The following is a 144,179-nucleotide window of genomic DNA, read 5'->3' on the forward strand; positions in this document are numbered from 1 at the left end:
TTACCCATCCTCAAGAAGCTTAAACACTAGAGAAATACAAACATGCAAGGCCCATCAAATGGTTAACTTTTCACTGATTTCTTAAATCCTTACAGAAAAAAATGGTTAAGAATCACTGTATTAATCCTTCCTTGCACTCCTGGGACTTAAATTTGGAATTGACATTCTTACTGACAAGGTTAGTTAGGAAAGGTAATTAATATAAAGCACTGATTTTCACATAGAAACATCAAATACCTATCTTTATGCAAAACACCTTCAAAAGTCATCTTTTGAAAGAGGAAATTCTGAAATTTATTTTACATTATGATACTATTCGTATACTTTCCTCATGCCCAGCACTTTTCTGAATCCAGTGTCTTGATTCCTTTCCCCATCCACACTAGTCCCCTCTCAGTTCTTTTTCTTGTACATGATATAACATACCCTAGAAGCAGTCAGAATACCCCTTTCAGAACACCCCTTTCAGAACATCCCTTGTAATATGTCATGGAAAGCATGATTCTAAATCAACCTAATTGTGCTCAGCTACAGGCATTGCTCCTCACTGTGTCTGCTGAACAGTGGACCACAAAAGAGGAAGATTGCATTCATTTTGAGTAAATTGATCAACTTTACATTACTTTATCAGCGTCATCTGTTGTACCACACCAACAAACAAGAAGTGATCAGTGTAAAAGAGAGGAAGCAGTTTTTGCAAGAGTCAAGAGAAAGGATAGATAATTTTCTGAAGAAGTCAGGTAGGTAGAAAAACAAATTCAGGAAGAAAGTAAGTGCAAAGTGCATGTTTTCAGATTTAAGTTGGAAAAAAAAAAAACATTCATCCAGAAGATGAAAATTGGAATGTAGGATTCAGGACAGAGTTTTCTACTAGAGGTAGCAATATGGGATTTATCCAATTACACCGAAATCTCTCTGCTGTAACAAAGAAAATAGCTTAATTCTCAGCATCCTGGTTTTTTGGTCTTAAAATGGGGAAAAGAATATATAATGATAAGAATTTTCATGAGATTATGAAATTATATAGAACATTTTCTGTGTCCAATTCTTATCAACTATTGGGTCATTGTTATTAGTATCCTGTTTGCCTTTATAATGTACTTGGCTCTGTGTCTGATCCTTTGGTGGGAGTCAACGAGTTGTCAGGAAAGACAGTCTAATAGAAAGGGACACCATGATAATTGCTGCATCAAGTGACTATATGTCACCTTGTCCTGATCTTCTCTCTCTTTATATCCTAAGACTTTCATTCAGTAATCCATTCCTTCATTACTTTTATATCTTAAAAATGTTTCTATTGGCCAGTACTGCTGAAATATTTACCTTTATGTAATTTAATTTTATTACTACATAAAATTACTCTGCACAGTTTACATTTACTAAGTGTTAACCAATCTGTTCATTCTCCCTATGAGGAGAAAATTGAGCCAGAGTCATAGTCAACATCTGACCCATGGTGACATAGCATGTGTGACACACAGAAGTTGAACAAAGACAATCTGAACTAGGATCTCCTAGTGTTTCCCACCATCCCAAGCTTCCTCTTTTTATAAAAGAAGGGAAATTGTGCCATTTGCTTTTTTTTTTCAAAATATTTTTCTGCTCATGTTATGATACCTGTATCTAGTGCCAAATTTTTAGGAAAGCATTTCCTGAACACAGTGGCCATTGCTTGTCTTCTCTAAACCCTGGTGTACATATATAACATTTTGCCCAGGAATATGATTCAGAAAATGGAAACTTTTATCAGAATCACATTGACTATTGAAAATAGTAGAATACTCAGAGTTTGAAAAATGGAGGGAAGAAGATCTTGTTAACCAAAGGGATGGCATGATCCTGAGCACCCTTCAGGAGTGAGTGTGGAGTGCTGGAGGAAAGGAGACAAAGCTTTAGGGTTGAAAAGAATCAACATAAAGATGAATGAGTGGAATTCAGAGACCTGAATGATAGACTGGGGGTTCTGAACTTTATTTTGAATGAAATTGCTAAACAGAAAATAATAGAAAGAAGACTAGTCACAATTTAGTTTTTCAAAAGACTTAATTCATATTTAGCACCTACAATGGATTAAAAAAAAAGAAAAATATTGCCATAAAAACTAGTAGACAATTTTAAGTATGGAGTCATGAGTTCTTGGAATGTGGTGGGGGGTGGGGAGAAAGAAGAAGAAAGTGTATTGATTCACAAAGCACTTGGAAGAAGAAACTAAGGAGCCTGATGAGTCATAGGTTAAAGTCAAGATGGTTGGGAAATACAGTGACTCACACTCACTTATGTTGGTCAAATCTCTATGCTTTTCTGAAGTAAAATTCATTTACTGGAAGCCAACACCTGAGGATATTTGTATAAATTTTACATTTATGTCCCTGTTAACATTACTTCTTATGCACTGATTTGGATTTTCCCTAATAAAAGTTTTGTAACTTTCATCTATTTTTCTAATCTCACCATCCTTGTTGCCCAAGTTTATAGGCACAATATTAGAGGATCACAGGATTACTTCGTTTCTTACCTTTATGTAGCCCTACTGGTGGATGTTCAGTGGGAAAAGAAATAGGGGAAAGAGAATCATGAGTTATTATGGCTTAGATATGAGGTGTCCGCCAAAAGTTCATGTGTGAAACAATGCAAGAAATTTTAAAGGCGAAATGATTGAGTTTTGAGAGCCTTAACCCAATCAGTGGGTTAATCCACTTGGAAGAATTAACTGGGTGGTAACTATAGACAGATAGGGTGTGGATGAAGGAGGTGGGTCACACAGGGAATGCCTCTGGGGTATATGCTTTGTCCCTGAAAGAAGATCTCTCTCTGCCTCCTGGTGTCATGTCCTAAGCTGCTTTCCTTTACCACAACCTTCTGCCATGATATTCGCCTTCTCCTTGGGCACAGAGCTATGGAGTTGGCCATCTGTGGACTGAGACATTTGAAACTGTGAGCCCCAAATGAACATTCCCTCCTCTATGTTTTTCTTGTCAGGTGTTTGGTCACAGTGATGAAAAAAGCTGACTAAAACATGGGATTTCGTGGATTAAATGAGTTTATTTATTTGTAGATGTTTAGCCCTGTAATGTAAAGGCTTTGTGTTCAGACAACCTCTCTAACTTTGGAAGGCGTGTAGTACACTTTGATTTGGATCACCTTCCACTCATTCCCAGCAAAAGCAATTGGTTCTCCTTTATTATTTAATCTTGCTATTTCCTTATTATAACTTCTACCACATTTTGTCTTACTGCACAATTACACTCAGTACAATTAAGTTTTGTGTCCTCAGGAAGAGTATCTACACCTGGAAACCAGATATTTATGGCACTATTCAAAGTCATTTTTAAAGGCGGAGGTAGAGAAAAGGAAGGAGGAGAAAGCGTAAAAGGATTTTTATGAAATAATTTATATATAAATACATATTATATATAATACTACACTACACATACACACACATATATACACATGATCTTCAAAGAGAAGAGGAACATTTTTATTATTGGTTCTCTTCAATAATAAATGACAGTACAACCCATTTTGAGATAATTATACAAGCATGAAATATACCTTATTTTTATTAGGACCCAGTCTGTGGATATACATGATGGTCGGATTCACTGTGGTGTATTCATATATGTACATAGGAAAATTATATCAGATTCATTTCACTGTCTTGTCTTTTCTTATCTCTCCTCCATTTCTTTCCCTTCATTCCTCTTTGCTTAATCTACTGATCTTCTATCTTCCCCCTCATTGTTTTGGGTTTGCTTTCACATATCATTGAAAACATTCGACCTTAGATGTTTTGGGAATTTGCTTATTTCACTTAGCATGCTAGTCTCCAGATCCATCCATTTACTGTCATAAAGCAATTGAGAAGAGGCACCCTGAATAATAATCATAAAAATCACACATAGTAGCAGATATAGGGGCACATGTCTGTCATCCCAGCTACTTCCCATGCTGAAACAGGAGGATTTTAAGTTTGAGGCCAGCTTTGGTAACTTAGTGAAACTTTGGCTCAAAATAAACAAATAAACAGAGAATATAGCTTGATGGTCAAGCACCCTGGGTTCAATTCCCAGTACCACAAAAAATAAATACACAGTCAATAATGTAGAAAACACACACACACACACACACACACACACACACACACACACACACATAGAGTTTCCTGGTGGTTCAAAGCCTGAGAAAGGATCTATTATTATTTTTTATGATACTATATACTTTTTTAGTTTGTTCTAATTAGTTACACATGATAGTAGAATGCATTTTGAAATATCATACATAAATGCGACATAACTTCTCATTCTTCTGGTTGCACATAACGTAGAATCACAGTGGTCGTGTAATCATATATGTTCATAGGGTCATAATCCTTCCTATTCCCATACACTCTCCCCTCCCTTCATTCCTCTCTGCCTTTTAAAAAGTTAATTTTCAAGGTCAAGAGAAACTCCTGCCTTCATTTATTAAGTTAACAAATAATTACTGAAAATTTACTCTGGGCTGTGGAATTGAAGTCACTAGAGGTTCAAAAATGAACAAGACTAAGAACTTGCCCTCATGGGATGTGCATGTGGAATGGAATGAAAAACTGTTCTGAAGATCCCAGGAAAGGTTAGCACAATGACAGGCGAATGACCACCTGTTGTGGGCTTGTATAGACTGTTCTGGGCCCAGGATAAGGTCAAGCAGAACTCAGAAGTACACAATTATAGCACAGTGACAACTCAAAAACAAAACAAAACAAGCCAATGACTGAATCACCCACAGACTGCCACCCTCCCAACTATATAAAATGTAGAAGTCTCTGGCCCTGGACTTTTATCCCTCACTCTCCAAAGGCTTCATTGACCACTGAAATGCAGGTACTGTGAGATAAAGGACAACAAGGAAATATATACAGCCACCCTCATGGTTTCCTGATCTCATGGAGGATCCATCCTGTTGGTTAGCTGAGTCAATGTTATAAATCAAGGAGAAAGACCACTTCTTGTCAATCCCTACATCCTCCCCAACATTTATTGATGCCTGAATTCCTAGTAATTACCATTCTGTCTGGAGTGAGATGAAATCTTAGAGTAGTTTTGATTTGCATTTCTCTAATGGCTTGAGATGTTGAACATTTTTTCACATATTTGGCGACTGATTGTATTTCCTCTTTTGTGTAGTATCTGGTCATTTCTTTTGCCCATTTATTAAATGGATTGATTATTGGTTTTTTGTGTTTAGTTTTTCAAGTACTTTACATATCTCAGAAATTAATGCTCTATTTGAGGTGCAGGTGGTAAATATTTTCTCCCAATTTGTAGGCTCTCTCTTCACATTATTGTTTCTTTTGCTAAGAAGAAGCTTTTTAGTTTAAATCCATCCCATTTGTTTATTCTTCATTTTACTTCTTGTGCTTTAGGAGTCTTGTTAAGGAAGTCAGATCCTAGGCTGACATGATGAAGATTTGGGCCTACTTTTTCTTCTAGTAGGCTCAGGGTCTCTGTTCTAGTGCCTAAGTCTTTGATTCACTTTTAGTTGAGTTTTGTGCAGGGTGATAGATAGGGGTTTAATTTCATTTTGTTACATGTGGTTTTCCATTTTCCCCAGCATTTGTTGAATAGACTGTCTTTTTTCTAGTGAATATTTTTGGCACCTTTGTCAAGTATGAGATAACTGTATTTGTGTACCATTGATCTATGTGTCTGTTTGGGTGCAAATACCATGCTGCTTTTATTATGATGGCTCTATTGCATAGTTTAAAGTGTGGTATTGTGATGCTTCCTGCTTCAATTTTCTTGCTAAGAATTGTTCTGGCAATTCTGGGTCTCTTATTTTTTTAAATAAATTTCATCATTGCTTTTTCTATTTCAAGGAAGAATGTCATTGGGGTTTTAATAGGAATTGAATTAAATCTGTATAACACTTTTGATAGTGTGGCCATTTTGACAATATTAATTCTGCCTATCCAGGAGCATGGGAGATCTTTCCATCTTCTAAAGTCTTCTTCAATTTCTTTTCTTTTCTTTTTGAGAAGATAATCCTAAGTGAATTTAACCAATCCCCCAAAAAAACAAATGCCAATTTTTTGCTCTGATATAAGGAGGCTGATTTATAGTGGGGTAGGGAGGGGAAGAATGGGAGGATTAGACCAACTCTAGATAGGGCAGAGGGGTTGGAGGGGAAAGGAGGGGGAAGGGGGTTAGAAATGATGGTGGAATGTGATGAACATTATTATCCAAAATACATGTATGAAGACACGAATTGGTGTTAATATACTTTGTATACAACCAGAGATATGAAAAATTGTGCTTTATATGTGTAATAAGAATTGTAATGCATTCCACTGTCATATATAAATAAAAAATATTAATTAAAAAAAGAAAAATGAGAAATTATACCCCATCTATATATGATATATCAAAGTACATAAATGCATTCTACTATTATGTATAACTAATTAAAACAAACAAATAAATAGGGTTGGGAAGGCTACATTGCTTTATATTTTACTCACTCAATACCGTGGCTCTACCTATTGTCATTGTCTCTCAGGTCAATCATTAGTTTCAAAGGAAAAGATCTGTTCCTTCCTCATCAGCTTCATTCCACATAAAACAACATCATTTTGCTGAAAGAAGAATCTTCTTTTACTTGCAACTGAAACAAATCAAGAAAAAGAGGGCTTCTACTTAAACTTTGTTGATATCATAGATACCCTGAAACACTTTTAAAATACAATATTCTATAAAATGATCTATAATGAATGTTGTATTTTGAAACTGTTTCAAGGTTTCTATGATATTGACAAAATTTAAGTGGAAATCCATCTTTTTGCTGATTGCTTCAATTGTAAAATTTTACCTAAAGTATCTACATTCAATATATTCCTATCAAAAGTTTACCTGTTCCCTGCTTTTAAAATTTTCATTGTTTTTAATCATTGTGGCATTAACTGAGTACATTTGCTCCACACTGAGAAAAGTTCTACTAATTTTTTTAAAGGAGTGAAATAAATACAAAAACATGGTATCTACTCTGAAGAACTAACTTTTATGTCTTATAATGTCAACTGGTTTCAATTTTTATTCATTTCATGGGTTTGTACTTTCAAAGACCATTTGTCTGTATCTAGTTCTTCAGAATTTTCTCATTCCTTATGAATAGTGGAAACCTGATAATTTTTGTAGGAATTGAAATATTTGCCTCCATCTGTCATTTCTTCTTTCATCCTTTACTTCATCTTTCCCTTTCTATTTAAAAGAAAGATGAAATTAAATGATCTTTAAATACTAAGATGACAAGTGTAATGATAAAAATTTAGAAGCAGCAGTGGAGTATGTGACCAGTACCTAGTTGAAATATGAATGTCAGATCATTTGTTTTATAGATCTACACCACCAGTAGGCTTCAAAATTGTATAACAGCTTGAAAAATAATTTATCATCCATTAACAATTAAGAAATATTCCATGACCTTTGAGGATGTACTTCTATATAAGTTTTACTGCTGTAAAGAACTTAAGAGTAAATGGATTCTGGCCAGGTAGTTTTATAGACGATGTAATGCTGGCACAAGGCTCAATGATGACAAACTTGGAAGATAGAAGAATTCTGTACAGAACTCAAAATCATGTCTCTCATATAGTCTGGGGATCTTGTCTTACATTATATTTCTGAAAAATACCATGTAATACATTTTACTATTTTATTTTATATGTCACCTATAGCTTTGTTTTCACTGCAGTTCCAACACAATTAGATACACACAGGTTCATCTACTTGACACTACATGAGGTAACAAAAAAGAGCTACATTTTAGGACATTCATTTATTTCATTCATTTGTAAATGTTCAGAATGCCTACTCTAGACCAGGCACTTGCAAGATACAGAAGGTACTCTCAGGTCTAAGATAGACATGGCCTCTGACACTTGAAAGATAAGTAGCTTTGTACTGTTTTTTCAACTGCTTCTTTAAACCTCCCATCACTATGTAAGGACAAAACCAAAACCAGAAGAAGTTTCCATAAACCAATAAGAAGTGTTAAAATAATGCATTCATTGATACTTATCTGTTTTTCACCTAGTCTTTGGAGTGGCTTCCTTTGACAAATAAGTTCCAAATGTATTCTGGTCAAAATTTAATAAATTATAGAAAATAGAATAGGCTTTATTTGGGATAAATATGTAACTTGGATAAAATTTACCACTGTACATTTATAATAATATACATCATTTTCTCTAAAACATAAATGTATTATAAATACATTTCTTATTTCTCCTGTTTCTATTTCCAGTACTCATTCCAACAGGTATTTTTGATAATTTTAATTTTTTGATACTAACTTGATAATCATATTGAACAAAAAGTAACTTTCCTATAAATGTAAAAATTTTGTACTTAGAAGAATGCTTGGGATGGTGTGACAGTTTTATTTGCAGTTGATGCAGTCTTATATTTATTTGTGAAATTAGATACTTGCTGCTTGGCATTTTGTGTTAATCACTTGAGTGGGACAAATGACTACAGACTGAAGCAATATTATTTAGATTATGAAGTGACTTTAGAACTCAGTGAGTGATACAGCATGTGCCTAGTACATGTGAGACCCTGGATTGAATCCCTAGCACCGATGGAGAAGATGGCATGCAGTTGGCATTTCCTGACTAGATGTCTTGGATTGCACAATGATATTTATAAAGTTTCCTCACTGCAGAGGTCTATCTCTTTCATTTTGTGTTATTGTAAATTTTTATTTAATTGTGCTAATGAGACATAAATACTCTGCTTTTCCAAATAGCTCTTGAATTTCTTAGTTCCTTAAAGTCATTCAACTTCAGCAGTTGCCCTGTAGCACTACCCATGGTATTTAAGATCACACAAAAACTTGCAGCACTTGTTGCTCTAATTTTCTCAGAAACTATCTAACATTCAAAGGTTTCTAAGGAAACTAAAGGATATGTTGGGTTCATACTGTGAGTTTAGGTTATTTGTGGATTCTCAAAGTTGATAAACAACTGGTTAGCCATAATACCATATAATTTGTTAAATAGCTAAAAATTCTGTTCCATTTATATCTTGTAAAACTTGAGGAGTTTTTCTGAACTTCTGCATCTATTAAAAGACCTTTAAAAATAAGATCTCTGCAGTGAACTCAAAATGAAAATATATTCATTACAACCAAATTTGCTTATTCTTTTACCTATATACATTATGTTCTTTTGTTGAGAACATCAGCACGAGGGAACTGTTGAAAATAAAAAACTTTTTTTATTTGATAATGTAGCCCTCTGAAAATCTGAGTTTTACAAAATATATAAATAACATTTAATGAATAGTAGAATAGTAAGTAATATGTTTAAGTAAATAGATTTTGAATATTGTAACTATATTTCATAAAGATTTTACTATGCATTTAATATGAAATCATAATATGTAAATATATTCTGCTGTTAATATGCATTCACAATGTATGTGGATAACAGTCCCAAAGGAATTGTTACAAGATACACTCTGAATATGTATGAAGAATAATAGATACATGTTATGGGTTCAACATATAGTAAGAGTACAGAAAGCAGAATACATGATTTTGTTAATACTCATTCACTGAAAATAATGAAGCAACAATAACAACAAAAAGACATAATTAATATATCTGAATTCATATTAAATATATGCTACAGACTTAGCAATCCTTTATACATTCTTTGATAAATGCATAGTCATGCAATGTATAGTATTTTCTTATAGAATTTAGTCCATAAGCATAGAAATTATTTAGTTTGGATATAATAACTCACGTTTTAACAAAGTGAAATACATTAGAAGATATTTGCACCAGTGTTCTATTGATCAAAGTATAGTGTTGGTGAGGCTGCTTTAGTTATGGAAGAATAAGTTCCTAGGAGATTGAACTTTTCACAGAGTACAGCCGTAAATTTTAGACAAAAACAAAAAACAAACACCTAAAGATCTGAATAAAGACTATGAGGAAAGGCTGAGAGATTTTCGGAGGGAATTAAATCTTGAAATGAAAGAACTGGGAGGATATGAATGCCTAGGTTTTGGATGTTTGGAACCAAAGGCAGAAAACCATGGTCTTTCTGAGCTAAGAAATAGTAACACAAAGCTCAAAGTGGACTCTGTCATAAGAAAATAAAGGGTAACCTTGAAAGAACCAAAGGAAGGGGGAAAAAAAACTGGGTTCTGAGTATGACTAATTCTGTTCAAACTTCTATACCATTCATAAGGGAAACCATAGGCAATGTTTGGAGTTTGAGAAACAAATCAAGTAAATTGCCTGCTAAAACAAAGTTTCTAACACTCTTCAAAAAAATAGGATATAATCCAGTATCTCTACAACATATCATTGTCAATGCACATGATGTGATCTAAAATAACATACCAAGAACCAGGAAGTTGACACATTCTAAAAAAAAAAAAAATCAATAAATGTTGCATTCGTTTTCAGTCCTACATAACAAATTACCACATATGTAGCAGCTAAAACAGCATGCATTTATTATTTCACAGAACCCCTGGGTCAGGAATTTGCTCACAACTTAGGTAAATCCTGTGCTCAGAGTTACAAGGGTATAGTTAAGGTCTCAGGTGACCTAAGCTCTCTTCTGGAAGATCTACTGGGAATAATCTGTTTCCAAATTCATTCATGTTGTTGGTCACATTCATTTCTTTATGATTGAAGTCTCCAGCTTTTCAATGGTTGTCAACAGGAGGCTTTTAGGTCTTTGAGATTTCTGATAGGTCCTAGAGGCCACCTGCAGTCCCTTTCCCTTTACACATGGACTTATCCAATGTGGCTTCTTACTTCTTCAGGAATTAATAAAATTAAAAAGGAAAAATAAATAATTCTTAACCACGTAAGACCTTGATTTGATTTTTATCTACTTATAAGATGCTAAATTAACCACTTATTATTTAATAAATGTTGGGTGAAAAAACAAGAACCTTGGATCAGATAACAAGGAACTTTTCATAGCAAGCATCATAAGAATTAGCATTCTTGCATTAATTCTTTGCCCCTAAGTCCCATAGAAAAAACAAGATGGAACCACATGGGTGGGCAATAGATTGAAGCAAATTAAATCAAATGTACATTTAAAAAAAGAATACAAATTAATGAAACAGTCAAGTAATAAGAATATTTTCAAATGAAAAGTTGACTTTTTGAAAAGATCAACAAAGTTGATATGCTCTTAGCTAGACAGATTGAGTATAGATAGATAAAGATTTTCCTATATCTAGTTTCCTTCCTTTCCAACAATTTTGTTTTGATCAGAGAACATATTCTGAATGATTACATTTCTCTTAAATATATTGAGACTTGCTTAATTGTTCTGCATATTCCCCCATGAAGAAAGAGTAATGAATTATCACAGACTATCTTATAGGTAGCAAAACAATAACAAAATAATGTTAAGAAAAACTTTGGGCCAAAAGTTTGACTATTTAAAATACAATTCATTAAAAGATTAAACAGAAAATCTGTGATCTCAGCTTGGGCAACAATTTCTTAGAAAAACAACACAGAAAACACACAATTACATTTCAATAAAATTGTTTAATAGAATAAAGATTTGGGCAACAGATTCTTAGTATTATATTTGTTTTTTAACAATAGGGCTTAAAAGACTTTCAAATACATACATTAGGATACAGTAGACAATATCACAGAAATGTTATGCAACTTAAACACACTGTGGTAGGAAGCCTCTGACCTGACTCTGAATGATCTCCATTTCTTAGTAGTAACCCACTTTCTTCAATGTGGGCTAGATCAGAAACCTACTTCTAATCTAAAGAAAGTGGCATGGGAAGTGCGATGCCATTTTGTGATTAGTTTTAAAACACTGTCTTCTGTTTTGATTGCACTCTTTCTGATATGTGTCTGAAAAAGAACTAGAGGTAGTTTACAGAGAGGCCACATGGCCAGGAATTAAGGCCTCTAGCCAATAGCTCAGGAGAAAGGGGCACCTCAGCCTACGCACCCACAAGGATCTCAATTCTGACATCAATATTATGAGTGAGCTAAGAAGTGGATCCTTCCCGTTCAGCTTGAGGTGACAAGCATTTTGAGAGACCCAGAGCCAAGACGACACAATTGGGCCATGCTCAGTTCCCTGACACAGAAACTATTTCTTATAAATGTTAATGTTTTAAAACCACTAAATTTTGGAGAAATTTTTTATGAAGCAATGGAGAACCAATGCACATTCCAACACACATTAAAAGTTGTAATAGTTAGAGGATTAAAAAAAAGAATATAGATTTCCAAATCTGAATACTCAGGAGAATTTACAGAATAAGGAGCTGATAGACGAAGGTTTTAAAAATCACTCCCTGAAAGCACTTTCTTTTTCTTTTCACAAACCACTTTCTTTCATTCTGCACTGCAAAGTGTGACTTGCTCAAAGACATAACAGCCTATGTTTTGATTTGGATTTGTCTACTTAGGTATTCTAAATGGTGATTTTTCTAGTGGTCCCCCCTATATATGTGTGTATTTTTCCTATCTATTTCTTACTAGCAAAGATTCCTAACTGATTATAGCAATGTTGAGGAAAAGAATGCATGTGAAGGTCAAGGTTAATGTCAAGTGAAAACAAGACACAAGCAAATGCAACTTACTATATTAGTTGAAAAATCAATGTTATCCATCCCAGGTCAAGCAAGTAGACAAACAACAAGCACAAAAATACTTCAATTTTTTTTTTTTTTTTTTTTTTTTTTTTTTGGTGGTTGAACCCAGGTCTGGGGATTGAACCCAGGGCTTTGTGCATGCGAAGCAAATACAGAGCTATATCTCCAGACCTCATACTTAGATTCTAACAGACAATTTGAAGAGAAATGAGAAACTAGCTCATGAATTCAATTTATATAGGTAGTCAGTCTGGATCATGTCCATGAGCTGGTGCTGATAAATTGTATAGTTCCTGGCATAAAGTAAAATCTCATTATAACTGTTAAAGATCATTACTACTTTGGAAATAAATTACTTTGAGTTTTTAATTTTTATTTATCTCAATATAACAGAAAACTATAAATTTATGGATGTATAGGTGATATAATATCATACATCTTGGAAATACACATACACACATACAAGGCATCTTTTTCTTTTTCTCTCTTTCTCCTCCTTTCCCTCAGTAACATACCTCCTTGTATGTCCTCCTTCTTGTCTGAAGTAACTCAAAATACTAACCTAGTGCTCATGCTTCTATACTTTTATATACATATGGTCACATTTAAATCTATCTTTATGTCTGTATCTTATATTTACATCTGCATTTACATCCATATCCACAATCATATTATATAAATTTGGCCTCTCTCTCTCTCTCTCTCTCTCTCTCTCTCTATATATATATATATATATATATATATATATATATATATATATATATATATCTGTTTTGGTAAACAAACACACAAGATTATATGGCCAACATATCACACAGCTTCACATATGTGAATGATACCCTTGAAGTTATACAGCAGAATAATAGGTTAGGTAATATATATGTACATTAATGCATATTCATGTCTAAACCTAAGGATTTTTTGTTTGTTTGTTTTGGTCTATGTTTAAAAAAAAAATAGTTTATTTAGAGGTTAGGACTGTGGCTCAGTGGTAGAGTGTTCGTCTGGCATGAGTTTGATCCTCACCACCACATAAAAACAAAATAAAGGTATTGACGTCCATCTACAAATAATATATATACATATATATGAATATATTAAAAATAGTATATTAAATACATTTGTTTATATTTTGCTTTTGCATATCCACAAGTAAATTTTTTCAGCTGAACTTTAATCCTTTCTCTTTAGTAACTACAAAGTATTCTGTGATGTGGACTGTGACATAATACATTTAACTACTCTTAATGATGAGTATTCACATGATTTCCAGTTCTTTTCTCCAAGCATAGAGTTGCCACAAACAACATTGTACGTTATGTTCCTCTGGAATCAATTCCCAGAAGTTTTCATGAGTAGAAGGATATAAATGTGAATCTTCTAGATTTTCTAACCCAGTGAGAAGTTTCCCCTCACCTAGAGATTATATGTGTAATTGCTTAGATTCATATTTGCTGCAGTCCGGCTGCAGCAAAATAACCGGGGGTGACGAACAACTTGTGTAGATTGATACAGCAGGAGTGGAAGCCGTTTATTGTAGGACCGGAGTGATATTTATACATTCCACACAGCTTATCTAATTAACATAAACTAGATACAGCAGTCAACCAATAAGGAATCTCCACACTTAGTGGCTCGATTTTGTTACTTCACAAACCACTCCCTCTGGCAAAATGCCAGGCACCATCCTGACTTGTTTACAGACTCTAACACATATTGCCGTGGTTTTTACATTTAAAATATTTGTTTACTTCAAACACATTATTATATTGCTTTATTTTTTTACTTTAATTAATTAATTAATTTGTACGGGGGGTGGGGGGTGGGAGTGGGCACCTCAATTCAGGGGTACTCAACCACCGAACCACATTCCAGCCCTATTTTGTATTTTACCTAGAGACAGGATCTCACTGAGTTGCTAAATTCCTCCATAAATTGCTGAGTCTGGCTTTGAACTCAAGCTCCTTCTGCCTCAGCCTCCCGAACTGCTGGGATTACAAGCATATACCACCATGCATGGCTACATTTATTTATTTTTACATTAAAGTCTTTCTAAATTTTAAGTTCCTTTGAAATTGTTGATGCCAATGATTAAAATAAGTGTAAACTTATTATATTCTAGATAATTTGTTATATCAGAATTATTTTATTAAATAAATTATTTTCTTGTTAAATTAAAATACATATGCCATATGTGTCTATCCAGCTATATTAATACTATGAATAATATTAAATACTAAATAACAACATTTTTAAATATTTTTATTAAATAATGAACTTGGTCCATTTTTCAGCTTTTCTTTGCTGTGACCAAAATACCTGACAAGAATAATTTTAAGGAAGAAAAAATTATTTAGGGCTCGTAGTTTCTGAGGTTCAATCATGGTTAACTAACTCCATTTCTCTGGGCCTGAGATGAGGCAGAACATCATGGTGGAAGGATATGGAAGAGGAAAACTGCTCAGCTGGGAAGAGGGAGACAGGGACAGATATAGTCTAAGACAACACTCCCAGTGACCTCCTTCCTCTAGTCATGCTCCACCTGCCTACAGTTATTACCCGATAGTCTATTCAACTATCCATGGATTGATCCATTGATGTGGTCAGAGCATTAGCAATTGCCTAAAAGTCCTACCTCTGAACTTTGTTGTACTGGGAACCATGTTTCCAACAATGAGTTTTCTGGGGGGACATTTCAGATCCTAACCAAAACAGCTGTCTTTAGTATTAGCTAGAGTAATATTTGCTCTTGATTTTTATTTAAAAGCCTATTGCATTACAGTTCAGTTTTATAGGTAATGACTGCCATTTTTTATCAAATGTTTTCTTGGCATTATTTGAGATAACAAAGTAACATTTCTTTTTAAATTATTTGACATATTTCATTAAGTTGATAGATTTCTAACTAGGAATCAACTTTGCTATGTTATAATAAATCCTGTTTTATTATGGATTATTATTCTTTGCAACATGATAGATTCTATTTGGTAGTACTTTATTTTAAACTTTAATGAAGAATCATAAGTAAGATTTATCGGTAATGTTGTATGTTTATGATGCTTATCAAGTTTAGGAGTTAATGCTCTTTTAGCTCTTATAAAATGAACAGGAGCCTGTTTCATTCTTTACTTTAACCTATAATAGTATATTTGGTATTTAACTGTTCTTTGAAGGTTTGGTGGAGTCAGTGATGAACCCACAGTCCTGGTGCCTTTTTTGGTGCTAGATCTTTATTCACCTTTGCAGGTTCTTCGAAGGTAACAGATATGATCAGTTTTCCATTCTAGAGCTAATTTTGGTAGTTTATATTTTGCTGTAAAATTTATCCATTTCCTCCAAATTTCAAAGCTAGAGAAAATTTATGCATTGAATTGTTTATCCTAGTGTCTTATAACTCTTTTAATAGCTCCTATAAAGCTCATTTTAACCTCTTTCTAACTCTTAATCTCATATATATATATATATATATATATATATACACACACACACACACACACATATATATAAATATAGTTTATTTATTTTTACAAAAAAATGGAATACTAATTTTAAAATATTAATATATTAATAACTGGAAAAATATAACATCATTGTTGATTGAAAGACTTGATATTGTTGAGATGGCAATTTTCTTATTGACATAAGATTGAATACAATCCATTTCAAAATTCCTGTGAGTCATCTTTAAGAATTAGACAAGGTTAATCTAAAATTTATATTAAAGAAGCAGAAGATTTAAAATAGCCAAATCAATGTTTAAGAAAAAACACAGTGGAGGACTTGTACTATATGATTTTAAGACTTAAAACTAGAGTTACAATGTGGTATCCGTGTAATGTCAGGAAAAGAAATTGATGGAACAAGATAGAGAGTCCAGAAATAGAGTCACAGATTTATGGTTATTTGAATTTTGACAAAACTGACAAATTAATTGAATGTGGAAAGGAAAGTTTTTTCCATAAGTTATGTTGGAACAAGTAGATGTCCATTTGACAAAAGTGAGTTGAGACTCCTTCCTATCTCTCTGCATTCACAGAAGTAACCATCTGAGACAGATCAGAAACCTAAAATTTGGAAAGATAAAACTTCTCAAAGAAAACACAGGCTATCTTTATAACCCCAAGTTAAGCAAAGATTTCTTGGAGAAGGTACAAAAAGCACAAACCATAACATTTACAAAAAAATAAACTGGACATTATCAAAACTGAATGAATGTTTCAGCTCTTTGGAAAGACTTCATTAAAAATATGAATAGACACACCATTGTTTGGGAAAAAAATAGTTGCTACACAAATATCTATTAAGGGTTTGAGTGATTGTGTGTGTGTGTGTGTGTTTGTTTGTGTGTGTGTATAATATTTTACACATAATGTAATCATCCATACTAATGACAATAAAAATTCAAGCAAATCAATATAAAAATCAGCAAAGTACACAGAATGGTCAAAAAACACTTGAAAAAATGCACAACCTCATCACTTACCAAAGAAATTCAAATTAATAGCATAATAATTTATGGCTTTTACCTACTCCAATTGCTAAGACAAAAATTGTTGACAAAATGATATGCTACCAAGGAGGACAAGCAACTGCAATGCTCCCACATTTCTAATGGGATTGTAAAATGCTATCACTTTGAAAAACTCTGTAGCAGTTTTTCATTTAGTTATCCATACCCATACTCCCCAATCCAGGTCCTAGATATTTACCCAGGCAAATAGAACATGTAATACATAGATGTGTACTCAAATGTATACCATAGATTTATTCATCACAGATTAAAAACTTCAAATAACCTAATGACCATCAGCAGGTAAATGGATAAACAAAAGGTGGTATATCCCCTTAAATGCAATAATAATTAGTAACAAAAAAGAAACTACTAATACATGCAACGTCATGAAATGATATAACATTTGTAATGTTAAACTAAACAGAAAAATATGTAGAGTTTTTAAGTGCATTCATAGACATTCTAGATTAAGGCAAACTAATGTGTTTTGATTAGTTGAAATTAGATGGGGGGGAGGCAAATAGGAGCAATATAGAAAAAGGCAGGAAGAAACTTCATGAGATGAAGGAAATTTTTGATAGCATAATTTGGGTGATAGTTGTAAAGATACATACAATGGTATGCTTTTTTCATTTTGTTACTTTTTTCATCATATCAATTTAAAATATCAGGATATTTGATGCTTTATGGAGAAAAAGGAGTTAACTTATTTACTCATAAATATGTTGACAAAATTCAGACTAAGAGACAAGGCACACATTTACCCTTAGGTTGAAAGACAACTTCTGTGTTTATTTGGGTTAAGAAGTAAAATAATTAAGATCTTCTGCTTTTGAAACATCATCGTAATTGCTGGGCTTAAAGCAAGGACCAAGGATTGATTCTCAGTGCTTCGGAATGGCATTCTGTTGTCCTCTGTTCATTTACAAAGAGAAAAATATGTGGCTAAGTGATTGCATTAATCATTGGTTATTGCACTAAAATTACTCCAAAACTGAATGGATTAAAACAACACTCACTCATTATCCCGAAATTTCTGTAAATCTAGAATCTAGGCAAAATGTTCCTATATTTTGTCTCTCTCACAGGCTGAAATTAAGGTGTCAAGTGGGCTGTTAGTCCCTTTCAAAAGCTCAGCTAAAAAAGGATCTGCTTCCAGGCTCCTGTGTGTAGGCTTTGGCAGGAGAGGAGAAGACAGGGGAGTGAATGAGAGAAGAGAGAGAACAAGATGAAAGTGTTGGGCTTTTGTAACCTAGCCAAAGAAGAGATTTTCCTTTACTTTTTGTTTTTATTCATTAGAAGCAAGTTACTAGGTTCAAGAGAAAGGACTGACTAGACAGGAGGTGAGGATCACTGTTGTGGTTTGGATATGAGGTGTCCCTCCAAAGCTCCTGTGTTAAGGCAGGAATGTTCAGAGGTAGAGATTGCATAGTGAAAGAGGAAACCTAATCACTCCATCCTAGTATCAATGACTGGGTGGTAACTGTAGAAAGGTGGGGAGTGCCTGGAGGAGGTGGGTCACTGGGTGCCTACCCTGGAACAGTACATTTTTCCTGTGACTCTCTCTCTCTCTCCTTCCTGACCCTGCCTTGAGGGGAGCAGCTTCCCTCTGCCATGCCCATGCCCTTCTGCCATGATAGACTGCTTTCACCTTGGGCCCAGAGCAATGAAGTTGGCCTATCTATGGATTGAGACCTTTGAATTGGTGAGCCCACAATAAATTTTTCCTCTTCTAAGTTATTCCTTTTGGGTATTTACCCCAAATATGTTTTTTGGGTTTTTTTTGTCACCGCACAAAAAAAAAAAAAAAAAAAAAAAAAAAGCTGACTAAAATGATCACTGAAGCTCATCTTAGAATTCTACCTGCCAAGATACAAACACTTCCAGGTTAGAAGATACTAAGTGAGAGTCACTATTTTAAGATAAATTATATTTTCCTGGCTTCAACATGTATAAAATGTTTTTACCTTCAAATAAAGTTGAAAAGTTTACATTGTGCTATAGAGGAATGTAACAAAGAAAAACAACCTCAGAATTTATAGTTGTAATATATAATATAAACTTTGATAGTAGAATGAAATGATCTTCCTTAGTTATAAATTTTTAAATTTGCATTGCAACTTATAAAGCTGGGTATTGAGTATATCATCTACGTAAAGTTTTTTTTTTAATTTTTTTTCTTAGTTTTCTGAATTACTTTTGGAAATGTAAATCTGTGCATTATGTATTTTAATAGTTTATAAAAACAGCCATAAATAAGTTGATATGTCAATGAAAGAAATCATCATGAATCACTAAACATAACCACTTAACTTTAGAGTTTATTTTTTATATAAGTTCAAAAAACTTATCCTATATACTACTATTATTAAGCAGTTTTTAAAATCTTGGGGGGAAAGTTTTTAAAGTATTTCTAATATGAAAATAAACTATATTTGCTTTGTTCAATATTTTTAAAATTACTATTGGGTTTATAGAGAACACACTAAACTGTGTGCATATAGATTAATAATATTTATTAGTCAAACTCTGTATCATTCATAATTCTGGAAGCTAGATTTTCATAAGCAGAGGATATCACTTTTTGAGAAATCTTTGTGCACCACAAGAATGATATTAAACTCATGAAAGATAAAAATAAATGAATTTCCTCTATTTTATCCCATTGGAAATATAAAATGCTTATTTGTCTGTTACCCTGAATCCATCAGGAAGATCTATGGGAGAATCCACTCCATGCCTCTCCTGGTTTCCAATGGTTGCCAGAATCCTTAGCTTAAGGCCATTTAATTTCAGTCTCTGCATCTATCTTTACAGCAACATCTCTGACTTCTCTGTGGGTCTGTTATGGCACTTGCCTCTGGAATAAGGGCCACCTGGATCATACAGGTCGGCCTCTACAACTCAGAATATTCAACATAATTACCCCTGGAAAGCCTTTAACCAAATAAAGTACATTGACAGGTTCTGGGGATTAGGCAATGCACATACTCTTTAAGAGGACACCATTAGCTTAGACTGTATAAGCTTGGGTAAGGAAAATTTTTTGCCTTGGTAGGGATTGGCTATTTTATTGAAAGTGTTCTGGTGTTGCTGATCTTAAAGAAAGACAAAGTTGGTAGCCACCTCTGTGTGATTTTAGGAATCTGTGTAAGATACCCACCCCCTCCCCCATATAACCTCACAATATCTTCAATTCTTCTATAATTTTGCTGCATTGACTGGTAAGTTATCAATACAAATTCAAGAAAGTTATGGTTATTTAATGTGGCAATAAGTAGGCCTTTTCATGTCTTCTTGTGGGCTTGGATATATTTGGGGGGCAACAGGTATATAAGGACAGAATTATCGCTTCTAGAGTTAGGAAGACTATGAGTTATTCATATCTTTGTTTTAAAATGTGAAGTCAAATTTGTTTCTTTTAAAATGTGGCACAAATTTTCACAAAGTCTAAAATTAGAAGCTGGGGTCGAAAATGAAGAGGATGTGAGATTCCAAATGCTTAGGGGACACAGAGTAGGAGAGAGGAGAACAACAGGAGGTTAGAGAAAATTTAAGACACCTCTGCCTTTTCCCCAGAGTTGATTAAAAATCTCCTGACTGGGTGAACAATATGGTTTAGCTACAATCCTACATTTTTCACCTAGTATCTGTTTCTTAATACAAAATTTGGAGAAATACAGGTAGTGGTTAAAATATCAGTTAAAATCTTCTAATTTACCTGAGAATCTAAATGAATTTAGGGGTCATAAAAACAAAAGAATCCTCATCCTCTCTGTCATTTAAAGATTTTTATTATGATCACCATGCTAAGATTATTTCCAGTTGCGGTTTCAGCAGATCAGACATCACTTTCAAAGGCTTCTTGTAGTTACTACTTTCCCACAATCCTTATTCTTCTGACATACTTAGGATTGCTTTCTATATCTGAAGGAAAAAGTCTGCTTATTGTCTGCCATATCTGTTATGTCCATTTTCATTTCTGTCTTTAGCCAGGCTGTCCTTATCTGACATATGTCACTGAACCCTCTCACATCTCCTTTAAAACACAAGCAGGAAAATGCAGTGACAGCAGGGAGCCACCCTGAAGGCCAATGCTCCAGGCCAGAGAAGTCAGCCTGCTGAAAGGGACACTAACCTAACTCAGAGCGGGAGGACCAGTGAAGCTAATTCAGCAACAGGAAATTTGGTGCATGATCTTTTTTTAGTCACACACACACACAATAGAAAATCTTTGAACCCCTTAAATATAATATCAGGTGTGTCCTTGCTCCACCATTACTTAGAAATGATGGATTCATTTACATGTATGCTAGAGATAACTGGAGCAAGGAGCCCACATATCAAGAATCTTAGGCTCTTAGTACCAGCTCTGTAATTAATTCACTAAGGAAACTTGGCCCAGTCATTTAACTTTTTGGGGCTTCGTCATTTCTGTATCTTTGTAGGTGTTCTCTTTTCTATCTGGAATTCCCTGACGTCTTCGACAGGCCAACTTTTACTCATCACTCACACTCAACTTGGTTATCATTTTTCTGGAACATCCCCTGACTCCCCCACCCACGGCTGAGCAATTAGGTGTCACTTCCTTTGTGCTCCCATAGGACCATCACAATAGAGTGTTCTTAGACTCTGCTGCCTTCCCCTGCCCCCTGCCTTGTAGACTAGGAGCTCCAGAAAACAAAAACAGTGTTTCCTCTATTTTTGAAACTTTAGCAGCTGCCTTGTGGTTTGCTATACAGGACACACTTATTCAGTATGCTTGTTGAACCTAACAAATGCACTTTGTTTCTCTGTATTTCTTTATATGTCTAAAGAAATAGGTGGGTAAGATTGAAAGTATTCAAACTTTTCTAACTTAAAAAGTAGAAGAACCAGAACCAGGTTTTTTTGGTTTGTTGACATTGTTTTGGTTGAAAACCTAAGATAAAAAGAAGATAGTGCTGTATTTAAAGATGGGATTTCAGAAACCTGTACATTTGACATCCCCTCCTAGAATATAGTTCTAGAACAACCAATTAAAAAGTGGAACAACCAATTAAAAACTGGTCCTAAATCAGGATTCCTGATTTCCCTCATAGCTACACAATTCTTATTCTATGAAATTTATTTTTTAAAATAGCAGCATTTTTTCTTTTTTTTTTTTTTTTAATTCGAAAACTGTTGATGGAATTTTTTCTAAAATGTAAAAATATTGACCTGGTTCCCTGAAAAACAGAATATAACACATAACCAGCTCTTTCCTTAATAACTCAGGCCCTCATTAGGAACGCTGACTATTTCGCTGAGCTGAATCCACAAAGGCGTTGTTATAACATGTTTATTTTCCTGTATCTTCCTTGTCTGTCAGCTGTCATTTCTCTGGTTGTCATTTTTACTGACCTAATAGCTCCCTCAGCTAATTTCTTCTCCCCAAAGCTTCTGCACCCTAAATTTTCTTCTTCTAATATACTGTAATCTAAAACAATGAAAACAAAATTTGTTTAGTGGTGTGTATTCACAAAAGGACAAATAGGATTAGAGAAAGTCTCTGTGGCTTTTGTGTTGGAACTTTGTGAAGATCATGAAAGTTACTGGAGATATTTAGACAACTGTGATTATTTTCTGGTTTCTAGGTCATTGATTTGGGAATTGCTACAGTCATGCTTCTATATAAATGAGGATGTATATTCTCTAGAAAAGCTACTCTTGCTATAATCTGAGGATTACTGTATGAATATACCTTAAATAGTTTAAAACATTTAAATCATTTTATTTTTAACAAATCAATTGATAAAATATTGGTGTATAAGCCCCAAATCCATGTTTCTATATACTCAAGTACTCTTATACTAATATGTCATACATCCTAGAATACATACTCAGAAATGAACTTCAAAATGACAGAATAAAAACAAATATAAATGCTCATTCTGAAATTTTCTGCCTCTGGGCATAGTGACACATGCTTGTAATCCCAGCTACTCAGGAGGCTGAAACAGGAGGATCATAAATTTGAGGCCAACTGGGACAATTTAGAAAGACCCTTTCTGTAAATGAAATTAACAAAAGGGCTAGGGATGGAGTTCAGCAGTAGAATACTTTCTCAGCATGTATGAAGCCCTGGGTTTAATCCCCAGCATCATAATAAACAACAACCAAACAAACAAATAAAGAAAAATAAAGAAAAAATTAAATTTGATCCACATTTCCCCTCCCCCCACCCAGGACTATATAATTGCATACCCTACTTGTGGACTTCTGGTTTAGATATCTGTGTAAATATGTTAACTTTGACTGTATCTATGCAGATAAGTCTCTGTTCAAGTAAAAACCAATTTAGCCACTTTTCAAGACATCAAATCAAATTTCTGTATCTCCAGAACCTAATATGTAACCTGGCATGTAGTAAGTGCACAATAAGTGTCCAATGGGTATTAATGCATGAATGATAAAAGACTAAGTGGTCCATAAGGATGCTTTACAAATAGTTTAATTAGTTCTTTACTTTATTGCCTTGCTCATGTCAGACCTCTTTCACTGTGTGTCCATCTATTGTTATCATTAATGTGTACATCACTAGTCAGGACTGATTGTAAGGGATTTCAAAGGCAGGGGTTTTGTTTGATCCAAAACTGGGGCATTTAGCTCCATGGGAAGACTTGTCCCCATGGAAGGTTTATACCCACCCAGGGTAATATAGTATGAGACATGGCAAATCTGGCTTACTGAACACCATTTGGGGCATCTGGGATAATAGGCAGGCATGAGCAGTAATCATACCTAAGTAATGGTGTTTCTCCAGGGCAGGTATATAACAGTATCATGATACTGGGAAGGGTATGGAGAAAGGTAGGAGCCAGTAAGGTCATTATTGTAATTTAGGGGCAGAGCTGTGCCTTAGGTCCTTTGCTTTTTACTCTGCACACTCGCCTTGGGCACTCATAGCATTCAAGCTAGTAAATTACCACTGATACACCTGTATTCCAGACACATATCCTGCTGCAGACTGGACAGTTCCAACGAGCTGTCTTACAGTACTGCATCATTTGCAGGACTCCCCCCAGATCTACTTCTCTCGAATGGTTCCATCTCTGTAGGTGATGCCACCACTGTCCACCTAAATGTGGAAGCCTGGAAGAGCCCTGATTCCTCTACCTCTTCATCTCTCACCCTTGACTATTTGGTTCAGTTCCCACTGCCAGACTCACTCTTAGTATCCTTATTGAATGTCTTAGTTCAAATCTCAGAGCATCCAAATAATTTAAAACATTTGAACAGCTTTTATGACATTATCCACTATTACATGTATAATACATTCCCTTGTATTGGTTGAATGTTTGTGTTCTCTGTGTTCCCTATCATATGTTGAATTCTAATCATCAAAATGACAGAATTAGAAAATGGGGGTTTGAAGAAGTGATTAGGTCCTCCTATAACTGAGAACACAGAGAGGAAAAGCAAGTTCTCTTGTATTTCTTATATGGACACTAATCTTATGACCTAATTACCTCTAGAAGTCCCCACTAATACATCATGCTGGGATTAAAGTCTCAACATACAAATTTTAGGTAAACATAAATGTTCACTAAGTGACATCCAGTGAACAAATGAGATGTGGGTACTATAGTTCTCATTAGGAACCAAGTTAAGTGATCAGTTAGAATGAGCAAATGAAGCAAGGGATGGGGACAGAGACAGTCTGGGGAACTCTCAGGTGTCCAAGAGTAACACTTGGTATAACAGATACAAGGTTCACGAATACCTAGGTTTTCCCCAGAAAGACCTGAGTTTACCTAGAGAAGCAAGATAGCCTTGAAGTTAGACAAACTTGAACTTTTCTTATAGCACTGCAATTCTAGCAATTTGCTTATAGGGTTGATGGAAGAATTCATTAATACAGTTGTGTAAAGTACATGGCAAGTATTATGGTTTGGATATGAGGCATTCTCGGAAAGCTCATATGTGAGAAAATTCAAGAAAGTTTGGAGGAGAAATGATTGAGTTATAGCCTTAGCCTAATTAGTGAGTTGATTCTTGATGGGATTAACTAAAGTGACAGAGTGTGGTTGGAGGAGGTGGGAATTGGGACCTGGCTTTGGATATATATTTGTATCTGGAGAGTGGAGTTTCTCTCTCTGCTTCTTGATCACCATAATGTGAACTGCTTCCCTCTGCCACACACTCTACCATGATATTCAGCCTCATTTCAAGCCCTAAGGAATGGAGCTCGCCAGATGAAACTGTGAGCCCTCAAATAAACTCCTCTTCTATTACTGTTGTTCTGGTCAGATCTTATAGACACAGCAGTAAAAAAAGCTGACTAAAACAGCCAAATTACCTGGTATTTTGATATGGACCTTGTGATAGAGTCATTATGTCATACTTATCCTTACCCATCAAAATGCTCCTGCTGTGTTTTTGTGATAATAGGTAATATTTTGAATACTATTTTTATTTTTAATTAATATATTATTGTACATATTGTATACAGCATAATATTTCAGTTTGTGTATACAATGTATATAATCAGATTGCATATCCATCACTTCAATTATTTATCATTACATTGTGTTGGAAACATTAAAAATCCTCTACACTAGCTCTTTTAAATATATAATTCTTGTTGTCAACCGTAGTTACTCACTGTGATAGAATATTAGAAGTTATTTCTCCTCTCCAGCTATACCTCTGTATCCCTCAACCATTCTCTCTTCATCCCTTCTTCCATCTACCCTTTCCAGCATCTGGTAAGCACTGTTGTACTCTCTTCTTTAAAAACAGTAGTTGAGATGTGTGGCTCCTAGTTGGCCTGCCTCAAATTAAAAACCACAAATACCATTCTGTGGCTAATAGTTTTCTTATTGATCCTCATGATGTCCACCTATACCAACCCACTTTTTTATACTGTGGCCAGACCAAATAAATTCGTGTGTGTGTGTGTGTGTGTGTGTGTGTGTGTGTGTGTGTGTGTTTATTTATTTATTTGCTCTTGTGGTACTGAGGATAAAATTCAGGATCTTGCACATGCTAGGCAAGTGCTTTGCCCTGGAGCTATATCCTCAGCCCAACAATTAATATTTTTTAAAAGTATTTCCCACATAATCTGGCATTCTTCCAAATCCTATGAAATTACCATATTTGAGCAAGTTAGTAAATCTCTCTATGAGAGTTTCTCTTATTATTTTATGAGGCAACCAAAACATAGAGAGATTTACTAACTTGCTCAAAGTCACACAAGAGCAAGATACAGCATTTGACCATCTTGGTGATTCTACAACACAGCTTCTCATTTGTTCCTAAATTTTTTTATTTTTACTTTGTTTCTTCCCCATTAAAGAGTAAGATGATTAAATTTAGTTGAAGGAGTATTTGCTGAACTACCCAGCACATGGGAAGCATTAAGCATAATATGAAATTAAATCAACAAATATTCACCACTGACTATGACTTTCTAGAACCCACTTCTGATATCCCTCAACTGTAGCATGTTTGTGAGACAATTAAGAAAGTTGGGCAAGGAGATATAAAGGAATAAAACAGAATTTTCTGGAGCAGCTGCTTTGTAGCCAATTCCTTTGAGTACAGAGTGTGTTGCAGTAGACAGAGAGTCTTCCCATACATTTCTCAATACTAACACAGTCTTCGTCCAAATTGATCTGCTTCCAACAGATTCCAAATAGTCCAGGCCTTTACAACTTTTTAGGAGAGTAAAGGCACTTTATGACACCATATCTGAATCCTCCAAATTAAAAAAATAAAAGAGGGAGGAGGATTGTAAATTATAGATCATTTACCAAAATGTCTTTTGGAGAACATAGTCTTAAAGAATCTTCAAAGGCCAGTGTTTTCAGGACAATTGAAAACAAATTTAAATGCACTGACTCTTTAAAGGTAAGGGATGGCTCTTTTCAATCAATTGGAATAAAATCTAATTTTTGAAGAAATAAAATTCCTGGGATACTTCTATTCATGATACTTATAGAAAGAAGGTGAATCCAATGTACATTTTTCTTCAATTTTGATAACATTACTGATTCCTCTCTAGTCTTAGGGTCAAAAAAGAATTGAGTTCTTTTGGTCGAGGTTTTGTCAACTAAATTTTGCATTTCTCTCACGACAACATAAAGAGCAAAAGTTATCTGAATATATTATTCAAATACTGTATTTCTACAAATTACCTTACACCTGTTATTATTGGCTCATCAGGTTGAGTTACATTCGGAAAGTTGATCAGGTTTTTACTCCCAACCACAAGTTTTATCTCCCCACAGAGGGTCAGTGGTCCAGAGAGGAATGTATTCTGCAACAGGTCAGACTGGGGATCTGTGCCAGCTTGTCCTCAAGGGTGTCTACCTTGCTTGCCTAGATGTCTGCACTGGACTCATGCAACTGCAACCGGTTTTACCTGATCATGGATCCTGTTTGACCGAAATGAATAAATGAAAAATAAGGCTGAGAGTAAACTTTCAGCTGGAGCCCAGCTTTCAAATTCACGTGTTCCCAGTCCCACCGGGAAAGTTAGACATGTGGGTTCCCCTCACCCTGCCGTTTTCCCTAGTCCATCTTAAAGGTTTCAACTTCCCTTGGGGGCACTCCTTTAGATTGTGGTCTGGGGTCAGGATTGGAACAAAGAGTTGGGTGACATTCCTGGTAGGGTAGAGGGGACGAATGGTCTGCCAGAAAACTGCTCATTCCCTCCTTTTTTTCCCAGCCCGGGTGGGCGCAGCGCTGGAGTGAGGAGCACGCGCCAGCCCTGTCCGGCTTTGGCCTCCTGACCCAGACAGCTCCCAGCGCGAGGGAGCGCGCGGCAGAGCCCAGGGCCCGCTGCCAAGAGTTCGAGTCCTCCCCGATCCGGATGTGATGAAAAGGAGTAACAGAGGGAGAAGTGTTTGAGGACTGTAGGAGTGGTGGAAGGCGGGAAAGAGAGACAGAGGGGGGCAAAAGTCCTCGTCCGAGAGGAGCTGGCCAGAGTGAGCTGGCTGGAAAGAGGGGGCGGAGTGCGCGGAGTCAGAGCCGCCGCCGCTGCCGCAGTTGCCGCCACTGCGACGTCTGGGCTGAGCCCTAGGGAGGCGGGAGGGACGCGCAGGGGCGGCCGCCGCCGTCGTCAGGCCACCAGGGCGAGATGCGGCCGCTGCCAGAACCTCGCTAACTTTCCGGGGCGGAAGAGGAGGCGGAGGAAGGGGCTTTGAGCGACTGGGGGGATGCAGAGGTAGGTGGCCGAGGTAGGTGGTGGTCCCCGACCGGGACCAGGAGGGGTCTGACCTCCTCCTCCAGCTTCTCCTCAGCCCGATCTCTCTTCCTACAGCCCCCTCCCCACACCCCCGGGCTCGGCCGCTGTCAACTGTACTCTGAGCAGTTTTCCTCGCAGGTTTCATATCAAAACTTCCCCGGGGAGGAGTTTGAGGGAGGGAAGCGGAGGGGGAGGGAATGTCCCGCAGGCGGAGTGTGCTCTTCTCTAAAAACATTTTTTTTTTTTTCTTTTTCCGCCAGAAGCAGTCGGTTCCCGGCACTCGACACCTAGCAGGCCTTCCTCCGTGCGCCCCGCGGGGCGGCGAGCTAGGTGGCGGCGCGGCGGGCTTGGTGCAGCGGCCCATGTCCAGCGCGGGCGAAGCCCTGGCTCCCGGGCCCGCGGGGCCGCAGCGCGCGGCCGAGGCGGGCGGCGGCCGGCGGGGCTCCCCCGCCCAGGGTGAGTGCGCGCTCGCAACTTGTGAGCTTCTTTTTCATTGTTGCGTTTTAAAGTTGGGTCCCCGGTGGACTGATGGGGAGGGTGGTTTGGTGCTCTGAGGACCCATTCCCATCTCGTAGTTGTGAACTTTTGCACAGTTCGCGTTACTCAAGCGAGTTCGCCCAGGATTCTTGCCCTAGATCAACAACCGGATAGGAGGGCGGGATGGGCTGGTCCCTCCACTCCCCCTTCCTTTGGTTGCGGAGAAACAGGATGACAGGATTGCTTCTTCCTTAAGCATGTGCATTTCTGGGCCTAAGACTCAGAGGTGTGGGCTGGGAAGCACTTCTCTAGGTGTCCTCACTCCTGGTCTCCTCAGATTCAGGATGGCCTCCAGCTCCGGAACCTGTGTGCGCTCTCCTTTTCATCTGTTCCTTGTGGGTACTCTGGGATCCGGTTGATAATCCAGGTTTCTGTGACCAATTACTTTGGAATGACTCCTGCGTATGTTTTCAATAATTGTTTTGCTTTGAAATAAACAAGTATTTTAAAAGAAACGTTTTCCAAGAATGAATTAGATCCTTTGTGTTCTTCCAAAGAGAAAATACTACTGTTTCTTGGGAACTTCCATAACGAGCTTTTAACAAAGTTAGACAACATCTTTCTTCTCTTGGAGGTAATATCCTTAATGTTTTCATTGGGTCTTACATTTTTCATACATTTTTCTCTAAGGACCATTTTAATGTAAAGGGTTCTGAGACTGATAAACACTAAATAATTTTCCAGGGCTCTAAAATATACCAAACAGTTTGACTTTAAGCATATCTGATAGCTACCCCCTACCCCCATAATAATGTAATGAGTTTCTTGTTTTTTTTTTTTTTTGTTGTTGTTGTTTTTTCTTTTTTAAAGTACCAAAAAATGGAAAAGAAGAAGTTAATGTTCAAGCCACAGTAGATAAAAGCAGGAAACATCCATGGTTAAATTAAAATGTTCTGGGATCCAGGGCTGTTAAATTGAATTACATTTATCATTTGCTTTGAAAGAGTGACTCATTTTTTTCTAAACAGAAAAAATAAAAATGATTAGCTGCAGAAAAGCAGAGAACTCGAATGATAAACATATGTTTTCCCAGAAGCAACCCATGTTCTACACATTGTATTGTCAACACAATCATTTTCCTGTCATTAGGCATGCCCTCAGTAGTCATATCTACTCATTGATGGGCTGTTTATGCTCCCACTTGAGCTGTTAATCACTATTGTTAAACAATGCTTATGTCAAAAATCAACATCAAACACCCAAGGAAAACAATTTGATTTGGAAATAGTTAATATGTGTGATATTCAACTTTATTAGTATGCATTTTTAAAATCAGCTGGAAGAATCTGCAATAGTACTTAATGCACCTGTGTTATGCAAAGCTGCCTGGTGTCATGTGATCTGACTTTAAGAAGCAGGGCATCTAAAAGGGCCTGAAGTAGAACCTTTGCTGTATGTAACACACAGGCTCTCAGACTGGAAACTAGTAATGTATGTATCAGATAATTACCTTAGCTTCAAGAGGAACATTGTCATACACTGCTTTTTTTTTTCTTTTAATTCATTTAATTCTGAAAACTTTAAAGAACAGAGATCTATTTAAAATAGATGTAAGGTTGATTTTTTTTTTTTTTAAAGAAAATCTTCAGTATCTACTAAACTATTGTATTTTGAACAGGTAGGTTTTTGTAAAATGTATTTTAAAAACTTTATTTTGGAGTGAGTAGGTCAGTGAGAAAAATGTTTTAAGAAAGTTAACAGAAAATGACATTTAATGAAGAAGGAAGTGAACTAAGTCTTCCCATGAAAAATTAAGCAAATTTGCAAGTATGAACTTAAACATAGATGGTTTTTACATATCTAGTATTTTTGCAAAGAGATATCCACACTGTATCCCAAGGCATAAGACCTTAAAATTGGAAGTAATTTAGAGATCCACAAGTCTGTACTTCCCAACAAATAAAGCATTTCATTTTATATCCTTTCAGGTGGTGCTGAGAATCCTACAGTATAGTTCCTTCTACTTTTTAGATTTAGGAATTACAAAAGGTGTCCTTATTGAGAGCACAGTTCCGCTTCTTAAAATGTTCTGCATTTTTGTTGTGATTCTGAGCGATTTGCTATTGCTTTGAAAGCATTAGAGAGCATGGAAATCTCTCCTGTGTATTTCAAAGATTGTTATAGAGCAAGGACATGAGCTCACATGCTCCAGGCTGTAAGAAGGAACCAGGACAGGTGTCAGACAATAGGAAGCAATGGGATTTCAGAGAACTGGAGAGCTCATGGGCCACGTGGCCACATTCTTTAGCGTTAACCAATCATTGCCATGTGAGTTAATAACTTCTGATATTTCAGGAGATACTGGAAGTTGGATTTTTATGTGTTATTTCTCCATTTCTAAAACTTGCAAGTTTTAGAAATTACTAAGTCTAATTTTTGTGCAGTTCAAACAAAACAACTACACCTGCAGGGCATGTGACCTGTCAGGAGTGATTTATTACCTATATTACTGAAATTAGAAAGTAAACAGGTAAACAGGACATTTAAAATGATTTCCCTATTTGTGACTAAGTTTTCTTTTGGTTTGTTTGTTTTATTTTGTTTTGTACCAGGGGTCGAACCCAGATGTGCGTAACCACTGAACCACATACCCAGCCCTTTTATATTTTGAGACAAGTTCTCACTGAGTTGCTTAGGGCTTCTCTAAGAATCTGAGGCTGGTTTTGAACTTGTGATCCTCATGCCTCAGCCTGCAGAGCTGCTGGGATTATAGGTGTTTGCCTTATGACTAACTTTTAAAATATTGGGCTATCTTCTTATGTGAAGATTCAGTACAAATTCCTTGAGAGGTGAAGAACAATTTGGACCACATTGGATTCTGAGACAGAATGAGCCTTACATATGGTTCCTCCAATTGTCATTTTTGTTTTCTTTTTGGAGAAGCACTTTAAAAGTCATTGTGTTATCAAACAACATTGAAAATCTAAGTGTTTGAGCTTTGGCGCAGTAGTTACTAGAATTTGTATAATTGAAAGAGACTTGTAATTAATTGCTTATTCATGCATTTGTGACTTGTAAACTAGAGGGATCTTGAGAAATAATTTAGTAGAAGGTGTTCATTTTTTAGGTGAGGGAAAGGGCATCCAAAGTATTTAAGTGACTTGACCAAGGTCCCATACACAGAAGTAAGAGATCAGGTAGAAGCACACACTGTAAAATATATGTCATTGTGATGAATGTGGTTGAAGTAGAGAATCAATACAACTTTTTCATCTGGGGTAGATGCACCACAGTTAATAGGCTTTGGATATTGTGAATCACTTGAGCCTGTTTCTGTCCCCACCCCCACCATATTGCATTTGCCAAGATGTAGACTGTTGGACTCTTGAGTGCTGGAATATACTTTAATGTGATAATGTGTGATTTAATGCACTCTTCTCTCTTGGGAGAGTCCTCTGAGACTATTAGGCGGACTTTTCATAGCAGGATGCAAAATGCCAGTGAAGTTAATTAAAAATAATCTAAAATAGAAGCTAGGGAGAGAATCTTCAAGTTGAAATTACATAAGAAGAGCTTTGACTTAGAAGCTTAGCTGAGTTGTCAGGAGTTTATAGTGGCTAATCAGATTTCCTTTTTGGGAAGCCTGTTTATTTCAATTTATATAAAGTATGCTTATGCACATCAGTATTCTTCTACTTTTGTCATATTGTTTTATCCTTTTAAGGATGACATTACCCCAAACGTGTTATCTTTGGACAGTTTCTATCCCTGGTCCTCAGCTGGGGATGATTTTGCCCTCCAGGAGACATTTGCCTCTCTCTGGAGACACTTCTGGTGGTCCTGATGCAGTGGAGTGTGTGTTCCTAGTAAGAAGGGACCAGTAATGCTGCTCAGCATTCTTGAGTGCACAGGTTAGGACAACCCCACACCCAAGAATGATCTGGCTCCAAATGCCTTCAATGAACAGTGTTCAGCTGGAGAAATCCTAACCCTAACCCTCTCTCCCTCTCTTTCTCTGTTTACTGACATCTTTTACTTTACACTGGCCTTACAAAATCAGATTCTCAGGGTGTGGGACCAAAGAATCTGCATTCAAACAAGCTCCAGGAGTTCTCTAATTCTAGCTGAGAATTGTTAATTTGGAGGCACTTGTAAAAAGACATGTTGTATTGATGGATTTTATGAACAAGATAATCCTTTTATGTTAATTTTTGGAGGGGAAAGTCTTCAAAAAGCTCTAAAATAATTTCCTTTCAGCTTCTAAAATTTAAATCATATCACTCCTAGTAAACTCTCTGCTGATTCTCTTCAAATTTTTGTCACATATACCAGTTCATACACAAAGTACTTCAGAGAATTCATCCTGTAAAAGCTGATTTGTTTTCAAAACAATACGTACTAAAATAAAATATATTTTGAACATGGTAAGAGAAGTACAAAGTAAAAGTTAAAAAGTATGAGATAGTAAGTAAATGAGATTTTAATACTTTCTTTCACGACTTCAGTAGATATTCTTGCCCCGCTATCCTACACTTTGGAGATCCCAGCATGTGATGGTCCTGAATATCCAAAGGAGTTGTGTTCATTTGCAATTTAGACTTTTGGTACCTGGATTATGCTTTCTCATAGAAACAGTGATAAATTATATTTAGCTCCATAATAAATCTCAAAAGATTGTTGGAATTATATTTTATTAAATTTTTATGTCTCTAATGGTAAATCCCAGAGAAATTAGTATTGCAACTCTGACAGCCACGTATAAATAACCAAGAACAAAATTAAAGTGAATAGAAGCTGGTTTAAAACACTTTTTGAATATGAATGATTATGAAAGGACGGGCTTAATTAGAAAAATAGAAGGTGACTTGTCTGGATTTGGAAGAGGATTCAGGAGCATTTTCAAGCACCTTACAACTTTTTTGTTTGTAAAGGAACTAATGTTCATTTTATAACTTTAGTTCTAGAAGTGCAAGGCTTATCAGAATGGCAAATTCATTTTCTATTCCTGAAGAAAAAGAATCACATGAAGAAGAGAAGAATGTAACTTGGGAAAAACTAATAAGAGTAAAGAGGGAGGTGGGAAGGGAGATAGGAAGGAAGGAATTAAATTTAAGAGAACATTTGAAGAGGTTGAGCTGTTTGAGGTGAAGACTGTGCAGAAATGTTCTAAGGGATAACATGGTGAGACCTGAGCTTGTGGCTGGCGTGTGTAGAAACGGGTACTATAATAGAGGCACAAAGAAAGTGTGAGGATAGAACTTTGGAGAGAGAAAGCACCATTAGAGGGGGATTTGGAAAAGCCTCAAGAAGTTTTAATTCAAACTAGGCTGGTTATAGGACTCAGTGTTGTGGAGATGGATGGTAGAAAGCAAGACATGGAATGTTGGGTACTGCCCCAAGAACATTTTATGGTCCATATGGAGGAACAGAGAATGAGTGCAAAGATAGGGGAAAGTCACTTTCAGGAAACTTGGTTCTCCTGCTGAGGAAATGGTGTTTTTTATGTATAAAGGAACATTTTTCTTGTTGGCAGTGGTGAACCATTGAAGTTTCTTGAGAAGGGGGAAGTATCAGACCTGATACGTGTTTTTAGGAAAATAAATCTGGTGACACTTGGAGAAAGGGGCAAGGGTAGAAATGGCAGTCTTCGAGGAGGAGTACATTTCAGTGGGCTGCCAAAAAAGTAGTGGACCTAGAGCAGCCTCAGTCAAAGAGGAACAGAGGAAATAGATTTAGGAACAACAACAGAAGCAGAATAGAGCTCTAGCTAGTGTCAAGAGCCTTCTTGGGCATCAATTTTTACTTGATCATCTTTGAATCTCCTGAGATTCACACTGCTCACATTTTGATGAACTGAATTCATATGATTGGGTAAAATATTTAATATGGGAGATGGGGGAAAGCTAGAAACTTAAGGTAATACATAGTTTTGCTTTGTAGCCCTGAGTAGAAACATCAGGAGCTGTTGAGTCCTTTTTTTTTTTTTTTAATTTTTATTTTTTATTTTTTATTTTTTGGTATTAGGGATTGAATCCAGAGGTGCTCAACCACTGAACCACATCTCCAACCCTTTTTTTGTATTTTATTTAGAGACAGGATCTTGCTGAGTTGCTTAGGGCCTCACTAAGTTGCTGAGGCTGGCTTTGAACTTTCAGTCCTTTTCCCTCAGCCTCCCAAGCTTCTGGGATTATAGGTATGCACCACTGCACCGCACTTGAATCTTTTGACTAGGCTGATTCCAGGGAACTTATCCTTAATCATGAGGGCCAATTGGCAGCTGGAAATAAGAATTTGTAACTAGGACAGTGGTGAGGGTTAGACTCCGAGGCCAAGAATTTACCAACAGGTTGCTGATGAGTGGGCACAAGAGTGAGGGAAAGGACTGAAGACTGAAGTTTAGGAATGGCTGTGCTCTAGGGAGGAATAGTGAAAATAACAACAACAACAACAACCAAACTACAAAAAGAATTCCTAATGATTCCTCACAGAAGTGTTGGACATTTGGTGGTTGTGGAATATAATAAAAGTTGTTGTCCTTAAAGGGAAACAGATGTAAGGAAGGCCTCTGTTGAGTGGATGGAGTGAACACTCTCCCTCCACATGAATGGAAAGAAAGCCAGGGGATCTAGAAGTAGACCAAAGGTGACAGGGAGAGGGATGGAAGGATGGTACTGTGGGTTTTTGTAACTGAAAGAGTAAAATTCTTGAAGGAATTCTTCACCAGTTTTTGGAAAGAGAGCAATGTATCCTTTTGAGATGGTGCTGGGAGAGAGTGATCGGTGATAATCTAGAAGAAATCTGATCTAAAGAAGAGAAGGAGACTATTGAAGGCCTCTATCTTCTCAGTGAAGTAGATGGTAACAATTGCTGAAAGCAAGGGAGGTTAGAATGAGTGGAGAGATTGTGTTGCTGTCTGGCTGGGGACAAAATCACGAGCCACTCAAGCAGGAACAAACTTTATTTCCAAAACTCCCGCGAATGCCAGGCACAGGGCCTTCACTGGGACACACTACATCAACAGGAAATCCCTCCTCCGGGATTACCACACTTCCCCAACCAATGGGAGTCCCGAGAGAGCTCCAAAGTAGCAGGTAGAGGCGGACAGCAGGGGTCTAATCTCCAATTGAATGCGCATCTTAACATAATCATTATCATCTCAATGGCTTGCTGGAGTCACCTTTCAACCAAAAATGCCATGCATCATTCCTGCTTGGCTATGGCTCTCAGCAAGATTGGAGATAGGTGGAGAAGATTTGGAAGAGTGAAGAATTTAAGAGGGAATCAACTGGGGGCAAACAAGGCTGCTTGGTAACACTCAGGGCTTACCTAAGAATGAATGGCATGAATTCCAGTGGATATGGGTTATCATAGTTGATTGCCTTTCTCAGAAACAGCAGATGGGAGCTTGGGAACAGAAGCAGAGAGAATGGATTTTGAAATTAGCACAGGGTTGGATGTTGGCAGGGTGGAAACAATGTGAGGACAAGGGACAGATATCATGCATGTGTGGGAAGACTCTGTTTGTACTAACTGACCTTGTTTTCCAGGCAGGGTAGAGGAGCCAGAGAGCCTAGGGATGCAAATGGCAAGCTAAGATTTATGGTCAGGGAAGATTATGCTTGTTTGCTTAGTTTGGTCAGTCTATGGACAAAAATTTAATATATATGATCCAGTGACCTTTATAGGGCTGCTAGGGAAGGCATGGAATTTTTGGGTGTGTAAGGGCTTTTCCTGTTTCTTTGAACCCTATTTCCTGGTTCTTGTTGAGGTAATTTCATGGAAAGAAAGCCGAATAACAGAATGCAGTTATTTTACTAGTATTATATTTTTATAGTCATAAAAGATTGGGGGAAAATAAGGAAACATAAATTGACCCAATCTAATGTTATGCCATTTGCAAATGGAAGATTACTTAGAACAATAACAAACAACAGAGGAAAATTCAATCAAATTGTTTTTCTGAGATAATGTAAGTATTCCCCTGTGATAAAGGCAGAAGATAAATCAACTGATTTCTGTTTCTACTTCTAAAAGACTTTATTCAGTTTTTATTAAGAGCACACTGATTCTGGACTGTCTAGATTCTAGATTTTGGATAGTGTAATGTTGGTGATTCATTGGAGCAAATCGAAGATGGTGTAGCCTTTTTCTCTCAGTGCTGTATATGAGTCAGTGTTTCAGATGTCTCTCTCTCTTCTCCCTCTCTCTTGCCAGTAACACTTTCCTGAAGTTAAACTCTTAATAACTTCTTTTCTCATTAGCATGCATGTCCTGAATGAGGAAAGCTTTTGAACCTTAAGTCTTTGAAACTGAGTTATGCATTCCATTGTGTAGGCTTATTCTGATCACTTTGGGTTCCCTGAGTAGGAACTATGAAAAGAGTGTAACATGAATTCAGTTTTGTTTGTGGTTTCTACTCCCAGTCTACTTCTGTTTTCAGATTCACACCCACATGATCTGAAGTAAGATGATTCATATACATGTGCCTTTCTGCCTGTTTTTTTTAAAGGAGTCCAAGGAATAAAGTCTGAAATTGATGTTTATGGTAACACAAATGTTTTCCAGTTAAGACATTTGAAAGGGAAAACCCTGTCTACAAATATATTTTATGTTTACTATGTACATCTACTATGTCCAGGGTCCTGTGAAGATTAAGAATGTATAATAAATACATTGTTGTGCACTGAAGGAATTTGTAAACTAGTTGAGAGAGGATGAAATATGAATGTCTAGCAAATTAAATTGCAATCCCTTATTTAAATATCATTTCAAGATTACAACAAGAACATATGACAAATTAGTTGATGACCAGTTGCCAACAAACTGCTGATATCATTCTGGAGCTAATACACTTAGAGGTTGGGAGAGAATCTCAGGATGTGAAGGAGTCAGTTTTTGCTGGGCTTGAGCATCTAGTGAACTCAGCTGAAAAATACTCAGACTGTAGTTTTTTTTTTTTTTTTAATTGTGCAGAGTTGAGCACTAAAAATAACGCAACATGTGGTTGAGTACGTGACAGGCACTCAAGGCTAAGTGGCAGAGTATGAAGGAACCAGCCCCCTCTCTTTCTTATCTTTTCTCAAATGATCTTTTTTCTGATGGATACCTTTCTGATCTCTGGGGTCTCTATGAACATAGACCTACTTTGTTCTTATTTCTTTCATCACCCAAGCAACATGCAGGATTTTGGAAGGGCTTTACTGTTTGTCTTTGAAATAGAAGGTGAAATTATCAAGCACAGGAGTTTACAATATAAAATATGTACTATGTGAAAATAACCATCAATGTGCAAATGAGTGTAATTCTTGCTCTAAGGAGCAATATATTCAGTCTTTCTGATGTGAAAGTAATTCTGATTGGAGAGGAAAGAAATTGAGACATTGGCAGGGACATGGGGATAAAAGTACAGATTTGGGAGAAATTTGAAAGGTGTATGTAGCAGGATCTAGTACTTGATTAATGTTGCAACAGGAATTAAGGGAGAAATACAGTTAATGCTGATTCTGTAACTATCATGGACTGAGATGCAAGCCATAGTCGGAGGAACAGACGGAGAAAAGCATAGTGACAAATTGTGGGGAGTGTTGAATTTCAGTGGCTAAAGATGGTACCTCCACATAGGATATATCTATCCAGGATAGTGAATCTACACTTTCTCATGCTGGAGGAACTGAAATGTGGAGTTTATGAGATTGCAAAGACCATATCACAAAAAGATAGCTTTCTAGTGGGCTTAAAGGAGAATCCAGAGAATGCTAGCAGAGTCAAAGCCAGGGAGGACAAGGTCGAGAAGATGTAAGGCTGGGCTTCTGAATTAAATGAGAAGCTTCTGGATTGGGCATATATGAGAATTAAGAAGGGACTTAAAACCAAATCCATATCTATCATTCTCAAGTCTAAGAAATCAATTTTAATACAATACTAGTTTACTCATTATTATCTTATTTATGCCTTTATCTCTTGGAAACCATCCTCTCCGACCTCTCTTATTTATTTACTTCAAGTTTAATCTCCATAGCTTTGAAATTCTTTTACGGATTATAGCAGCCCCTTTGATTTGCTTTTGATTTTCACTGTCCATCATTCTTGTAATAAAACCAAATAAGGATGGTTTCTGCGCTTAACCAGAAAGCCAGAGAGAGAAAGTGTTCCTGATCAGATAACTCTTTGAGAGTTAACAGAAATGCTCTTTAAACAGCAGCACTTATAAGAATGACTCCATGAAAGACTAAAGATGGGTGTTTCCTCATGTTTAAAAGGGGAAGACGGTAGAATGAGGCGCCTAGACTTGTTGTCTGGAATTCAGCCACCAGTTATACAAACTCTATTGTGATAGCTTTCTAGATAAGATCAGGAAGACTCTCCTGCCTTTAAGAGTGAATAAAATGTAAAACATCTGAAAAACCATCCAACTGAGGTTGTTTAACACAAGGTAGGTAGAAGAACACAGCGCTGTCCCATGAAGTGAGGGTGAGCCCTCGCTTTTTTGATTTGTTTACTTTGTTTGTTTTTTCCAAAGGCAAAATATGATGAATCAGTGAAAATGACAGGGAAGTGGATTTTAGCCAAATGTGAGGAAGGTCTCTGAATAATTAAAGTAGAGTAAGCTATTTCTTCTGAGGCTATTTCCCTACCCCTAAAGTGAGTCTGCTGTTCTTTGGGCTGCTGGGTGCTAAATTCATGTCATCAGGTTATTCCAGGGACCACGGAGAGCATAACTCCAGATTCCAGAAGCCTATGAATGTTTGGCTCTAGCCTGAGCATACTTATTGGCTGAGTAAACATAATTGAACCTGGATTTAAGGAGGTAGGAGTTTCTGTGTCTGTGGGTCAGTCATCCTGAAAATATATTCTTAGCATAAGGAACTTAGTTTCAACTTAAAAAGTACTGGCGATTAAGATGACCGAGATAATTTGTTCTGGTCCCCTGAATCATGTTATCTAACTTCCCTTCCTTTTTCTTTCTTTCTTTCTTTCTTTTTTTTTTAAGTGGAAGTTGCAGAATTTCTACTCCTCCCTTCACTTATATAGAGCCCTGGTTTATTCTGATATATTTTCGACAATTGTAACATTTTGTACCTATTCTTGTACATTTATATCCTATTGTATATTCTGATTATTTTGTAATTGTTTTATACTTTCCTTATGTATATGCCTTCCTCTTCCTCAAATCCATAAACTGATAAAGTCAATGTCCCCTCCTCTCCACATTCTTTTGAATCACACCCTAAGCTTCTAAATTGATAAGAAGCCCTTTGAAGGAATACATTTTAAGTCTTGCTCAGAACTCTAACCACTTTTCAAAATACTGGTAGCAATGAATTCATTAAATTAAGTTGATTGAAGCATTTAACCATTCAACAAACATTTATAATATATCTATAATTGCATAATAACTTTTTTTGTGTTTACAAAATTATGGAATGTTTTGGCCAAGCTCAATCATTTGTTAAAAATGCTTTAGGCATTGAGATTTTAATCCATTTTAGAACATTAGACAAAATAGGTTAGTTTTGCTTTGTTCCTTAAAGGTCATGGGACTCAAGGGTTTTTTTTTTTTTTTTTGGATCAGTAAAGAAGTGAAATTCCAAAGCCTATGGGTCTTCCTGAAAACTGCCTTATCTTTGGTTTTTTAAAGGTTACATTTGGGGAGCATTTTAGAATTTCCACATTTTTGAGCCTCTGGGAAAATCCAAACTCAGTTTTTTACTTTTCTGAGAGATTGTAGTCTCAGATTACTTGAGATTCCATAAACTAGAATGCACATAGATTGTAATAATGCTGGTGTTTGGATGAAAGAGTAAAAATAAAATTGTTCAAAGCAAATTTGTTTATAGAGAAAGGAAGTATAGAGTTTTGAACAGTAGCAATATATGTATTTTGCAGATTATAAATGATCTGTCATAGATTATTATCAAATATTTAATTGAAGAGTATGAGACCTAACAAGCAGAAATCCCCAAATTTATGCAGAAAGAGAGTTACTTATATTCCTTTCTGTAAAATAGATTTATACTGATTAAGTTTTATGAGGCTTTGTAATGATTTCTGCCAACTACCCTCATTTATATACTCTTTTACTAAGTAAGCAAATAAAATATGGATAACAAGTAGAAAATGTATTTGATGATTGGTTTGTGAGCTTATACACACCTTTGCCTAGTTCAGTAGAATATTTGAGGTGGCTTATGAGAGTACATTTAAAGAAAAGATTAAAACAGAATAATGGAAAATGTGGGTATCCTAGGAGATCTAAGCTTAGGAAAAAAATCAGAAGGTAGAGATATAGATTCAATTTTGTTTATAAATTTGAGTTAAAAAGAAAGCAGTATTTTTATATCTAGACTTACATTGTCTACCAGGAAAATAAAATAGCACACATTCTCAGAGAAAACAGAACATTTTTTTTGTGTAGTCTGCAAAGAGATCATTTGCAATGGTTTTTCATATAGGGATTACTAAATGGATACTTCCCTCAACAGCCTCCCTGTGATTTGTTTTTAGCAGGTTTTTAAAATATGCTGTATGTCATAATACTTAATGTAATAATAGTAGCCAGTATGAATGAGCCCTTGCTCATTCTGCTTTCTAGGGTTAGGGTCATTTCTATGTCAACCTTACGAGGTAAATACTGTTGTAATTCCTATTTTAAAGTGAAAGATTAACTTGCCCAGAATTCATATCCTTAGTGGTGGCCCAAGCACCTTGATTTCAGACCCTGTGCAGAGAAGGACTTAGGGGTAGCATTTCTGCCTCAGAGACTCTAATGAGAATTTATTTTATTCATCTGGAAGAATTCACATATTTGAGCTTTTAAATTGTAATATTGTCCCTATTTCTTGGAAAACTATGGCATGTTCAGAACTTACCTGTTTTAAAGTTCAATCAAACACTTACATGTAATAACTTTGACAAGTGCATTTTATCCTGAAGCAACATTCCTAGGTTCTTCCATTACTTTTATTTGTTAAAAGTGTTCAGCTATTGAGATAACGTATTTGCTTTACTATAAATTGATAGAAAAAATATCCATCTTCAATAGTTGAGCAGTTGTCGTATAGAAAAGGTTAAATTTACCATTTGTACCTACAAAAGACAGAACTAGTACCAGTTATAGATTAGCCAAAGGCCGATTTATGTGCAAAATAAAGAATAACTTACTCATGCACTGAACTAACCAAGAATAGAATGTGTTCCTTTGTGAGGTGCTATTCCTTAAATGGAGAAGGGCTGAGTGTTGTATTCACGTTTTCTCTGCTGGGTGGGATACGAAATTAACTGAGCTACAGATCCTTTCCATCTCTGTATTTTATCATCTTATTTCCAACCAGATATCTGACTGGGACTTACTCTGTTTTCTCATCAATAAAATTGAGCTAATGCTTTTATCCTCATTATATCATTAATGGTTTTGAAGATCAAATAAATCTATATATTCAAGTCCTTGGAAAACCTCTAAGACAGTACTGTAATTGTAAAAATTATTTCTTTTCTTTCAATGAAAGAATTTATGTGACAACTACATACCAACTGTGTGGCTCTTCTGTGGTATACACACACACACACACACACATTTGTATGTTATATTACATAAATTATTTTGTATTATACATATTACAAACTACATATATTTATATTACATAAATTATTATCCAGTTTATTTAAGGTTCTTAAAGATTTTTCTTTCTTGTTAATCACCATTCAATTACTTGATTCCCCAATTGTTTAATTGATACTACCAAAGTTTTAAATTTGGATAATGCCAGCTAGGTAAATTAAGTGAAAATTCTGTTTACTTGCATCTTTTCATTCTTCCTCAGCAAGAGTAATCAAGATTGGAGAGGAGTGATACTTACCATTCTTATTCTTCTTTAGAAAAATAGCAAAAAGTAGCTATTGATTTTGTAAGATAGAGAGTCATTTCTGACTAGGATATATTGTATTTAAATTGATCATTTAGAATCTTTATATTTTTCTTTTGACTTTTTTTTTTTTTTTTTTTGCCTAATTCATGCTTGTCACTTTTTTTTGAGAATTAACTCAAATCCGATGCCTTACAAAGGCTTTGCTATGATTTGCTCTCCTCCATTCTAAACACACTTCAGTGTGTATAGGAGATTTGGGCTCTATTGTTCAGCCTTGTGCAGAGTCTGACTTATAGAATTTGAGGGTCAGAAAGGCCTCTGCAACCATGCTGCTCAACCTTCATTTCCCAATGAAGAGGATGAAGGCAGCGAGGCCCAGTCAGTGTCTGCACAGCTGGTCAGCCTTTGAGCCAGAATTATGACCCTGGGAAGTTTCCATTAGCTTTTGTTTTGTAGCTGCTTGATTGTTTCATGTGTGAGTGTTTGGTCTCCCAAGCTGGAAGATGAGTTGTCAGGACCCAGCTTTTTCCCTCATCCAAACATCTTTCCCCATTTCTGTTTCCAGACTAGGCACACTGGAATGTTCACTTGTGAGGCTTTTGGAGGCAGGTTCCAGTGCTGCATGACAACCTTTGCTCAGTACCATTTTTAAAGTGTCTTCAATTTTTATCTTAATATGTAAAACATATTTCTTTTCATCCCATCTATTAGCAGAACTGATTAGTATTATAAATAATTCAGGTTTTGTATTCTCATGGTTGTCCTGACATGGAGACAGAACTAAATAGCTCTATATTAATTAGATGATTAGATAAAATTTCATTTTCTGATTACTTGGAATTCTGTGACAAGGTGATGAGTAGCAAGATATGTATCTGAGTATTTAGTATGCTCTTCTAAGTTTTTTTTTTTTTTTCCTAAATAGTTGTATAGTGTAAGAGAAGAGCTTGCTTAGAACAGTGTCCTTCAAACCTGGCCTGACAGCATTACCCTTCCAGCAGCCTACCACCTGACCTGGGACCTGGGAGATAGGGGGAGATTGGGGCCTATGTATCTGCGTGTGCTTAAAGAGTGCTACAGGTGGTTCTGGCTTAGAGCCAAAGTAAAGAACCCTTGGTTAGAAGAAGAGCATTGTTTAGAAGATGAAGGTTGCTTTTAAAGAGAAAATTGCTATATTGGGTTGGAGTACCTGTCAGATGCATACAGAAAAAGCTACAAATGGTACAAAAGGTACATGGCTGAAATCGACAAACTGCCCACAGAGTAGTTGAATTGCAACTACAGATCTCCAGAATGGAATTGTTTCGACTAAGACTGTGCCCTCTGTTTCTCCATTCAGAAACGACACAGCAAACCTATGTTGTTACAAGAAATCTATTGTTAGAAACTGACATTTTATCATCATAATGAATAATGGCTTACCCACCCAGTTAAAAATTATACTAAAGTTGGTTTTGTGTTTGAATATCATGGTTCATCTTATACCTGTTCACCAATTAAATCCTGTTCTCTAGTGCATTTCTTCAATGACTTATGTAAATACCCACCACATAGGGGCTGCCATATGGGTATTACATGAAAATGAATAAAATATTTAAAAATATTGATAAATGACATGCATACATGAGAAACTCATGGAACAGTCAAGTGCTCACAATGGTTCAGTTTATACAAATAGAGAATTGGCAAAGGTTAATTTAAGCATTTTACTGGGAACCTTTTCTGAGTTTTGCTTTGGGCTGGGTGCTGTGGATCACAGCAAAAAACAGAGACTAATTTTTGTGCCAAGACATTTAGTTTTCAAAGGAGGCAATGTTGGATAGACAGATTATTCTGATGTAATAGTAGTTGCATATAATTTATTATTCTTGAATATCATGAGAAAGAGAATGATAGCTTTTCTTTTCCTTTTTGAAGCATGTCCTTTCCTCGAAAGGACACTGGGGACCATCTAATTCTAGAATTACTCAGATAAGGAAACTTTAAAAAAAAATGTGATAAACTATCCTTAATAAATATTTACAATGGGAAGAACTTTGTTTCTCTTGTAGTAGGAGGTTTCATAATTGTAAATTCATGTGTATATGGACCACATGGCATTTTCATTTATTCAGCAGCAAGTCGAGAGGGTCTGTGTTCAGCACTCGAATATTGGACACGATTCAAATATGAGTCAAGTGTGTCTAGAGGCTCTATTCATACCTATTTTCTTTTAGTCAGCAATGCTTCATAATGCCTTGGTTTCATGAATTAATTTTAATGAAATTAAACTTGAACAGCTCAAAATTATATAATTAATTTCATTCAGCTTCAATTAAAGTTACTAATTGAATCAAGCCTACTAGCATGACACCTGGCGGCAGTCGGCTACATGACAGTAGCAGGGAGCATATGAGACTCTGCTGACGAGCTAGTTCATGTGTGCTACTGAGTTTTGTATAAAAATCTCTTTTATTGATAATCTCAGAAAGGCCTTGAGTTGACTGTAGCAGTGGAAGATTTCTGGTGTTGTTTAAAAGAGTAAAGATTTTAATTGAAACTAACACATCTCATGAAGATTACATTTTCCCTCTGATAATGCTAAGTAAATGTTACGTAAATCTAGAACATATTGGTTTAGCATGCTTTTAATTTATATTTTACTGCTGTTTGAATATGGTTTCACTTTCTATAAATACTTAGTATTGAAGACCCTATTTTTTTTTTTTTTTACAGAGATCTCAGACTCTGGATTTAGTCCTAAGTTCATGTCCATCTATTTTCATGTGTTGAAATATGTTTCATGGCAGAACTTTTCAATTGTTGTGAAATCCCCATGGTACATGAGAAATTTTTGCATGTGCAGAAATTTTTCCCTTCCACTGGAAATGTTAACACGGTTGACTAACAACTTCTGTTTGAATCTCTTTCCTTTCTTTGCTTCCATGTCTTGACATCATCCTGTTTCTCTAACTTCTTCCTAACTGCACAGACTGTTCTTGGTATTCTTCTAATAGAGTCACACTCTTTTGGTGAGGTTAATTTGAAAAGGTTCATTTGAAAGGCTTCAGCAATCTAGTTTAGGAAGATGATTGTTTTTAAACTATGCCTTTTGTTTTTCTGGCTTGCAAATTCAAATACCCAGTGATGAACTCATCTGCTAGATTGTAACCTCCATGTAGGTCGGGGCTAGGTCTCAAAATTCATTGTATTCCCTTCACCTAACACAATGTCTAAATATCTGCTATGTATTGCATATATGTGCACGTGCACACACACACACACACTTATAAATGAATAAATTATTTTTTCTAATCTCCTGGTTTCTACAATCAAATCTATACTAAGAATTTGGTTATATCAAACTCCATCTTTGGATCCATGCAAACTTCCAGTTACTTTCTCATATTTATCCTTCTTTCCATCTTGTCATTCCATTAATTACGTGCTCACTAACTTCTATATGAACTTTGCTAAGTTTCCCTTACTCTTCTCCCTCTTAGATGTAGCCATTCTCCAGGGATTCTTAAGGACACAGTGCACTGGAATCATCTGAGTGAAGTCTATTCTCCTTTAATTGAAAAAGAATGGTCGTGGGGCCCACAGATTTGCTTGAAAAAATAAAAGCTTTCTAAGTTAATTAAAGTGCAGCTGGTATTAAAAACCACTGGTGTGCACAGATTTGTTCATCTTCCTAATATGTGGCTTTGCTTAGAAGTTTAACTGGTTACTTAGGCTTTATTTATCTTGTTTTTGACTTAAATACAGATATCTCATCTTGGCCTTTAAATATCTATGTTTCTAATCGAAACTTTGTAGTCTTACCTCCTAACACCTCCCTGAAAGCACCTCATAGTCCACAGAGTCAAAATCTTTCTCCAAGTGTCTGCTTTTAGAGTTTGCCTATTCTGTTCTTCTACCTTTATCCCATCTGGACTTTATGAAACCCTTCTAATTTTTTAAAGACCATCCAACATGCACCCTTTTCTATAACATCTTTATTGATCTCTGAATTCAGATAAGTTTTTTTCCTTCTTTTGAAATTCTTTGAGTTCTATGAACCTTTTCACATTTTACCTTGTGTTATAGGTTGCAGTTTCTTTGACATGTGTTCCTCAAAAGACTTTACATATTGGCTTTTCCTTGAGAGTTTCTGAACCTGCATATGAACCTCCCATCCCCAATACCCTTCTTCTCTGAGGATGCCTTACACATGACTTTTCCCCCTGAGTTTTCTACAGGAGGAACTGTGTGCCTCTGTACTCCTCAGTCACTTCTCATTCAACTGTAGGCTAACTTTCATCGCCACCATTTATTGGAGTCTCTTCTCCTTTGATGCTTTCCCCACTGCACTTTACCTGTGTGTACTCACTTTCATCTTTGATCTAACTTCCACACTTCTCTATCATGGCAGATCACTTGCTATGTTAAAATTATTTGTTTTTTTTTTTTATAAAGTTAATAGATTATTTTTTACTATGAACATCTCTATTATCTGTGAGCAGATAGTACGTGCTCAATAAATGTTAGTGAGTCAGTAACATGCAGTAGTCAATAGAGGTCTATATCTTTTACTTTTTTAAAATTATGACAGACTTGGAGAATTAAGAAAAATCTGTAATAAATTAGAGAAAAACATGTAATGTTCAATGATAACAAATGTATATTCTTTTTTTATTCAGAACAATGTAATAAAGACAATATTGAAAAAGATGTAACTCAAGCTACCAATGGCCACTTCACACATGGAGAGATGCGAGACCAGACTATTTGGGGGACTCCTTCAGGTGGTGAACTTATCAGAAGTAAGTATCCCGTGGAGAAAATTTGAGTTTGGGATATGTCTATGATAATATGGTCTCCATTAAATGTCCCATATAATTTTGCTATGAATCTATACATCAGCAAGCAGAGTTTATCAGAAAGTGTTTCCGTTAGTATTTTAAATTGCAGAGCTAAAATGGGCATATAAATAATGCTGTCATTTTCCATTTTTTCTTTAGAAAGGAAGAATTGACTTGTAAATACTGGACTCAGAGGTTTAGTGAAAACTTTATTCCTTCTGGAGTAGTTCCTCATTTCCACACATTGAAAACCAGACAACCCTAAGTAAATGTGGGCTGTGAGACTAAAGAAAGAAAGATGGCATTGAAGGACAAGTCATATCTTGATAATGCTGTGACAGTCCCTGTTTCTGGCCAAATGATTCCAATTTTTTTTTTTTTTTTTTTGGTACTGGGGATTGAACCTAAGAGTACTTGACCACTGAGCCCCATCCCCAGCCCTATTTTGTATTTTATTTAGAGACAGGGTCTCACTGAGATGCTTAGTGCCTCCCTTTTGCTGAGACTGGCTTGGAACTCATGATCCTCCTGCCTCAGCCTCCCCAGTCGCTAGGATTACAAGCATGAGCCATAAGCCTGAATTCCAAACATTTTTTACAATTAATATTCTATCATTATTTGTGTGTTTTGTTTTGATACTCTTGCTCTAAAATCACTCTGTATAATATATACAGAGGCATTGGTATATTTTTGTTGTACTCTGGGAATGCCCTGAAATGCCACCGTTTTTTGGGTGCTGTTTAGAATGCTGATTCTGTAAGAAGATCTGTATCCCATCCTTTGGAGCTTATGTTCTGATCACTGAGTTCTCCCAGGTGGGATGCAGATGAAGTTGCCATGAAATGAGTGATTCTATGTAGCTGACACGTAGGTGTAAAGATCAACACTGTGCCACACTTGGAAGCACATAGGAGTAAATCTTTTGAAATTCTTATTCATTTCTCTGTCTCAGTTTTTCAAGGTGTACAGGAGAATTCATTTCAGGGACTCAAGTACTCTTTTATTTTATGTAAATTATCTGTTTATCAACTTCATAATATAGAGATTCTTATGCTGCCCTTTGCCTTTACTCTGAAACTTGGGACATTTCTCTCTTCTCTAGAATGGTTAATGCCTGGCCATAACTGGCAAACAGAATAAAGCAGAAACAACAAATAAGCAAACAAACAAAAAACCCAGAGAGACCAACTTTGCAGAAAACAAACAGTAACACTAAAAATGTCAAAGAAGGGAATTTCCACTTTTCGAACAAAAGCTCTAAAAATGAGTGTATTGGAGTTTAATTTTAGAACCATTTTGGTTTTTATACACTTTTGTTTGGAGGAGAGAGTAGGAAGGAAGGAAATGAGACTAAGAAATCAGTGAAGAACATGATTTATATAGTTTTTGCAAAGAATCAAATAAACATTATTTCAAATAAACATTTATTCCCAAACATATATTGTTCCCCTTTTATCTAAATATTAATTGTACTGTTGTGAAACCTTACTTTTTGTGAGGTATTGCCATATATTATTTGTGATTTTCTAGAAACCAGAGTTGGAACTAGAAGAGATATGAGAGACAATTTTAACTCCACTTGTTGGGAAACGTGAATTTTTTTTTTTTTTTTATCTCTCTTTCTCTCTTTTTTTGATAGTAACAGATGACAGAATTTTAAGTTTGTGTTTCATTTAATTGATTTGTTTCCCTTAATCTCCTTTCTTAGGAAAGGCCCACAATAGGAAAATGTGAATAAGATCTCTTAGGACAAAAAACAAAATACAAATAGTGTTGCATAAGGATGTGGAGAATTGTGTTAATGTGTTAAATTTGTTTGTGCTTTTTGGTGAAGCTCGTTTTAGTCACAGAATTCAAACCATTAAAGAGAATGGATTTGGGGTTAGGATGAAACTTGGTGGTAGAATGCTTGCCTGGCATGCAGGAGGCCCTGGGTTGGATCCCCAGCACTGCAAAAACAAACAAATGAGAAGAGAATGGATTTGAAATGCATTGCTCTTTTGTCTATACTGATTTAAGTGGACACTGATCAAAACTACTGCAGGAAATAGTTTATTGAGATAATGATGCAATCAGTGCCTTGGGATACTGGAGCATTTGGGAACAAATATTTAGTTTCCCACTAATATGCACTGAAAGAATGTAGAGATAGGGAGATTTATCACCCCCCCTGAGAGGGCGGCTGGGAAAACTGACAGATGAATGGATACACAAAAGATAATGACCAAAGACAGTAATGCCACTTCAGCTGGAAACATGAGCTGGCAAGCATTTCCAAATATTTGTGGGTGACATCTGACTCTGAATTTGGATCACAGATTTCAAAAACTCTCATTTCTGTTATTTCCGCAGTTACACTTTTCTAGAAAAAGGCTATTTTGCTGCATCTACAGGGAAAAAAAAGATATCTGGATTTGCAGAGTGGAATATTTTATATCATCTTTAAACCTTACTCTATTCTGGACAGCATTTCAAAGTTTAGTATTATGATAGTGCTTGCTATTCCAACTCCATGACACAGAAGTCTAAGTAGCTGCCTGACTTTCCCTCTTTGCCCTTCCCCACAGAGTCCCTGGCCATCTCTGTCTAATTTAATGTCTGCCTTCATTTACCTTGAGGTTAGGGAAGATGTGTGTTTTCTTCTTGCTTCAGCTTCTAGCACATTTTTGAGGCCCAGTAAATCTTTTGTAATAACAATAGGCCCTGGAAAAGGAGACTCTGGCTCAGAGCTCCATGGGGGAGGAGGAGAACATCTGTGGTGAGTCAGGACGGGCTGGCTCCTGTTCCAGGAGTCCTGTGTGGCTCCCTGAGCACCATGGAGGAGGCGGACAGCTGGCTCTCACGGAATTGATGTTAATGTTCCCACTGTAGTGAGAGGTTGGTTGGATGGAGGGATCATCAGAAAAATGAGGCCGGCTGGGGTGTGGGAACATTTTCAAATGCACAACCTACTCTTTTTGCCAAGCTTCCATGGGACAGCTCAGCTGCTACGCCAGAAGCAAAGGAGAGTCACTGTTGAATATGACTGCTTTTTCTTTATCTCTTCTGAAGAGTGGTTACCAAGGCTTGGCAACTTACATCTCTGTTGGCCTGGATGCCTGCTGCCTTCTTGGTTGGACATTTAAGGCGTAATTTATAGGGGACTGTTCACTGTCAGTGTGATGAGGCTGTTTTTACTTTGCTGAGAATAACTGAGCTCTGGAAAGTCAAGGGAGTGGCTACTTTGGAAATTGCATTCTAATTAAAGGGTGTATTCTCAGGCTTCATAAACGAGATCCAAGCTGAGAATAATTTCCAAATTATTCTGTGAACTTTAACCTTGACCTCTGTAGACCACCTACTAGCAGCTCATGGTTGGCTCACATTCCACACAAAAGTTGGCACTTTGTCTTCCCTGGTCCTTCTAGAAAATATTGCAGGTGGCAGACCTGGGGTACAGTGGTCTTTTAGGGTTTGGAATTCAAGTTGGTTGCCCCTGAGTTGCTAACTTATTAGAGACAATCCTTTCTGGAAGTAATAAATAAAAGAGAAGAAATCCATATGGAATCAAACGTTTTGAATAAATAGGCCACACACAATATGGTGAGGGAATGTGCCTTGTGATTCTCTTTCTGATGAAATTCAAATTAAAACAGGACAATTCCAGCCACTTAAGTTTGTTAAATTAAAAAAAAAAAATCAAATTAGTTGAGAATTAAAAACACAATGAAGGTTTTGGGAGGAAATTGTATAATTGAAAAATTTCTTTTATAATTTTTCATTCTTTTACAGTTTGAAAGGCTTTCATATTGTGAGAAAATATTTTGGTATGTAATTTAATTTTTGGAATGGAGCTTAAATTTTGAAGTTTAAAAAAACTTCTTTGTATGAGAGAACTAGCTAAGGTTTTGACATTTCCTTTCAGATTAGTATATTAGTATATATGATACTTTACATCATTTGAAGCTATATCTTGTTTTAACAAAACTCTTCCTCTGACTTGGTAAAGTAAAAGTTTCAATGAAGTGACACCTCTAATTAATATTAATTTTTCTCTTTAACCCAGAATATGCATAAACTGATAACAGGCAATAGACAACTTTTTATGTCTAATTAGACTAGAAAAGGAACTGAAGTAACATTTTGATCTCAGTCTTTAGGGGTAGAAAGGACTATGTGTGTGCACACATGTGTGTACCCGCACACACCTGTGTACCCTCATACACCTGTGCACCCGCACACACCTGTGCACATACTCCAGCATATGTAATATTTTGCTTTAATTTAGGTCAAATTCTACATCCTAATTATTTCCTAGAAAGAGCTTACACTTTTCTTTGTTCCTCTTTATAAAATGCCTCAGGTCTCTATCTCAGATTTTTTCTAGGTCTTTCTGAAAATTCTTATTACTTAACTTTATCCTTGGACATTGCTTTTACATAAATGTCTCCTAATTCTAAATGTCATTACTTAACTCCAGAAATTTTCCTTAGCTTCTCTTCTGAAATAAATTTCCCATTAAACTTATTTTGTTCAGTTAATTCTCTCCTTTGTGATTTTACAGAATTCCCATGATCTGAAGTAAAGTTAGAATGCTCTACTTAAATGGTAATCCCCATTCTGTTTAACCCATTTATTCATTTTGAAGAGTTTTTAGCTCTCATAATAGTAAGCACTTAATTGGCAGTGGAATGCCAGCTGTTCCCTGGTTCACACGTGCCCACTCTCATGGAGCTGCTGTATCCTGTCTTTTCACTCATCCTGCCACTTGAAACCTTCCTCTTGGCATCCTCTGAATTTCCTCTCCACATCAACAGGCTCTGCTATTAGGAACTCCATTATCTCTTTTCCCAGCCTTTGCCAACTCACCGATGATCACCCTTTACTGAATACTTGGGGGAAGGTGCCCTTTATGTAAAACTCGGAGAAGAAAGCAGATACTCAGGTCTACGATTATATACTTAGAGCATTTCTTGCTTAGATGTTGCAGAAAAAACAGTGAGAGAGGTTCGGATTTAAATTTCTCCCGGGGCTTTCTTGTTTGAATGCACATTTCAACAGGCATTTTCTTTAAAATTTACTTTATATAAAAAGGACCATAAGCGGAGTGCATGGGCGCATGCTTGTAATCCCAGCACCTTGGGAGGCTGAGGCAGGAGGATTGTGAGTTCAAAGCCAGCTGCTGCAATTTAGCAAGGCCTTGTTCAAAATAAAAAGTGAAAAGGGCTGAGGATGTGGCTCAGTGGTTAAGCATCCTTGGGCTCAATTTCTCCCCCCACCTCAAAAAAAAAAAAAAAAAAAAAAAGCCATAAACAAGCTCACGGGTAGGTACTACCCAGCAAAGACGGGTAGATGTGAGTTTCTCAGGTAATCTGGGATATTTTTCTTCTAAGTTTTCATGCTCATTGCTTTTGGGGACAATTGCAGGAATAAAGCATTCTGACTTTTGCCTTGCTAGTGTGTTTTCCTCCTCTATTTGGCTTTCAGAAAAATTCTTTGTTTTCAAGATGCTGACCATATGCTATAGTTCATATACTTTGATTATTGCTCTAAAAGAGGAATATTTAACTGTCAATTATTCCAAAATCAAAATAATGGCTTGATTTCAGTTTAGTGGGTAATCAGTGGTCATTGTTAATGGTCTACTGTATTTGTCTCTTGGTCAGTGGCACACATTAGGCTGTGTTCAGGAGCAGATATGAAGTTTCCTGATGGGATTCTTCCTCAGGATGCATCAATCCATGCTCACCTGAGTTCTGTTCAAGAACCTGGGGGAACCACCCTCCATCTTTTATTTTGAGCATCCTAAGGTCAGGGGTTGGGTGGCCAATGGAAACCAGTTTCCAGGTTTAGATCACTATTGTGGTTGGGTAATTTACCCAACTTCTATGAGCTCTAATTTCTCATTTTTATTGATTTTTAAATTTTATCATTTATCATTTATGTACCAAGGATTGAACCCAGTGACGCTTAATCACATCCCACCATCCTTTTTTTTATACATATATATATATATATATATATATATATATATATATATATATATATATATTTATTGTGAGATAGTGTCTTGCTAATTTGCTTAGGACCTCATTAAGTTGGTCAGGCTGGCTTTGAACTCAGGATCCTCCTGCTCATCCTCCCAAGGTAATGGGATTATTAGATATGTGCCACAATGCCTGGCTTAGTTTTTCATTTTTAAAATAGAGATGTTAGCACTAATTACCCTATGGTGTCATTTTGAGGATTTTATAAGAAAATGTGTATGGCATGCTTAAGTCACACAGAGCTAAATCAGTAAATACTCAATGAGTTTGTTGGTTTGCATTAATATTATCCTTCAGCTCAGGAATCAATGTTAAGACTTCATTTTTCTTAGTCATCATGGTTCCATTAGACTGCATGCCCAGAAGGGCAGGCGTATGTAGATGAAAGTTTTGCTGAGATCTTTAGTATTTATGTCCACATAAAGTGAGCCCACATGTGTTGAGCTCAAGTTGGTTATGAGTTTCAATGGGTTTGAAGTGACAAGAAGTACATAAACCAATTTTTTTCAGAAAGTGAAAAGAGAGATTGCTTAGCACTTATAGAAATTGATGTTTCTACATATACTCTTTCTCTCTCCTATAAACAAAAGAGTTTTATTTCTTATTTTTTTCTAGATCGTTATAACACCTGGATAAGTGACTAGAATTGTTTTTCATGAAGATTGAGAGTACATTTAAAGTGCTTTGTATATCATAAAATGCAATATATTTGTTATTATTGTTGTTATTATTATTACTATTAATATTATTCTATTATTTGACTCTTCACTCTTATCACATACCATTACATTTGATCTTTAATCTGTATCCTGTTTTTTTTTCCTTACATTATTTTCAATTTCTTCCTGATATTACTAAACTCCCTTAATCTTCACTGGGAGAGAATAGATGTTGCTGACGCCCAGGTGATAGATGGGGAGGATTCATTGAGGGCCCCTAACTTTTTTCTCATTTGCCAGTTCTTCAAGTTTCAGAGAGGAGCAGAATCCTGGGAACTAGCTTAGAAATTATTTTAAAAATGCTAACCACTGAAGAAATAAATAATATTCAGTGATCAAGACCACAGATGCTGTGGTCTAGATAATTTTAGTTCTCAGACCTCAGACTTCCTGGATCTGAACACTCTGTGAGCTTATACATAAATTATTTTTGTATGTTTTTATGTTGAATTTCTGAGATGAGAATCAAAACATAATTTTGAAAAACTGTCTTACAATGTCAATTTCATTGAGATTGAATGCTTACAGTTTACTGATACTGTTGGTGAAACAGTGTTAAATAATACAGCTTAGTTCTCTGCATTCAAAGTTTGCATTCTTGTTGGAGAGACAGGAATTTATCTTGAAATTAGAACGTGTGTCATGAGGGCTCCAGGGGAAGGGGAGGTTGTGTGTTCCCAGGGGAGAAGCACAAATTCTCACATAGAGAGGGGGTAAGAGAGAACTTTCTAGAGGAAGTGATATCTATGATGACCTGAAGGAGGTCAGCAACTGAAGCAGGTTGTGGGAGAAGATGAGGTCAGAGTGTTCCAAAACCTTGCAGATCTAAGGTAGGGGAGGACATGGCCAGGCTAAGGAAAGCTGAAGTTTTGCTTAAGTTGGTTTATAAAATGTGAGATGAGGTGTGGAGAGAGATGAGAGGGCAAGAATTTGTTAAATGGTTAAATGAAGATGGAGGATATTGAAGGAGTAAGGACCTACTTGGGTTTGTGTTTTAATTTGGGTATATTTTAGGAGGATTACTTTTGCGGTTTGGAAAGTACTGTGGCAGACTGTTTTGTTGTGTTAATCTAGCTGAGAAGGCAAGGTGGTTTGGACTGGGGTGATGGCAGGTAAGACTGAAAGAAGGTGGATTTATCTTTTATGGAGTGGAATCATAAGACATGTAGGTGGGAGAATGACAGGGGCTGGGAATGCAGCCAGGGATTTTAGTTTGGACAAATGACAGACTTGATGAAAGGTTAATGGGGCAAAAGATTTAGGGACTTTGTTCAAAGAGGGCTTGAAATGATAGGCTATAGATAGAGGGAAAGAAGTAAAGACAAATAAGAAAATACAAAGGGGTGAATAGTCCATGAAGGTTTTTAGTGTTTAAGGAAAAAAAAAAAAACAACAACAAAAAAAAAACAACTGGAATAGATGTTGGAACTGAATAGGAAATGTGGAAAGAGAAAATGAAATATGATAATGGAAAATATGAATTTTAGATTTCTGAGGTGGAATAATCTCGGGTGGGGTCAAGGCCTGAGGTGTGGTCATGAGTTTGGGTGACTGAATTAGTTACTCCCAAACCAACAGTACTGGGTTTGGAAGAGGCTTTGGAGACTTTGTGCAAGTTGTCCTATTAAACAGGTGGGGAAGCAGAGATCCAGGTGTTTGTTCTAATCAACATCCTAGTAAGTGGCAAAACAGGGGTTTTATCTACTTTGGACATTTCTCCTGAGTCCCTCTTTGAAACCTAAATGTTCTAGGTTGTTGCAGCCAGTTGGTTTCTCAGGTTCTTTACAGCTTTTTCCTAAAGTCTGTTTTTAATTTGATATTTTCATACCTGAAATGAGTGAAAAATAATATAAATTATTAGGAGCTGATGGTCTTCAATATTGTAGAACTCTAAGTGATCTTTTTCATCCAGTAAATCTATAAACACAGGATTGGAAAAGATACACCAGTGTGTGTGTGTGTGTGTGTGTGTGTGTGTGTGTGTGTGTCTCAAACTACATGTGTGTGTTTAGTTTTTGCTTACTGCTAGATTTACATCCATCTCTTTCCAGTGGTTTCCTTCAGGGAGTTATGTGAAATTGAATGTGGACATGTGGGTTAAGAGGATTTCCACTTAATAGTCTATGTATTCTCTTCTTCATTGCTGATTTCATTCTCAGTGAATTATTTTATTATATCAACAGCAATAACATTTTAAAAAGAAAATTCTCCCCTATAGCTAAATATCAGGGTGAAGGTCCCACCTTCCAAAGCTACTTTAGAGCCCTGTCACCTGTAGGACATGCATCCATTTACAGGTAGGCCAGGAGATTTGGCTTCCTTCAGGTTCTTCAAAAGGAAGGACCAGCTATAATATTTGGAGGTGGAAAGCAGTGAAAAAGGAGAACATAGGATCTCTTATTCAATAATTATTGTGAATTGAAACAATAATTATTGAATACTTATTAATTATTAATAATTAATTATTAATAATAATATAATTATTCAATAATTATTGTGAATTGAACAGTGTCATGGTATTAAACCCAATGTTGGGCCCTCCTAAGTCCTGGACTTTTCTGAGACTATACAGGTCACAGTCAATGAAGATGGGTCTGGCTGGAGGCCTTAAAGAAGTGACAAACATGAAATTATACCGTATACTAATTTTGTATTTTTTCACAGCAAGTTCCTGAAATTCAGGATGAAGGAATTTTTTCTGGGCTTGCATAAATCAGTTGATGTGTTAGTCAAAAGCATGAGAAATTGTATGGCTGTAAGGAGCAACTGCCTTGAGCAAGCTGTGTAAGGCAGTGGTCTCAGCCTTTCAGCCACAGCTGGGAGAAGGGCTGCTTCCAGCTTTATCCATGACTCAGTATAGAGGGTGAGGGGTGTATCAGAATAATGGGGATTGGTGGAAGTCCCTCTCTACCCCTCTCAGGAGCTCTGTTTCCTCTGTGCATAGCTAGGAGTCCATACTGCAATTTGTCCCATGTTTCTTTTAGCTAGTTCTGTATCAAAAGCTGGATTCTTCCCAGGTTTCTTGGGTTCTACAACAAGATACACAAAAGCCAAGGGAAAGCTCTTTTAAAACACTCAGATGATGGTGTCAGAGGGTGAAATTACATTAAGTGAAACATGGAGAGAGTGGGTGGGGAAATTTGTTCTGCTTTGGAACATTATGTAATTAAATACATTTTCCATGGTTCTTAAAAACTTGTGAGAACTTGGATTGAAAACATTTAAGAAAAGAAAAAAGATTCCCACCATCTCAAATTGTCATGAATAATTGATTCATGCCAGGGTGATCATAAGACCATACATCTTATATCTGTGGCTGCCCATCATAACTTGTCTTCATGAAAAAGATATGAATGTATCATTTATGTGGAGGCCTGTCTTTGTAGATTATTTTCACAGCATTCCTTCAGAATTACAAAGGTGCTGTCATGAGCACAAAGGTGAGTGACAGCAAACACACCCAACTAATTGTGTGATTAGGAGCAATTATCTTTTTTCTACCATTCCTTGTGAGGTAGGCTCTTGTATTTGCTCTTATATCCTCCCATAACCAGCTAATTTTTTAAAGTCTTATCAGACAAATAATTCTGTAAACAAATATTTACTATCAGAATTATCAAATTAAACTCATATTCTTACATATTTAGGTTTTTGATATTTCAGCAAAATTAAGGTGGCTGATTTTTGGTTTGGCTCTGCATTTTTTTAAAGAAACAGAACAAAGTCTCTCTCTTTTACTTAAATGTATAGAATTTACCTTTTAATTCTTAAATAATAAAATCAATTTCTTTTTTAATTACCATTTTAAAAATTTATTCTAATTAGTTATTCATGATAGTAGAATGCACTTTGACACATCATACATAAATGAAGTATAACTTCTCATTTTTCTGATTGTACATGATGTAGAATCACAGCCATCATGCAGTTATATATGCACATAGAGTATTAATGTCCAATTCATTCTACTACCCTACAAAATCCATTTTAAATCTCCAAATTTCAAGGATGATGCCCTACTGAAATAAAAATGTATCATCATAAACATCTCCTTTTAAAAAGGGTTTGAATAATACTGACTTTTGCTGTGAAGTCCAAATTGGGCTAACTCAAGCAGATTGAACAATTTAAGGCTATAAAACCTTTATATTTCTATGTATTTAATTTGAGACTTGTTGCCTAACTGGTCCTTGAACAGTTCATGTAAAGGATTTCCATGTTATGCACTGAAATTCAAGTGGCAGAAGCTTAGGAAATCATTAAATGCCATATGACTCTGGCTATCCATATCTTCTGCTCTGTGTCTGGCTCAGCCTGTGTGATCCTCAACTATTATCTTATTTGACCTTCTAGGCCATGATTTTCTAGTATTTGAAAGATCTAGAGCTGCTTTTAATTTCTTTGAAATAATGTCAGTTTTTGATTTCTTTAACTTGATAAACCTTATCTATTTCTCTTTAGCATACTTACAAATATGAACACACCATGGACTTCATTATCACCAAAATCTGTTTCCATCTAACATTTGAAATCAGAAATTCATTATTTTCCCATTTCTCCCTACTCTTTACCTTAAAATTAATTATGCTTACCTGCTATTTCTTTTCTTCTGTAGTATCTCATCTCCTCTTTTACTTTACCTGATTGTTTCTTGGGCAGCTGGAACTTGCAAATGATCTCTTATTATCCCCTTAAATTCCATGACCCTGTGGCATGTCTGCTAGCCTTATGCTGACACAATCAGTATTCTTACATCAGGTTTTAAGGACTGTGGATCATAGAGGATGTGTGTAATGTCATGGAATGTCTCATATTGAGTGCATGTACCATAATTTCAATTGATGTGTATTTGCTTGTTAATTTCTAGTTAATTTCCACTTTTGATCTGTTCTTGCTGTTTGATTTTCTATATTTTCTGTTCTGTCATGACTCAGATAATATCCTAGTTCAGCACTGGCACACTTTAGGTTTTAGCTAAACGCCAGCTCTTATATTCAAACTAGCTCTTATATTTCTGGTCTACTGAGTGATGCCTTAACCCAATCTTGGTTTGTGTCCTGAAAGGGTTAAATAATTCCTACTAACAAGTTCTTTTGGTATTGATTCATCACTTTTCTCAATTCATCTAGTAGCCTCTTCTCAGTCCATATTCTTACCATAGAATTCCATGGGACATGTTTCCTGCCTGAGATTCTCCCAGGCTTCCCCCCACTTTCTCTCTGTTTGTCATACTGGCTTCCTTTTCTTCACTCTGATGCCTTTTGGTTCCTTTCTGCCTTGGGGCTTTTGCACACCAGGTCTTCCTTCTGGCATAATTGTCAGTTCTGAAGCCTTTGGAGTCCTCCCCATCTAAAATGGGCTTTCCTATTCAACCCAGCACCCTTTCCTTTTTAGCCACTGCCACATTTGTAATTTATTTGTGCAATTACATGTCTAATGTCTGCTGGCTCTAAGTTGCATCCCCAGCAATTAGTATAATTCCAGGAACACAATAAACTTTCAGTGAATGACTGGATGATAGAGTCTAGGAAAAAAACAAATTTTGCTTTTTATCCCACTACTTCCTTTCATGACCTTTTGCCATAGCCAAAATATGTCACCAGCTTTTCTCTCTACATGCCTAGTGTTTTCCTTCTCCCTGCATTACCTCCCCATATCTCCACCAGCAAGCAATTCTACTACGATTGCCCTCTCATCAGGACAGTTTATCTGCATCTCCCTTAAAGGACTCCTTGATTTCAAAATTGCAGTCCATTTGTGCATGACCCTCTTTTCCATTTTTGGACTGAAGACTCATTAAGGGCAGAGTTGGCCTCTCAGTCAGTTTTGTAGCCATCGCAGTGTTTAGCCCAGGGCCCTGCACAGAGTTTGTTTCCAGTACTTTTGTGTTAATTGTCAAATAAATGAAAGTCTTTACCTTTGGAGGACATTTAGCTTCTCTGTAGGAGACTGACAGCTTTGAATTAGTTAAACTGTAGTAATTTGTCTTAAAATGTAGATTGACTCTCTTAAAGAGTGAATTTTCTCAGTCTAAAGTTCTTGCATATTAAAGGATGTTTTTTATTTGTAATATTAATGTTATTACCACAGCTTTGCACAGTTAATGACTTTCGTTCATTTTGGTGATCTAATTTGGCCTATCAGCAACTTTTGCAGGGAGGGAGGGTAAATATTATTATCTAGAGATAAGATGGATCTCAGAAAAGTCAAGCAGTTTGCCCAGAGCTCTGCGGCTAACATTTTGATTTCTGTTATACAATTTAAACTTTAAAGTCATTCTTAATGGGATGTGGATCAGAGGGAAGTCTGGGGTGTTGTCATCTTTAGGGTCCACTAGAGATTGCATTAAAATTACTGGGGAAGAGATACAGCTCTTCCTGATTATAAACTTATCCCATGCCTCAAATTCTAGTCTACTTCCCTCATTGAAAATTATTGCTCTGTTTTACCACTGATGTGACTAAATCCTGCCTTTGCAATGGGTCAGGAAAAGATGTTGAAAAAAACTGAAATATACTCCTTCAGAATTTCATCTCTGATAAAATGGTGATAAATTCAAGTCAATCCTGGGTTTCATGTAAACTTGACATCTTAGAAAAAGGGCTTCCTTGGTTTCCAGAACTATCTATTTATTGCCTCTAGAACTTGATCACATTTCATGAGATAGAGAATTTAATACATGCCATTCTTTTTGTGGCATGAAGATAGGTGTTTTTCATCTACAGCAAGAAGAAATTGTGATGACCAGAACTGAAGATACAGGGTGGGACAGGAATATGAATTTATAATTATATCCCTTTGCAGAAAACCATTGGTTCCCCACTCTTCACATTAGCTCAAAAATCCTACTGATATCCGGGACCCACCCCAGACCAATTAATTCAGGGTCACTTGGGAATAGAGCTTAGGCATCCATAAGCTCCCAAGTTAATTCCAGTGTAGGTATAGCACAAGCACAGACTGGGAACCCTTAAGGTTTTCTGTTGAATACACTACCCTAGAACAGACAATTTGTAGAATAATCTGAATATTGGTCACCTCATTTAAACATTCGAAAGCCCTTTTTTTTTTTTTTTTGAAAGTAGTTTCGTGTAGATATGCTGGACACCCCATAGGAACTGCTAGGTGTGGCTGCCTGTCTGGGAGAGCCCACACAGTGGCCTCTTGTTTTAGTCTTTAGCCCTTTGACGAAGCTGTTTTCTCAAGAGATGTTAACATTGTTCAGATGTGTTTCTTACTTTTAGTTTCACTATGCAGCACTTTAATCTAATTTTTATGATATTGGAAAGGAACAATTTAATTTGCACGTGTTTCCTGGTTAAATGGCACAATGAAAGGATTCAGAATCTTTTAGATGTAGTCATAAGGAATTATTTGATTATCTTAGGATTCTTGATGTATTAAACTAAAATCAAAGTTTATCTTATATATGAGTACAGTTTTTAAGGATGAAAACTATTCTATCTATTTTTCTGAAGAATTACACATACCTGCTTCTTTCATCTTCCTTTGATACTCTGTCTTGAATTGCAGTGAGCTTTCTCTTTCAGTTAAAAATTTCTGGAATAAGCGTCCTTTTAATCAAGTGTGTGTAGGTATACTGGAAAGAATATCTCTCTAACTATTATAGCTGGAGTTTATTCTTGGAGTAAAGCAAAGTCTCTTATAATAGAGATACAGTTTACCTAAGAGTCATATTAATAAGTAAAAAAAAGATCAGCTTTTTGAATAATATATGAATTCATATGGTATCAGTGGTATCTAGGCATTTGGGACAATACATAATTAGTTTCAATTCCCTTTGAGAGGGAGATGTGGATGTTAAAATAAATTGCTGATGAAGCATATACTTTGGAGAACAGTGTGTTTCAAAACTTTGTGCAATATCAGCTATTTCTTTTAATGGTATGGAAATATAGCATAAGACTGAGAAGATTTATTAGGGGTAGTTTTAAACCATTCTTATTATATGAAAGTTCATAGTTTGCTTATTTAGGATAGTTACTAAAATAATGATAATGGCAAATATTTATAGTCCTGCTGGGAAAACATTACTTCTGTACAACTTCTGGCACCATTGTTTGTAGCCAATAAACTAACAATAATCATTTCCTTGTATGTGAATTAGCTGTATCACAATATTTAAGCATTAAGTAGGGCTTGGTCATTTAATTATTAAGAATTGCTCTTTTATAAAAGTGAACAATGGACCTACTGCAGAAAAATTGGCACTTGCAGTGTAAGAAAACTTAAATGGTGAAATAAATATATTTAGGGAGAGAAGAGGAATAGAACTTATAAAAAGTTGATTTTATTAAGAAAGGGTGAAGAAATGGCCTCTATGGAAGGAACTGTTTTGCTGCCAGGAATAAATATTCTAAACTAAATTGTTTTTTTCAGTGTAGATTCTCTGGTCATTTTTATCTGGAGGAAGTTCCTTCAAAGGTTTTGATTTGACCTTGACCTTAGAAATAAGTTAGTCTATGATATACACATTATAAAGAGAAAAGACCATATGGAAGTGCAGTTTACTGTGTCTTTTTTATTTTTATTTTTTTTGAGACACACCAACTAAATTTGTACCTTCTCATTTACTGTACAACTCTACAAAGTCTGAAGTATGAAATTGGTATGGGCTATCATCATTGTCTTAAATATGCTCAAAGCTCTTTTTTTCTTGAGAAATGGAGCCCATCACTTAGATGAGGATCAGCATCATTTCAGGTTTGCTTATTTTGACAAACCTTCGGTTTATGATCAGTGCCTTAAGCTCATCCAGCCTAAAGAAAATGAGGGGTTTGTTGTGACACTGCCTGGGAAGAAGTCTTCAATTTCGTTTGTTTTTCTGATGACATCTATGATGTTGAAGTAGAGATATTTAAACACTACAGTTTGTAGAGTAAGTACCTAATGTGCAAAAAGCATCTCTGTGTGGGAGCATGTTCATTTTCTGCAGTTAATTTTTTTTTTTTTTTAACTAAAACAAATAAACAAGTCCAACCACTACTTCTTGTGCCTAAAAAACAAATTGAATAACTAAGCTCTCAGAGTCAGAATCTTCAGCTTTGGCCTGACTGAGGACTGCAATTACAGCCTGGTCAGTAATAATGACAAATTTTAGTGTCTGCTTTAGTGTGCGAAACACTAAATTATAGTAAATTAAAAAATGGGCAGTTTATTGTCCTAGAAAAGCATTTCTCAGGGGACAAAGATGATTTAAAATCATTTGGAGATGGTTTTATTCTCCCCACTCTTGATTGAAGGTACAGTAAAATTTCATCTCTTTGCATAATAATACAAAAATGACAATATTTGTAAGTAGTCTCTTTGGAAGAGAGGCTCATTACCATGTGCTTCTCCATCCTAAACATATCCTTATCATAATTTTTTAGTACACAACATTAAACTCAATCTTTTGGAAAATGTCACAAAGGAGTTTCTCTATCCAGAGGACTTAATCTTATAAGTCTTTTCAAGCACTGCTTAAGAGTTTCCAGCTACCCTGTCCTGGGGCATCCATTCCAATGTGTCTTGAGAACTAACTTATAGAATCTCACATACTGCCAATGAGTATGTATGAAGACTTTAGAAGAACTGGAGGTATCACTAATGACAGATACAAACACAGCATGGGATTATTTTTTTTAAAAGAGGGAAGGTATGCATTCTGTAATCCAATGAGCTTGACTCCCATATTCTAAACAGACAAAATGGTACTAATCACAGAACATCATATGGAGGAAAAGTGAAAATAAAATAATGGTTGAGAACTTGACTTGTCAGCCAGCTCTATTTTTTATAGGAGCGTCATTTGGTAAAGGGGTGGCAGCACATAGCATTAGTATATAGAGAGAAACTGTGTGTACTTGAAAAGATGAGGTATGGGGCCCTTGAAGATGGATTCTAATCCTGGATAAAACTCGTTTGTTATGGGATATTGGGGAAACCATTTTGACTTTCAGCTTCAGTTTCTGCATCTTTGAAATATACTCAGAAATAATCCCTACCCTCACTGCCTCTTGCAGTTGGAGAAGGGACAAGCATGAAAAGCTAAATGGAAATATTTTGTTAAGCTTGTAAGTCTAGATGGACATTAATTATACATAATGACAAGAACAGCCTGTATCTGGGTTAAAGGAAGATGTTTAGGGGCATTTCAAGCTATGCCGTAGCAAGAATAGAACCTCCTTCGTACTGTGTTTTCAGGCCCATCCAGAGATGCTAAGCAGAGAACCAGGGGAGAAAAGTGGATCATGATCTCTGGATTCTCTCACTGATTATCCAGGAGTTGGGGGAAGAGACCAGAAGGCATATATGGCCTCTTTATATGATCTTTAAAAATACTACAAAACATATATTGACCAGGTTATCACAAGTGTGAGGAACTGAGTCTCTGCATTCAATGGAGGCTTCTTTACCCTAAGACTAATTTTTAGTTTTAAATATCATGAAATTTCTCAATCAGGTAGAAAAATAAACAAAAGGATATTGCAAACACCAATGTACCAGCCACTCAGATTTAATAAGGATTAATTGAAGGCTTAACCTTTCACCAAAAGGTTTTTTGTTTGTTTGCTTGCTTTTTTGAAGAAATAATACATGTTATGTTCAACATGGTAAGTTAAACATACTTCTTTCTTTGGGGAAATCCCACTTAAATGATGGTCTATTACTGATCATTTAAAGACAGGCGTACATTTAAGGAGAGAGAGAGAGAATAGACTAGGGTGCATTGGTGGATCAGATATGTCAAGAACTTTCTGAAAAATAGTAAGTAAAGAGAGAAATAATAACTGAGTTGTTAGCACTGAGAAGTCAGCACCTAAATATCAATCTGACCCTGAAGATTTAAGATTTGGAGGTAGCAGGGTTCTTATGAACTGGGATGAAATTTGTGCCTTTTCAAGGCTGATTCATAGTGGGGTAGGGAGGAGGACCATGGGTGGAATAGACGAACTCTAGATAGGGCAGAGGAGTGGGAGGGAAGGGGAGGGGGCAGGGGGTTAGCAAGGATGGTGGAATGTGATAGACATCATTATCCAAAATACACATATGAAGACATGAATTGCTGTCAACATACTTTATATACAACCAGAGATATGAAAAATTGTGCTGTATATGTAATAAGAATTATAATGCAAAAAAAAAATTATGCCTTTTCTGAGATGAAGAGTGTCCAAGATTGAGACAATTGGATTCTTCTCTGCACCACCCCTCCTGTCTCAGAGCATTAGGCAAAGCAGCACAGGGGAGAGGCTCATACAGAACACAAGTGCTCAGTAAAATCAGCTACCTGAATGATGAGATGCCCTCCCTTCTCCTCCATAACAAGGGCAGAGTCCTGACTTCCTTCCCTTCTAAGCATCAATGGTCAAGAAACAGGATAAACCAGATAGAGAAAAAATGTTTATTTTTATATTCTCTCTTGTTTAAAAGTCTTCCAAATGGAAAAAAAAAAATGGCAGAGATTTAATCATCCCTCCTGTTGGTCACCATCACCACTATTACCACCTTTAGCTCCTATCACCCAACTGAGAACAAAGAGGGTATGGTACTTGTTTAGAGAGTAACTGTTGGTGGTACATAGTTAGAAAAGTGCTTAATCATTACTGCAAGTTATTCTTGTTCACTGAGACTATTTCTATTTAAAATGACATGCCTTTCCCCTTTCTTATTTTTTTAAAAGAAAAAATATTAATAACATATTAATAGGTATTATTTAGATGACTTAGAATCTAAATTACAAAGACCTACTGAAGTGGGTCCTAACATGCATTCCTTCCAGAGTGCTTTCTAGATAATATGTCATATACATACTATTCACCTACATGTTAACCATAGACATACACTTGTAACATTAAAAACAGGAAAGATGTCTTAAAGATCGGAGTGTTCAAGATGTGTTTCTCAATCAGCTGACTGAGGCTAAATGAGGTAAGGAATTTGTCTGAGAATACCCAGGTACACCCAGAACCAGAGATGTAATTCTTGAAAATGATCTTTGATTATCAATGAGAATATATAGTAACCACTTCCAATTTGTAAACCACAATGTGGGATTTGAAAGGCTATATAAATAGAAAATAATTACTAGAAATTAATAGGAATTTTTAAGACCCCAGGTAGATAAACTTATTCAATTCACTGTCAGATTGCTCATTCATTCTCCCCTGAGTGTTTGACTTTATGATAAAAATCACTCTTGGTCCGCATCCTAACCATCTATGGTTTCAGTGTTAGAATTATGATTCTCCAGTGGAGTGCTCAAGGTAAGAGATAAGAGAATCCCTGGAGAAGAAGTGTATTTTTTTCAAATCACACAAGATATTAACAAATATGTTGCTCAAATAAACTCTGTGGAGTTGGAAGAAAGTAGAAAATTACTTCTAGAGATTTATATGTTTTAACTGAGTAAAGGAACCTGACTTAGGAAATTAGAATAAAATATGAAGATGCATACAAATCAGAGTAATCATCTCATTTCTAAAATTTGAGCAGATTCCCAAGAGCAGAAGCATGATTCCCTTATAACTTTTCTCCACCACTGAAGAACCTCAGATCATTCATGCTCCTCTTTCTAGACTAAGAACATTTTTTTTTCAACTGAATTTCATTGGAAATGTTTATCCATTTCAGAGAAATGGATATATTTCTCTTTCTTGGAAAGTACTTAAAGTATAAGATTTCTATAAATGTTTCCTAATATTCCAAATTATAGTTGTATTTTATATTTATATACAGCTGATGGTCATTTTGTGTCATTTCATAAGAATGCTTTTATTGGGAGTGCCTTGAATCAAATCAAAGTTAAGTATTTAAACCGACTTCTGGTCAGTTACACTGAGATTGGTCTTGTAAATGAATAATTTATTATGGAAATGGCTTATATGGTAAAGGAGCACAATATCTGGAAGAATATTGCCAGGAAGGTTTATGGAAACACATTCTATGATTTTTTTCAAGTATATTTTTTAATGTTTAAAATTTGAAGAAAGCAATAAGTATCCAATCTCAAGGACAGTATGTGATTTCCTTAGCAACACTGGCTCCATTCAGGGGTGCAAAGGTGCTGAGGTCTGTTGTGCTTCAGGGCACTGCCTGTGCTCTTATTCTGCTTGAAACCCTTACTTCTTTGCTTTATGAGGTCCCTTTCCCTTCAGGGGGTCTCTGTTGGAATGCCACTGCAGCTCCTCAAACTAAAATGTATTTCCTTGTTATTCTTTCTACCAGTACCACTTTTCCTTTGTAGCAGTTACCATAATTTTAAGCTGTATATTTTGTTCATTATTTATTTACATATTCAATGTATTTTTTTTCACCTCTGTTTAACTTTGTCTGGTATATAGTAGATATACAATTAAGTATTATTTCATAGCATAAAGAAAACACAATTCTGCTTATAATGGGCATTTCCACTCTCTGTTTATCTTTTTTTATTTTTATTTTTTGTTGGTTCTTTTTAGTTAGGTATAACATTAAGATATATTCTGATATAGTCAAAAAATATGCAATAGAATTTGCCTTATTCAGTTCCCTCACCCCCTCACCCCCTCCTACTTCCTCATACTCCTCTCTTTCTCTCTACTGACCTTTCTGAAATTTATTTATAGTGTTTTTTTTTTTTTAAGTTAGTGTTATGCGGATATACTTGATGTTGGGACTCATCATCCTATACTCATGTATGTACATACAGAAATTTGGTCAGATTCATTCTGTTGTTTTTTCCTTTTCCAATCCTTTCTTCCTTTCCTCAGTCCCTTTCATCTACTCTGTTGATCTTTCCTGCATTTTGAAGAAATTCCCTCTCCTTTTTTTTTTCTCCACATTTTCTTTTTCTTTCTGTCTAAAACATCTTTGTGGTTTCAGTTTTGTTATTGGCTCCAGTTATTATTTATTGTGTCTTGTCTACTCTTGAAATACACAGTGATATGCTAATATTGATGAAAATTAATATGAAGTTCCTGGTGATGAATAAATTTGACACTTTGTTTTTCTAGTTCATTTGAATTAGAAATCATAGTAAGGCTTACAAGATACAAAACACATATGGGATGGTTGTGCAGCTTTGAAGGATGCAAATTGTAGGAGAAATTGTATATAGCTAGCATGGGGAATATGAGAAAATGATGAGATGTGAGATGGAGACAATATTCCAAAGGGTTTAGTGAAGTTGTGATTTTATCTTGGAGCTTAAATAAGTAGTAAAGCTTTCATATAAGACATTAATATAAAGAGACAGACTACTTTTGTTTTATTTTTTAGAAAAACTATTTTGTATAGTAATGGGTAAGATGGGCTGGAGGAGAATATCTAGAGACAGAAAGCTCTGTTTAGGAGCTATGGTAAGCCAGGTAAGATATAATAAAAATTTAAACCATTGCTGGCCAGGGAGATGGGGGAGGGAGGAGGGATAGGGAGCACAGTTGGCATTTGGGAGGCACACAGCAGAAGGGCTTACTGAGTCAGTAGGTGACAGGTGGTTTGGGATGAGCAGAGAAGAACAAAATTTGTAATCTGAGGTTGTCTTTCAGTTGTGTTCTCTTTCTCTCTCACACACATTGTCTTTTCTTGCTCTCTCATTCTGTTGTATCTTCTATTTTATTGTCCCCCTCCCACCAGTTTATCCTTTCTTTTTCACATTTAGTTTTGCTTTTATTTTTCCCTTAGAGTACTTTCATTAAAACTTTTTCCATGCTAACAAGAAGAGCATACCTCTGTACAAGGTTGCTTCATATAATATTTTTTCTATAAGCATGCTCTGAAAGGATGCTCTACTTAAAGAGAATGTTTAAGATCAAAGTCTGTAGACTTATCTAAAGTTACTTTCGTGTTTTACACCTTCACCAGATGTTACTGAGTCATTGAAAATAAGGGATGATAAAATTCCAGAATTTTATAAATGAAAACAATCTTTTGAACAAAGTTAGAAAATAAATTCAGTTTCAGTGGGATATATTATTTATTGGTTGCAACAAAATTAGTTCTTCAAAATGTCATAGGTAATGTTAGTGTTCTGTATTTCAAAGTAAATTCTCCAAACTAAGAGGTGATTTTTGAGTGCTACTGGTCTTGGCTGTGCTGAAATATAATGTGTCATTGTGTCTCGTTTGATTGGGAGGGTTCAGTGGCATTGTGCTCATTTTGATGTCTTAGCGGGGGGGGGGGGGGCGGGGGGAAACAAACTGAGTGATGCCATTTTAGCATAGTTATTTTCCGTATCTTTGGAACCTTGACTTTAGTGATATTAAACTGTGAAATTAATAATACTGGAACTCCCCTGTCTTGTTATTTGAGATGATAAATGTCCCTAAACTCTATGAGAACAGGTCTTTCATTGTACGTTTGTACCCTGTAATAGCCCCGTATCCCTGGAACAGTGCCTGACACCATAATATTTAAGGATGAATATTTTAAAGTTGCTTATTATAGCCAGTTTTCACCTTGACACAATAAGATATTTTTGAATGACAAAATTAGAAAAATAAAATCTGTATAAATGTTCTCAACAATGTGAATCTTAAACATGTTCAATTAGTTTGTTACTTTGTGTATTAGCCAATTGCTAATGCTAATGTTTTGAGTATCCAGTGACTAAACATTCTCTCAATGTATTGATAAAGATGTGAATCTAAAATTAAGATTCAGCCCCCCCTAAATCAGCCACCCCCCCTAATTGAAAGCAGCCCCTATAAAGGATGTAAGACTTTAATCTCAAGGGGATGAGTTGAAAATAATAAGTAAATAGTTATATTTTTATTTCTTCATTTACATATTGAATTTTTTATTACATTTATGCTAGAATCTGCTAAAGAGAATTTAGAATTCATAAACCTGAATCTGCTTCTGCAAGTCTGAGAAACTTCATTGCACTGTTTTTCAGGATGTTGTTGTTAGGCTGTGTGGAACAAACAGCTTGTTAGTCACCTCTTTATGAAAGAAATTTGCCAGGATCTTCTGCAGGGCTTGGGCAGGATTAGTACTTTGCTGGTTTTTGAGTCAGTTCTTAGAACTCTACTTTCAGTCCTAAATTTTCAAATTGTATCAGAGAAAACATTATCTATAATGAGACTGTTGTTGGAAATAAAGCCCAAAGCTTTCCTTGTCTTGGACCATGTTTTAAGCAATTCTATTGAGGCTCTCCTAGTAGCCCCTACTCATCAATGAACTTCAAGAGTTTCAAGCTCTATTAAAGATGTTGGAGAGTTCATAATAATGGAATTTGCTTTTCTCCTGATTTATTTTGTGGAAGCCACCAGAAATAAAATGTACTTCTTAATTGTTCAGTTAAAAATGTATAGGTTCCTTTACCAAATTCCAATTCTCCTAACTAGAACTTCATTTGCATTTCTACTGCCCTAATCTCAAAGACACACCATTTTTGCTTGTACATTAAGATGAATTAGCTTTTATTATAGGAGGAGAAAAATCACTTTTAGGTATATAATTTGGCTCTGACTTTTCTTATACTGTTTTCAAAAAGGTTACTTAGCTATTTTTTTTTTGATGCATTTCTCTACACATCCCACAATATCAGTAACTGAATCTTTAATTCCCTTGTTATAACAGAAAGAATTTCTTGAATTCTTGCTACAGTTCCACCATCCTTATATTATGCTTTTACAGCAATTCCCTAGACTCATGGAGGTGAAGGATGAAGTTTATAATGGTACTGAATACCAAACTGTTGCTTGATTTATTCAGGAAGGTTGTTATATGCTGGGATCAAGTGACAGCTTAAAAGCTAGTATAATTCATCATCATCAGTTAATTTTCACTGGGTGTCCACTGGGTGCTAAACATCATACAAGGCTCTTTGTCAGCATGTATGTGCCTGATAAGGTTGATGGAATTCTAAGAATATGGAATCTTGTCCTTAAGGAACTCTCTGTGCTATGAATTAGGCAAGTCAGCAAATACATGGTGTTGTCAAGCTCTGTGTACAAAATGTCTGTAACTAAAAACTCTTTATTTTTGCAAATGTTTCTTGTCAGTAAATTAAGACAGCATTCTCATTAATATCTATATTGCCACCAGGAGGAAGAAATGTTGGATAGACCAAGCATAGGTGATAAATCTGGTCCTGTCCTTGACTTACCAGCACATGTTTATTCCTGTGTAGACAAGTGGATGTTTTTCTCCATACATGAGAGTTCACATTGCTTTTACCTAATGAGATCCTGTTACCTCTCTCACAAACATAGATGTACTTTGTATTTCCCCAGTGAGAGACAAATCAAAGCCATATCCAGATGATGCATATAGAGACAGTGTCATGTTGTTCCACCCACCTCTAAGTGATGTATTATTTCTCCTCTGAAATGACTCAGAAATCTACCCTAGATCATATCTGGATGTCACTCCTCATGTTCCTGCAACATATGTCTTAAAGCATATCTGTATAATAGTGTAATAAGAGAACCACAGTGTAAACCTAAAGTAAGTGCTCATTTAAGGAATATACAAGATTCTGCTGGTTAGGGATGGTGTGGAAGATGGTATGATCAGGGTCTAGCCTATGCTCTCATTGTTGAATTTCTTCCCTGATGTTGGCCCGAGTTCTGTGGCCAGCAGATTTGTTGTCTGCAGGACTTTCTGCTAAGACGCTTTCCCTTGTTTGGTGTCCTTCATGACCACCTTTGAGAAAAGGAAGAGTCCCTTGAAAGAGCCTCTACAGTTCTCCTCTAGTAGGTAACAAGGACTTAGGCTTAGGCATTATCTCAGGGTGGAATAATCACATGTCTTTAATATAATTTCTTTAATGTTTTTGTTGCTTGTTTATCAGTTGCCTTTTTTTTTTTTTTTTTTTTTTTTTTTGGAGGTGTCAGTGGAGGAGACTTCATTTTCTGGTAACTGTCACCAAAGGAGTCCCTAATGATCTTTGACTCCTATACCTTGCCTTGCCACTTTGGAATTCTGGGATTCTCCCAACTCCCTCAGTCCCCATTGAATGTTTTCCTGTTATCTTGTTATCTGCTCTGTTTCTGTGGGTGGTGAGGCTTTTCCCTGGTGTTATTCCTTCCCTGGGCTTTGTGTCTTCTGAGTGATCTGCAAGGGAGTAGGGAGGGACTTAAGAGCCTGGAGTTCTAGGATCCCACAGTTCTTTCTCCTCCCTAACATCCCTATTCCATTTTACAGCACTTTCATTAGCACTTCTAAATTGAGACAGTAGCAAATCATTTGCTGGTACTTAGCTAACATACATGATTATCTGAATTTTAGCCATCTCAGATTGTGAGCTGCCGGGACTGTTGCTGGAGCTTGTACATCTGTGAATTGCACAGAGGCATTTTGGGTCTGAACTCACCAGAGTTTGTACTCTGGCTTGGGTGGCTTTTTGAAATTTGTCTATGTAGAAGGAAGTGCTGTTTTCGATTTACACAGTACAAACTTATTTGCATGTCATTAGCAATAGCTGAGTTGCTTACAGATGAAACATCTTTTAATAAAGTTGCCTGCTTTTGCTAGTTGCCTTTCACCTTGGACAATTGGAGTTTTTTGTTTTATTGTTATGATTACTGAAGGTTATAAGAAGTCCAGTATACCAATCCATGAGCCATTTTCTGCAAAGTACCCTTACATTCTATCTTCAACGTACACACGATCTGCATCCTAAGAACCAATAGCAGCTACTTCTTTAGTACTGTTTGGAATTGACTACTGATTATTCAGCCAGGATGGAGGGATCTCTTTCTGCCCCCATTCTTGCCTTTTCTTAGCTGACTTCACATTTCAACAATATACTCTTAATGCAGATTTTGATGTTGGTTCAGAGTTCTTAGATTCAAGTTTTTTGGCTTGTATCCTTGCCTTGTCTGGGGGTCTGCATAGCATAAAGAAGATAAAGAGACCCAAATGTGGGCTGAGTCTAGGACCTAGATCACAAGGCAATTCTGCATGGTCCAAATGTCAACATTGACACCTATGTGCTGCATGCTTCCTGATGGCAAGTCTTCTTACGTTTGTTGTGGTCCTTGCATGCCATGATCAGCATGGAAATCCTCCAGGTAAATCCTGAAGTTTTATATATGTGAAGTTTTTGGTTTATCCTTTATCATTCCCACCAATTTCAACTATTATCTGCTCGGATTTTACTGAAAGGTATATCTCTTGATGTTTGTAGATGCTGAATTTGGTTAAAATAAAAGTATTTCTGAATTGTTATTTAAGATGATAATATTTGAATACATCCTATCCCATTGTGATAGACTTCCAGGGACTTTTAAAATTATTATTTTAAAATGAATACAAATAGTGATTAATAAATCTTTATGGTGAAACATAAAAAAAATTGAAGAAATGTTTTTCAGATAGTCTGGAGACCAGATAAAGTAGTAGCTAGCTGTTCTATACTTATGGCCTTGCTCTTAGTTTAGAATTCAGGTTAAAACTTCTGTTTATTGAGACACATTCAAACAATAGTAGGGCTTTTCAAACTTCCGCTTGTCCATGAATCGATTCTTTAAGAAACCAAAGAGATATATTTTCAAAATCCTTTTCTTTAACAATTACAGATGTATTTGTCCTGAATATTCCCATTATGACCCATTAGAAAACTCAGCAGTGAAATCTTATAACCAAATGAAGGCATTATTCCCTGTAAAGCTTATGTCTTATAAAAATTCTGTATGTGAAATGGATTTTAAAAAGATCATATACTTCATGCCAATTTTTTATTGAATTGTTTTCTATGATGCAGAAACACTAGGCTATTTCTTCTGAAAAAATACTTATAAACGCATCTGTATTTATTTATTTAGTTATATTCATTTTACAATTACAAGTAATTACAGGCAGAGATCATTTTTATCAGTTGACTTGAATGATGGAAATACCTTCTGAGTCAAAGAGCAATGAGATAACAGAACCTAATACTGTCTTACCATGAGATTATATGAGAAAACAGTATGATATGTTTTGAGATTCTCTCTCTCTCTCTCTCTCTCTCTCTCTCTTAGCACGTGCTCAAACACATGCAGGCACACATACACACACACACACACACACACACACATATCTGGTAGATGAATATCCATATGAAACCTGCTACTTAAACTGAATATATTCTGTTCTCAAATCCATGAGTGATGGACTCATATTATCCAGATAAGTTAGCTAGAAACCATGATATATCATAAGGCCAAATTTGTCATTCATTTGAAGATAAAAGCAAGCATTAGGGATAAAACTATGCTAAGAGCCAATATTATAGAGGTTTTTGATCTTCATTGATATAGGGTCTGTGGCATTTTTAGTAATATATACACATTTTAAAGGAAATGCCAATGTATTCTTTAAAAATTGTTATTTTAAAATTTCTTTTCTATCAAGTTGTGGTTTTTCAGAAAAATGCAAAATAGTGTTGCATATTTACTTGAAACATCTTTATTTGCAAAGAGGTTTGAGGTTGATTTATAGAAAAATGAAGAATTAGAAACACAGTAACACAGACTTAAAAAATAAAGCCAAGTAGTAAACCAGAAAGAAATGGGAAGAAATCATGTAGGGAAGGGAAAAACAAGGGTCTGAGATTGGAAAGTCAGGCCTCTCCAAAGACCCACCAGGATCTATCACTCTCTCTCACTTTGTAAGTGAAGGTCAGAGTGCCCCTAAGGAGTGAAGTTACTCTCTTAAGACCAAAGAACTAGAAAATTCTGACTCTGAAAGTCAAACTCTAGTTTGTCATGTTTGAAGTCTACACATGTCCCATGATCTGTTTTTACCAGGATCTTATTTTAGGGAACCTCTAGCAGTCATGAACATTAGCCCTTCCATAAAAGAGGCCAACTTATCTCAAGTATCCTGGGACTGATGTGGTTTTAAAACTGATTTCCTTGTTCCAAGACATCTCTTATTCCTGAGCAAACTGGAATGGCTGATCATCCTTCCTTATGAAAATGTGATGGGATTTGATGTAATTGTCTCCAAATGGCAAACTAAGACTGAGATGGCTACTTTTCCTATAGAACTACATGATCACATTACTGTATCTTAGCAATAGTCCCATGTTGTATTGTAAACATTGCTTTTTAAGATTAGTCACAGGGGATGTGTTTAACAGGGTCTTCCTATAGCTACTGATAGATTATTTCTATTGCTAGCAGACCTTCATTTAAAGATTTCTTCATTGTGAAAAACTGGTGTGTTTGGAGTCATTTGCGCTGTGGACCATTTATATATATTGCACAGATATTCACTGTACATACTGTTAACAGGCCTTGGTAGAAGCTGCTAATGTTTTCTAAGGCATCCCAGTGTTCACTGTCACTTCAGTAGGATGAGAGTTAACTTCTTATGTAACTATGGGAGATGAGCATTCTGGGTCAGTGGGAGGCTCTGCTCCCTGCTGCTATACAGATTCCTTCTGTTTGGTTTCTCCAACCTCCCTTAAGAAATTTGCCTTAGCTGTGGTCAAAGCTGGGTTGCTGCCAAGTACAAAAAAGAAAGCCATGGAGAAGGCACACCCAGACCTTAAGGCCCAGGCCCAGAAGTGGCAGAAATAAATTTCTCATTCCTTCAGAGGGAACATGGGTACATGAAGCTAACGTCAAGACTGGAAAATAGGATTAGCCATCTGCACTGGACAGTGGGGGAAATGGATTTTGGTAAAAGCTTGCCAGTCTCCTCCTGCAGGCATAATTTAAATATGCTTAAGAATTTTCTAAATATTTTCTTTTTTTTTGAAATGCAGAAAAACGATTGCCTCTCCAAACAACTTTTAACATTCTCTCCCTTTGTTTAGGATAGTAGTACCTCCCATAGCCACTTGGTGATTTCTTTGATAATAATGAAAACTGAATTCATGTTAAGGATGATGTAAAATGTGATAAAATCTTGAAAAATTTCCTCCATTCTATGAGGGTCCCATTTATGATATCTCAGGATTTGATTGGGATCCTCAAATTGATCAATGTTGCAAAAAAGCTCAGAATTCCAGAATATATTTTGATGTGTTAAATATATCCATTAAATAAAAGGAACATGGAAAATGGGATATATGACGAGAGTGCAAAAGCTCAAGAGTTAAGTGAAAAATTTCAGAAGACCCTGAGAGGGGAACAAAGGAAACATTATAGCAAATGCCAGGTGCCTGCAGACTGTGTTAAGTAATAGCATAGAAGTTCACCCTGGGCATCCAACTGATGAAAAAGTGGGACATTAGCACATTCATATTATTTGATTTTAGCCTAAATTTACTTTATGGAGCAATAAAAAGCTATGTAGTTTTATCATATGAGTCCTATTGAAGTAATGTTTTATCTTTTTAAAGCTGTTGTATATACATGCATATTTTAATGTATATCAAATTTAATATGCCACATTGTATACGTGAGATGTGATTTTTTACATATACGTACATATATATGTTTATATATAATGTCTACCTTTCTTCTGAGTGTGGGGAGTATATGTGCATGCGATGTATATATGTATGTGTGCTTGTCCTATAGCAATCATATAGTAACACAGTACTGGGCACCCAGTAAAAGCTCTGTAACTATCCCTAGAAAAAGTAATTTAGATTTACCCCAAATCATCTCCCTCTTCATTTTCTATATTGTCCATTCTCTTGATGACAATTTTAAATCCTAGGCATTTAGTTTTTTAGTTCTTATGTGTACATCAACCACTTAAGCTTACAAAGCGGCATGAGAATCCTTTTGTAATTTTATTAAATCTGACTTGTATAAAGAGACTAGTGACTGAAGATGACTTGTACAGGTTAATAGATTATATGCCAAAGCAAAATGTTGCTTTGTGTTGCTATACCAGTGGCTGTAGTTTCAAGTATAGTTATTACTAGTTACAATATCACCTGTATTTAAAAAAAAATCAAAAAAAGTTCATGCTATTGACTCATTTACTCTCATATTTATTCTTCTTATTGAAAATCACCAGACCTAATTCTATTGGTCTCCTTCCTGATTGAAAACATTTGAATCTAGAAAGCACAGCATTTCTTAAGACATTTGTAACTATTCATCATGGATATTAAAATTACAATCATACTGCATTGTGTGAGCAATGATTTTTTTTAAAAAAAAACCTCTTTACACATATGGGAAGCAGGTGACCAATGCTCTCCAGGTTTGAAGATGCTGAATGTTCTTATAACTGGTATTTGAAATTTTGATGTGTATTGCATTCGTTACTGAATATCAAGAATACATTTTTCGCTCGTATAGAGTAAATTTGAAATGGGGTCTTTTGTAGAAGCACCCGTCCTGTTTAGAGTGATATAACAGATGCTGAATGTTCACATATCAAACAAAATGCTGGCTTTCTGTAGAAAAGAGGTGTCAAAAAGTTTCTTTGTACCTTTAACGCATGTGATTATGTAGTACAAAATGCAGAGTTTGTAAAATTTCTTGAATATACAGGCAAAAAAAATGAATAATTCAAAACAACTCATAAGTTCTACATTCTATTGTCCCTTTATAACGCAGGCAGAAGATAGCAAGGCGCTCCCAATAGAGCTGAATTTGCACAAGTTACACCTCTGAAAATGCCAGATGGTCTATGGTCTACTTTTGAGAGCTGTCACATATGTAAAGATTTGAAAAAAGAAAGACAGCTGAATGAGAGCAGTGGATCATTAAAGGGAGAGCGAGGGTCCCTAGGCATCACTTGTGTTTTAAGAAGCATTGTGTCATTCCCATATTAACGTGCTTTTTCTCTTTCTTTCTTTCTTTTTTTTTTTAAAGCCATACACAACTTCTGCACAAATAAGGAAAAGAAATCTGTTTCAAACCAAATAGTTGTGGTTTAATCGCTCAAACGGTTTTGTTCTTTATTTGAAAATGAAAGCATGTTTCCTACATGGTGGTAATTGTAATTTTACTGTTACCTTGAAATCATACCATGCAAAATGATCAACCAAGTTAATTTAATGTCTGTTGAGACAACTAATATAACTAGGATTTATCCAGTTTCCATTTCACTTACTGCACACATCTGGCAAAATTATTCAACTAAAAAAATGTTTTAATGTTAAAAAAAATGGAGTAAGGAGGTAATTTGGGGTACCTTATCATAAGATAAACCACACTAAAAGCAATTGGAAAGCAACTAGAAAGCACAACATTTCTTAAGACATTAAGAAATGAAATTATGACAGTGAAACAGAAATTATGTACTATCGTTTATCTGCCAATAGAAATAGAGGTTGTTTTCAAGATTGAAATGTAGGTAAATAATTAAGGATATGTTACCTACCACTTCAGCCATACTCAGTAATTTGCAAGGAGTCTATTTTGATAGTAGAAAAAGGTCAAATTTGTCAATTTTAAAATTTGGTGGCAAGACACAGTTGCCTTTTACCACTTTTATTTTTATTTATGGAGAATGTTTAACCCTTACACTAATAATTCTGAGTTATTTTGGATTATGGAATATGATGGGACAATTTTGATTGATGAGGACTCTCCCCAGCATTGACCAATGACATTTCAATTTAACCAAGTTCTCAGATTACTTAAATTATTCTTCTGAGGGGAAAAAAAAAATGGCCTGAAACATTTCATATATTTGGGGAGATTACTAGAAAGTGCTCTAAAAAGAACACCAAATGAGGTTTAAATGTCTTCTTTGGCATCCTTTTAAATACATATGCATAACTAGCTTTAGGTTCAATAGCAGTCATTAGGATGTCATTCCGGTTGATACAAGAAGTTACAGCAGTAGCAAATTAATCTCTAAATCAAACAATTGCACATCCGTGAGAAACAGAGCTCCTATTTTAGAAGGCTTGATTGCAGATTTTGGTCATGAGAAGGATCATGCAGCTGCTTAACTGAGAGGCAAGCTTTTCTTCTGTTTCTTTTCATTTCATTTTAGGAGAAAAGTATTTTGGTATCTTTTATGACCATTACTTTGAGTATTCTCAGATATTTACTTTTTTACACAATTATTCCCCTTGTTTATCACAATAGAACTGAAAAACTATAAGAGGATTTCATATATTAGTTTTATAAATCAGGTATTAAGGTTAATAGGCTTGGTATGAAAGCGTGCTTTTTCTGGCTAAATAACAATGATGTTTTTTTCTGGAAGTATTGCACATTTGTGAGTAGAGTATTTTGATATGTTAAAACGCTTTTCTTCAGGGTAGGATGAAGACTTAGGATATGTAAATAAGTACTGAAGGGAAAAATGGTGTGCCAAAGACTCACTCAAGTACATACTTCTTTTGTGTGTCAAAAAATATGTACCAAGTCTTAGCTAATCGAGACAGTAATCAGACAGCTTTGCATATGATACTTTTTCTAACTTGAGTAGTTCTTTGTTGTCACATGTGATTTACATTTCATAATTGTTCATTATCATAAGCAGTCTAATTCAAAAAGCAGCTTTGGATTTTGGAATACCCAGAAATTGTGGAATAATAAATGTTGACATTGAATATTTTTGTTCCTACTGATTTTTGTTGTTGTTGTTGAAAAGCTATGGTTTATGACTTTGCTTAAGATCTACTCAATCAAATTACAGGTTGATTTTTTTTCCATATTTTTAATTGGTGCATTACAATGATATGTAATGGTGGGATTTGCTGCTACATATTTGTATATGCACACAACATAATAACTTTTGATCAACATCTTTCTTCGGTATTTCCTCTTTCCCTTCTCTCCTCCCTCCCCTAGTCCCTTTCCTCTAGTTTGCTGATCTTTCTGCTACTTATTTATCGTTTTTTAAATTAGTGTCTTGTAATGTAAAGATTTCCTGTGGTATATTCCTATATGTACATAGGAAAGTTAGATCAGATTCATTCCGCTGTCTTCCTCCATTCCATCCTTTCCTTCCTTCCTTTAATTTCCCCTTGACTACTCCACTGATCTTTCCTCTATTCTCTTTTTTTATATCCCACCATGTTATTTTGGATTAGTTTCTACATATCAGAGAAAACATTTGAATTTGACTTTTTGGGACTGGCTTATTTCACTTAGCATAATAGACTCCTCTTCTACCCATGTACCTACAAATGAGTAATACTCCATTGTGTATATATACCACATCTTATTTATCTATTCATCTGTTGAAGAGCACCTAGGACACCTCCACAGTTTAGCTACTGTGAATTGCACTGCTATAAACATTGATGTCATTGCGTCACTGGCTGATTTTAAATCTTTTGAATATATATATATATATATATATATATATATATATATATATCAAGAAATAGGAGAGCTAGGTCAAATTATGGTCCCATTCCTAGTTTTCTGAGGAATATGCATACTACTTTCTGGAGTGGTTGCACCCAGCAGCAATGTATGAGGATATCTTTTCCCCGACATCCTCGCCAACATTTATTGCTACTTGTATTCTTGATAATCACCATTCTGACTGGAGCCAGATGAAATCTCAGTGTAGTTTTAATTTGCATTTGTTTAATTGCTAGAGATGTTGACTATTTTGTCATATATTTGTTGACCATTTGTATTTTCTTTGAGAAGTGTCTATTTAGTTCCTTTGCCCATTTATTGATAGGGTTACTTGTTTGGGGGTGGAGGTGTTAAGGTTTTTGAGTTCTTTGTATATCCTGGATATTAATGCCCTATGTGAGGAGCAGGAGGCAAAGACATTTTTCTCATTCTGTAGGCTCTCCCTTCAGAGCTCTTGATTGTTTCCTTTGCTATGAAGAACTTTCTAATTCAACGCTGTATCACTTATTTATTTTTCATCTTACTTCTTGTACTTTAGGAGTCTTGTTAAGGAGGTCATTTCCTGAGCCAACATGTTAGAGTGTCGGGCCTACATTTTCTTCTAGCAGTTGCATTGGTCTTTTAGGACGTGAACACCAGAGCCTGCACCCCACTGCCAAGGCCAGAAAACTCTACCTCTCCAATGGCTGGAGGGTCTCCACTTCCCTCATGTGGCTGACACCTTGTATTGGTCACTTTCTGAATGCAAGCGTGGCAGAATCTAGCTCATATATCTGCCTGTAGCTGCTGAGGTGTCATGGGATGCGATACAGGAATTTACCAAAATCTGTATGTTCAGTAATGCTGGTAGCACAAACAGATATTCACCATATTTGTTTCATTTTCTTTATTCAAAGAAGTAAATTCACTTGTCCTTCTAAGTGTCATGCTATTAAAACAGTCTCTGATATTTTCACTATAAATGTTCTGCTTTTCATATGTTGGTATTTACTGTAACTGGAATTTTTGTGTATGAGGCACCATGCACATGAATGTGCATCTACCTGCTTATTTGGAGTTGACTGTTCCATTGGTTTATCTGTCTGTGCCTGGTCAAATGCCACACCGTGATTTCATACCAAGATGTCATATCTAATAATTAAGTTCCACCATCCTCTTTGTCTTCCTTAAAATTTACTTGGTGGTTCTTGACTCCCCTTCCTTATTTTTTGGATCAGCTTTTCCATTTCCATAAACAAACTTGTTGGGAATGTTAATAGGAATTGCATTAACTAAATAAACTGGAAAGAATTAACATTAATAGAATTAACATACTTATACTCACTCCTTTTATTTGGGTCTATTTTTTGCTTTTCAGTAATGTTTTGTCGTTTTTTTTTTTTACCATAAAAATCTCTTCCCACTTTTTCTTAGTGTAATTATAGACATTTAACAGGCTTACTTTTTTGGGGGGGAGGAGAATCTTTTTTTCTTTCCTTTTTTTCTATTGCCAGGGTAAAGAGTAAATTTTCTTGTGTATTTCTTGATTGGCTACTGTTGGCATATAGAAACATTGTTGATTTTTATATGGTTGATCCTACATACTGCATAATTCTTGCTAAATTCTTAATTTTTTTGAAAGTATAGTTTTTAAAGAATATTCCAGAACATTTGAGTCTGTGCACATCTCCACAATATTGTTTCTTCCTTTCCAGAATGCAGACCTATTCCCCCCCCCCACCCTTATTGATTGCTTATGCAGGGAATTCAGTGCCCTGTTGCCTAGGACGGGTGAGTGGGCATTCTTAGCTGGGTGCTGACCTGAATGGCAGTATTTCTAACTGCCAATGTTGTTTCAGTTTAAAGGATTTCTCTTGTTTTCCTTACTTTTCATAAACTGTTTATTTTAAAATCAAATTAATAAATAAATATAGAAAAGATTTTCTTCTCAAGGTTTTAGAATTAAAAAATGAAGAATATATTCCTCTCTTTATTGTTCAGGTTCAAATGCCTGAATTCATTGTTCCTTTCATTTCAAAAGATAATTGAATAGTTTATCATTATTAGGAGTATCTGGATAATACCAATGTGTCTATAGTGCCCAAAGAGAGGGACCTGCATTTAGAAAAGATTCAACTTTTGCTGAATGAATCCTGAATTACTTTTTCATAGTCTGACTTCTTAAATATCTTCTAGAAATACCAACAACAATATGGTTTTTCTGCTTGACTTTTTATATCCTTGTATAAAGTGCTCCCACTTTTCCTTTTATTGATCTTTCTTTCTTTCTTCTCCCTCTTTTTTTTTTCTCTCTCTCTTTGGTTTTTAGTTTTAGTATCAGGAGTAAAACCTCAAATCTTGATGAGTGCATGCATGTTTGTGATTGTAAAATAGTAATTTCTTTTCTGATATAGATACACTTTTCCTGTGTTTTAATTTAGCGCAACCTCAACGCTTGCCCCAGCTGCAGACTTCAGCACAGGAACCTAGAGAGGAGGAAATAGTCAATATGAAGAATGGAGGCCACACGAGTCTGAGCAACGGAAATGGAATTCACCATGGGGCCAAACATGCATCTGCAGATAATCGCAAACTCTCAGCTCCTGTTTCCCAAAAAGTGCATAGAAAAATTCAGTCCAGCTTGTCTGTAAACAATGATATCAGTAAGAAGAGTAAAGTAAACGCTGTCTTTTCCCAAAAGACAGGTTCTTCACCTGAAGGTAAGTGTGAGAAAGATGCATACTGCATTTGACCCCATGTAAATCATATTCACTTGTACTGATTTGATCAAGCAATCATATTTGAAAATTCTTGTCTATTCCTCAAACAACAAATTTGGTAAGATGCTACTTCAGTTCTTCAAAGGAAAGTACAGGATACGAGGAAGAATGGAAAGCTGAAACCCTGCTTTTAGACTATCATCTTCTAGAGCGAGTAGTCATTACTTTAACTATAACTGCTATCTTTTTTTAATGCCACATTTAAAAATACGAATATAACATTTTGGTGGCATATATAAGTGTGTGTGAGTATCTTTTTCCGTTCTTGATGCAATATGTTATTCTGTACTGTACAGATAAGATTACCTGCCTGTATTTTTGTCTTGCAAATCGGTTCTTAAATATGCAAAGCTGAAATGAGAAAAAGTTTGGGTAATTTCTTGCCCTTCTCAGGGAGAAGACCAGCTGATCTAACACCTTTGCTGACTGTCTTCAGTCTCCCTGCTGCTATCACCCTGCTTTCACTCCTCCCTCTCCTGACCCTGCCCCATTTCAACCTCACTGTGCTCCTCCCTTAGTTCCTCCCTTTTACATACTTGGGCTGTGCTCTTTGATGTCTGATGTAGATACACTTTTGTTGGTCTGCAGAGCTAGTTATTACTTCTCTGGTGTTACCTCATCCTGCTGTTGGCTGAGTTAAAGTCATGTTAAATACTATGTACCTGAGAGAGTTTTTCTTTCATATGAAGACAATCAACCTACACACACTTTTTATATGGTTCATTGTATCATATCAAAGAAAGTTCTCCATATTAAGATACCAAATTTCTCCCAGGTTATCCATGGTCCTATGCTTTTCTTCCTTTCTCCCGTTAGTGGTTCTTGGGAATCTAAAACCTTGAATCTGTCATATATATTTGGCATACATGTATATGTGTGTATGTGTCTGAGCACATGTGCATTGCACCTTTTTGTGTGTTCATGCTTATTCCCTATACCTTTTTATTTTAATTGCCATGAAATTCAAAATAAAGAGAATTCTATGAGATTCCTCTGTGAAGTTGGTCATGCCTTTTCATGGAGATAAATTGAGTTGTAAATAGAAAATTGTATTGAGAGTTACCTGTAATAAGTGGGAGAAAAGGATATTACATTTTGGCTACAGGTGTCTTAAACTCAACTGAGGCAAAGTGTTAGACTGATCAAATGATATGATAATAAATGGTCTGCATAGTTCCAGGTCAGTGACACTACTTTCCAAACTAATTAGATTGAAAGGGACATGATTGACATTTTAAAATGAGTTTGACATGTAAGCCGCATGGTCATTTCTGAAGTATAGGTAGGCTGTTAACTAAACTGGCTCTCTGAGGAGTTGGAAAAGCGATGCAATTTTCTTTAGAGGATCTTCACTTCTCAGTGATTGGGTGAAATAATTGAATGCAATTGAAATCTACTTGTTTTATACATTTGAATTTACTTATTACCTCCCTAGCCTCTTATTTTCCATTTGATATTTACTTATTTTAGTATTAAAGAATGATAACATTTGCATATCAGTCCAACTTGAAATGGGTTATGGAATTTTTCATTATTGCTTGCTTTTAATATCATGTCTGAATTTATTTCTAATATAAGAATGAAGCTTCATAAGTGACACATGAAGGAGGATGAAAATCAACATTATAGAAACAAAATACAGTTCTACTCTTCCTCTCCCTCTCCCTCTCCCTCTTTTGACCCATACCCTCCATCTTGCCCTCTTCTCCTTTTCTCTGACCCTCACTCTGACTTATGACTGACCACAAAGATCTAGTTAAGGAGAGTCCTTTGTGATCTGCTCTTATCACAAAAGAGCATTCCCGATTGAGTTGGGGCATAAGGAGTGTGAAAAAAGAAATGAAGGTGTCTAAATATATTGTATGAAGTCCAAACCAGGTCTTTACTGTTTGGGTATAGAATTTAGTCAGTTGCAAGTTTATTTTGTGATTACCTGAATCTTAACTAAAATTCTATTGGCCTGTTTCATATTTTCTCAAAGTTAAATATCTTCATGATTTGCCATTTTTAAGGTTATGCTTTAAATTTTTGTTATTTCTTTTGAATTTCAATTTTGAAGTTAAATTTGTTCTCTGTCAATGTGCTACAATAACAAAGTAATCAAATAAATAAATAATTCACTGAGCTGATAGATGACATATTAAGAGGAAACACATCACTAAGTAGCTGGGAGGACTTTGTTCTTCAGGGCCTGCTTTTTCTACAAAACAAAGGGTTTGATTAGGTTTTTTTTTTCTTTTTAAAGAGTGGGGGGGGAGAGAGAGAATTTTTTTAATATTTATTTTTTAGTTTTCGGTGGACACAACATCTTTATTGTATTTTTATGTGGTGCTGAGGATCGAACCCAGCACCCCGCACATGCCACTTGAGCCACATCCCCAGCCCTGATTAGATAATTTTTAAAATTAAGTTTGGCTTGGGGATTTTGTGATTTTTCTTTTACAGCAAAAGTGCTTTGCTCTCGGGACAGGTCTCTTGCTCTACAGAATATTTAGTCCCTAGATGAGAAGCCATCTAAGACACACAGTGCAGATTGGAGCAATGGCAGAGACAGTTTTGATGAATTGGAATGGTACCTGACTTCAGGAGGCCTGTGGGTCTGAATAGGATGTTGTGAACAGGCTTGATTTGTTGCATGAATAAAAAAGAAAATGTTGAATTGGGTCTCTGAGTCCTTTTAAAATGTAATGACAATGGAAAGATTTAATGGCTAGACATTTCACAGTTTTGTGTTTTCCTGTTTCACTTTTTCCTTAAGTCTTTATCATCTGTTCCTGCTGTTTGGAAGCAAGTGAGCAAACAAATTGCAAAATAATATTAACTGAGAATATCAAACGTTGCCCACTAATCAGGTCCACTTTGACAATATATTTTATTTTTGGTTACATGGTACTTGTAAATTTTGTGTTGCATATAAAAAATATTGACCATTTGAGGGGCATCTTTCTTGTTCAGAGGATGGAATAAACTTACTTAATTCTTTCAAAGTGATTCAAGAACAGAGTGGCCTCCCTGACTAAGTGTGGAAAGCCCTATTAGGGTGTGGGCCTATTGTTTGTATATAGGGAAGGATTGAACAAGTCACATAATTGAGTGTGTAAGCTGTTGAGATATTTTAATATGTCTTTGTGGGTTACCCAAGGCCTGGGCACCAACATGCTTGCCCTTGGTTAGACTCTGGAAGCTGTGTTGGTCCGTGTAGTTAGAAAATGGCATCTATGTACCAGAATGGTTCCACCTGCCTTGCTCAAAAGGAATCACTTAATCCTCCCAATAGCACTGCCATTCTGTGAACTGCATGCAAGTATCAAAGTATAAGAGAGGAAACTGAGGCACAGAGGGCTTCATGGAAGCCACTGAAGTCAACTAGTACAAGGTAAAACTGTGATTTAAAAGCAGACATTCTGTCTCCATAGCCCATGCTCCTAAACATTATGATATTTGGTTTACTAAAGTTGTCTGAGAAAAGGTAAAGTACTGGCCATGGCAAGGTCATATCAAATGTTAATGGTGATATAGCTGTGGACCAGGAAGGAAGCCACTGTGTATATATGTTTGCCTTCTTTGTGTGTGTGTGTGTGTGTGTGTGTGTGTGTGTGTGAGATACTGGGGATTGAACCCAGGGCCTTATGCATTTGAGGAAAGCACTTTACCACTGAGCTATATCCCCAGCCCCTGTGTCTGCCTTCTTGAAGCCCTTCTTCTGAATATTTGAAAAACAACTATCACACCTGCATTCTTTATTGTTTTTCTTCCTTTCTAGACTGTGTATTCCTGAAAATGTTGAATTGGGTCTCTGAGTCTGTTTTCTTTCTTTTTTTTTTTTAATATCAAAGTGGCACCAAGTATAATAGCGTCACAGAGTTTCCCATGAGTTAACAAGTAATATAATACTGTATTCCAAACCACTTTATCCTGTTCTTCCTTGAAACCAGAACTGGAAAATGAAATATGTGCTCATATTCACTGAATTTTTTAAAAAAGTTTCTTTTTTTGCACTAGAGGGAAAAAAAATACTCATGTGGGAAAATACTGCACATTTTACTAAAAGGTTATTAAATTAGTAGATTTCTACTTGTTTTGTATAATTAAATATTTTCATACATACTTAAATTTTCTGATTGCATCACCCAGGTGGAGAGTTTTAAGACTAAATGTGTAAGATTCTTGACCTTTGAAATAATTATAGTATAATTTAGTATCATATAATATTCAAATTGCCAAGGGTTTTCATTAGACTCTAAGACATTTTTCTTATCATAGAAATGGTGAATCCTAATATGTTTTAGGCGTGCCATTTATAGCTATATAGTTTTGTAAAAATTAGCTTTCAACAAAAATATTTTTCAAAGAGATTTTGTACTTTTCAGGAATCCCTGATAGTTTATTCTCCATACTTGGTAGTCTAGATTTAGTATTTATAGAGAAATATGTATCCAGTTTTAACATATTGCTGACCATAAATTCTGAACTGGACAGTGAAGAGCTCCCTATATGTAGCAGTGATTGGGGTCATCTCATTTTTAGTCATATACAGGCTGTGATCTAGTCCCTAAAACACAGACTCTAGAACCAGTCTGCTTAGATTCACATATTGGCTTTACAAACCAGTGATGTGTCCTGGAAGTCTACTTAATTCACCTCTATATGCCTCAGTGTCTTATCTGTAACATGGGAATATCTTCCCTACCTCCCTCATAGTGTTGTTATGAAGAAGACTTGGATTGAGGCTATGAAGTGCTTGGAACACATGTTCATCCAGCTGACGTATTCATTAAGTCTTGGCTGCTGTTATGATCCTCATTATTAAGAAGCAGAGAGGGGGCAGAAATGTGAGCTTCCTAGAAAAGGCAGTGCCCAGATGGGGACCAGAAAAATAAGGAGAGCTTATGATAGGGAGTGGAGGGTAGAGAGAAGTGTTCAAGGGTAAAAGAGCTTGAAGAATTAATGTTTTGTTTTGGAAAACCATTAAAATAGTTTGCTATTGCTGAGAAATTGAATTTGGAGAGATGAGACTTGGAAGGGAAGGTCAGTCCATAAGCAGCCAGGGAAGCCCTGTTCTTTTGAAGCGACAGCCAAGGCCTGCATGATTTCTCTGAAGGACATCATTTTATATCCTCACACACTGGTTTGAGAAATTATGTTGTCTTTTTCTCTTCATGATAGAACAATTCCAGTTATATAGAATAACTAGAATAACAATTCTAGTTATAATAGAACAATTCCATATAGAACAATTGCAGTTATATAGAACCCCAGGTGCCTTCTTCCTTGTAGCAAAAAACTGTGGTATATTAACACCTGCACTCTGATGGCCTTGACAGTCTTCTTGTACTTAAGTAACAAACTGTTACCATAAGTAAAATGAGGACTTGGGCTTAGACTTGCTGAACTTGGAGAGCTATCAAGCTCTTCTGGAGGCATATGGACCTATGGGTGGACTGAAGCCCAGTCCTTGTTCTACTGGTTCTTTCTGCTGTCTTTTCTCTACACTGTTCTTAGTTTCTCACCTCTATGACCTTTCTTGTATTTCATCTCCTATTTAGGCCCCTCCTCCTCCCCTCTCAGTGCTTGTCTCCTTGCATTCAGGCAGTTTTCCACAGTGAACCAGAGGTAGGGCCAGTAGGAGGGGTGCAGCCATGATCCTGTAGACACTGTCACTCACCAGTCAGGTTATCTCTTTATTCTTTTTATTCAGACAACTACACATTCTTGAGTCATAAAACCAGGGGAAACAATGTTAGAAAGGTATAAAATTGAGTGGTACTTAGTTTCAGCAGAATCTTATATTCATTTTTTGCCCCATTGAAAAAAAAAAAAGAAGCCTCAGTTTTGCATATGATTGCAGAAATACTAGTATTTTAGTGGAAGTAGAGTAGGACTCCATGATATGATTAGAGTATTATCATCAGGGCTTTCAGAAGCAAATTTTCAGTGATTTTGGCAAGATATATCAATGCATTCCTCCAAATAGTTCTTTTGTCTGGATGATATTTTGTTTTGTTCTGTTCTGTTTTCTCAGGCAGAGTGTCTTCCATTCCATGAGAATAATGCTGTGGGAGAAAGGCTGAGAATTATACTTTCCAATGCAATATTTGCCAGTCCTGTGGAAAATAAGATTTTAACAAATTTCACTGTTCAGCCAACATACTAGATGGAATGGCAGAAATTCAACAAGTTTTTTTTTTTTTTTTTTGTGTGTGTGTGTGTGTGTATAGAAGTACACATAAGCAAAGTAGACAATGTAAAAGTATAAATCATTCTGCACATGTAAGTCTTCACTTTTTGTTTGCTTGAAATATTTAATGAGCTTTCCTAAAAAATTAAAGGAATTATCAGGAGTATTTACAAATCGCAAGTGTTTCTATAGAGCCGAAAGTAAACATTTAAATACACTTCCTTTAGTGATTAGGAAAATAGTTTAATGATGTAATTTGGACTTTCATACTCATCCATTTGATGAAGAGCAAAGAAAAGATTGACAAGATTCTCAAATGTATATAATTTAATGTTGAAACATAAAGATACTCAAAGTATGCCTCAACTCTCAGAGGTCTTTTCTTATAACAGCCAAGGGCTTTGCAGACCATCTTAAGAGATGGAAGCTGTTCAGCTGTGTATGAACTCCACCTGCTGCACTTTTGATTTTTGGTTTTTTAGGCAAGCTGTCATAGACTATTGCTCTAACGGTTTGAATTAACTTAACATTCACTCACGGGATGGGTGGGGAGGAAATTAAACAATGGCGATACAGATAGATTGGCCAGGAAGCTTTAGGGTGTGGGGTGCTTCAGTGAAGAGACTGTTTTAATAAGCTAAATGGAAAGAATTGAGTAAATCTGTGACCCTATTTTTTAATGCAGTGGTGATGGAAACTGTAGCTTTTTTTTTAATATACGAAACAGCACTATGTAGGTACAGCAGCAAGTTGACTTTCAGTCCCCAAAGTGTTGTTGCTACCTACTGGCAGTAGTGAACCTGAAAATTGAAAATTGAATGAGGGGTCTGGCCCAGCATGAATTCTAGACAAAACTGGAAGAGCAGTCAGATATGCATATTGAGTAAGACTGTCATTAATATTCCAGTTAAATTAGGCGGGCAAGTGACTGGAAATTAAGAAATCAGGAGGAACAGCTGAAGGAAATTGGTAGCTGATCATGAGTTGCTTTAGAATCATTCAATTTGAAATGATCAACACAGTCTAAGAAGAGTGCTCCAAAATACATTTGGAAATATACTATTAGATCTTGGGAGAAGTTTCAGAACCAAGCATACTTATTGATATTTGTTCTCAAAGAGGAAGTATTTTAAATGATACATCTTAAGATTTCTCAAGTACATATTTAAGAGAAAAGGTCAAGTGGCTGAGATCTGAGTGACTCAGGGGTCACTGGAGGGCAGCCAGTTTGGTGGGATAGGAGAATGGGCCCCACATGCAGGCTTGGAAGGCAATCCTATATAAAGTTCAGGCTTTTCTCAGGAGGTGAGGTCAGATAGAAAGTAAATCTAAGTAAGACCACACCGACAGGGTAGCCCTGGGAAAAGTTCAGGATGCAAAGAGAGGAGGAAGATTATTTGGCTGAGAGGAAACAGTAAGAAAGGTAAAAAGAGAAGCAAACCTGAGCATGGTGTTAGGGAGGCTTGGGAAAAAGGTTTTAAGGAAAGGAAGGGGACAGTGCTAAAGTGCACAAGATATTGTTGTCAGGTTCAGTAAGATTAGCTCTGAAATAATTCTGTTGTATTTAACATCGTGGCCATCACTTAGTGTACTTATTAAGAATCATTTTCTTGGAGAAGCCAGAATGACGTGGGTTATTGAATGTCAGGAAACATGTTGATGACAACACTTCTAGAAATGCCAAATTCCAGGGAAGAAGTGAGGGAGCTTGTGTTAGGTTGATTTTTTTTTTTTTTTTTTAACATTTCTGTTGTTCTTGTTTGTTTATAGTATTTTGTTTCAAGAAGGGAAAGATTTGAGCTTGTTTACATTTGGATGGAAAAGATCCAGGAGAGAGAAAAAGGTTGAGAGAAATAATGAGACCTTTTTGATAAGCCAGTTTACAGGTCCTTTAGAGTTTAGACCTCAAGTTCTGTACACTGAACTATGGTGAATGTGCAGAACTGAGCCATGAGAGAAGCATTTGCTGAGTTGTTGACCTCAGTGGCTCTGCTATGCTCTGTATGGATTGTTATGGTTGATTAATCTTAGAAGACTTCTGAGTAATTTCTATGGAATGACTTGGTATGAGGAAATGTAACCTTTGGGGATTAAAGAGCTGCTCTCAAGTCCCTACTCCCACCTCATTCCAGGAGCATTAATTGCCTTTGAATGGAAGGCATTGACAGGGCCTTATGATTCTCAAGTTCCTCATTTCTCAGTTTTGTGTTTTGGCCCAGAAATCGATAGAGGCTGATAGCTTCTTATACTTTTTACATTCATAAAGTCCTCAGTTGAATTCACTCAGAGTTTTTGTATATAATGTAGTATCAGAAATAGAACATTAATAGGTAAACACATAGGATTATGAAAGTATAAAAACAATGAGTAAGGAACCTATTTTAGCCAGCTTTTTCTTGCTGTGATCAAAATGTATGATAAGAGCAACTTAGAGGAAGAAAGATTTATTTTGACTCACAATTTCAGAGGTCTCAGTCCGATTGACCAACTTTGTTCTCTGGGCCTGAGGTGAGGCAGAACTTCATGGAAGGGCATGGCTGACGAGAACTGCTGAATTCATGATGGGCAGGAAGAAGAGAGAGGGATAGTGTGCAAGGAGCCAGAAATAAGATGTAGTCCCTAAGGGCATACCCCTATTTCCTCAAGCCATGTCCCATTTACCTACAGTTATCACCCACAGTTCATTCAGCTATCATTGTATTCATCCTATAAATGAATTAATGCATTGATAAGGTCAGAGCCCCAGTCATTACCTAAAAGCTTCATCTCTGAGCCTGGTTGCACTGGGGATTACACAGTTTCCCAAGTTTTTAAGAAAGGAAAGAAAATGTTGTTAGCACCTGTTTTATTTTTAGAAGTAACTAAAAAGTTTGGGTGCTTTCAGATCCAAGGAATCAAATGTTTAAAGAAGTGATCAGTTAACATGGTGCTTAATGAACCTCTACAAGGTTTTTGATTTTGAGATAACAAGGCTAGTGCAGGTTTTGAGTAGATGGCTGGCATACTCTGGCTTATCAGTTTTAAACATCCTCTTGTCATTTGTCCAGAGAGAAGACCAAGGAAGGGCAACCTACTCTACGAGTAAAGTAATAAATCAGGAGGGAGGTGACAGGACTGGGTCAGGGTGGCAGTGGTGAAGGTGAGGAGATTCTGCCTCAATTATTGAAGGTGGAACAGGATTTGCCAAAGAAGTGGATTTTATTCTAAGAGAAACAGAAGAATAAAGAATGATTCTATTTATTTATTTATTTATTTGTTTGTTTATTTATTTATGCCTGAGAAAGAATTGAGTTGCCATTAACTAAGATGTTAGACTACGGGTAGAACAGGTTTTGGTTCTAGGGGGAAGATCAGGTTTGGTTTTGAACAGGTTGGATTTGAGCTGCCTTTATCTATACAGATGGTGATGTGGGATAGGGGGCTAGGGAGGCTGGAGTTCACAGTTCGCAGTCTGACCTGCCTTGTAAATAATCAGGGTACATAATGTATAGGGGCTGGGATCACTTGGGGCTAGGGTTTTCACCCCTGGCTTCTGGGTGCTGGGGATAATTGTTTTAGGCAAAAGGGAGTAGAGAGTAAAGTAAAATTGTGCTCTTGGTCTTCAGAGATTATGATTTTGATTGTCTTGGAATGGAGACTCTCCAAGGAATCACACCTTTAGACAATTCCCCATATAATTCTATTATGAGTACACAATTAAGAACTATTGCCAAGGAACTCAATAAAATATAGAAGGATTCCAAGAACTGAGCCTTGTGACACTTAATTATGTGGAAGTCAGCAAAAGGAGAGGAGTCATGAAAACAGGTAGTGATCAAAAAGGAGCTTGGAAACCAAACATAGAAAGTTTTAAAGTGGAGAGAGAGATCATGGGTCAAGTACAAGTGAGAAGTTCAAGGAGATGAACGAGAAGTGGTTACTGAAGTCAACATGTGGAGGTCACTGGTGACTTTCATATTTTTGCTCTATGATGGGGACAGAATCTGATTCAATTGAAGATGGTAAGTCTAGGTTACTCCATTCAATGTGTTCTTGAAGGGGAATAATAGAGGGGCTAGGAAGTAAAGAGGAATGGGATTTAAATTTAGAAATTGGATTTACTGATTGAGTGTTGTTGGTAATGAACTAGTAAAGGGGAGATGTTGAGTATGCAGAGTGATGACATTGAGTAGGTAAGAGGGGAGGGTGTTTGTTACAAAGCACCGTGCGTGTGCCTGTGTGTGTGAGAGAGAGAAAGCAGTGGGGGCGTTATCCCTCTCAGTTTATGTTACTACAAGAAAAGGGTCATGTTTTGAGAACATTATCTCCTACTTTAGTTCAGCACAGATGAGGCACTTCCTATTTATTTAATTGAAAAGAAAATCTTTCAAATGACTGGCAGGCTTTGGCATAGTAGATTTAAATTTTAGAGACCTTCTCCCCAAGCAAATATTATACCATTGGGAATGATGTTGAACATGCTAAAAGTTTCCATTCATTGTAGAAGTATTTCAGAAAGGTATTTCTTGATTACAACAATGGCACTAGACACAATTCAAAGGAAAAGATACAGATGTGTAGGATGTTTTGAATTTTCCAACAAAAACTGGCTGATGACTCATAAGTGTCTTATAGCTTATAAAGAATATACCTAGAGAAAAACAGTGCCAGCATATTGCTCATTGAATACAAATTTTGCCTTTACATATTTGAGGTAACCATCTATATTAAAACTCTCTCAAATGCTCAGGATCAAAACAATTTTGTGTGTGTATATATATATATATATATATATATATATATATTTTATTTTTAATTTTTTTTTTTTAGCTAAAATTTTGTCACTATAGCTAATGCATTTTACCTTTTAAAAACGAGTTGCATTTTTGAGGGTAGAAGGGTTAAGTATATTTAAATCATCTGTTGAAGTAAAGAAATAGACTGATGTGTAACTCATACCTTCATTCATGTCTGAAGACCATGTGGTCTGCCTATTGGTACTCTATAGGAAAAAAAAAAGATTGTAATTGTGAACTTTTTAATGTTCCTTTTTTTAAACTGAAAATTCTCTTTATGATATTATATTTATTATATTCTGTATTTTAAAATTATTATTGTCTTTTGCATCTTCATAAGTTTCCTATTTTTCCCATCAGAGTTTTAATATTACATTCTTTAAATTCCTTTTTTCTGTGCAGCTCCACCCCCACCCCCCATACCTCTCTCTCTATATATAAAAGACCTGGTACTTTCTTGGCTAAATAGACAATAAAATGTTAAAATATTAAGAATTTAATATTGGACAATAATTAAGTTTGAACATGGAATTTTTTAAAAAGATGATTTTGAAGGAAGAGAAGTAAACATGTCATTGTGTGCAGAATGTTTTGGTTTATGGTAAGAGGAGCATCTATCTATGGAAGCCTGGTCTGCCATGCCACAGTTTGGGTTGTTAGTTCAGAATGTACCTTCTGTATCTCTGTCTGTATTTACCCATTTCTCTTTGTCATCTCACCTTCCTTTCTTTTTGTTTTCTTTTTCTTACTTTTGCTCTCCTCTTTCTCTTTACCTGTTTCAATTGAATTTTTTCATGATTTTATTTAGTTATTTATTACAATTTGTAGGAATCCAAAAGGCAGTGATTCATGACATTTTCCATTATAATGTACGAATACTTGTTTCAGATAGTTTCATTCTTAGCTTGTATATTTCTGAGTATGGGTACAAAGCCTGAAAGAATAGTTCTCAAAATCCCTATCTAAGATTCAAGGCTTTTCAACAATAATATTTTTTCTCTATTGAATTAGATTCTTAGGCCTTTTGAATTGATTTCTTTCCTTTCAAAAATACATGGTTACTTAGCTATTTCTAGGGTTTTTTTTTTTTAATTACATTCCCAAATGATCCTACGTGACTCCCAAAGCTAATCGAAGTAACAGAAATCTTGAAATACTAGAAATACGAGGCTCTCTTTTAAATGTTTTCACTTTTTAAAATACTTATAGTGTTAAACCATTATAGTTTTGAGAACCTCTTATAATTAAGCTATATAATCCTCAACTGGTACAGTGTGAAATAGGATAAAGGGGAACTCACAGTAGCAAGGTGAATTGAGGTGTGTGTGTGTGTGTGTGTGTGTGTGTGTGTATGTTTGTATTCTATATATAAGATTTAAGTCAAGCATGGTAGGAAGCGATTTGAAAGGTTCACTATGACCTTCTAGCTCAAGGGTGGTGGTGGTGGTAGTAGACATCTATGGGTGTGTGTCGGGGGGAACCTACTTAATTTCACCAACAATTAAACCTTAAATGAAATTTAGTACTTCCATCTATTATACCTGCAGGGAGTAAACCATTGTAACATTAGTAGTACCTGTGACTTTGTCTCTAATATTTGCATATCATATTACAGTTATAGAAAAACTATGAAATATTGTTTGTGTTAATCATTAAGTTTGTATTAGTTATCAGATTACTATTAGCTCTTGCTATTAGAGTATTTAAAAAGAATCATGTATTTATTGAATCTGAACTCTTTTTTTTTAATATTTTATTTTGGTTGTAGATGGACACAATATCTTTATTTTATTTTATTTTTTGTGGTGCTGAGGATCAAACCCAGTGCCTCACACATGCAAGGCAAGCACTCAACCACTGAGCCACAACCTCAGCCCTGAATCTGAACTCTTAAAACTATTTTTGACATAATTGGTTACCTTAAGTATCCTGTGTATTTTATTTTACAAATTTAAGAACATTTGTGTCAACAGCACACCAAAAAGTCCAAAAGTACCTGCTTTTGTCCCTTTGCATCCTAAACATCTTTTATAGTGAAAATAATTCCTTTTATAACATACTTATTTGAAAAAATTTACATTTCTGTGTAGTTTTAACAATGCAGAGAACACAGATTATTTGTTGGATAGCCCTTTTTTGTTCACTCTACATTGAAATGATAATAAGGAAATATCTGAATTTGCACTTTTAAAAGACTACACTAACTAGAAGATTCCTAAGTAATTTTCAATTTTGTATTTATATTTTAATGCTGTACGTTTACCATGCTAGGATATACAGAAGAATGGAAAAAATGACTTGGTGGTTTTTGTATGACACAATTTGGGTTATCTTTATATAACTCTCCATAAATAAGCGCGAGAAAACAGAGCAAACTCTTCAAATCAACAACCTGCTGATACATTTTTTTTCCCAGGGCTCTTGGGCAGATCTTCTGATGGGATTTGAATTGATATGCAACATAGTGTGGCCTGGGGCTCCCTTCCAACTACAGGGCTCTGGTAATTTGTACTGGCTTCCCTTCTTGTTGTAAACTTGACCGAAGGGAAAATGGAAGGTGGTAGGCATCCTCTCAAGTGGATGTAGGAGGCAATTAAAAGAATAAAATAGAATAATTATAAAACAGTTTGCTCAGGGAAATTAATCCTCCTCCCCATTTTGAAGGAAGAAAAATATTCATACACGTAAATAGTAGTTGTGCTTTAGAAGATTGAGAAATCCAGAGTTTAGGGGGAATGTGAAGATAATTGAAAGAAAAGAGCAAAATGGATTAATATGCTAGTTTTCCAAAGACATATTAAATCTGCCTAAAGTTCTACTGTGACTTCTCTTGGGAAATCAAATGGGAGGAACTGGACCTCTTGGGGAATAATATCCCCATAGCATAACATAATTTAAAGTTGACACTAGAAGTTGAAGTTTATTTTTTTCCTAATAATTATGCTCAGTGAAGGATGCAGAAATTGCATTTTGGAATGACAGAAGAGTAGTTATTTTAGAAAGAACATTTCAATAACTATGGTAGATATCTCCTAGAAAATGTGTTTTATGGAGTGACAGGAAACGTCAAAGTAAAGGTGGAAGCCATCTCTTTACCTCAGGCCATACAAATGAATCTCATCAAGTCAACAGATATTTATTAAGGTTTTGGCATATATCCTGGCCTGTGTGCTAGTCTATGGAGAAACCTGATCTTATTTTTTTCATATGTATTTATTTGTACATATTAATTATACAGAATAGTGGATTTCATTGTGGCATGGTAACATACACATGTAGTATAATTTGGCCAATATTACTCCCAATACCTGCCTTTACCCTCCCCTTCTCCCTCTCCCTACAACTCTTCTTCTATCATAATGGCTTCCCTTCTACTTTCATGACACCCTCTTTTACCCTTCCCCTTTCCCTCTAGCTTCCATAAATAAGAAGGAAGTGACTTTCTGTGTCTGGTTTATTTCACATAACATGATCCTTCACAGTTCTACGCATTTTCCTGCAAATTACATAAATTATTCTTCTTTACAACTGAATAAAATTCCATTGTGTATATATACCACGTTTTCTTTATCCATTCATTTTTTTGATGGGCATCTAGGCTGATTCTACAACTAGGCTATTGTGAATTGTGCTGCTGTAAACATGGTCAGGTATGTATACTGTGCTACACTCACCTAGGAGTGGTATAACTGGATTTTTTTTTTTTTTTTTTTTTAGGTTTTATCTTTTTAATCATGTGCCTTTAACTTTTTTTTATGTTGCTTTTAAAAAATACAAGTATGAGCCTAGTGGCTCTTGAGCTCCAATTGAGCATGAAAACAAAGATATCTATATCTATATCTAACTCTGTCTATCTAAAACTGGCCTCCCATAGATACTTTTTTCTTTTCCAGATTTGGATCTCTTGGTGAAATTCCTGACTTGCTTGTGACCCTTGCATTCTAGTACACCTGCTTTCAGAACCAGAAATTTAAATTGTTCTTCAATCTATGTCTCTATCAGAAAGTGATAGACACTACTTGACAAACATAAAAATTGCTGTCAGCATACCTGTGTGTTCTTGGGTCTCAAAGGGAGTCTCTGAATTCCTCAGCAGAGCTTCACTGTGCCCCTGTGTCACCCAACATGTTGTTGCTCTGAGGTGGAAACTCTTCTAGGTTCCAGAGTCCAGCAGTGAACTCAAAAGATGATCAGACATGCCTGCTTGCTCCCATTTTTCACAATCATTATCTCATTTTGTTTTCCTATTGAAAAAACTCTCTACAGCCTACCTTGTTCTCCAAGGGCAGAAAAGACCCTTAGCTTTTCCTCAGGGTCTTTGACCCTGGGCCCCACCACCTAGAAGTCAACCTAGACCCTGGCCTGATTTTACCTCCATTTCAAATATGGAGAGCCCCCATCCCCTTACTCCATTGAGAGCCCTTTCCATCATGTTCAGACTGTCTTCCAGGGAATGGTAAACACATGCACATTTTACTATCTAAAAACCTGTGCATGTTGAGCTTGCAGAAGTGTGTGTGTGTCCCTGTCTGGATTCTGCACCTCTTTGAAGTTTTCCTCAGGTTTCTCCCTTCCCTTGACAGACAGAGTTCTTGAAAGGACGTCTGCATGGGTGGTCTCTGCCTCCTTGCCTTCTGAGTACTTTTTGTCTCCCAGCTCTTCCCTTCTATTTCTGCTACATCACTGAAATTTCTCTAGGCAAACAGTTTATTTATTTGACTTCCGTGGAATCCCCTTTTCCAGTTTTTCCTCCTTTGCCAGCTCTTCTGCTGTCTTTTCTTCATATGCTGTTGTTCCCTTTCATCTCCTTTATCCTTCACCTGGTCCCTGGATAACTGAATAATGACATTATTCACTGTGAATGCACCAACCTGCTCTCACTTCCCATCTCAGACTGACCGGCCTACCTCTCACACTTCAGGACAGTCCCCAGCCACTTCTTAAACATCTCCATTTGAGTATCTTCAGACTTAGCATACCTCACAGTCAACATCAATATATATGGTACAATTTTTTTTTACTTTTTTTTTTTATTAATTGCTCAAGACAATACAATGATCTTGACACAATTTTAAACCAAACTTTTTTTTTTTTCTGCCTAGATTTTTTTTCCTAGCTAATGGTTCCAGAAGCCAGGAGTTACACTTGACTCTTCTCATCCCTTCCGTGCTTCAACTGTGTCTTGTCAACTCAGGTTAACTCTATCCTTACAGTTCCTTAAAATCACCTGCCTGACCCCACTGACCCTATAAGATTGTCTTCTCATTTCTAATATGGAAAAATTGGAGGTGTTTTGTTTTCTACAGTTCCAACAATATTGAGCCACATGCATCTCTCAAACGGTCATATTCTTCTTTCTGTGCCTTTCTAGTAGCTAGAACAGCCTCTCTCTCCCTCTCCCCCCCCCCCCTCTCTCTCTCTCTCTCTCTCTCTCTCTCTCTCTTTCTCTCCTTAATTTGTCTCACCTAACATGTGCTGAAAATTCTTCAAGACAGCTCAGGGATTACCCTGACTTCCTCCCTCTGCTCTGTACTTTCTACTTCCACCCCTTGGAGCTCCATTTTATAAGTCTGAATTGAACATGGACTATTCCATTCATTTGTGCCTCCGTTTCCTTATCTGTAAAATGAGGTTAATAATAGCATCTATCTCATAAAACTGTTATGAGAGTTGAATGACCAAATACTTATAGCCACTTGTATCGTGCCTGTAAAAATAGCAAGCACTATGTAAACGGTTGGCAATGAATGAAATAAAACACGGAGATAATTTATCTTGGTGGTGAGAAACAGCCTTTGGAATCCTATAGACCTGTATTTAAATCCTGGAACTTCCTTTTAGTATCTTGAACCTTGAGCCAGTTACACAAACTTTTTGAACCTCAGTTTCCTAGTCTAGAAAATGATCAAAATGCATCTTATGAGGTTCTCTATGAAGAAGAGATGATGCCTGGGAGGTATCAGCTCAGCTCTGGTCATTCCTATTCTACTAGCACCTTGGGTTTATCAGAGTCCCAGCAGTTACCACACTACATTGTAACTATGATTTTATTTAGTAGCATATTGTGTTCTTTGATTTTCATCTGTGCAGCTAAGGCCAAGTCTGTCATGTAGGCAAATGCTTACTAAAGTTTTCTTGAATAAACATTTAACCACCAAGGCCTTGTCTCTTGATTTCTTTGCTGCTCAAGAATGAACATTGTACTTCTTCATTCACTTTGTTTCCTCATTTCCTATTACCTCACCATTTTCAAAAAGTCTTCTGTGACTAATATGTGTGATTCTAACCTCTCCTAGGGACCCGAGTGCACCATTCATACTATGACCATTGCCCATTACTTACACAGAGCCTGCTTTCTGGGCCCACATTCAGTATCTGCAGCAAGGCTCTCTGGGGCTGTGGCCTGATAGTTCCTGCACAGTATGACCATCTGCTCCTGGGGCTTAGCCAGTTTACAGCCAAGTTGCATTCAGTATTAATTAACTTTCCGTGTGCTTTGAATAGTGCATTGAGCTCAATAATGACTTTCCTCAAGGCCAAGACTGTGAGCTAGACTTAAAAATCTACTGGCTATAAATAATAGTAGATTATATCTTTCTGGAATTTTGGTACTTGAAAAGAACATAGAGACCATTTTCCCCTCCATTGTACGCAAACCAATACTCAATGAAATGACTTGTTCAAGATTACTCAGCCAATTAATGTGACAGAGCCAAGACTAGAAAATGGGTTTTAATTTCCCAGTATTACAGTCCTCATAACTAGGGTAACAACTGGCTGTCAGTGCCACTGATGAGATGGAAAGATGATCATTAATTGAAACACCTTTGTTTTTGTGCCCCTAAATGTGCTATTTTTCCTGATGCCAAATAACTGCATTTAAACCCAACACAGACAGAGATAAGAACTGTGGGCACTTGTAGTATTTCTTTTGTACTTTGGCATTTGCCTGCCTACATGGTCCTGGTAGGTCATTACATGTTATTACATGTGACTCAGGAGACGCTCATCTGGGTGTAGCCTGGAAGAGGGCAGAAGATGGGAAGCAGCTCAGTAAGAGGGTTTTAATTTTTATCATTTCTACAATTTAAAGTAATACGCAGGCTTGCAAAATTTTACTGTATGAGAAAACCAGGTTTATCTGCTTTGGTCATTTTTAGATTACTTGCAAGCATGCTTACACATTTTTTTTGTTTTGTTTTGATTGTACACTAAATTAAGGTGGAAATATTTATACCTTAAAATTTCAATGTCATGCCATCCCATTCATTTAAGGCTTGTGATAGTGCCTTAAAAAATCAAATGTAGCATGGATGGGGCGGGGGAGAGGAGTGGAAAGTGTAACAATGCCATCTTTGATTCACAAATTAATTCCATAAATAATAGGATTTGCCTCCTGCGCTCTGCTTTGAAAGGTGCTTTGGTGTCTCATTTCGCTGTAACATTTTACTCTGCTTGTTCCTCTTCATCTTGCCGGGTGAGTGGGGGAGACTGCTGTGCTTCTTTGGTTGGGGCCTGTCTCTTCTGTCAGGGCTAGGGAGTACATCCTGATCTGTCTTTAGGTGAGGCTCCTCCTGTGGTGGACCTCCTGCCATGATGCTGCCCCTGCCTCCTTTGGGGACTGCAGGAACAGTCATGCTGGGGACCTTTCAGCTCTTTGGATTTCAAAGGTGCCTTTGGACTCTTGCTGAGCCAGATTGGTCAAGTGCCTGGAGAATTGCTGCACAGGATCCCATTCCTATGAAACTGTCACCCAAAGGGCTGTCAGCCCCCTCTTGGTGTGTTTGTTTACTCCCTCTGCCATGAAGACTTTGGGTCACAGATGACCCTGCCAACCTCCTAGGTCTCTGTAATAAGCTGATATCAGTGACTAGAAGCATCATAGGAGGCCAGGGTGTGGCCTGCCCCTCTTCTCCTCTTCATTGTAAAGTCTTACAGAATCACTCAGTGGATGTGTTAGGGTTTTAAAAATGAAGAATTTATTTTCATAATATAATTTGCACAATGTTTAAACCAAGGACAAATAAAAGGTGAAATAAACAGCTGGGAAAATAAAATTAGGAAAAATATCAAGCACTTGGTGAAGATTTTTTTTTTACTCATTTTTTTTTTTTCAAATACACATTTTCATTAAAAGTGAAGGATCTTACTTTCAAATATTTTGCCCTAGTCATGAAGGATATTGTTACCAACTTGAGGAGAATGTTGGACACTGACTCTTTCTAGGAAAAAGCTTTTAAGATCTAAAGTAAATTTTATTATCCAAAATTTATATTCAACCTTGTTCCTAATTATACTTGCACTAGAGATATTTCAACGGGCCAACTTAAAATAGCACTGAATAGGTTCAAGTATAGTATGGTCTTATTCTGTTTTTGCTTTCTAGCTTCTGAAGAAAATAAATGGATAATAATTGAAATATGGAAAAATAGATTGGTATTTTTAAGTCTTCTGCTGAGGCCAAACACAAGATTACTAAATTTTTCCTGGCAGATTTCTGCTTCACTCTTCTGCTAATTCTGTCTTTTACAGTTGCTTCTTGCTTCTTTTTCTTGTCTTGTGTTCAAGCTATAAATGGAGTCTTTTATAAACCAGCAGTTACAGTAGAATGACCCTGTGTTGCTGTGGTCATCAGGTGAACGGACCCAGGTAGGAGGAGAGGTACATTCTTCCCAGAATAGTACTTTGCCATGCTCATCATTGCCATCACAGTAATAATCTTTAGTAAGAACTTACCTGATAAATCCTTTATTCAGCACTTGTTTTGCATTATCTGTTTTTATTTTTTATTATAACCCTATGAGAGCAATAATGTTCTCCTTGGCTGTCAAATTTGTGATATTACGAGGTTGCAAAATTCAGTAAACAAATGCAAGCATTATTTACATCATCAATATTATTTATCTTTTCTTTTGCTCCTCTTTGCCCATGTACTTTATCCAGAAAACATTTTAAATGAGCACCTTTAATAACTACATTGTTGGTAGGCATGGTGGCGCAGGAGGCTGAGACAGGAGGATTGCAAGTTCAAGCCAACTTCAGCAAATTAGCGAGGCCCTAAACAACATAGTTAGCCCCTGTCTCTCAATTTAAAAAGGCTAAGAATGTGCCCCAGTGGTTGCGTGCCACTGGGTTCAATCCCTGCTACAAACAAACCAACAAAACTGTTTCTCCTCTTTGGGTTTCTGCCTTAAGATTTCAGGGAAATGAAACCTCTTCTGATATATGTGTTATCATCCTAGACTTTGTAAAATGCACTTCTTTAGACAAGACTTCTTGAACCCATGCTACAGTTAAATCACAACCAAATACTGGACCAAATCTCTCTGAGACCTTGGAATACTAAATGTGTCAACCACAGATCAGGTAACAGGACAAATGGGAAAAAGAAACAAAAAATCTGGGCTGTTCATTTGCTGTAATTTAAAGTGCAAACGCGTCTCCCATAGGATGGGGATGGATTCAGGATTTGGACTTGTAGTAGGAAAGTTATTGAGAAATCCCTTCACAGGGTGCGGCAGGATGGGACTGTTTTTTTTTCCAAGGTTCTTTTGAATTCGTTGAGAGGAAAGATAGTCGTAAAGATTATTGTTCAGCATGCCAAAGTATGCTCTTCTTTGTGCTGCAGTGGAAAGTATAGCTCTTCCCTAGCTTTCTTTTTACCTCCTGACCTACCTTAGTTTCCTCCCCACTAGGAAAATGGCTCATGGCCTCTGGGGACAGTTGTGTAGGAGGCACACTTCAGGCTAGTTTATTCAGGCAAGAGGTCAGTCCAGGGCCATGGGCCAAAAATGGTGCGTGTCCCCTGTCTTGGAGACATGGAGCTACTTGAGACTAAGCTACTGTGAAGCATTAGTAAGTATTTCCCGCCCCCACACACTTGAGGAGCAAGACTCCCTAGAGATGTCTGCGTCTCCTCCCTCACAGCTGGTTTTTCACAGAGACTAGACACTCAGCCATCTTGGCTGTGATTGTGACACTTGCAGCCTGCCTTTTGATCCTGTATTGAGAAACAACAGTAACAGTAAAGCAGTATCAGGGAACAGGAATGCCCCCACCCAGGTGTGCCCCTGCACAATTGGTGGTGTCTTACCACCCCTGGGCAGATGTGCCTCTGAACAGCTGAAGAGTGAGGAACAACCCTGGTTGCTCTGTACCCCTGATGGTAAAGATACAGAGTCAGGCCTGATCTCAAACCACTTTTCTTGATCACTCATCACATGTAGCTCTTCTCAAGTTCTAATCCATATTGGTTTCTTGGCATATTTTTGGTCTGTTGAATGATAAGGAGCCTCTATTTCTCAGTATATGGCTTTGGTAATGGCAACTAGATTTAGAAAGTATTTTCAAGCATTTTACGTCATAGGAAAGTTTATTAGAGATTAGTCAAGATAAGAAACACACAAATCTGCATTCGCTTGAAAATGGGTTGTGGGTTGTTCTCAGAATTCACTGCCCTGTCCTTTCCTGTATTCCACTTCAACTGTTTGGTATCTTTGTTCCAAGAAACTCAGAGCACCTGTCATACCACATCTTAAAAGAAAGAAACTAAAGAAATTAAAAAGACTTGTTTACATCAGAGCTGAGTTTATTGTATGAATAGTTTCTTTTTTTCTTCTCTTTGCACATTTTTTATTGGTGCATTGTACCTAATGATGGGATTTGTTGTTACATATGCACACAATATAACAATATAATTTGACCAAAATCATATATGGGAGTAATTTCTTGATGGCTCTTAATCAGGACTCTTTTCGCTTTTGCAAAATTTCCTGCTATATTTTTGGCTCCATACTGAGTGGTAAATAAATTTTGGACAATTTCATTTTAAACTACTCTTATAAGAACGTGCCTTCAGTCTCATTTTAAAGAGAACAGAGCTCCTTAGATCAGTCACAGCTTTTCTCAGCAGTCATCTAAGATGCTGTGTAAGTCAGTTTCGGTTGTCACCTGAGTGGCATTGAGAGCGATCAGCTCTGCAGATATGCCAGCTGCGTAGGCTTAACAGTGACACCTTTTCATGGGGCTCTAAGGTTCTGTTTGGGGTTGTGTCTGCCATATTCATAACAGTTCCCTTTTTTGTTTTGTTTTGTTTTGTTTGCTTTATAAGTCAAATGTTGTGCTAAAGATTTCCTTTTACGTTTTCTTTCTAGCTGCTTAGTTGCTGGTGTGTTCCTTTATTTTTCCTAAATTTACAGTAGCTGTCAGTCTTGTGCTGAGTTCTCCTCTTAGTAGGCTGAATTGTGCAATTCTTGCTTGGCCCAGTTTAGGGTAGGCATCCTTCCCAGAACCCAGTTGGCTTCTCAAAGGTTAAACACTTTTGGCAAAAATAGCAAGTCATGACCGAAGAAAATCATAAAAACTGAAAGCCTCTAGAACAGAGGGAAAAAGAATTGTTTCTTACAGTGAACCACAATGGATACAGTGGACCCATCTTTTAAAAGTTTGTTTCTCTACTCAAATATTCCTGAGTATGATCATTTTTATAATTTCTCTTTGCTTCAAATAAAACCACCATTTTAATGCTTTTTATGATCCCTGATGCCTCTTGGCTGTAGTGAGGGTAGAAACTGTAACAGCTCTTTCTTAGTTATTTTAGCCTGATCATTACCCTGAGTCACAATCTAAGCACATTTATGGAACTCAACTTTGAAAAGAAAAAAGAAAACAACAACAACAACAATAACAAAACTTTCTTAACAAATAATAAAAATCAAGACTGTATATATAGTATAATTGATTGGATAGAATTTAGGAATTCATTTTTTTGTTTCTTAATTCTCTACTTATAGAGAAAAATGAATGTGTGACAATACATCTTGTCTATTATCTCTACAATCTTTAAAATGCATTTTGGTTTGTGGCTTCTTGAAATGCTTGTTAATAGATTTGGCTTTTCCAAGTAGCCCAAAGTGTTTTTCTAGCAAATCACTAAAGATCTATGTTTTCAGATGATATCTGATTTTTGTAAATTTTAATATTTACATAAAGAGCTTAATCTTTCAAGGTCTCGCCTATCATATGTTTCACTGCTAGAGTTCCTATGTAATGCCTGCAATTGCTCTTTTTTCATATAATCACAGGTCTTGATTTCTATGTTTTGGAGTTCCATATTTGTTTCTTTTAGTTGAGACATCCTCTCTCTCTAGGCTGCCTAACCTCTTCTATCTATTTCAAGAATGTGACTGGCAGCTTATCAGTTCTCCAGCTCAGCAATGACTTTGCTTCGACTTGTTGAAGGTTAACATATACTACCAATTCTTTATTAAAGGTAAAATTCACAACAATCTTTAGAAAGAAAAAGGAACATGAATTAAGGCTAAAAACATGTAGATGATAAAGAAAAAAATCAGTAGGAAGTTTGGGATTCATAACTGATCTTTCTCCAAGAATATTACCCAAGGTTTGAAATGACCACCAACCCAGGATGAAATGCCTGGCTGCTGATCCTGGCTCTGCTACTTACTGCCTGTGTTACCTTTATAAAATCTCCCATCTTTTCTGTAGGTCAGTCTCTGCATTGATAAAAAAGAGATAACACTGCTTGGTGTGGTGGCAATGCCTGTACTCCAAGGGGACACTGGAGACTGAGGCAGGAGGTAGTCAAGTTCAAAGCCAGTCTCAACAACTTAGCAGGGCACTCAGTAACTTAGCAAGATCTTGTCTCAAAATAAAATAACACTCATTTCAAAGAACAGGAAACTTGAGTGGCCAGAAACAGACATGGAAAGATGTTGCATAGTCAATGCATTAATAAACAAAGAAATGCAATGTGAAACTACCATGAGATGCCATTTCATACTCAACAAATTGGCATATATTAAAGTGTGATGGTTTCAAGGACTGTGGAGTAATAAGCAATCTGAGACTTGGTGGGAGTAAATTCTGGAGCAATCACTTTGGGAACAAATTTGGTATTACCCAATAAGATTAAACATGCAATACTGTGAACCAATAATTCTGCTAGTTATTTAGCAAATGTATTCTAGGATACTTGCATAATTTGTTTTAAAAAGCAATGTTTGAAACAGCAAGAACATGGAAAACAGTCACAATATTTATAATAATAAAACAGACAAATCAATTGATGAATATTAATTCAATAAGGTTCTGTACACCTAGAAAATGAATGATCCACAGCTACATGAATCAGCATGGGTCAATCCCAACCACATGACAGTGAACAAAATTTGCTACTTCAAGGAATTTATACAGTTTGATTTCTATTTTAATACATTGTATAGAAATGTATATTATAACCCTTTATCTATTTTGATAGATTGTGTAGAAATGTATATTATAACCCTTTATTTCTAAGGTCGAGTGGGACATTCTTTCCCCTTTAAATGGATAGATCCTTTACATATAGTTCTCTGTATGGTGTGTTTTATGATTACTATATGGACTCTACATGCTCAGTAACTATTACTAGTGTTTTAGGAATACGCAGTTGAAGGTTTTTCAATGTCAGGTGAATGTTTATAGATTCCCTCTCTCAGTCTTGTAATTTAAGCATACTACAGTGAAATAGAAAGTTAATGTCTCAAGGAAATATTGTTGGAATCAGTTCATAGGAGTATTTGTGTGAAGACACATTGAATAGAACTGGCATGCTGCTAAACACTATTTTCTTAATAATTACAAAGCAGTTCTTTATAACATTTCAAATATTTTACAAACCATGATGAAAAATATAATCCTGGAAAAGCTCAACTGAACAGAGAAAGAGCAAACAGATATTGACATGAAATATTTATAGAAAGAATATAGTCAGAGGGAAACCACCAACATTTTCTAGAAACCTAGAACTTTGCAAATCAATGAACTTTAGCATCATGTTAGTGGATTTCAGGGTTCTTCTGAAATGAATGGATACTGACAGAAACCAGCACTGGGGAAAGATGGAGAGACCCAGAAACTCTCAAGACTCTGCAATCTTTGTAACTGCATGGACCATCATATAGGAGAGTGGGCGGGGCACCAAGAAGAATGAAAGGAAAGATCAGTGTTTTCTTTTAGCATTTAATTTCGCAAGCACCTCTGGAGTTTCCCTTCAGAGTTGTCTCTTGACACTCCCCTTTTTGCCATTTAACATAGAGTAGAACTACTTTTCCTTTTTTTTTTTCCTTCCACCCTCTGAATTCCCAACAGAGGCAGAGGCTGCACAGAAACTGAGGATGTTCAAGGAGTGGGGTACCTATGATGGATGGCTAGAAGCAGGCCTGTGGAGGTGGAAACTGCCACAGGTGCTTTAATAATGGCTTTCCTTACCTAAAACACATATAGCAGTGATGCTGAAGGGATTCCACCATCTCCATGCAGAAGTTGGGGACATTACAGAGAGAGCAGCATGCTTCCTAATTATGGCAGAGCTATTAAAGCAACAAGGTGGTTTGTTGTTGACTTTGTTTCTTTCCTTTATTCTTTGGTTTTCACACAATTTTCTGAAACTCCATCAAAGCCACACAATTTTAATGCCAGTTTAAGAAACACAAAGGGTTTGTGAGACTGTGACGAAGGTAGGGTGGTTGTATTTTGTTGCTGTTGTAGGACATGGGGTCCCCATATTTAGAGTCACATTGTCCAAAATATAAAAGCAAATATCAAAATATCCACAAAATACACTGGAAATAATCCTGGAAAAAAATTCACAAATGTTTCTGATATTGGACAAATATCTTAATCATTGTTCTTAACTGATTTTATTATCTGTGTTAAAAGGCCTCCAGAAATAGAAATTTCCTTCACTTACTCCTCCCAATTGCTCCAAAACATTAAAGAAAGAAATTTTAGAATGTACTATGGTAAACTTATTAGATTAAGTTTTGTTTGATTTCTCACTTTCATCAGTTTATGAAATTTGGTAAACATTGTTGTTCAGAGAGGCATCAGGAAATACTAGATTCGTAAAGTATTTTGCCACCCAGTGAGGTGGGAAACAAAAGTTACTATGTCATTATTCACACTTATGCATCCCTTTGTTAGAAATAGGCAGAACTATTTCAGTAACAATGATTGGACCCAACTAGAGACTCTCAATGTTTTTTTTCAAATTCATTTGTAATTAAAAAAAAAAAAAATCTGAAGTTGTGTTTTGAGTCTGTTGGAAAGTAAAACATGTTAATCCAGGCTAATGGATTCTGATTTAATGATTAAATTATTATTTAATAACACAACCAATATTTATTTTTTTCCTTTTTTTTTTTTTGGTACTAGGGATTTAATTCAGGGGTGCTTTACCACCTACTGAGCCACATTCCCAGATCCCCCCTCCTTTGTTTTAAATTTTGGGACAGGGTCTCGCTAAGTTGCTTAGGGCCTTACTAAGTTTCTGAGGCTGGTCTCAAACTTGCAAACCTCCTGCCTCAGCCTCCCAAATTTCTGGAATTATGGGCATGTGCCACTATGTCCAGCTTCTTTTCTAATTTTGAAGCATGTACGTGGACCAGTTGAAGGAAACTTCTACTTAGTATCTTGGCATTGTTTCAGTCCAGTGTTCTGGGGACAGTGGGGAAGAAGTACAGAGAAGTGGTAGGTAGGACCAAGGGGCCACTGCACTATGTGCCAGGATAATAACAACTCCAAGGTTTTGTTATTGCTGTTATTTTTTTTTTGTTTGTTTGTTTTTTTTTTTTTTTTTTTTTACTAATTGGAATCTACATCTAAAGGCCTCTCATCTGGAATTTAGGTTTTAGCCCCTGTATGAACTTCCAGATCACAAGAAATGTCAAGGGCCACATGTCATTTGGAACAATAACTTTGATGGATTCTTATTCAGTCTATTCATGACATGTCTATTTTGTGTTCCTTCTTTTTCTCCACTATGTGGTCTCCTCATGACTGGAAATGAAGATTGCTGTGTCCACTGTATCCTGGCATGCTTGTTCTGTGAATTCCTGACCCTCTGCAACATTGTCCTGGGACAAGCTTCGTGTGGCATCTGCACCTCGGAAGCCTGCTGCTGCTGCTGTGGCGATGAAATGGGGGAGGACTGTAACTGCCCTTGCGACATGGATTGTGGCATCATGGATGCCTGTTGTGAATCCTCGGACTGTTTGGAAATCTGTATGGAATGCTGTGGAATTTGTTTTCCTTCATAAATATTTATCTTTTGTTTATGTTAAAACTGGAGAACTTTTTTAAACTTTTCTTTGGAAGGGGGAAGGAAAACACATGGTAAGATTCTCATAAAACAGCTCAGTACTTACACTGTTAACTCCATATTTTAAGTATTCTCTGAAAGGCCTTTTCTCTCACCAAATCCACACGGTTTAATATGTGAAATTTTAACTACTTTAACTAGTTTTTGAAAATTCTTAATGTTTCAATAACAGGGAAAGTTTGAGAAACACACACACACATTAAATGTCTCCTTGTTTTTGTCAATTTTTCTGTTTTTTCCCAACCTTTCTAGGGATAATGCTTTTACAGTGCCTATTTAAACTGGACCACTTATTTTTAATGTTTATCTTTTAGAGGTTAAAAGTAAGTATCTTTACTTTATAGTAAACTTTGGGAGAGACACCTGCACAATACCTGGGACCTAGTGGTGACTTACATGCTCAGCTTCCCGGCCCCACTTGTTCCTTAGATGTCCAGCGCTGGCTGTGGCTGCTGTCCTCTGGTTCTCACAGGGTGGATGTTATTCCACTCTTGTCCACAGCAGTGTGCAGTATAGCAAAGGAAAAAGACCTGTAAGAAATGAGCCATACCATAAGGTGTACTGAAGAGGGGATTGTGAGAGAGAAACTTCAAAAGACCATAGGAATAAACAGGAAAGAACTACCCAAAGATTGAGCAAGGCTTTAAAGATGATGTGGAATTTGAGGAGGCCTCTGTCGATGAGTGATTCTTCTGCTACTTGAATGAGTTATTTTGATTGAGGACAGAGTTTTAGGTGGACAGTCTGAACTGTGTGTGTCCTTAATCAGTTAAAAGAAAAAAAAAAATGCCGTTAGCACTTTCTTCTTAGTTGTAGGGATATAGCTTTTTTTTAAACTATAAAATTTAAATGAACTAAAAGTATGCATTTTCTTACCCATAATTTAAATGTTATGATAAAATTCTGATAAAACAATACCTTATTAAAATAGCAATATTTTACAAAAAAGAAACCTTTGAACTAATTTCATTTAAGTTAGAAGATTTTTTTAATACTAAAATCTCAACATGTGACATTGATTTATTCAAAGGTTTTCTTTTGAGAGCCTTATGTCTTTTGGTTGGAGGGGGGTGGGTGGGTTCTCTTTCCATTTATTTCTTAACCAGTTTTATAGTTCACAGTTCATTTTAGATGCCAAACCATTCTTTCCAATGTGAGAGGAACCTGAACACACACTACTGTGACCAAATTTCAGGATTTATGGAAGGTTATAAGGATCTCTGTGTGTAAAGAAACAAAAACCCATTGTGCAATTATTGACCAGGAGGAGTCTGAGCAGCTCAGATGAGAGGGAGAGTGAATTTTCATACTATGTGCTTTCTTACGAGCTTGGTCTGCCCAAAATTTGTAGTTGAGTTTAATTCAATATAATTCCTTGTGGAAGTTTTGGAAAGTGCACTTTGGGATTAACAGTTACCGTCAGTACTTCTGACTGAGCATCACATTGATAGTAACCACAAGAGCATATTTTTAGGAAGCTTTCAGCAAACCTAGGACTTTTATAAGAGAGTTTTTTAACCTGAAGCTCAGAAATGTCACCTATGGTTTTCCTTTGAGATGAAACCTAATTTCTAATTATATTATTATTAAAGGGCTTAAAAATGCATTAGCAAAAACTCTTCCTTTTAGTGCCATTTGCACACACATGCAAACACAAACCCTTTACATTTGGGGGGTTTAAATATAATTCTTAAATAGCTATCTTCTTCTTCCTCTTCTAAAGAGTGTCTTACATTTGTTACATCAAATATAATCAGAATTGGAATATTTACGTATATCCAAATTAGGCTTATATATTAGGATGTAAGAATAGCATCTGTTTGTAAATATATAAAGCCTCTTAATGATCTGGAATTGTTTGAATATTTGATTTTTATGCAGCAAAATTTTTCAAACAAGTGGTTTCAATCTGCTACTTAACTATGTCCTGCTACTATTTGTGATGGAATATTAACAAATTTCAAATAATGTTTCTCTGTAACAGAGAACATGAATGGATACCAGAGTTTTATTTCCCTAACTATGTGTGTAGAACTTTTCCTCACTTCTCTATGCCAGGCAGTCATTCCATAAATTATCTTGTACAATTAAAAGTTAAAAAAAAACATAAAAAAGAATAGCAGGAAAATGTGAAAATAGTTTCAAGATATTTTAGAATTTCCGTATGTAAAATGTTTTGTTTAATTGTATGACTATCATGACTAAGTCCTGTATTTTACAGTTATAGATTGGTTTCTTTTTAAGTGTGAAATCTTAATCTTAAGCATTTTTAAACTGGACCTGTACTATCCTGAATATAATATTTTAAAATTTAAAAAAATGACTTCTTTATTGTTCTATAGAATACTTTCATATCTAATTAATGTATTAATTGGTTTATATTTGAATGAATTCAATTATAATTTAAGCCTGAAGCTTCTCTTTATCTTGTTACATTCCTTTCAGAAGATTGCCTCATCTCCTTATGTAAATCACATGATTCGTGCCCATAAATGAGCCATGGAAGATAGAGAACATTTTATATTGCAAGTCATAGTTAGATATATAATATCAAAATAGTGGTCTTTTCAAAATTCACATCAAAAACAAAATTTGTACTTTTTTAGTAGATTAATATCATTTGTTTACTTTGGGAATTATATCTCAACCTATAAAATTAAGGATTTTTTAATAGATGCTGATATTGATTAGCAAACTAAATATACTCAATAGATTTATGGAATTGCATATAAGATTTATGAATTTCACATAAAAATATACCATCAAAAGTATTTTCGTTTAAGATTTTTTAGTGGCACAATTTTAAAAAATAATTTAGAGTTAGTATTTAACTAAGACAAGATAGTATAACCGTTTAGGAGAAGGATTTTTATTTAGCACAGTAATACATTTTATTTTTGTGTTCTTATAGCATATCAGCTTTATCCATCTTCCTTACCTGAGAAGTTAGTGTTTTCTGAGCAGTTCAAGGAGTAACCAAGGCAACCTTATGTAATAACTTTCTATTCTTCATCCATATAAACACTATCACTGCCCTAGATTATGATGTTATAAACATTAAATGTCACTGCATAACATAACTGTGATTAAAGTCCAGTGACTCTGTATTTTGCCTTCTTGAATGCAAGTTAAATACTTAGGTTTACCCATCTCCCTAATGAATAGTTCATTAATCGATAAGATTATTGTTCAAATTATTTAAAACCTCTACGGTCCATCCATTCACTTGTGATTTGTAGGCTATATAGTTACTGCATAATGCATCTAATCTGAGAGGCAAAATAAAATTTCAACAAATACTGTAATGCCCATTTTTCTCTTCCATTTACACCAATGCAGTAGAACATACCATTGTGTTTTAAACACTGGTTCATCTTTTCATAGGGTTTATTGCACAATTACTATTTGTGTTTTCCATCAAGTCTTGGGTTTTTCAAGGAAGGTCTTTCATCAGTCTTCTCTGTGTGTCCCTATAAGCAATAAATTTACATGTTTTCTCTGCTTGGTTCACTAGTAGGCCCCTGAAGGAAGTCACATAACCCTCGGGAAATTTCAGTCCAAGATAGAACTTTGCAAACTCCCCTCACCACCGCCTGCCAGCCAGAAACTGTTTAGCTCCAACAGTGAACTACTGCTTTTCCCTTAGTTAAGATTACATTTAGAAGTTTTGTTTAAGATGGATTGGGTCCTGGAGAGGGCATAACTTTGTGATGTAGCCCTGATTGGCGGGGGGGGGGGGGGAGGCGAGGGGGCAGTTTGCAAAAAAAATGTCATTGGTAACTAAATCCACCGTATATTTTTTTTCCATTGCAAAATTCCCAAAGAACACTGACTGCTGTCTTTACTTTAAAAGACTGTAATTCAAAATGTGATCAGATTTTAAGGAAGGCAATAGGTAATCAGAAGGTGAAAAGTATTATAAGCAAAGCTATGGCTAAGCACCACCAGGAAAGTAGTCTCCATTCACGCTGAAATCTGCACCACCCTATTCTCCATCCAGCTGGGAAAGAGCATGACATTTTCCACTAGGGCCATGAGTATAGCTCTGAAGCAGCCAGATGTCAATATAAGTACTTTCCTGCCTTCACATTGAATGGTGACTAGTAGTTCTGGTTCTATTGTTTGTTTGTCCATTATTTATACTTTAGATCCTTCACCTCATCCCTCTTAGGACTTGCTAAAAAAGAGTCATTAATTTAGTTGTGAGGTGACTGTGAAGAAATCACTTTAGGAAACTGTCTTTTGACACATTGCCAACATGGGGTACAGATATATGTGTTAAAGACAAAGAATGGCTCTGCAATTAGGTGCTCACTTGCAGGCAGGTCTTTTTGTGAGGTTTAGTTGAAAACGTAATTATTAAGAAAGTGGTGCAAAGCAAATTCAAACAAATTCCAAGTCTAGCTTGAAAAACTGAAAAGGTTCTTAAGTTCTGTCTGATGCATAAAGGGGTAGAAGCAAAGGAATTACATTCCAAAGCCAAGAAAGAGGGTGTACAAAAGCAGCTGATCCACTTGACATAGTTCATAGCCTTTTGCAAAGGAATAAAAGCCTGTTGAGCAGGGAACCAAAAGATCTCATTATAGGATGAAGCCAAGCCATATTAAAGCTTGTGCACTAGTAACTATGTCTAAAAACAGCCTGCTGTTTTATATTGAACCAATACATTTCTTAACTTGGTAGGTTGCAGCGTAAAGATGTACAGAGCCTGTCTGCTGGATGCTATGCCAATTACAGATGTGGCAGAGTGGTGTCAAACACCTACAAACAGTTAGTATCGCAAGCAATCTTAGAGTGAAACAAAAGAAGTTTTGAAATGTCACCTCAAAACCTAGAGAGCACAGTTCATCATGTGTGTCTGACTCTTAAAGTTTTGAAATCGCCTTTATTATATAATTCAATTTGGACATTGTATGATCCCTTAATCAGAATGCACCTTTCTTTTAAGAACATGAATAGTGCGTGAGAGATAAGGAGAGTTTCTTTTAAAAGTAACACCTTCAGATGACAAGGTATCTCTGATCAGCTCTGCAGAAACTGTTTTATTGGTGCTGGAGTGAAGGAAGAGTGAAATACTAAAGAATACATATTAGACTTTGTTAGATCATCAGAAAGAATAATTGGACATATTTACACAATTACATTTTAGTAAACTATTATGCCCGCTTAACTATAATACATATTCTGATAAAAGTACATTAAATTGCAATCCAAAAGCAATTTAGCTGCTGAGGACATTATTTTTTTATCTAATTATTCACAAATTAATGAATAAAATTAAATTCCAATCACTGAAGAAAATGAAGAAATGGTGAGAATCGGAACTACAGATTAGTTAAAGCAAAGATATGCAATGCATAACAGAATTAAAGCATTTCTTTTATTCAAACTCAGTGCTTAAAAAAGAACAAATCCATCATCTTGAAATTTGACTTGTAGCTTGACATTAAAAATAATATGAGTAGAATTTTCAGTGGGGTAAGCACAAAACTAGTTCAAGTTGTGTCACTCTCAATTACTGTACTCAGGTGGTGTACCCATTAAAATTCCCACTTGTGGGTTCCGCTCACTATGCAAATGGGGTCATTACCTGGAGAATTTAATTGGTTATGACACTGGGAGTAGGACTTTTCCTTTCAAAATAAACCTACTTACACACATTTTCACTAGAAATTTGATTGTTATATATACTTTGGTTTGTTTTGCTCTATAAATATTTACTAAAATTAGCCTGCCTTACTTATTTACCTCCTACGAATAATTCAAAATAGATCCAAATGACTTTGGTTTGGTTTTATTTGTCTATAATACTAGTTGGAATGAGTATTTTTTTTAAAAAAAAAACATTGCTCATCACAACATTATTAAAAATGTTTGTACCTTTTAAACCTCCCATTGCGTATTGATATGTATCTATAAAGGTTTTTATCATTTAATTATAACATCTCTCTCATAATAATTCTAAATACTTAATTTGAGATTTTCTTCTTTTTTCCCCAGATTGTCACTTCAAAAAACATGCAGTTAAAGAGTTAACATGCCCTAATAGGTGGATTAATATACATAAGCACACGTACCACGCCCACACATGCACACACACACATACCCACACTCACTATTGCTGAGGTGCCATGTCTAACACTTGCAAGGCCTTTATACATACTAATAGCACAGAGTGGGGATAGTAAGTGGTTTGTTACTGTTAGTAAACAACACATTGGTATAAAAGTTCATGGCTTTGTATACCTACCACATAATTTCAATGATTGCGGAAATTTCAACAGGAGAAATTTAGCTACCTAGAAAGAATATTGATAAAGGCCTGAATTTTCAATGAATCCTGAAATTACAGTGTGGTTTAGTTGATATAATAATAAAATGAGCATCCAGGAATTTAGTTCCTAGACACTGTTTCTAATCGCAGTTCCCTTAGTGAACTTGAAGTAGGAACAGGGTTGCTATATAAGTATTAATGGGATAATCTCAGGAAAGTACTAACAGTTCCTTCAAAGAGGGAGGTTATATAGTCTAGATTTTTATTATACCAGGTTGTATAAAAGCCTAGATTTTATCACTAGTTTACTAGATCTAAAGAGAATATTTTTCCTTTAATATAAGAATATTTCAAAATCAGAGAAAAAATATTCCAAGGATACAGAAGAGGAAATGCTACAAATTCATAGCGGGACCATTGGGCAGGATTTTTAACATCTGTAACTATGGGAAATTTCCCATAGAATATCAAATATGGATCCTAGTCTCTGACATTCATTTTTCTATGATATTTCTAATTGTGCCCGGAGGATAAGAAGGAGTTGGCGCATCCAATAAATATAATCATTTACATGCACAGAGCTCCCTTTGAAGTTAATAGGACCTATGGAAAGGGGAGTTATGCACCACGAAAATGAAGTTCAACGTGAATCTAGTTCTTTCTTTTTAACATGCAGTGGTGTTGCCTACGCATTTGGATTTTCTTACTGCTTATCTTTCCTTTGTATGTGATGTTTAAGTTGAAGTTGACTGAAATGCTCCATGTGTAGAGGAAAGATAGTCAAAAAGAGAGGATGTGATGATTGGCAAGCACATACCCAGGGACAAGCTTTATAAGATAGCATCCAAAAGTGATAGGGCCTGACATTTGTAGAGCTTGTTTAACTTTTCAAAAGGGATCCATATCCATTTTCTCATTTGATCTTCACAAACACTATGACTCTTCGAGGATATACTTTTCACTTCCATTTTACAGATGAAAAAACTGGGACAAATTACTTAAGTGTACTTACTAAAGCAACATTGTTAGTTACCGATAGAACTAGGAAACCCAATTTCTATTCCTGGATCTTTTCCTTCAGGTACGTCCATTTCTTATGAAATCTTCTTATATATTACTTAATATAATAAATTGGTATAATCACAACTGTTCTACTTGAAGCAGGGACAGGGACATGGGAATATGAAATCTTGCCTACCCCATTTCTTGTCTTGTTCCTTTCTTACTTAAAATTGGGTGTCCTGGCTTGGATTCTTAGAAAAAACTGAAAATCGCAGCTACTTTTGCTACTTATCTTTCATGATATACATTGATCCCAAACTCAGTTAACCCACAATATGTTATTATTTACCACTAATGTCCTTTAATTCTTTGTAAGACAAAATGCAACTCATTTACCATTTGCTCCTTTAGATCTGTTTCCTGCCTCTGCTGCCTTTCCTGTGCTTTCTTTCTGATTTTCAATGGGCTTCACAACTCAGAGGGTGGGAGAAACAAGAGGTCAAGGTAAAATTTCCACCCTGCTCTGTGATCCCCTGACTGCTGTGTTGTGGTTTACCAGTTGCCCTGTGCCTCTGAATATGGGGTTCCTATGTGGTAGGTAGTTCCTCTCCCACAGCCGCTGCCCTCTCCCCTGACTATTTGGGCCTGGGCAAGTAATGGTTTCCCACTGTTGCTAGTTCCTGACACTTTAAACTCCCTTGTTGGTTTCCTTACAACTGATTGTTCTTTTGTAAACAGTCTCTTTTATTAAACTCCCTTCAATTAAGCCCTCTGAGTGAGCTATCTGTTTCCTGCCAGTATTCTGACTAATGAGGTAGTAAGGAAGAGTTAGTTTCTGTGTGTGCAAATGCACAGGTTGTCTGAATCCAATCTTGTTATTGTGTATTTCTAAGATTTATCAAAACAATGTAAATACTTCAGGTCTCCTAGATGTTTGTGTCACTCTAACATGGGCAGTTAGTGTCAAATAAAATACATCAAGAACTACACTGGACACTCCAGAAATTTCCTCCATGATTTTGTTTCAGGGACCACCCACCTCCTTTGAAATCATTTGACACCATAACAAGCTGTGGTGGGAGAGAAAAATTAAGAGGGTGTCATTGCCATGAAAGATTCAGAGATTATGACTGAGTTTACATAGAAAGATGTAAGATCCTCAGAGACGATGATGTTTTCCTTTGTTCCCTACAACTTGAAATGACTCAATATCTCCATCAACACAAACAGACCCACAGGCAGAAATCCTAGCCTGGAAATTAATCTCTACAGAAATGTCCTATTATGGATACTGTATAATGGTACCCAGTGGTAATGAAACAAATTAATAATGACATCTGTATGCCTTTAGTGACAAACACATCTAAGGTAAAGCAGGTCCTTATCAAGCCATAGGCATTAAATCAACCCCAAGGTAGTCAACCCATAACAGCTTAATAGATGCCTTAAATATTCATCCAGTTAGTCAAGGACCATCTATTGGTCACCTTTTTTTTTTATATACACATCTTTATTTTATTTATTAATTCTTATGTGGTGCTGAGGATCAAACCCAGTGCCTCACCTGTGATAGGCAAGTGCTCTACCACTGAGCCACAATCCCAGCCCCTTTATTGGTCACGTTTGTATCCAGATCCTGTGGTATGAGTAAACATGAAATGGTGTTTGTCAGCAAAGTCTCAGTTACAAGAGACAGAATGCACATTAATTTTACAAAATTAGAGTTAGAATAGAGAAAGGTATAACTCTTATGAGTAATAAGTTTCCCTTGGAGAGTCAGAAAGTTTTTGCAGAAGAAGCATGTAAGTTGGAATTTAAAGAAAGTAAACATGGGTACATTGTGAAGTTGCGGTGATTTGGGGATGGATGGAGAGCAAGAGCTGATGAGAAGAGACCTGATGAGAAGAGAACTGAGTCAGTGCCTTGCTTCAATGTCTTTCCAAAGTCTCCTCAACTTCCCTAAGGAAATGTGAAACCTTCTAAGATTGTAATAAAGGACATGGTGAGAGCAAATTTATGTTTCATTAGGGCAGCCATATGGATGATGGGCTGGAGGGGGAGAAGAATGAACGTGGATAGTCAGTGGAAAGATGGTGCATTCATTTATATATTATTTTAGTTAGCCTTTTTCACTGCTGTAATGAAAGGACCCAAACAGAGCAACTGTAGAGGAGGAAAATTTTATTTAAGAGCTCACAGTTTCAGAGGTCTCAATCCATAGACAGTAGGCTCCATTCCTTGGGGCTTGAGTTGAGGCTGAACATCATGGTAGAAGAGTATGGCAGAAAGAAATAGCTCACGTGATCAGAAAACAGAGAGACTCCACTCTCCAAATACAAAATATGTACCCCATAACCACACCCCAAATAAACAACTTCCTCCAGCTATACCCCATCCGCCTCCAGTTACCACTTAGTTAATCCCATCAGGGATTAATTCACCTATTAGATTAAGGCTATAACTGAAATAATTTCTTCTCCAAACCTTCTTATATTGTCTCCCATATGAGTTTTGGGGATACACCACAGCTAAACCACAACATATGTGCAAAACATGGTGAGGGCCTGAGCTAAGCTATTGGCTAAGGACAGATGGGGCAGAGGGAAGTGAGTTGGACACATTTCTGGAAGACAAAGATTGCCTCCAGTGAACGGACAGGGCAAATGTGCCCAGTGTTTATAGCCAAACGCAACTGTACAAATGTTAATGTTTAATAAAAGCAAAGTTCCTAGGAGTTTTAAAGAACATTTAGGGTTTAAGCCATGAATGTCTTGGTTTTCTTAAGCATGACAGTGGTTTTGAAAGTGCTTTATAAGCAGTTTCACCAGTATTAGGAAACATCATTGTAATTTCTACTTGAGTTTAGATGGTGGGAAGGGTACTATGTATTTTACAGTGGGAGAACCAGTAAAATAGGTGATCTGGAGTAAAATCCAACTGTAAAATACTCCCAGCATTAGTCTGCTAGTACTGCATGTGAACCAGGGTGGATAAGGGCAGTGTGAGCAGGGAGAAGTGAAAGGAAGGCAAGGATCAGGGGAACATGCACAAAAAATATGCAGAGTGCCTGCAGGTAAGACATGTTCAAGTACATGTTCACTGATCTTTAAATGAATGCATTAATGAATATATGCAGATGGATCAATAATGGGATATGTAGTACGAGGGACCACACAGGTTGAGGCAAGCTTAAAAAAGAAGAGAGGGAAAAAATTACAGGGTTATAGACACCCTCTGGCTTACCCTTTTTAAACTAAATCAACAAATCACTAACCATTTCTTGGTGTCTAATTGATCAGTTAAATGAGTAATTTTGTAACTAGCTTAATGAATAAATCTAGTTTCAGTCCTAAGTCTTAGGTACTATATGACTCAAACTCTTTCGTTGGCCTCCAGCAACTCTGAAATTAGTAAGTAAAATTCCTAAAGTTACATTCTTGCCAACCTTTGTCATTTTGCACAACCTGATTCAAATCTTCAACTGGGCATGATCCAATTTTTGCATTAACCCGGGAGGGTGTTTACTAGCCCTGAGAGGTTGTATAATTTGATTTTAGTTCTGAGCATCACACATTGTTTCCTCAATCCTAATAATATAACCCAAATCCTTTTAACTATTTTCACAATAAGTTGCAAAAGGGTCATGGAATAAAATTCTGTTTTTTAAAAAATAATTACATTTAAATGTAAACATTTAAATTCACATTGAAGATGCCAATGAAATTTTAAGCAGGCCTTTAAAGAATATTACTTAGAATAATAAGAGAGCCACCAGGACAAAAGCCCAGCCACTTGGGTTCTTTCTGTCCCTAATGGGAGAAACTGACTTGAAGGCAATTGGAATGCTGATCCCTGGGCAGAAATTCCATTTACATCTGGCAATTGGATCATCACATAGAAGCTGAGGGCTTTTATTTGTTCTTGCAAATATTTACTTTGAAATAATTATTGAAAGTATGAAAGGGAAAGCAATGGGAATCCACACCATAATATGAAAGTTTAAATCTGCCCAATTCCTAAGAACCTATGTCTCTGGATTCCATGAGTGTTTGGTTTTGGTATATCATAGAGTAGAAGTCACATGCTGTGGTTTTCCATTTATTAGGAAGTCAAGAAGTTACCGTTCATTTTGATTACATTTTCTTTCAAGCAAAACTTTTTTTTTTTTTTAAGTCTTAGACCTAGAATATTATAAATTGTACCAAAATATACAGATGAAGGTACTTAGGCAGAAGTTATCACAAACATGATTTAAAAAAAAATATTTCAGTGCTTACTGTTGATATTTCAATCATTTCTTCTTTAAAGAAGCATTCACCTAGGACAAATGGCTTTTTTCACGGTGAAGACAGTTAATAATTGATAAAAGGAAATATTTCACTTTTAGGCTTTCTTAAATTTCAACAGGCAGATAATTTTGAAAAGTATCAACATGACTGAATATCTTTGTAGCAAAAAAAAAAAAGGGTTATATTTTTTTCTATATTCATTAAAATTTTCCATTGTTGGCAAACTGGCTTCAGAAAGTTTTCTTAAATAAAAAAAAATATAAGGTGGGGTAACCCTTTATTACATTCCAGGTGTGCTTTAATAAAGTATCAGACTTGTAAGTTTTACAACTAGAAAGTAGCACTGTAGTTTTCATGTATTACAGTACACACAATTTGATTGTTACAGAGTAGACATCTGCCAGAAACATTTCAGTTTAGCATGATGAATTTACCTTAGCCCTGTCAAGAATCACATTACAATGCCAAAGTATTGCTTTGAATATATGTTGAAAAACAGAAATAAATTTGTTGAGGTAAAGTTTCAAATCCCCTCAGGATCATGTCATTACTGGTATTGTGGCTAGGCACATGTGAGCTCAAGTTACTCTGTAGGGGATTTACCAATAGCAAATGTCATTCATTTAATCAGGACAGCTAAAGAAAAGATATTGTTGACTGTGGGTGATACAAGGAGTTTATCAGCATCACAGCAAGGATTCTAGCACACTCAATTTACATAAAAGTATAAGGATATTTAAAACATAATCCCTTTCCAAGCCACTTAAATATATTCACATGAGAAGTTACTTATCTGCAGCCCTTTTGCTGCTAATGGTAAACTTCTCTGAACGATTTAGCCTAACTCTTTGTGGTATTTGCCTCAAAATGCTGAATTACAGCCTTTGTTCAAATAGTAAAATTTATGCTTTCCTTGTGTTTGAGGTACAAAGTTATGATAATATAGACAGCAGGAGATGCAAACAACAGGCAGATTGTTGCACACTCACTCAGAAACCACTGACACTTTCATTTCCAGTATCTTTGGGAGCCTAGCTAGTACAGAGTCGCCTCCATCATATGCATTGGAAATGCCAGGAAATTTAACTGTAATTTCTTGAAAGGCCTGTGAGTTCTATCAAGAATTTGCTGCACACTTTGGAAAGATTTTACGGTGTAGACATGACCACATGATAGGCTTCTTATATCCATAGCAACTTTTAAAGTCTAAGATGCAGAATAAAGACTACTGCCTTAATAATACCAAAGGGGCACATCCACACAGGCAAGATTGTGAGCAGGGTTCACAGTTTAACTACCATAAAAATTAGCTGCCGCTTTCATTTGAGAAATATGGCAGATAAAAGCAGTTTCAATATTCCACCATTGCATTAATGTAGATGTTGCACAGATATATTAAATTTTTTCCCTCTCAACACCTTGCTCTAAGAAAGTAGTAAAAGTATTATGTTTGCATGAGACTGATTTGACATGTAGTCTGAGAAATATATGAAATGTTGTATTTTTAAAGGACTTGGCTTATGAAAAGTTATATTTGAGAGAGTGTGGAATCAATTCTCAGGAATAGTTTATGGTCCAGGAACTCCTACAAGGTAATGGGAGAAAGTGGTGTGTGTGTGTGTATATCCATATAGTATATGTATATACTAACAAAAGAAATATTAATATCATATATTGAACTTCATCAAGGAATAAGAGTAAAAATTCTACAACCACTTTCTAAGAGATTTGCAACATGGCAACATTATTATTCACTTGATCTAGAAATTAAATTCACGTCAGTTTCCAATTTGCATTTTGTATCTTCCAGTTACTTGTAACTCAGCTGGAGATAGAGGTTTCTATGAAATTCTGGTAAACTACAGATGCATGTGTGTGTGTGTGTGTGTATCGGTTGTTTTTGTAAGTATGTTTGATTATAACTACCTATAACTGATGTTGAAGAAGTTTGCTGACATTTCTGTAGCAAACTCTGATTATATTGACAAGAGAATTCTAGTTGTCTCTTCATAGGAGAAGAGATCCATGGAAAAATAACTCAAACAGAAAACATTAACAGGTAAATAACAGATAAATATAATTGTGCTGTATAAGCAAACATTAGTAGAGACAATTAGCAGTGTATAGGAAAAAGGAGTATTCATACAGCATAAAATTATGGCACAACAGAATATCATATCAATGCGGAAAAGCCCAAAAAGGAAAAAAGAAACACTACATTCAGGACTACACTATTGGGGAAATATTCTTTTTATTCAAACTATGGGAATCCTTTCTCATATGAATTCAGGAAGCTAGGACATCATAACAAGCCTAGGACCTCTCCAAAATACCTTTTACATTAAAATGAAAAAAGGATTTCAAATCTTTTCTATTTGCCTACTATAGTTTGGCAAAAGGAATTAACAGTACAAATCAAAAATATTTCCTCTGAAGTTACTAGTGTGATGAAGCATGTTGAATTTTTTATTTGTGAAAGTTTCAGAGACTTTTTGGCAGCCTAATTCCACTAGTCATGGGGCTCCACCTCTGGCTTTTCAATCAGGTAAAATATGAGAAACTCAGAAACTGATGTTCAACGTTCTTCCTGAGATAAAATACCAGAGCACCAATCTTCTCCAAAGGGAAATGGCAGTTTATAAAACACTACTAAAATATAGAATAACATTTAAATTACAGAACATTATTGTGTACATGTTGCCTTTATTTTCACAATAAGTTTTAGAGAACAAATTGAAATACTGAATTAAATTTATCGTGAGAATGCAGTGGTTTGGAGAAACAGCAGCAGTCCTTTGGAAATTCACCACTAATCAACATGGAACACTATTTTATTTTTTATTTATTTATTTTTTTTAGTCCTAGCAACATCCGTGAACTTGAACATATGTCCATATCATCTGTATTACCCTTCTCTTTGCATTCTGTCTATGAATATTTTTCTTCTTCTGACTTCTGGCTTTGCTGTTAGATTTGAGTTCCATTTTTTATTCATCACTCTTAACTTTTCCTGAATTAACTGTTTATAAATATGATTTCCTCTAACCATCACCTTCTCTTCCCTATGCCTTTGTTCAACATCTGCGTCCTTTTTGACATCCTCAGGACCAATGAATTCAGCTTGGCCACAAACGTTATAATTGGCCAGTGTTTTCTAGGCACTGGGAAAACAAAATTAGAATTAGCTCCTGCATTCACGAAGCACACGGCGGACACAGGGAGATAAAAACTGAATCACTACACGACATTGTGAGACCACTTGAGAAAAGGGGAAACGGAATAGGATTGCAGAATAGCAAGCCTTTGGAAGAACAAGAATTATAATGGAAATGTCATTTGAGAAGATTCTTGAAAGATGATTTAAGGAGGACAAGAGAAAGGAGAGAGGGCCATTCAGGAAGAAGGATAGCATCCACAAATCCACACAGTGGTCACAAGTATGGTAGGTCCTAAGACCACGAAGTGTTCCATGTGGCTGGCAAACATCTGCTCAGGAGGGAGGATGAAAGGTGGAAGACGGGACTGAAAATATAAACTGTGGAAGTTTAGTTTTTGTTTTTGTTGGTTTTCTGATGATATACCAAGTATTCAAATGCAGTAATTTAAAGGAGGAAGTGACAGTTTCAGATTTGTGTTTCAGAGGGATCATTTAGGCAAATAGAGTGAAAGATATCAGAAATAAGGAAGATAGAAGGCAGAAAGTCAGACCAGAGATGGCTGTTACAGTAGAGTAGGAAGCGAAAGTCTAGACCCCAGGGCTACCAAGAATGTGGCAGTGGGGCTTGAGAAGCAGGGGGTTTGCAACATTTAGGAGATGAAGTAATGATCAATAGGACATAGTAATAGGATATGAGCAGGAGAAAGGAAAGAGTCAAGGATGACACCAAAGTTTTTTATCTTGAAGAATTCTCTCATGATAATGTCATTAATTAAGATAAGGAACATTAGATAAATGGAATGTGCTAAGAATGCAGGCCTCTTTCAACGTGGAAGTTAAATTATTCAGACAATGTGACATGCAGGATGGGATCTCAAAAAAAAAAAAAAGTTAGGATTAGAAAAGCAAATCTGAGAGTTGTTTCAACTTGGAAAAACTTATGTGGAGGTTAGGTGAAAGAAGTCCTGTGAGCAGGACTGAGGGAGATTGGCAGGGAGGGAAAGCTATTCCAAGAGAGCATCTTCGAAGTTGTCCTTCTGGGCAGTAGGTCTCAATTCTATCAGTACCTGCTGAGTAGGGTGCATAACACTCCACAGAAATGTACACCTTGGAAGAGAAGAGGCAAGGTCATTTTAATTCATACTTCATTGGCCAAAACTACTCAAAGGGTCACAAACAGTCAAACTGTACTTCATCTGGCCAACCAAGTTCTCACAGTAATTTGAGCTAGAATCCCTGGTGCAAAATCTATTAAGGTATTACTTGATGCTAGATCTGATCAGCATGAAATAGGCAGAAGCCCTCCGGTGAACACAGAGTTGGTACTTACAACATGTGAATCAGCACCAGATGTGTTTGCTCTAAGAGGCAACCACAAACAGGGGCTTGTTGAACGTCACTAGACTTGATGAGATCACTGAAGTGAACATGTAGACCAGCACCTTTGAACATGGCCAGATTTCAATGTAAATCCATAGAAAGTATGAAATAAGTTTGTATTTATTTCTTTGTGTGCTTTCTTGATCCAGAGAAGTTTAAGAAACACAATTTGGGGGGAAGAATAGGAGTATAAGAAAAGAAGTTTGGGGAAAATAACATCTAAGAGTCAGAAAGGAGAAGATGGGGAGAGAAGTAAGGGCTTTGGAATCATAAAAGATATCTAAGGACTCCTTAACTCGTTTGTGTGATTTGAACAAGTTATTTCATTCTCTGAGCCTCATTATATTCACCTGTAAAATAAAACAGTGATAATAACACATGCCACAGTGGGGTTGTGAGTATAAAATAGGAACTGTGTGCAAAATATATAGGATAAAGTACATGCTTGTTAAGGGAAGAGTTGTCAGAAAGGAAGAAAGATGTCCATGAAGAAATAGAAAAAGGGAATAAAAGAAAATAAACACACATAAAAAAGGATCGTACTAATCAGGCAAACAGTGAAGACATGTTGAACAGAGTTCATCCAATTTTTAATGACTTGTTCAAGAATAATCAACATGTATTGGTTGGGTAGCAAAGATCAGGAGAGTAATGCAGGAAGGAGTAAAGTGCCAGATTGCCAAAGCAGACTCGTAGAATCAGATGTCACACTCGGCATAAAGCTTTGCTGAGGAAACCCTCATTCAAGAAGCACCGAGGAAGTGGAGAGACCTCTGGGACATCCATCTGGGTCTCCAGGTCTTTTCTTCTACATTATGCATGTTAGGTCTGCCCGCAAACCATATATGAGGCCTCCAAATAATGACATGCAGCATTGCCTTCCAAAGTTGGGGGTATTTAAGTGATGAAACATGTCCATTTTTAACCCAGGAGAATTTTATCATTCATGATACATTCTCCAAGCATCCATTTCTCATAAATCCATAGATTCTGGATTTACTTACAACTAGCATTCTTTTACCTGGGGAAATACTGCTAAGATAATTCTGCGGTTAAGGTTTCTTTCTCAGGCCATGAAAGTCCAGTTGACGAAGCTGACAAAGAGATTAGACTAATTTGCTTCTCCTTATTTTCTTTCACTCAGGTGTGTTCCCCACCGGCAAAGAGACTGAGTGGATCATGAACCAATTGATTACTCTCTTTTTTTCCTCAATAGCCTATTAAGTACCCCCATATGCCCCCAATCCAAATGTCCAATCACCTTCCTCTTTAGATTGATAAGTAATCATCTGTAATTATTTGTTTTATAGACTTCCAGAGCCTTATTTACAAAGTCATTTGTGTACTCTGGGTCAAAAATGGGTTTATATGATATATATATTCATACATACATATAAATGTGTACAAACATTATATGTATAATCATATGTATGTATTCATATATACACATATTATTTTGAGATTTCTTTTCCTTAACAGTGTATGTCTTAAAGATATTTCTGCATAATTTCATGGATGCTCACCTCAGTCTTTTAACAATGTTAACAGTTGTAAAGGGTATGATAGTTTACTCACCTGCAAATTCAAATTAACCTACCACAATATCATGAATTCTGGCAGAAGACCCAAGACTCTTGTGTTAGAGAGAAAGAACTTAATTACTAACAGCAATAGCAATATCAGGAGTATGAGCATTTGTACCAGTTCCCTGAGCCCCAGTTCCCAGAGCCCCAGTTCCCATAGGGCAACACAGAGACAGATAATGCCTGCCAATGCAGATGTTGTTAGCCAAGTTTAGGGAGTCTGAAACTTTTCTATTGGCAGTAATCAAGCACGATATACTTCTGCCATGAAGAAGATATTACTTTCATCTTAGTGGAGGAGCAAACATGACCTATGCTCTTGAAGGCAATGCTAGACTCGGGAGGATTGCAAGTTTGAAACTAGCCTCAGCAATTTTTGAGGCCCTAAGAAACTTTGTGAGACCCTGTCTCAAAATAAAAAATAAAAAGGCTGGGCATGTGGCTCATTGGTCAAGTGCCCCTGGGTTCAATCCCCAGTACCAGAAAAATAAAGAAATAAAGTTAGCTTGGGTAGGTTCCCTACGTAATGTGAAATCTTTAAAACATTTTTTTTTGTTATCCTGGCCTGCATCTGGGATCTGGGTCTTAAGACAGTGAGCCCACAGTCTCACCTTCAGTTATAATTTGGCATATGAGTTCCAGCATCTTCCACAGAGTCATGTAGCTTGTTTTGACATCAGATCTCACTCTCCTCTTTCTCCCTCTCTTTCATATTTTGTTTTCCACATTGCTATGTGTTGAAATCAGAGGAGGAGCGCAAGGAATGGACTTATAATACTACCTCCTCCAGAAGCAAACATAAAATAATAAAAGCAAATTTAACAGAACTGTTAAAACTCATAGGATGAAATTCTTTCACAAAGAAGTACAATGACACCTAAAGTTTAGAATTAGTTTTGAGCTGGTTTACATCAATGGAATTCTTCATTTCTATTTGGAAGTAATATTGCTTTTATGAAACTATACACTGTGTTTCCAATCTCATAACTTTCTTTCATGCCCTAACATTTTGATGACTTTAAAATTCTTACATACTTGCCATATAGCAAACAGTATTGCCAGGTCTACTGAGTCACAATTAGGCAGAATCCAGACAAAATTCCTAGACAGTCGAAACAGGAGGACAGAAATCAATAAGGTTAGTTTTAATTGTATCAGTCTGTTAATATTAAAAATTAAATACATTTTTTTCAGGCTAATCATACTATCTGTGTATCTCAATTTCAATAATTCTAAAATACAAAATAGCATTTAGATGCAGTTCAAAATTCAATGAATTTTTTTTTTATCATTGAGAATTCTGGAAACCTATAAAGAAAATCATTTGTCTTTTAAGAAATACAGTCACTCAAATACCATATATAGCCTTTAATTTTCTATTTTTATTTATAAATGATGTAAAGCATGATTTAAAAAAAAGGTTTCAAAGTTTGAATAAATTGTTAAGCACAATTAGTGAAGGACAATGCAATCAGACTGTGAAGGACTTTCTTTTCTAATATTGTGTACTTTTTACTTAGATTGTCACTTATCAGGTAATATGAACTAGAATAAGGAATATGTGTGAGTGTGTGTGTGTGTGTGTGTGTGTGTGTGTATTTAAAAACGGCAGACCAACATATTCAGATACAAAAAAAATTATATAAAAAATTTAAAAATAACTTTAGCTAAATCTTTATCTTGAAATAAGTCCCAGAATCTCTTTCCAGACTGTTTTTGTGTTTTACACATGCATAAAAACAATGTCCTTCTGATAAGATTTATTAAGAGTGTTTATAACTGAGGTTATTGACAGACATTTTTATAAGATATAAATTTTATAAGATATAAAATTCAAACTGTTAATTCATATTAGTAATATTTAAATTAATGATGGCAACCCTTAAATATATAGATCAATTTAGGTATTTAGTCAATTTTTTTCCTGAATCTCTCTAGAATCTTATAGTATATAGAAATTTTAAAGCAAACTTTTGGATTTCTGAACACCAGTAAAAAAGCAAGAAACAATTTTGAGTATGTACATAGAGTTTGCAATTGTTTTGTTTTGCTAAGAAAATACATTTTTAAAAAAAACCTGTTTTTATTTTAATATTTTATTTTAATATTTATTTTGTTTTAATATTAATGATATTAATTTAAACTCTAGTTTAAATTAATATCTTTAAAAGACTTTTCAATTCACATGGTAAAATTAATCAGAGATAATGTTAAATAAAGACATGATGCTGAAACAAAGTCTCAACTTTTCAGATTATGTTCTAGGAGGAAGAGACAACAAACGAGGGGACATGTGTTACCTGGTGATATTAACGGGGGAAGAAAATAAAGCTGAGTAAATGGAATAAGGACTGCCAGAGTAAAATGGTTGATGATTATTTATTGTGGTCAATGAAGACCTTGCTATTAGGAGGAACCTGAAGAAAGTGAGGGAATATATCATTCTGCTCTCTGGAGGAGAGTGTTCTTGGCAGAGGGAAAAGCAAGTGCTAAGGCCCTGAGATAGACATATGCTTTAATGTAGTAGAAAAGCAGTCCAGAGCCCTGCATTGCTAGAATAAAGTGAATGAAGGCAGTGCTACCAGGAAATGACATTAGAACGTTTATGTCCAGCCAGTTTATGTAGGTATTTTAAGCAGTTTTGCTTTAACTTTGGGTGACATAGATAACAACTAGATTTTTAGCAGAGTAGCAATATGAGTAAAAATGTCTGCTTCTTAGCACAGAGCAGGACATTGGACTACAACTGCACAAGTAGCTATTGTCTTCTGCACTGGCCCAAGCTTATGTTGAAAGAAAGTGCCAGTTTCATTTATGAATATCTTTTCTGAAGCAGCATATTGGCCTTGATCCTTAGGCACAAAACTTTCCATTATACAGATGTAGAAGAACATTTCTGCATGCTGCAATTGATTGGTTGTCTCCAAAAGAAACACATGTGTGGTTGAATAGTGAGTTGAACAAGCTACTTTTTTTCATGGTGCATGGTTTTTACTTAAAAGAATTGCTAATAGACAAACTATGGTTATACAGACTTGGTTACTTGACAGACATTATCTTGAGAATGGCTTAAGTAAGTTTGCCACTTCAAGGACAACAACTGTCAGTATTTATTGCAAATAATAAATATTGAGCTTTCAAGTGAAAATTCGAATCTTTGAAAACTTGTAACCACTACTCAAAATCCTCTTTGAAAAACATTGGCAATGATAGCAATGAATGCAATTTGGAGAATATTGTATAATGAAATGTGTCAACATTTGGAAGATCTGTATTACTCTGAGAACCAAGTTTCCCAAAAGACCAGTCAATGATGTTATAAAACCATGTAAAGGTAAAAGAGCACTTAGAAGTGTTATCGTTTGAATCTGCAATGATGTCCAAAGGCTCATGTGTCAAAGGCGTGTTTCCTAATGCACCAGTGTTCAGACTGGGGCCTTTGAGAGGGTGATTGGATCATGACGGCCCTAACCTCATCAGTGGGTTAATCTGTTGGGGGGTTCATAATTCAAGGACATTATTGGGAGGTGGTGGAAACTGTAGGATGTAGGGGTCCAGTGGGAGAAGTAGGTTACTGGGGACATGCCCTGCAAGGGCACTTCTTGTCCTGGGTCCATCCACCCACCTTTTCAAGGCTACCATGTAAGCAGATTTCCTTTGCCACACCATCCCACCATGGTGTTTGGTGTCACCTCAGGCCTGTAGCAATATAGCCAGCTGATTTTGGATTGAAATTTCTGAACCCATTAGCCAAATTAAATCCTCTGTCCTTTAAGTTGTTTTTCTCATGTATTTTATCACCATGATGAAAAACTGAATAATACAATAGGTCAGTGCATTTTAATGCAACAGTATACAATAATTTATAGACATGGTTTCAGATTCCTAGTTGGAATTAATAATTAAGGAAAATGTATGATTTTTCATTGTGTATGGAGCACAAAGAATATTCATAATTACTTGAAAAGACTGTTTTAATACTATTTTTTATATATATCCATGTGGAGCTTATTTTCTTCTGTATTTCAAATACAACAACATATTGTGAGAAACTGAAGACAAAAAAGATTGATGAAGCCAGATATGAAAGAATTTGCAAAAAAAATAAAATAAAATAATGAAACTTTTCTTGTTAAACATTCTTGTTTAGGAAAATATTATTTTTCACCAAACATATTATTGGTGTTAATATAATGAGTTTATTATTTTTATTTTTGAATGAGTAAATAAGTACAGTTTTTAAAATCTTTGGCTTTGACTTCTTATAAAGGAACTGTATAGACAGATATAACCAACAACAATGAAAGCTTTTTGGAGTTCTCAATGATTTTTTTCAGAGCATAAAGCAAACTTGAAATTCTCATTTGAGAATTGGTGCTCCAAAGGAAAATAAATGTCTCTGATCACGCCATTGCATTTTATATAATTAAAGACTTAATAGGTGTCAAAGCAGTGGAAGAAATCATTAAGAAGAAAGAGTAATTCATGTAAATTCGTAAAGTGTTAAATGACTACAACTCAAAAATACAAAAAAGCAAAGTGGTTAACTGAGAAAATTGCTACAACAAATATCAAGAGTTAAGGCATATCTTTCATATTAGAATAACATTACTTTTTTTTTTATAAATCATTAATCCCCAATTTTATAAGTTTCTCCTATTTCTTTTGCTTTCTCTTTTCTTCTGAGGGAAATACACTAGTACTTAAGTTTTAGTTGGTGAGATTAGGATACTTTTAAGTATGCTTTTTGTTATTTATATAATCTGTATTTTCTAAATTTCTATACTTTATGCCAGGAAAAAAAATGCTACAAATGTTAAAAGGTCAAGTACTTTCAAAGCTATTTTTTAAATTAATGATTAATTTAGATTGATATCTTTCCTATGTAAAACCGAAACTCAGTCATCCAGAACCTTTATAATTATTTAAATAAATCTAGGTAACTTAATTGCATGGTTATCTTATGGACATTAATAATTATAGATATTTGGATGTTTACCCCAAGCATTTAGAACACTTTCAACAATGAGTATATTACATATAACTTTCAAAACCACAGAATACCATTTTGTTTGTGTACTTATATTTGTCTGTGGTGACTAGAAGGACTGATTTTAAAAATAAGTGTTATTTGACATGAGAAAAATAAAAACAGTTGTTTCAAATAAATTTGTGTGAATGAATATTGATGTAAGTTATTCTTGCTTTCCCAATCCCCTATTAGTAACATAAATCAAAAATTATTAATTTCTGATTGCACATGATTTTAGGGATTGACCCAATAGTTTGAATCATAGAAGGATTTAAATTCTTTTTGTGTATTTTTTATTATATTCATTTTTATTTCAGTGAAAGATGATACACAAGAAGGAAAAAATTAATTCAATTTAAAAATTCTGTCTTATTTACATTTCTATAAACTTTAACAATTAAAAAATTAAGAGCTAAGTTTATGGTGAAAAAGGAAGCAGCTTATTTTCTATTTTTTCTGCAGTGAATTCCACAAACATGTTTTGCTCTACAAACTGTCAAATCTGCCAGCAGAACATGTGGCAGATTAAAATATATGTATGATTTTCATTTCTTTCAGTTTTCCTAGGAAAACAATAACTAAGTATAGTCAACCAAATTTCACCAAATTCAACCTCTCTTCCCTGAAAAGCTGTGGATGTTTGAAAGATATTCTTTGGGAGAAACTGAAGTGAATGACTGGCACTATCTTGTACCTCTAGTACTCCGATACTCTGAGAAATTAAATAGTACAATTCTGAATTTCTCTTATGGAGAAATTTCAGCCCTGAAGTCTAACCAAGAATTGTGCTTCTAGCGATTGTGCCCATGAAATCTCTTTGTGAGAGTTGTCTTCAGAAAAAAAAAAAAAAAAAAAAAATGTGTTTACAGTTCCAACAGAATATTCTAAGTGAATAAATTCACAATTCATAATACTTGTTTTTCTTTGTCAATTACCCACTAACTAATGTTTTCATATTTCAATTTTTACTGGGTAGCAAGATTCCATTTTTTATTACAGCTGTCTGCAGTTATGAGCCAGAAGAAATTCCTTTCTATTAGAATGTCTTCTCTTCATGCTGAAATCCAGCCCCATTTTCTTCCCTTTACTTCCCCTTGTTCTTCCATTTCTCACCTGCTTTTTGACTTCTTTTCCCATGGTTTGCCCCAGCATTCATCTCTTCATCTGAGGAGGCTGCCTCAAAATAGACCACCATTAGGTCAGGAGTCACAAAGCTTCCTTTAAGCTAGTTTGATTTTCAGCCTTCTCACCTAAGCCCATTGAACGGATGTCCGTATTTGTTGTTGAGCAAGTAGAGAACATTGTAGAAAAGAATTATTTAGGAGTAGTTCAACACTTGATGATTATTCTCCTAAAAGTAAAAATCTAGAGGCCATTGAAGGGAAGATGTTCTTTCTCCTTTTTTCCTACTGGCTTGTTTGATCAATTCGTCTACCCTTGTAGAGGTATGGAGAGGTCTCATTTTCATGTTTATTTTATTTTCCAAATGAAATAAAACTTTCTGTATGCCTTCATTCAACTTTGCTCCTACATACATTTTTATTTTAATCAAAAGCTTCCTTGGAGTGAGTGAAGGCCACCTACAGAGCTAGTTTATGTCTTTAAAAGCTTTGTTTATCACCCAGAGTATAGTCTATCAGAGAGGAATCATTTTGGTTCAAGGACATATTATTGTCTTGATTGGGCTGAGACATCAAAGGAAAGAATTAAAGCCTTCTGATGAAAACTTTCCACCTGACACACAGGTGGCTGAAAGTATGTGCTATCCTTTCTTGGGTCCTTTTGTCACCTTTCTTAGCTTTCTTGTTTTGAAACATGATAATAGTAGTATTTGAGTTTTCTGGGGATTTTTGTTCTATATTGCATGCTGTGAAAGGATTTTTCTAGGTTCTGCTTCTGGGCTCCCTCTGATCTTGTGATGTTAAACACGCTGCTGTCTTCCCTAGGCATTACTCTCATCATTTTCTTCTCCACTTGTTCCACTTCTGTCCTGTGTATGTGGGAGGGGGCTGTATAGAAGATGTGAGAGGAAATTTAGTAGAATGGCAGAGTAGGGGGATGTCAGGGAATCACACTGCTGAAAAAAAGACCTCTGCAACTTCTAAAGAAAAAAGGATAGGCTGCACTGGTCTTTGCATTTTTTTTTTTTTCAACATAACCACAAAAGTTAACTTTTTTCCAATGAAGCCTTTAAAAAGGAAATATTGTCACTTATCTTTGAATTTTGATACCATCTAGTCCATAGAATTGTGCCCCAAATTCATGAAAATTCATGGTTTGTTTTCTAAACAGTAGAGAAGGATTTATGTAACTCGAATCCCATATTTTCTAGTAAGACCAGTGTCATTCTGACCTTGAAGAACTGTGCGGATTGTAATGAAAATAAATACTTCAATAAAGCATGACATCATATCTTGATTCATTTTGCATTGTGTGTGTTTAAGGAAACACTAGAACTTCCTTCTGATAGTTTTAATACCTTGGGAAATATGTTGACTTATGCTTTCTGATTTGCCCCGGGGTCATGTTTGGAAATTCCACTCAGTATTAGAACCAGACTTAGTCAGTCAACAACAACAGAGAAAAAGAATGGTGGCTTTTTCTGTACTAGATATTACTTTTAAAATATTCTCCTCATGACTGTCATTTTGGTGAGAAAAATATAGTGAGAGGAACACCAAGGAAAGTAAAATATTAACAATTATATTAAAGAATGATCAAATATGGATAAAATATCTTACATATAGTATCATTCTGTTGTCATTTTCTGATTTTCAGTGCTACAACTTAATCTTTCTTTGATAGTTTTTCCTGGAATGACTGGCTGAGGTTCTATAATTAAAACAATCTGCATGTGCCCACATAAATTTGATTGCTCTAGACATAAGGACTAAATTCAATACTAACATGATAAGCTTTGATGGTAAATAATCAGACCATAGGAGGCCAACTACTTCATACTTCATAATTATCAGAAATATTTTATATTCATTAAAGAACTTAGCATAGTTTCTGATGCATATGTCTAGGACACAAAGATACAGACATAATTTTTGTCCAATAAATAAAATTAAGTAATGTACTAAACAAATTCAGTACTGACTACTTTCCTTTTCAGGTATTTTGATTCTAAGAGAAACAAGGCTTAAAAATAAGCACATAGGAGACAACTAAGACAACTGGGAAAAAAAAAAAAAAAAAAAAACATTGAGCCAACCATGAACTGACACAATTAACTGCCCTCCCAGCTCTCTAGTGAAACATGAGTGCTTTTATGTGCAATAAGGGGGGTGTTTCTAAAAACTCAACTTCTGACACCTCCTGTCTTCATTCAGTAATGTACACAAAGTGATTTAGTTTAATATTTAAAAACATCAGAGGGCAATTTGCAATTGCTTATTAATATGTTCCAATGTTAGTGTTTGTCTCTCCAGGTCATAGCATATAATTGGCTGAACCAAGGCCCCTCTTCCATTTTATTCCTTTATTTGTATTCTTTCATGCAGATACTCCATTCTCGTTCCCCACCCAGTCATCTTGGCATATCTTCTGTTAAATATGTCTTATTGAATTTTTTGCATGTCGTTTTTCTATGTAGTGAATGATGCTGTATATTGGAAACTTGATCTGATTAATCAAGTTTTTTGTAACTAGTCGTGTTTCTTTGTGCATATCTAATCCAGAGCTCCTGCATGCAATTCCTAGTAACGTGGTTACTAGGAACAAATTACTGGTTATATTATAGTGAGGAATTTGCTTAAACTAAGGTTCAATTTCTTTATCAATGAAAGAGTGGATAATATGCTTACTTCAAAAGTTGTGTAAAAATGAAATTAACAAAGACATGACACATGACAGGTGCCTGGTAACTTAAGAAGTTCTCAATGGTCAGGTGAAATTTGACAGCAATTTGAGAGGTAGAGGCAGGAAGATTGCAAGTTGGAGGCCAACCTGGGCAATTTGGCCAGACCCTGTCTCAAAATAAATAAATTAAATAATAATAATAATAATAATAATAATAATAATAATAATGAAAAAGGCTGGGAATGTAGCTCAGGGATGTAGTATCTTTGGTTTCAATTCTTAGTACTATAAATTAAAAAAAATGAATAAATGAATAAATAAAAAGCTCTCAAGGAATAGGAACACTTTCTATGTATCAAGTAGTTTATTATGGCTTGGCATAATAAGATGAATGATGGTGAGGAGAATGTGACTGCAGTACATAAGATGAAATTGGAAAAGTAGAGCAAGTTTTTCTAGAACATGGCAAGGAATTTATACTTTAAATTTAATGCTTGAGTTACCATCAGAATCACCTGAGATTTAGAATACACATAACTGGCTTTACTTGCAGAGATCTGGCCTACCCATGTGACTTAAAAGAATAGTTCATGCAAAAGAATTGATGATTTGTTTTTATTATGTGTCATATTGAGTTCTACCATTGATATTATTAGTAGGGAAGGATCTTCATTCCTAGATCTGAATTTTAACATCTAAAGCTTTAGAAACAAGAAAGTCCAGAAAACACTTCGTTTAAAATAAATCAATGAGCCTCTGAATTTGGGGTTAGTGGTAGTTGGCTCAACCAAGTGTCAACTAGTCTTCTGAGCTTAGGTCAAGATAATTTCTGTTGTCTTATACCTCTGTCCATCTGTAAAGAAGAAGAAAAGTGATCATATTTCTAACCCCTTTAATCTCTGAGAGAAAAACCATATCAGGTCAGCAAGTCCTTGGCTTTATAAACCAGTAAATGAAACAAAACTCTGGAATCAACATTTTTAACAAGATTTTTAGATGATTCTCAGGCTTATGAGAGAACTTCTTGTTAATAGGAGGCTATCAAATAAAGTATGCTTTAGAAATGTAATGTCCAAGATTTAGCCACAAGTGGCTATTAAATGAAAATCAAATAGATACAAGTTTGATCTCTCTGTTGCTCTAGACATATTTTTATGTTCCCAACCATCATGTGTCTAGTTGTACCTTTGTTAATTGCAGATACAAAATCTTCCCACCATTGTAGAAAGCACCATTGAGAACCATGTTTTAGCAAGAGCATGCTGGCTACAAGCATGGAGGACACATTGCATGAGAAAAAGACTAGCGTCCAGTGAGAAGGCATTAGAAGTCAAAGAAGAGGGTCAGGCAGCAGGTAATGACCACCATTGTTAAGTGCTGCTGAGCAGCTATATATGGTGAAAATTAAAAGGAGACCACCTGTTTGGCTCATTGGTCAAAGAGCTCCTTGGTCACCTGTTAGAAGAGGTTTCATGCAGTCCTGAAGGCCACAGAAACAACTGGGAGAAAGCAGAAGAAGCCAAAAAGAGGAAAATGGAGTTTACAGTGCTTGGTTGTTAATAGAACGATAGAGAGAAATGGATGGAAGAGAATGCAGAGTGGTGTTTTTTTTGTTGTTGTTGTTTGTTTGTTTGTTTTATTGTAGGGGACTTAACCCCATTTATAATCTGGGGAATAGGGTCAGTAAAGAGGGAAAGAAAATTATGAGAGTTAGAGAATTTTTTTTTTTTTTTTAAAGAGAGTGAGAGAGGGAGAGAGAGAGAATTTCAATGTTTATTTTTTAGTTATCGGCGGACACAACATCTTTGTTTTGTATGTGGTGCTGAGGATTGAACCCGGGCCGGAGAGTTAGAGAATTTAAGAGGGACAAAAGTAATGGCTGTAAGAAAACATGTTTTTTTATGTGCAAATAATTTTCTTTGAGCAACGATTTGATTTTAAAAACAAAGAGATAGCACTCTAAAATGTTAGAAGAATAATTCAACAAATGTTTTTAAGCACACACTATATTCTTAGCAAGTCTCAAAGAACAATGAAGAAGATAGCAACCCAGGACTTAGTGTTACTAGCATAAGCCACATTTCTTTGGCAGCATCAGATATCAGCTTCCAAAACGAAGTGGTGAGTAGTTGGTTGAATTTCATGATACAGACTGTGTTGTACAACTTTAGATGAGGAAGAGATATCATAATTCAAGGAAGGAGTTTTTGTTAACACTGTATGCCTTGAAGGATGGCTGGTATTTGTAAAGGGAAACTGGTAAAAGAACAACAGGAGGGCAAGATCAGAGGTGCAAATGTATCAGTGACAGATTGAAATGACTTGGAAAATATTGGCCTTGAAAATCATGGAAAGGAGTTTAGACTGATCTAATAGCAAAAATAAAGACATTAAATAACATTTATTCCTTTCTTTTTAATTACCATTAAATTCATTACATTAAATATGGAAGATACAAAAGAATATTTTTTTGAGAGAGAGAGGAAAGAGAGAGAGAGAATTTTTAAATATTTATTTTTCAGTTTTCGGTGGACACATCATCTTTATTTTATTTTTTATGTGGTACTGAGGATCGAACCCAGCGCCCTGCACATGCCAGGCAAGCGCATTATCGCTTGAGCCACATCCCCAGCCCCAGAGTATTTTTTTTAAAAAGTACTTATTATCCAACCACAGGGACTGACCATTGATATTTTGTTACTTCAAATAATTTTATATGTACAAAAAGTATCTATAGATTATAAAATTTTAAATTATGCTGTGGTAACCAAACATTGATCCCTAAAGATGTCTATGTCTAATCACTAAAACCTATGAATATGTTGGGCTATATATGGCTATGGTACATGGCACAGAGAAACTAAGGATGCAGGTGTACCTCTTGCTAGTCAGCTGATTGGGAAATAAGGTGACTATCCTTGATTATTTAGATTATTTTTTGTTATTGTTATAACTTGGATCACCCTGGATTATTTGGGTTTACTCAACATCATCACAGGGCCCTTTAAATTTGAAAGAGAGAAGTCACTATGACAATAATGAAATGTCATAGAAACTAAATGAGCTATCACGGCTTTTGAAGAGGAAGGAGGGTATGAACAAAAGAACATGGGCAGTTCCAAGGAACCTGAAAAGGCATAAAACCATATTCTTCTTTAGAGCTTCCAAAAAAAAAAAAAAAAAAGAAAAAGAAAAATGTAGTCTCATCAATCCCTTTACTGTAACCAGTGAGACTCATTTCAGACTCCTGAGTTCCAGAACAATTGGATAATAAATTAATATTGTTAAAAATGGATGTATATGATATTTTGTTACAGCAGAAAAAGAAATCTAACATATACATTATTTGTAATTTTATGTTTTATGAATAGTATCTTAAACAAGTATTTCCCTATGGCTTTAAATATCCTTCAGAATATGTATTTAGTGGTTCTATAATAATCAATCACTGGTTACATTACATTTTTAATAAAAGACCTATTTTTGAGTATTTGGGTAATTTCCCAATCTTTATTTTGTCACTAATTCTTTGAAAAATGTTTTGTAAACTCTGCATTTATCCTTCCTGAAGACAACAAATAAAGCTTAAATTATATTGCCAAAGGGACATTTTCAAGACTTATTAAAAGTTTTATCAGATTGTTTTGCAAAAAGACAGCTCATTGGATCTTCAATCAATACTTCACTGACAATGAATGTCATCACAGATGATTTTTCCAACAAGGACCTTTATTTGAAAACAATTTTACATTATTCCAGGTTTGATTGTCTTTTGAGTGACTATATGTTAATAAACATAATGTCAATTTTCATATAATCAAAACTATGGACTTTTTTCTTTTTTTAAACAGTGTAAATAATATTTTCATACTTAATGATCCATTTTCTTTAGATAGTAGTTAATGCACTATGGATCTCTGAAATGGTTTACCTGTCAATAAAATGGTATTTATGGGTCTTAGGTGAGTTGGGAGAGGATGTGGGGGGTGGAAATTCTTGGTAAACTATTCCAGTAATATAAGGATGAGAGGTACTTTGTTTAGTTGATGGGGGCAAGAGAGAGAGGACATAATTTGTGTAAGAGATGTTTTGAAGGAATCATTAAAATCTTTCAAAGATTGCCAATATATATGGGATAAAGAGCTAAGCATCAGAGAGGCTTCTGGTTTCAAGCCAGTGTGGTTGACAGACTTCTGGACTCATGACTGAGACAATTAAATTGGGTGCTGACAGGATAAATTTTGGAAATACTGATTTGGCGAAATAACACATGACAAAGTGGAAACTGGCAGGTATTTAGAGGCAAGGAATGTCAGCTTTAGCTAGAGGAAGGGAACAGCAATATGAATTTAGTGTCAGTGGGTAAAGAAAATACCTGAATTTAAAAAATGGATGGACTTTTTGAAGGAGATATTTTAACAGAAAAGAGCAAGACCTCCAGGCTTGGCTGTTCATTTTCTCTTCCAAAACCCACCATATTATCTTTGCACTTGGATATGACTCAACCCGGGGAAGCAAATCTAGATAACATACCACAAAACCCATTTCCCTTTGTTAAATAGTGAAATCAGAACACTTCTTCATCAGAGTCATGCTGCCCTCTTCTATAGTGCTACAGCCTCCTAATAGGCTGGTGTTCTGCACTTTCAGTCTATTGTCTACACAGACAGTCTACTTGTCTGTGCCAATAATGTCACTCCATTGCCTGACACCTCAGTAAAAGCCACAGGCCTCTCCAAGATGGCTTCCAGGTCCAACTCACTCCCACTCCAATCTTTGACCTCACAGGAGGCTTTCAATTCCTCTTATCAACCCTGCATGCACACTATACCCTTTGTCATTCCTCAACAAGCCCTTCACTTTCATTTCAGGACCTTTGCCCTAGTTGTTCCCTCTGCCTAGACGGTACCTCCCCATTATCCCTGGGCCAATGCCCATTTGAGTCCTTGTTCACATGTCACTTTCATCCTCTAAGTAAAATGAAATCCTTGGACCTTTCTATTTCTCTTTTTTATCCACTGCATAGTCCTTTCTAACATACTATACAGTTTACTATGTTAATAGTGTTTTTCTTTCTCCAGCATGTAGGCTCCACCAAGGCAAATAGTACGGGCTCAATAAATATTTGTGGAATTATTTATTTCCTGAACATTGAATGACTGCCGTTCTTACTACTAGTCCTATTAAACAACTTTGTCATTTTTACCAGACCTTGGTACCATGCCCTTAGGAATTGTTTTTTTTTTTTTTTTTTTTGTCTTAAATACATCCTTTGAGGGCAGTTGTTTTGATGCTACTATTTTGTCATTTTCATTTGCATACTATGTAAACCGCTGGCTTGCTTGCCTAAAATGACATATGTCTGGGAAATGGTGCTCACCAGCTCCTCCTATTCATCTTGCTGATGCTCAATGAATGTGCTTATTTTGTCTGGTTCACTTCAAAATTCCTTCAGAAATTTGGCAGGCCCTTTTCCAGAGGTGTGAAGGCATTCACTAGGAGTTGCTGATGGTGTGACTATTTTTCTCTGGGACTACAACATTTGAGGGCATTAGAATAAAAGACTGAATTATTCCTATACCTCTCAGTCTTTATTGCTGCACTTCATCAACTCAATCCTTCTAAATCATCAATTTATTTTACTTGTATGCCTACACAGGCAGGTTGAGAAAGGGATCTGCCAAAATGTCACAAAATAAAGTGTCTTCTCTGCATACCTCACAGTTGAGTAAAGTCAACTTCTCTTATAAATTCTCTAAAATATTCATATCAAAAGCCTGGACTACCAAATTTTAAAATGGTAACAAGATCACTCATATCAATACATGTTTTTAAAAACAGTATAGAAAGGCCTTGCATTAGCACCTCAAAGCTTCAGGGACTTCCGTGCAATCAGTGAGTAAGAAAAAGCCCAAGGACAATTCTAGGACTCCTCCTCTTTTCGTCAAGAGTGGGGCCATCATCTTCTCATTTTGCTGGAAATTAGCCTGTTAGTTTTCTTTGATATTTCATTACACCCATCCCCCTGAAAGCATTATATTCTGTAATATTTAATGTTGAACTCTGGAACTAGAAAGGAAATCAGAAACTACCAATTTAATTCGGACATTGTCTGTGAGGTTATAACAAAATACTATATATATTGGGTCAAAATTTATTTCTATCAGTTCTGGAGACTGGGAAGGCTGGTAGATTGTCTGATGAGGCCTGTTTCCTGATTTCATATATGACACCTTATTGCTGTGTCCCCACATGATGGAAATGACAAACAAGCTCACTGTGGCCTATTTTATGAATCCCATTCACAAGGGATTCATTATGGGATTATGCTTCCAGTGATATTACCACAGCCTAATAATGTGTGATATCCTAACATTGGAAGTTAGGATTTTAGCACAAATTATTTGAGGATACAACATTCAGAGCTTGATATACACGGTGAGGAATATAGTCAGACATTAGACTCCCTGTTCAGCACCCTTTCTAAACTCTATCATTTTCTATATGTTTTTAACACGGAGACCTATAGTAAAGGGGAAATATCTGGTTCAGACCATTGCTGTGAGGTGAATAAAGTATAATTTTCTACAGTTTGCAGATAAGGCAACTGAGACCTTGAGAATTTATGAAATCCCCAATATTATAGTTGAATTATTGCTAGAATTCATGCTGCTCAATTCTTCAAGCCTTCCAATTTATAATTACATAAACAAAACTACTTAACATTAAGCATAATTGCAACCCATCTCAATTAATCTGCTACTCAAAAGAATTGTTATTTTATTTATAAATATTTAGAGAAATTTTGGCACTGGTAATAGTGTAAGGTCTGGATTTCATATTTTGGAACAATATCTATTCTTCAAAGTATAGGCACTGTAATTTTTGGTTGTTCATGAAATATTTATTAATGCTAATGCCAATAAAAATAATGCCATGGTGATTATACTCTTCAGTCATTAATGCCCTGAAAGAAGTAATTTGCAAATTGGTACACTGTCATTCAAAGTGTTAATTTACCACATGTGGGTAATAAATTATTCCTGGAATCAGGCTAGGCACACTTGTCAAGGCCCTGGTGTTTTTCTCTCTGTATCATTCACATCCAATCAGTTCCCAAATCTTGTGGAGCTATTTCTGCAAGCATCTCATACATCCTTCTTATGCTTCCAGTGATATTACCATTACTACCACCTGCTTTAAGGTCTTTCTTATCTCTTATTTAGGAAACTGGACAAGTAACTTGTCTCTGTATTATCAAATGACCTCTGCAAAAACCATACTGCTGCCAAGTAAACCTTCTCAAAACATGGTTTTGCTTCTTAATTTGCTCTTCAATG

At 35.9% G+C, this 144,179-nt stretch overlaps 1 protein-coding gene across 4 annotated transcripts; it reads left to right on the forward strand.

The window, feature by feature from the left end:
• Window positions 1–28,212: 28,212 nt before the first annotated feature.
• On the forward strand, window positions 28,213–113,623 carry Mdfic (MyoD family inhibitor domain containing). 4 transcript variants are annotated; one of them, XM_076834082.2, is made up of 6 exons: window positions 28,213–28,351; window positions 28,428–28,510; window positions 28,633–28,828; window positions 47,376–47,498; window positions 82,865–83,143; window positions 110,009–113,623. In XM_076834082.2, exons 3-6 carry the CDS (start codon window positions 28,735–28,737, stop codon window positions 110,254–110,256), a joined length of 744 nt encoding a protein of 247 aa, XP_076690197.1. In that variant the 5' UTR covers window positions 28,213–28,351; window positions 28,428–28,510; window positions 28,633–28,734; the 3' UTR covers window positions 110,257–113,623. The 4 variants fall into 4 exon arrangements, with proteins under 4 accessions (XP_076690197.1, XP_076690205.1, XP_076690221.1 ...); XM_076834095.2 differs by having other exon boundaries at window positions 28,331–28,351; window positions 28,448–28,510; XM_076834090.2 differs by lacking the exon at window positions 28,428–28,510.
• Window positions 113,624–144,179: the final 30,556 nt, after the last annotated feature.

Source organism: Callospermophilus lateralis, chromosome 1, assembly GCF_048772815.1.
Source record: "Callospermophilus lateralis isolate mCalLat2 chromosome 1, mCalLat2.hap1, whole genome shotgun sequence".
NCBI lineage: Eukaryota > Metazoa > Chordata > Mammalia > Rodentia > Sciuridae > Callospermophilus > Callospermophilus lateralis.

What these genes read in the sequence shown, in the direction of transcription:
- Mdfic (XM_076834082.2), top strand. Translation starts at nt 28,735, where the DNA reads ATGTCCAGCGCGGGCGAAGCCCTGGCTCCCGGGCCCGCGGGGCCGCAG. An exon ending in GCGGGGCTCCCCCGCCCAGG is followed by an intron (nt 28,829 to 47,375) that starts GTGAGTGCGCGC and finishes TTTTTTATTCAG; the next exon opens with AACAATGTAATAAAGACAAT. An exon ending in AGGTGGTGAACTTATCAGAA is followed by an intron (nt 47,499 to 82,864) that starts GTAAGTATCCCG and finishes GTTTTAATTTAG; the next exon opens with CGCAACCTCAACGCTTGCCC.